The sequence below is a fragment of the Pseudophryne corroboree genome, unplaced genomic scaffold (assembly GCF_028390025.1).
Source record: "Pseudophryne corroboree isolate aPseCor3 unplaced genomic scaffold, aPseCor3.hap2 scaffold_1677, whole genome shotgun sequence".
Classification (NCBI taxonomy): Eukaryota; Metazoa; Chordata; class Amphibia; order Anura; family Myobatrachidae; genus Pseudophryne; species Pseudophryne corroboree.
Window position 1 is genome coordinate 1 of NW_026968313.1, and position 104,848 is coordinate 104,848.

Here is a 104,848-nt window from a genome sequence, read left to right on the forward strand (position 1 = left end):
CTAGTATGAAGAAGATAGAAAAAAAAAAACCACCACAGGTAGGTAGGTATACAATTATGGACGAGCACTGACGACACAGAGATAGCCACAGCCGTGGACTACCGTACTGCGTCTGCTAATATAGAGATGATAAAGATGAAAAAAAATATATAACACTACTGCAGGTAAATATTTATATAATATATGTATGACGGACCTGCTGGACACTGTCAGCAGAATGCATTTATAGAATAAAAAAAAAACACCACAGGAGTGTTTAACTTTTTCAGGCAGACAATATACTGGTGGTCACACTGGCAGCAAAAGTGTGCACTGTACTCCTGCTATAACTGCTCCCCAGTCTCCCCCACAATTAAGCTGTGTGAGCAGTGAGCACTCAGCACAGTCAGATATACATAGATGATATATCATGCAGCACACTGAGGCTGAGCACAGATATGGTATGTGTATCGTTTTTTTTCAGGCAGAGAACGGATTATAAATAATAAAACTGGTTGTCACTATCAGCAAAACTCTGCACTACTGAGTACTCCTGACAAGTTCAACTGCTCCCCAAATTAGTAGTAAATCAAATGTCACTCGTCTCTATCTTCTAATCTAAACGGAGAGGACGCCAGCCACGTCCTCTCCCTATCAATCTCAATGCACGTGTGAAAATGGCGGCGACGCGCGGCTCCTTATATAGAATCCAAGTCTCGTGAGAATCCGACAGCGGGATGATGACGTTCGGGCGCGCTCGGGTTAACCGAGCAAGGCGAGAGGATCCGAGTCTGCTCGAACCCGAGCAAAAAAGGGTGAAGTTCGGGCGGGTTCGGATTCCGAGGAACCGAACCCGCTCATCTCTTATGGCCACCCAGCATGACGCCTCCCTTCTTGACCATGCTGTAATTGCAGTCGCACTGCAGTTCAGCGTGATCATAAAAAATGGTGTAGCCTCCTGCTGGTGCAGACTGTATGTGCGCGCAGGAAGCCGCCACCATTTTTGTGATCACAGCGGCTGAATGTGATGTCATACAGCTGCTGTGACCACGCCCCCTGTGTCTCCTCCATTGCAGACCCCATTTTGAAGCCTTGCCCCCGCACCGCTCCATCCCTGACTTGGAAATGGAGTGTTGCTGACCCCCCTCTCCCCCCCTGCCCCGATTGACAGGCAGAGGCGATCGCATTCTCTGCGGGGTGCCGCAGAAAATGCAGGCACATGCGTATGCTCTTAGCAATTTTTGCAGTTGGATCACTTATTGTGATTGCAATCCAACCTGAATCAGGCCCTATTACCTATCACAATGCGCTGCGGGCAGTACAAAATTGGTTTAATATAGGAGAAAAACCCCCAGACCTGTGCTCCTTAACTGTACCTGGTGGCTAGTGGAGCGGCTGCCCAGTAATCAGTGTCCACGCCAGTGCGCACACGGTCCACCCCCTACGGCCACGCTCCCCTTCATCAGCGGCCTCGTGATCCGGAAGGGCGGTGTGTGTGTGACTGACCTTAGGAAGAAACCGGAGCCTCCGCTGCAGTGACCCAGCAACCAGGGCACGGGAGTATACAGCGCCGCTGGGAGTGATGAAGCTGCAGTAAAGATGTCTATTAGACCTAGCCTGCTGCAGCCCTTGTAGATTCTCATAAAACAAGTTCTTCTTTTCTTGTCAAAATGAATAGCTAAGAATTGGCTTCCTGAGGCAGGCCCCTGTTAAGTGGCCTGCTACTGAAGGCACCAACTACAAACTGAGCTCCCTGTTCATGGAAGCGGGGTTATAGAGGAGGATGCGCTGAGCATCTTGGGAACAGTCAAAAGCTTTGAGTCGGTTGGTGCCTCAGATCAAGATCCTACTCTACACCCCAATGTGAATCCTTGTGGAGTCCTGTGTACCCCACAGAAGAAATTAATGTGTCACACCCATTGGCAGCAACCTTAGAATAGCTGCTGATGGGCACAATTGAGAAAGGAAGGGGGGGGGGGACATTTGAATCCAGCACATAGATGCAATTCAAATATGTAATTTGTACCTTCCTATTTTAAAATATAATGGATGAACTTCACCCTGTGAGAACAATCTTCATGATCAAGAGATCTCATATGCAAAATAAGTATGAGTTGGGATAGGGCTGGGGAGGGTGGCTGCTCGGGCAGCCCCTCCCCCATCAAGTTAAGGAGATTCAACTGAGGAAGCACAAGGGAACTCTCGTCTGGGGACAACAACTGCAGGGAGACCACATCTTTTCAGATGAACATGGGAGGGCGGAAGGCTGCCTAATACTGAAGCACCATCAAATATCAAACCATATGCAACAACTAGTACAAGCATTCCTGGGGGAAGGTCTGCAGCAGACGGATTTGCATACGGTGATGTCATCCAAGCAGTGGGCCAAAGTTGGCTGGAACCCTCATCTGCATATGAAAAGAGAAAAGGGGCATGCAGGGCATGGCGGCCTTTTGCGGTGCTTGGATGACCCCTAGTTCGCATTAAACACCCCCACCCTCCTTTGGTGTGGGGCTCATGTTGGCTATGCCCCAGCCCCTGAAGCATTCAAGCTGATTTCTTGCAGCAGCTGGGCACTGTAACAGCTCCAGAGCTGCTCTGTAAGGCAACTAAAAGGGTGTGGGCCCTGCAGCACTACCTGTAGTTCGCATTGTGCGTTGGAAGGCACAAAGTAAGCAGACGGGAGAAGTCAGGATAGTGCGCAAGGGCATAGAAGGGAGTGGCTCCAGAAAAGAGAAGTGGAAACAGACAGCAAACTAGGCTGGAGAGAGACCTGAGACAAAGAGATCTGAATTATACGAGAGCCGACCAGGGGAAACACAAATTATGCAATCAAGTTTCCCACATTTGGGGAAATCACAGGAGCAGCACACCCAGAGTGCAATGGGTGAGCCTTGCCCTGGGAGAAGCACCTTCATGATCATAGTATCTCACCTGGCAGGTAAGTAGGAGTTGGGCTAGAGCTGGGGAGGGTCACTGCTCGGGCACCCCCCTGTCAAGTGAAGGAGATCCAACTGAGGCAGCACAAGGGAACTCTCGAAAGAAGAACAAGGCTAGAGGAATATATGAGACAAAGAAATCTGACTTTTACCAGAGCTGACCAGAGGAAAACACAAACACAGTCCCCCACTACCACAAAAAATGCAGGCGAGTTTCCCACATTTGGGGAAATCACAGGGGTCAGCATACCCAGAATGCAATGAATGAACCTCACCCTGGGTGAACAATCTTCATGACCATGGTGTCTCCTATGCAAAATAAGTATGATTTGGGATAGGGCTGGGAGGGCCGCTGCTCAGGCACATCTCTGTCAAGTAAAGGAGATTCAACTGAGGCAGCACAAGGGAACTCTCATCTGGGGACAACAACTGCAGGGAGAACACATATTTTCAGATGAACATGGGAGGGCAGAAGGCTGCCTAATACTGAAGCACCCCCAAACAACAAACCAAATGCAACAACTAGTGCAAGCATTCCTGGGGCAAGGCCTGCAGCAGATGGATTTGCATATGGTGATGTCATCCAAGCAGTGGGTCAAAGTTGGCTTCAACCCTCATCTGCATATGAAAAGAGAAAAGGGGCGTGCAGGGCATGGCGGCCTTTTGCGGTGCTTGGATTACCCCTAGTTCGCATTAAACACCCCCACCCACCTTTGGTGTGGGGCTCATGTTGGCCATGCCCCATCCCCTGAAGCATTCAAGCTGATTTCTTGCAGCAGCTGGGCACTGTAACAGCTCCAGAGCTGCTCTTTAAGGCAAGTAAAAGATTGTGTGGGCCCTGCAGCACTACCTGTAGTTTGCATTGTGCATTGGAAGGCACAAAGTAAGCAGACGGGAGGAGAAGTCAGGATAGTGCACAAGGGTATAGAAGGGAGGGGCTCAAGATAAAAGAAGTGGAAACAGACAGCAAACTAGGCTGGAGAGAGACCTGAGACAAAGAGATCTGAATTATACGAGAGCCGACCAGAGGAAACACAAATTATGCAGTCAAGTGTCCCACATTTGGGGAAATCGTAGGAGCAGCACACCCAGAGTGCAATGGGTGAGCCTTGCCCTGGGAGAAGCACCTTCCTGATCATAGTATCTCACCTGGCAGGTAAGTAGGAGTTGGGCTAGAGCTGGGGAGGGTCGCTGCTCGGGCACCCCCCTGTCAAGTGAAGGAGATCCACCTGAGGCAGCACAAGGGAACTCTCGAAAGAAGAACAAGGCTAGAGGAAAATCTGAGACAAAGAAATCTGAGTTTTAACAGAGCTGACCAGAGGAAAACACAAACACAGTCCCCCACTACCACAAATAATGCAGTCGAGTTTCCCACATTTGGGTAAATCACAGGGGTCAGCATACCCAAAATGCAATGAATGAACCTCACCCTGGGAGAACAATCTTCATGACCATGGTATCTCCTATGCAAAATAAGTATGATTTGGGATAGGGCTGGGGAGGGCCGCTGCTCATGCACATCTCTGTCAAGTAAAGGAGATTCAACTGAGGCAGCACAAGGGAACTCTCATCTGGGGACAACAACTGCAGGGAGAACACATATTTTCAGATGAACATGGGAGGGCAGAAGGCTGCCTAATACTGAAGCACCCCCAAACAACAAACCAAATGCAACAACTAGTGCAAGCATTCCTGGGGGAAGTTCTGCAGAAGACGGATTTGCATACGGTGATGTCATCCAAGCAGTGGGCCAAAGTTGGCTGGAACCCTCATCTGCATATGAAAAGAGAAAAGGGGTATGCAGGGCATGGCGGCCTTTTGCGGCGCTTGGATGACCCTTAGTTCGCATTAAACACCCCCACCCTCCTTCGGTGTGGGGCTCATGTTGGCCATGCCACATCCCCTGAAGCATTCAAGCTGATTTCTTGCAGCAGCTTGGCACTGTATCAGCTCCAGAGCTGCTCTGTAAGGCAAGTAAAAGGGTGTGGGCCCTGCAGCACTACCTGTAGTTTGCATTGTGCATTGGAAGGCACAAAGTAAGCAGACAGGAGGAGAAGTCAGGATAGTGCACAAGGGTATAAAAGCGAGTTTCCCACATTTGGGAAAATCACAGGGGTCAGCATACCCAGAATGCAATGAATGAACCTCACCCTGGGAGAACAATCTTCATGACCATGGTATCTCCTATGCAAAATAAGTATGATTTGGGATAGGGCTGGGGAGGGCCGCTGCTTAGGCACATCTCTGTCAAGTAAAGGAGATTCAACTGAGGCAGCACAAGGGAACTCTCATCTGGGGACAACAACTGCAGGGAGAACACATATTTTCAGATAAAAATCTTGGTCATGCTCTGGTTTCTCTTCAGAACGAACAAATCTTTCGCCTTTTATTAAAGATTTCCGTGGAGAGGAGCAAAACCGAGTTTTATCTCAATTTTTGCATGCCCCATCTTTTTGGGGTTTCTTTTATCGGTTTAAAGATAGAATGAGTGTGCTTTAATGTAAGCTCATTTGCATAGAAATGACAGTAAATGTTTGTTTCTTTTCAAACAGAACTTTCTTGACCATGCTACTTGCTTGAAAGATCTGGGAGCACATGGAATACAGTACAAACCATGCTTATAGCAAGGAGAAGCCAGGTGAGAAATCTGCTTACTTTCAAGTTGGGCGCTCACTTTGATCTGAATGAGGACTGCTGGCACAGCATTTAGGCGACAGGTGGAATCTTGGTCATGCTCTGGTTTCTCTTCAGAACGAACAAATCTTTCGCCTTTTATTAAAGATTTCTGTGGAGAGGAGCAAAACTGAGTTTTATCTCAATTTTTGCATGCCCCATATTATTGGGGTTTCTTTTATCAGTTTCTTGTTAGCTTTAATGTAAGTTTATTTGCATAACAATGACTATAAATGTCTGTTTCTTTTCAAGCAGAACTTTCTTGACCATTCTAATTGCTTGAAAGATCTGGGAGCACATGGAAAAGAGTACAAACCATGCTTATAGCAAGGGGAAGCCTGGTGAGAAATCTGCTTTCTTTCTTTCAAATTGGGTGCTCACTTTGCGCTGAATGAGGACTGCTGGCATGGCACTCAGGCGACAGGTGGAATCTTAGTCATACTCTGGTTTCTCTTCAAAACGAACAGATCTTTCGCCTTTTACTAAAGATTTCCGTGGAGAGGAGCAAAACTGAGTTTTATCTCAATTTTTGCATGCTCCGTCTTATTGGGGTTTCTTTTATCGGTTTAAAGATAGAACGAGTGTGCTTTAATGTAAGCTCATTTGCATAGAAATGACAGTAAATGTTTGTTTCTTTTCAAACAGAACTTTCTTGACTATACTAAATGCTTGAAAGATCTGGGAGCACATGGAAAAGAGTACAAACCATGTTTATAGCAAGGGGAAGCCTGGTGAGAAATCTGCTTTCTTTCTTTCAAATTGGGTGCTCACTTTGAGCTGAATGAGGACTGCTGGCATGGCACTCAGGCGACAGGTGGAATCTTGGTCATGTTCTGGTTTCTCTTCAGAACGAACAAATCTTTCGCCTTTTACTAAAGATTTCCGTGGAGAGGAGCAAAACTGAGTTTTATCTCAATTTTTGCATGCCCCATCTTATTGGGATTTTATTTTATCGGTTTAAAGATAGAACGAGTGTGCTTTAATGTAAGCTCATTTGCATAGAAATGACAGTAAATGTTTGTTTCTTTTCAAACAGAACTTTCTTGACCACACTAATTGCTTGAAAGATCTGGGAGCACATGGAAAAGAGTACAAACCATGTTTATAGCAAGGGGAAGCCTGGTGAGAAATCTGCTTTCTTTCTTTCAAATTGGGTGCTCACTTTGAGCTGAATGAGGATTGCTGGCATGGCACTCAGGCGACAGGTGGAATCTTGGTCATGTTCTGGTTTCTCTTCAAAACGAACAGATCTTTCGCCTTTTACTAAAGATTTCCGTGGAGAGGAGCAAAACTGAGTTTTATCTCAATTTTTGCATGCTCCGTCTTATTGGGGTTTCTTTTATCGGTTTAAAGATAGAACGAGTGTGCTTTAATGTAAGCTCATTTGCATAGAAATGACAGTAAATGTTTGTTTCTTTTCAAACAGAACTTTCTTGACTATACTAATTGCTTGAAAGATCTGGGAGCACATAGAAAAGAGTACAAACCATGTTTATAGCAAGGGGAAGCCTGGTGAGAAATCTGCTTTCTTTCATTCAAATTGGGTGCTCACTTTCAGCTGAATGAGAACTGCTGGCATGGCACTCAGGCGACAGGTGGAATCTTGGTCATGCTCTGGTTTCTCTTCAGAACTAACAAATATTTCGCCTTTTATTAAAGATTTCCGTGGAGAGGAGCAAAACTGAGTTTTATCTCAATTTTTGCATGCCCCATATTATTGGGGTTTCTTTTATCAGTTTAAAGACAGAACGAGTGTGCTTTCTTGTTAGCTTTAATGTAAGTTTATTTGCATAACAATGACAGTAAATGTTGTTTCTTTTCAAACAGAACTTTCTTGACCATGCTACTTGCTTAAAGGTCTGGGAGCACATGGAAAACAGTACAAACCATGCAGTATCACAAGAGCCTTTATTTGATCTTTCATGAAGATAGAGCAGAATTGAGGACACGTCAACAATTTCTGCCGAAGGTGGTTCATCTTTCCACATGGTGCCTTTGGCCACTGACACCTTCGTTGAGTCAAAGTCTCTGGCTGTGGTCAGAACTTTGAAAATGTATGTCACCAGAACGGTTCAGATTAGGAAAACAGAGGCTCTGTTTGTCCTGTATGCTCCCAACAGGATTTGGTGTCCTGCTTCCATGCAGACCATTATGCGCTGGATCTGTGGTAAGATTCAGCATGCTCGTTCCACGGCAGGATTGCCGTTACTGAAGTAGGTGAAGACCCATTCTACTAGAAAGGTGGGTTCATCCTTGGCAGCTGGTCGGGGAGTCTCGGCATTGCAACTTTGCCGAGCAGCTATTTAGTAAACACTTTTGCTAAGTTTTACAAGTTTGATACCTTGGCTGATGATAACCTTAAGTTGGGTCATTCGGTGCTGCAGAGTCGTACGCACTCTCCCACCCGTTCAAGAGCTTTGGTATAACCCCATGGTTCTTAATGTGACCCCAGCATCCTCTAGGTCGTATGAGAAAATAGGATTTTAATACCTACCGGTAAATCCTTTTCTCTTAGTCTGTAGAGGATGCTGGGCACCCGTCCCAGTCCATACTGTGTCTGCAGTTATTACTTGTGGTTATACACATGTTGTGTTATGGTTCTGGTCAGCTTTTTGCTGCAATTGTTCATGCCGTTGGCTTGTGTTCTGTTGAATGCCACGTTCTGCGGCATGTTTAAGGTGTGAGCTGGTAAGATGCTCACCTTAGTTTAACAATAAATCCTTTCCTCGAAATGTCCGTCTCCCTGGGCACAGTTCCTATAACTGGAGTCTGGAGGAGGGGCATAGAGGGAGGAGCCAGTTCACACCCTTTGAAAGTCTTAAAGTGCCCATGTCTCTTGCGGATCCCGTCTATACCCCATGGTTCTTAATGTGACCCCAGCATCCTCTACGGACTAAGAGAAAAGAATGCCCTTGCGCACTATCCTGACTTCTCCTCCCGTCTGCTTACTTTGTGCCTTCCAACGCACAATGCGAACTACAGGTGGTGCTGCAGGGCCCACACCCTTTTACTTGCCTTACAGAACAGCTCTGGAGCTGTTACAGTGCCCAGCTGCTGCAAGAAATCAGCTTGAATGCTTCAGGGGATGGGGCATGGCCAACATGAGCCCCACACCAAAGGAGGGTGGGGGTGTTTAATGTGAACTAGGGGTCATCCAAGCACTGCAAAAGGCCGCCATGCCCTGCATGCCCCTTTTCTCTTTTCATATGCAGATGAGGGTTCCAGTCAACTTTGGCCCACTGCTTGGATAACATCACCGTATGCAAATCTGTCTGCTGCAGACCTTCCCCCAGGAATGCTTGTACTAGTTGTTGCATATGGTGCTTCAGTATTAGGCAGCCTTCCGCCCTCCCATGTTCATCTGAAAAGATGTGGTCTCCCTGCAGTTGTTGTCCCCAGACGAGAGTTCCCTTGTGCTTCCTCAGTTGAATCTCCTTAACTTGATGGGGGAGGTGCTGCCCGAGCAGCCCTCCCCAGCCCTATCCCAACTCATATTTATTTTGCATATGAGATCTCTTGATCATGAAGATTGTTCTCACAGGGTGAGGTTCATCCATTATATTTTAAAATAGGAAGGTACGAATTACATATTTGAATTGCATCTATGTGCTGGATTCAAATGTCCCCCCCCCCTTCCTTTCTCAATTGTGCCCGTCAGCAGCTATTCTAAGGTTGCTGCCAATGGGTGTGACACATTAATTTCTTCTGTGGGGTACACTGGACTCCACAAGGATTCACATTGGGGTGTAGAGTAGGATCTTGATCTGAGGCACCAACCGGCTCAAAGCTTTTGACTGTTCCCAAGAAGCTCAGTGCATTCTCCTCTATAACCCCGCTTCCATGAACAGGGAGCTCAGTTTGTAGTTGGTGCCTTCAGTAGCAGGCCAATTAACAGGGGCCTGCCTCAGGCAGCCTATTCTTAGCTATTAATTTTGACAAGAAAAGAAGAACTTGTTTTATGAGAATCTACAAGGGCTGCAGCAGGCTAGGTCTAATAGACATCTTTACTGCAGCTTCATCACTCCCAGCGGCGCTGTATACTCCCGTGCCCTGGTTGCTGGGTCACTGCAGCGGAGGCTCCGGTTTCATCCTAAGGTCAGTCACACACACACCACCCTTCCGGATCACGAGGCCGCTGCTGAAGGGGAGCGAGGCCGTAGGGGGTGGGCCGTGTGCGCACTGCGGTGGACACTGATTACTGGGCAGCCGCTCCACTAGCCACCAGGTACAGTTAAGGAGCACAGGTCTGGGGGTTTTTCTCCTATATTAACCCAATTTTGTACTGCCCGCAGCGCATTGTGATAGGTAATAGGGCCTGATTCAGGTTGGATTGCAATCACAATAAGCGATCCAACTGCAAAAATTGCTAAGAGCATACGCATGTGCCTGCATTTTCTGCGGCACCCCGCAGAGAATGTGATCGCCTCTGCCTGTCAATCGGGGCGGGGAAGGGGGGGAGAGGTGGGTCAGCAACACTCCATTTCCAAGTCAGGGATGGAGCGGTGCGGGGGCAAGACTTCAAAATGGGGTCTGCAACGGAGGAGACACAGGGGGCGTGGTCACAGCGACTGTATGACATCACATTCAGCCGCTGTGATCACAAAAATGGTGGCGGCTTCCTGCGCGCACATACAGTCTGCACCAGCAGGAGCCTACACCATTTTTTATGATCACGCTGAACTGCAGTGCGACTGCAATTACAGCATGGTCAAGAAGGGAGGCGTCATGCTGGGTGGCCATGCCCTGTCACTTTGCAGGAGCCAGCACCGCTCACACACTAGTCCCCGGGTGCAGCCCCCAACCCCCGGGACACCCGGAGCAACAAAATGTAGATTCAGGCCACCAGGCCACGCCCCTACCTATGAAACCATGCCTCCTTTTTACCATTGCACTGCTTATCTGCGCGCACTGCATTACAATCTCCCTCGCCACCTCTCTGGGTGTCACCAGTGATAGTGACACCTCTGCCATGCTTGTAGCAGCTGGTCCTAAGATCTACGCCTCAAACCCTGAGTGTTTGCCCTTGTGACTTGTTGATCATCATAGCGAAGCAGATGCTTACAGAAAACTGCAGGGGCTTAGATTGAAAATAAAAAAATTTATAGGGTATAAGGTAGAGAGGAGCGGGTTCGGTTCTCCGAGAACCGAATTCCCCACGAACTCCACGTGGTTTACACTGGTCCGAGGCAGGCTCGGTTGTTCCCGCCTGACTCGGAAAACCTGAACAAGGGAAAATGTCATCATCCCGCTGTCGGATTCTCGCGAGATTCGGATTCCATATAAAGAGCTGCGCGTTGCTGCCATTTTTACTCGTGCATTGAAGAGAGAGCGGAGAGGACGTGGCTATGTTCTCTCAGTGGAAATCTCAATATCAGTGCTCAGTATCAGTGGTTACTTATTGCTGCTCAGTAATACTAGTAGTGTGTCTCTCCTGCTCAGTGTCAGTTCTCAGTAGTATCCTCATCAGTGCTCAGTATCACTGTTCATTGTCTTGTGCTGCATTGTGTTGCTCAGCATAATACAGTACATTACTAATAGTCCAGTGCTGCATCTTGCTGCTCAGTGTCAGTTCTAGTATCCTCATCAGTGCTCACTATCACTGCTCATTGCATTGTGGTGTTCTGTATACTACAATAACATAGTAATATAGTAACATAGTTTTTGAGGTTGAATAGAGGCAAATTGCCCATCGTGTTCAACCTGTTTTAAGTTGTGATGATTCTACATACTTGCTGAATAATGTTTTATGACTAGTTAGCTACTATAACTCATGTTACCCCCGGATTAACCATGTTGATATTTTAAGTATTATAACCTTGGATAGCTTTTTCATTCAGAAATGTATCCATTCCTTTTTTAAATCCAATTACAGAGTCCGCCATTACCACCTTCCCTGGCAGGGAATTCCACATCCTGATTGCCCTAACAGTGAAGAAACCTTTCCTCCATTGCGTTCTGAACTTTCCTCCAGTCGCAGCGAGTGACCACGTGTTCTTTTAATAAATAATTCCTCTGATAACTCTTTGTTATGTATCTTTACATATTTGAAGATATTAATAATATCTCCTCTTAGGCACCTCTTTTCTAGTGTATAAATATTCAGCCTAGTAAGTCTTTCCTTATAGTCCAGTACTTTAAGGCCTTTAATCAATTTAGTCTTCAGGATCTCTGACACTTCCATGAGCAGCAGAGTAGTGCAATGGAAGCATGCTGGGCCCATAACCCAGAGGTCGATTGATCGAAACTATCCTCTGCTATGTGCATTTTTTTTTTTATAATTAAAGTAATCAAAAACTGGGATTGATATTTTGGCACTTTTATTTTTACTTAAAGTACAATAACTTTTATCATTTTAATTTGTTTTAATAGTATATTGACAGCATTGTTTTCTTTAAAAAATCCACTTAATTTTCTTTACCCTATTACTGAAATGGTAATTGACAAAAACAAACTACATTGTCACCAGAAGAGCAATGCAAAATGTACAAGTGATATATGAAAATCATCTTCCATCTTGAATTTCAATGATGCATTGGGACAACAATTTGTGAGAAACATCTTCACCCATAAAGAAAGATTTTCTTAATTCCTTACCTGTGTGCTGATTAGATATCACCTTGTTTTCACATTAAACAGACTTCCCCATGAGGAAGCAGCAAGGATGCAGTGACGTTTCCTGGTGTCAACCTGTATTATTTCAGTAGACATTGAAATGAGGATGCATCTTTGATGCCTTTCCAATGAAGCAAGTTTAATTCAGTAATAGGTGAAAAACCATTCCTACAAAGGTGTTAATCAGAGACTTGGCTTTGTGGACACTTTTCAGAGAGCAAATTTGTTAGCATAAACATAAAATCAGAAAATGAAGAGCTGTTTAATCACTCAATTGGACTTTTCTGCCAGCATAATTTTTTTTCTCTGCAACTCACTGCTAAATTGTGCTTCCTAGCTGTTTTTTTATAAAATCACTTAATCAAATCTAACTCTGATTACATCAGAGAAGGCCAGGTACCCTACACCATAAGGGGTTTTTTTGAAATTTTGACTTGTCTACTTAAAGATCACCAAAATCTGATTACAAGGTCAATTACATCCCTGGGTGGGATTGAACCACCAACCTTTTGGTTAATAGCCAAACATGCTAACCGATTGCGCCACAGAGACACCTTGCGAAAGTCAATACTGACAAAGGCTAATAAGCATTCATCTAGAACGTTTCCTAGAAAAACTTTAAAAAGTCAATAATCTGGAGAATTTTTGTAAGAAACACATTGGTACTTTCCCATGATGAGTGAGTGCTTCAGGATTTCTTGCACTTACATGGGCTATTAACCAAAAGGTTGGTGGTTCAATCCCACCCAGGGATGTAATTGACCTTGTCATCAGATTTTGGTGATCTTTAAGTAGACAAGTCAAAATTTCAAACCCCCTCTTATGGTGTAGGGTACCTGGCCTTCTCTGACGTAATCAGAGTTAGATTTAATTAAGTGATTTTATAAAAAACAGCTAGGAAGCACAATTTAGCAGTGGGTTGCAGAGAAAAAAATAACATTTTAAACCTACCGGTAATTTTTTTTTCTCGTAGTCCGTAGAGGATGATGGGGACTCCGTAAGGACCATGGGGGATAGACGGGCTCCGCAGCAGACATGGGCACTTTAAGAAAGACTTTAGATCTGGGTGTGCACTGGCTCCTCCCTCTATGCCCCTCCTCCATACCTCAGTTAGAGAAACTGTGCCCAGAGGAGACGGACAGTACGAGGAAAGGATTTTTGTTAATCCAAGGTCAAGATTCATACCAGCCACACCAATCACACCGTATAACTTGTGATATACTACCCAGTTAACAGTATGAAAACAACATAGCATCAGTCCAAGACCGATGAAAACTAACATATAACCCTTATGTAAGCAATAACTATATACAAGTCTTGCAGAAGTAGACCGCACTTGGGACGGGCACCCAGCATCCTCTACGGACTACGAGAAAAAGATTTACCGGTAGGTTTAAAATCTTATTTTCTCTTACGTCCTAGAGGATGCTGGGGACTCCGTAAGGACCATGGGGATTATACCAAAGCTCCCAAACGGGCAGGAGAGTGCGGATGACTTTGCAGCACCGATTGAGCAAACAGGAGGTCCTCCTCAGCCAGGGTATCAAACTTATAGAACTTTGCAAAGGTGTTTGAACCAACTTTGACCCACTGCTTGGATGACATCACCATATGCAAATCCATCTGCGGCAGGCCTTCCCCCAGGAATGCTTGCACTAGTTGTTGCATTTGGTTTGTTGTTTGGGGGTGCTTCAGTATTAGGCAGCCTTCTGCCCTCCCATGTTCATCTGAAAATATGTGTTCTCCCTGCAGTTGTTGTCCCCAGATGAGAGTTCCCTTGTGCTGCCTCAGTTGAATCTCCTTTACTTGACAGAGATGTGCCTGAGCAGCGGCCCTCCCCAGCCCTATCCCAAATCATACTTATTTTGCATAGGAGATACCATGGTCATGAAGATTGTTCTCCCAGGGTTAGGTTAATTCATTGCATTCTGGGTATGCTGACCCCTGTGATTTCCCCAAATGTGGGAAACTCAACTGCATTATTTGTGGTAGTGGGGGACTGTGTTTGTGCTTTCCTCTGGTCAGCTCTGGTAAAAGTCAGATTTCTTTGTCTCAGATCTTCCTCTAGCCTTGTTCTTCTTTCGAGAGTTCCCTTGTGCTGCCTCAGTTGGATCTCCTTCACTTGACAGGGGGGTGCCCGAGCAGCGACCCTCCCCAGCTCTAGCCCAACTCCTACTTACCTGCCAGGTGAGATACTATGATCATGAAGATGCTTCTCCCAGGGCAAGGCTCACCCATTGCACTCTGGGTGTGCTGCCCCTGCGATTTCCCCAAATGTGGGAAACTTGACTGCATAATTTGTGTTTCCCCTGGTCGGCTCTCATATAATTCAGATCTCTTTGTCTCAGGTCTCTCTCCAGCCTAGTTTGCTGTCTGTTTCCACTTCTTTTTTCTTGAGCCCCTCCCTTCTATACCCTTGTGCACTATCCTGACTTCTCCCGTCTGCTTACTTTGTGCCTTCCAACGCACAATACAAACTACAGGTAGTGCTGCAGGGCCCACACCCTTTTACTTGCTTTACAGAGCAGCTCTGGAGCTGTTACAGTGCCCAGCTGCTGCAAGAAATCAGCTTGAATGCTTCAGGGGCTGGGGCATAGCCAACATGAGCCCCACACCGAAGGAGGGTGGAGGTGTTTAATGCGAACTAGGGGTCATCCAAGCGCCGCAAAAGGCCGCCATGCCCTGCACACCCCTTTATTCTTTTCATATGCAGACGAGGGTTGAAGCCAACTTTGACCCACTGCTTGGATGACATCACCATATTCAAATCCATCTGCTGCAGGCCTTCCCCCAGGAATGCTTGCACTAGTTGTTGCATTTGGTTTGTTGTTTGGGGGTGCTTCAGTATTAGGCAGCCTTCTGCCCTCCCATGTTCATCTGAAAATATGTGTTCTCCCTGCAGTTGTTGTCCCCAGATGAGAGTTCCCTTGTGCTGCCTCAGTTGAATCTCCTTTACTTGACAGAGATGTGCCTGAGCAGCGGCCCTCCCCAGCCCTATCCCAAATCATACTTATTTTGCATAGGATATACCATGGTCATGAAGATTGTTCTCCCAGGGTTAGGTTCATTCATTGCATTCTGGGTATGCTGACCCCTGTGATTTCCCCAAATGTGGGAAACTCAACTGCATTATTTGTGGTAGTGGGGGACTGTGTTTGTGCTTTCCTCTGGTCAGCTCTGGTAAAAGTCAGATTTCTTTGTCTCAGATCTTCCTCTAGCCTTGTTCTTCTTTCGAGAGTTCCCTTGTGCTGCCTCAGTTGGATCTCCTTCACTTGACAGGGGGTGCCCGAGCAGCGACCCTCCCCAGCTCTAGCCCAACTCCTACTTACCTGCCAGGTGAGATACTATGATCATGAAGATGCTTCTCCCAGGGCAAGGCTCACCCATTGCACTCTGGGTGTGCTGCCCCTGCGATTTCCCCAAATGTGGGAAACTTGACTGCATAATTTGTGTTTCCCCTGGTCGGCTCTCATATAATTCAGATCTCTTTGTCTCAGGTCTCTCTCCAGCCTAGTTTGCTGTCTGTTTCCACTTCTTTTTTCTTGAGCCCCTCCCTTCTATACCCTTGTGCACTATCCTGACTTCTCCCATCTGCTTACTTTGTGCCTTCCAACGCACAATGCAAACTACAGGTAGTGCTGCAGGGCCCACACCCTTTTACTTGCTTTACAGAGCAGCTCTGGAGCTGTTACAGTGCCCAGCTGCTGCAAGAAATCAGCTTGAATGCTTCAGGGGCTGGGGCATAGCCAACATGAGCCCCACACCGAAGGAGGGTGGAGGTGTTTAATGCGAACTAGGGGTCATCCAAGCGCCGCAAAAGGCCGCCATGCCCTGCACACCCCTTTTTTCTTTTCATATGCAGACGAGGGTTGAAGCCAACTTTGACCCACTGCTTGGATGACATCACCATAAGCAAATCCATCTGCTGCAGGCCTTCCCCCAGGAATGCTTGCACTAGTAGTTGCATTTGGTTCGTTGTTTGGGGGTGCTTCAGTTTTAGGCAGCCTTCTGCCCTCCCATGTTCATCTGAAAATATGTGTTCTCCCTGCAGTTGTTGTCCCCAGATGAGAGTTCCCTTGTGCTGCCTCAGTTGAATCTCCTTTACTTGACAGAGATGTGCCTGAGCAGCGGCCCTCCCCAGCCCTATCCCAAATCATACTTATTTTGCATAGGAGATACCTTGGTCATGAAGATTGTTCTCCCAGGGTGAGGTTCATTCATTGCATTCTGGGTATGCTGACCCCTGTGATTTCCCCAAATGTGGGAAACTCGACTGCATTATTTGTGGTAGTGGGGGACTGTGTTTGTGCTTTCCTCTGGTCAGCTCTGGTAAAAGTCAGATTTCTTTGTCTCAGATCTTCCTCTAGCCTTGTTCTTCTTTCGAGAGTTCCCTTGTGCTGCCTCAGTTGGATCTCCTTCACTTGACAGGGGGTGCCCAAGCAGCAATCCTCCACAGCTCTAGCCCAACTCCTACTTACCTGCCAGGTGAGATACTATGATCTTCACTGTTAGGGCAATCAGGATGTGGAATTCCCTGCCAGGGAAGGTGGTAATGGCGGACTCTGTAATTGGATTTAAAAAAGGAATGGATACATTTCTGAATGAAAAAGCTATCCAAGGTTATAATACTTAAAATATCAACATGGTTAATCCGGGGGTAACATGAGTTGTAGTAGTTAACTAGTCATAAAACATTATTCAGCAAGTATGTAGAATCATCACAACTTAAAACAGGTTGAACACGATGGGCAATTTGCCTCTTTTCAACCTCAAAAACTATATTACTATATGTTACTATATTACTATGTTACTGTAGTATACAGAACACCACAATGTAATGAGCAGTGATAGTGAGCACTGATGAGGATACTAGAACTGACACTGAGCAGCAAGATGCAGCACTGGACTATTAGTAATGTACTGTAGTATGCTGAGCACCACAATGCAGCACAAGACAATGAGCAGTGATACTGAGCACTGATGAGGATACTACTGAGAACTGACACTGAGCAGGAGAGACACACTACTAGTATTACTGAGCAGCAATAAGTAACCACTGATACTGAGCACTGATATTGAGATTTCCACTGAGAGAACATAGCCACGTCCTCTCCGCTCCCTCTTCAATGCACGAGTAAAAATGGCGGCAACGCGCAGCTCTTTATATGAAATCCGAATCTCGCGAGAATCCGACAGCGGGATGATGACATTTTCCCTTGTTCAGGTTTTCCGAGTCAGGCGGGAACAACCGAGCCTGCCTCGGACCAGTGTAAACCACGTGGAGTTCGTGGGGAATTCGGTTCTCGGAGAACCGAACCCGCTCCTCTCTACCTTATACCCATATATTTTTTTATTTTCAATCTAAGCCCCTGCAGTTTTCTGTAAGCATCTGCTTCGCTATGATGATCAACAAGTCACAAGGGCAAACACTCAGGGCTTGAGGCGTAGATCTTAGGACCAGCTGCTACAAGCATGGCAGAGGTGTCACTATCACTGGTGACACCCAGAGAGGTGGCGAAGGAGATTGTAATGCAGTGCGCGCAGATAAGCAGCGCAATGGTAAAAAGGAGGCATGGTTTCATAGGTAGGGGCGTGGCCTGGTGGCCTGAATCTACATTTTGTTGCTCCGGGTGTCCCGGGGGTTGGGGGCTGCACCCGGGGACTAGTGTGTGAGCGGTGCTGGCTCCTGCACAGTGACAGGACATGGCCACCCAGCATGACGCCTCCCTTCTTGACCAATCTGTAATTGCAGTCGCACTGCAGTTCAGCGTGATCATAAAAAATGGTGTAGCCTCCTGCTGGTGCAGACTGTATGTGCGCGCAGGAAGCCGCCACCATTTTTGTGATCACAGCGGCTGAATGTGATGTCATACAGCCGCTGTGACCACGCCCCCTGTGTCTCCTCCGTTGCAGACCCCATTTTGAAGCCTTGCCCCCGCACCGCTCCATCCCTGACTTGGAAATGGAGTGTTGCTGACCCCCCTCTCCCCCCCTGCCCCGATTGACAGGCAGAGGCGATCGCATTCTCTGCGGGGTGCCGCAGAAAATGCAGGCACATGCGTATGCTCTTAGCAATTTTTGCAGTTGGATCGCTTACTGTGATTGCAATCCAACCTGAATCAGGCCCTATTACCTATCACAATGCGCTGCGGGCAGTACAAAATTGGTTTAATATGGGAGAAAAAAACCCAGACCTGTGCTCCTTAACTGTACCTGGTGGCTCGTGGAGCGGCTGCCCAGTAATCAGTGTCCACGCCAGTGCGCACACGGTCCACCCCCTACGGCCACGCTCCCCTTCATCAGCGGCCTCGTGATCCGGAAGGGCGGTGCGTGTGTGACTGACCTTAGGAAGAAACCGGAGCCTCCGCTGCAGTGACCCAGCAACCAGGGCACGGGAGTATACAGCGCCGCTGGGAGTGATGAAGCTGCAGTAAAGATGTCTATTAGACCTAGCCTGCTGCAGCCCTTGTAGATTCTCATAAAAAAAGTTCTTATTTTCTTGTCAAAATTAATAGCTAAGAATAGGCTGCCTGAGGCAGGCCCCTGTTAAGTGGCCTGCTACTGAAGGCACCAACTACAAACTGAGCTCCCTGTTCATGGAAGCGGGGTTATAGAGGAGAATGCGCTGAGCATCTTGGGAACAGTCAAAAGCTTTGAGCCGGTTGGTGCCTCAGATCAAGATCCTACTCTACACCCCAATGTGAATCCTTGTGGAGTCCAGTGTACCCCACAGAAGAAATTAATGTGTCACACCCATTGGCAGCAACCTTAGAATAGCTGCTGACGGGCACAATTGAGAAAGGAAGGGGGGGGGACATTTGAATCCAGCACATAGATGCAATTCAAATATGTAATTTGAACCTTCCTATTTTAAAATATAATGGATGAACTTCACCCTGTGATAACAATCTTCATGATATAGAGATCTCATATGCAAAATAAGTATGAGTTGGGATAGGGCTGGGGAGGGTGGCTGCTCGGGCAAGCCCCTCCCCCGTCAAGTTAAGGAGATTCAACTGAGGAAGCACAAGGGAACTCTCGTCTGGGGACAACAACTGCAGGGAGACCACATTTTTTCAGATGAACATGGGAGGGCGGAAGGCTGCCTAATACTGAAGCACCATCAAATATCAAACCATATGCAATAACTAGTACAAGCATTCCTGGGGGAAGGTCTGCAGGAGACGAATTTGCATACGGTGATGTCATCCAAGCAGTGGGCCAAAGTTGGCTGGAACCCTCATCTGCATATGAAAAGAGAAAAGGGTTATGCAGGGCATGGCGGCCTATTGCGGCGCTTGGATGACCCCTAGTTCGCATTAAACACCTCCACCCTCCTTCGGTGTGGGGCTCATGTTGGCTATGCCCCAGCCCCTGAAGCATTCAAGCTGATTTCTTGCAGCAGCTGGGCACTGTAACAGCTCCAGAGCTGCTCTGTAAGGCAAATAAAAGGGTGTGGGCCCTGCAGCACTACCTGTAGTTCGCATTGTGCGTTGGAAGGCACAAAGTAAGCAGACGGGAGAAGTCAGGATAGTGCGCAAGGGCATAGAAGGGAGCGGCTCAAGAAAAGAGAAGTGGAAACAGACAGCAAACTAGGCTGGAGAGAGACCTGAGACAAAGAGATCTGAATTATACGAGAGCCGACCAGGGGAAACACAAATTATGCAGTCAAGTTTCCCATATTTGGGGAAATCGCAGGGGCAGCACACCCAGAGTGCAATGGTTGAGCCTTGCCCTGGGAGAAGCACCTTCAAGATCATAGTATCTCACCTGGCAGGTAAGTAGGAGTTGGGCTAGAGCTGGGGAGGGTCGCTGCTCGGGCACCCCCCTGTCAAGTGAAGGAGATCCAACTGAGGCAGCACAATGGAACTCTCGAAAGAAGAACAAAGCTAGAGGAAGATCTGAGACAAAGAAATCTGACTTTTACCAGAGCTGACCAGCGGAAAACACAAACACAGTCCCCAACTACCACAAATAATGCAGGCGAGTTTCCCACATTTGGGTAAATCACAGGGGTCAGCATACCCAGAATGCAATGAATGAACCTCACCCTGGGTGAACAATTTTCATGACCATGGTGTCTCCTATGCAAAATAAGTATGATTTGGGATAGGGCTGGGGAGGGCCGCTGCTCAGGCACATCTCTGTCAAGTAAAGGAGATTCAACTGAGGCAGCACAAGGGAACTCTCATATGGGGACAACAACTGCAGTGAGAACACATATTTTCAGATGAACATGGGAGGGCAGAAGGCTGCCTAATACTGAAGCACCCCCAAACAACAAACCAAATGCAACAACTAGTGCAAGCATTCCTGGGGGAAGGCCTGCAGCAGATGGATTTGCATATGGTGATGTTATCCAAGCAGTGGGTCAAAGTTGGCTTCAACCCTCATCTGCATATGAAAAGAGAAAAGGGGCGTGCAGGGCATGGCGGCCTTTTGCGGTGCTTGGATGACCCCTAGATCGCATTAAACACCCCCACCCTCCTTTGGTGTGGGGCTCATGTTGGCCATGCCCCATCCCATGAAGCATTCAAGCTGATTTCTTGCAGCAGCTGGGCACTGTAACAGCTCCAGAGCTGCTCTGTAAGGCAAGTAAAAGGGTGTGGGCCCTGCAGCACTACCTGTAGTTTGCATTGTGCATTGGAAGGCACAAAGTAAGCAGACGGGAGGAGAAGTCAGGATAGTCCACAAGGGTATAGAAGGGAGGGGCTCAAGAAAAAAGAAGTGGAAACAGAGAGCAAACTAGGCTGGAGAGAGACCTGAGACAAAGAGATCTGAATTATACGAGAGCCGACCAGAGGAAACACAAATTATGCAGTCAAGTGTCCCACATTTGGGGAAATCGTAGGAGCAGCACACCCAGTGTGCAATGGGTGAGCCTTGCCCTGGGAGAAGCACCTTCCTGATTATAGTATCTCACCTGGGTGTGCTGCCCCTGCGATTTCCCCAAATGTGGGAAACTTGACTGCATAATTTGTGTTTCCCCTGGTCGGCTCTCATATAATTCAGATCTCTTTGTCTCAGGTCTCTCTCCAGCCTAGTTTGCTGTCTGTTTCCACTTCTTTTTTCTTGAGCCCCTCCCTTCTATACCCTTGTGGACTATCCTGACTTCTCCTCCTGTCTGCTTACTTTGTGCCTTCCAATGCACAATGCAAACTACAGGTAGTGCTGCAGGGCCCACACCCTTTTACTTGCCTTACAGAGCAGCTCTGGAGCTGTTACAGTGCCAAGCTGCTGCAAGAAATCAGCTTGAATGCTTCAGGGGCTGGGGCATGGCCAACATGAGCCCCACACCGAAGGAGGGTGGGGGTGTTTAATGCGAACTAAGGGTCATCCAAGCGCCGCAAAAGGCCGCCATGCCCTGCATACCCCTTTTCTCTTTTCATATGCAGATGAGGGTTCCAGCCAACTTTGGCCCACTGCTTGGATGACATCACTATATGCATATCCGTCTTCTGCAGACCTTCCCCCAGGAATGCTTGTACTAGTTGTTGCATTTGGTTTGTTGTTTGGGGGTGCTTCAGTATTAGGCAGCCTTCTGCCCTCCCATGTTCATCTGAAAATATGTGTTCTCACTGCAGTTGTTGTCCCCAGATGAGAGTTCCCTTGTGCTGCCTCAGTTGAATCTCCTTTACTCTAAAACTTGTAAAACTTAGCAAAAGTGTTTACTAAATAGCTGCTCGGCAAAGTTGCAATGCCGAGACTCCCCGACCAGCTGCCCAGGATGAACCCACCTTTCTAGTAGAATGGGTCTTCACCTAATTCAGTAACGGCAATCCTGCCGTGGAATGAGCATGCTGAATCTTACCACAGATCCAGCGCATAATTGTCTACATGGAAGCAGGACACCCAATCCTGTTGGGAGCATACAGGACAAACAGAGCCTCTGTTTTCCTAATCTGAACCGTTCTGGTGACATAAATTTTCAAAGTTCTGACCACAGCCAGAGACTTTGACTCAACGAAGGTGTCAGTGGCCAAAGGCACCATGTGGAAAGATGAACCACCTTCGGCAGAAATAGTTGACGTGTCCTCAATTCTGCTCTATCTTCATGAAATATCAAATAAAGGCTCTTGTGATACTGCATGGTTTGTACTGTTTTCCATGTGCTCCCAGATCTTTCAAGCAAGAAGCATGGTCAAGAAAGTTCTGTTTGAAAAGAAACAACATTTACTGTCATTGTTATAGAATTTGGGAGAAAAAACAAGAAGAAATCTGCACTGTTGACGCACTGGACAGAATGAATGAATCATAAAATATAACCTTTATTAAGTATGTATTAAAATTGGATAAATATTAATATTATTATCCCAAACTGCAGTGAAACATAAAGGTTAAAATCACAGAACTAACATACATGTGCATAAGAAGAATAAAGAGATGTGAAAAAAAGGTTTAAAAAGCGTGTCCGTGTGTGATTATTTTTGAAGGCACAACCCTGGCGGGGTTGTTTATATAGATATATATGTTGCTAATAATCACTTTCTAGCGTAATGTTATTAAATAGCTGTTAGTATCTATGTCGTCAGGTACCACTGGGTCGTATCCTATATACTCCTGTGGGAAACTTGACTGCATAATTTGTGTTTCCCCTGGTCGGCTCTCGTATAATTCAGATCTCTTTGTCTCAGGTCTCTCTCCAGCCTAGTTTGCTGTCTGTTTCCACTTCTCTTTTCTTGAGCCGCTGCCTTCTATGCCCTTGTGCACTCTCCAGACTTCTCCTGTCTGCTTACTTTGTGCCTTCCAACGCACAATGCAAACTACAGGTAGTGCTGCAGGGCCCACACCCTTTTACTTGCCTTACAGAGCAGCTCTGGAGCTGTTACAGTGCCCAGCTGCAGCAAGAAATCAGCTTGAATGCTTCAGGGGCTGGGGCATAGCCAACATGAGCCCCACACCGACGGAGGGTGGAGGTGTTTAATGCAAACTAGGGGTCAGCCAAGCGCCGCAAAAGGCCGCCATGCCCTGCATGCCCCTTTTCTCTTTTCATATGCAGACGAGGGTTGAAGCCAACTTTGACCCACTGCTTGGATGACATCACCATATGCAAATCCATCTGCGGCAGGCCTTCCCCCAGGAATGCTTGCACTAGTTGTTGCATTTGGTTTGTTGTTTGGGGGTGCTTCAGTATTAGGCAGCCTTCTGCCCTCCCATGTTCATCTGAAAATATGTGTTCTCCCTGCAGTTGTTGTCCCCAGATGAGAGTTCCCTTGTGCTGCCTCAGTTGAATCTCCTTTACTTGACAGAGATGTGCCTGAGCAGCGGCCCTCCCCAGCCCTATCCCAAATCATACTTATTTTGCATAGGAGATACCATGGTCATGAAGATTGTTCTCCCAGGGTTAGGATCATTCATTGCGTTCTGGGTATGCTGACCTCTGTGATTTCCCCAAATGTGGGAAACTCAACTGCATTATTTGTGGTAGTGGGGGACTGTGTTTGTGCTTTCCTCTGGTCAGCTCTGGTAAAAGTCAGATTTCTTTGTCTCAGATCTTCCTCTAGCCTTGTTCTTCTTTCAAGAGTTCCCTTGTGCTGCCTCAGTTGGATCTCCTTCACTTGACAGGGGGGTGCCCGAGCAGCGACCCTCCCCAGCTCTAGCCCAACTCCTACTTACCTGCCAGGTGAGATACTATGATCATGAAGTTGCTTCTCCCAGGGCAAGGCTCACCCATTGCACTCTGGGTGTGCTGCCCCTGCGATTTCCCCAAATATGGGAAACTTGATTGCATAATTTGTGTTTCCCCTAGTCGGCTCTCATATAATTCAGATCTCTTTGTCTCAGGTCTCTCTCCAGCCTAGTTTGCTGTCTGTTTCCACTTCTTTTTTCTTGAGCCCCTCCCTTCTATACCCTTGTGCACTATCCTGACTTCTCCTCCTGTCTGCTTACTTTGTGCCTTCCGATGCACAATGCAAACTACAGGTAGTGCTGCAGGGCCCACACCCTTTTACTTGCCTTACAGAGCAGCTCTGGAGCTGTTACAGTGCCAAGCTGCTGCAAGAAATCAGCTTGAATGCTTCAGGGGCTGGGGCATGGCCAACATGAGCCCCACACCGAAGTAGGGTGGGGGTGTTTAATGCGAACTAAGGGTCATCCAAGCGCCGCAAAAGGCCGCCATGCCCTGCATACCCCTTTTCTCTTTTCATATGCAGATGAGGGTTCCAGCCAACTTTGGCCCACTGCTTGGATGACATCACTGTATGCAAATCCGTCTTTTGCAGACCTTCCCCCAGGAATGCTTGTACTAGTTGTTGCATTTGGTTTGTTGTTTGGGGGTGCTTCAGTATTAGGCAGCCTTCTGCCCTCCCATGTTCATCTGAAAATATGTGTTCTCCCGGCAGTTGTTGTCCCCAGATGAGAGTTCCCTTGTGCTGCCTCAGTTGAATCTCCTTTACTTGACAGAGATGTGCCTGAGCAGCGGCCCTCCCCAGCCCTATCCCAAATCATACTTATTTTGCATAGGAGATACCATGGTCATAAAGATTGTTCTCCCAGGGTGAGGTTCATTCATTGCATTCTGGGTATGCTGACCCCTGTGATTTCCCCAAATGTGGGAAACTCAACTGCATTATTTGTGGTAGTGGGGGACTGTGTTTGTGTTTTCCTCTGGTCAGCTCTGGTAAAAGTCAGATTTCTTTGTCTCAGATCTTCCTCTAGCCTTGTTCTTCTTTCGAGAGTTCCATTGTGCTGCCTCAGTTTGATCTCCTTCACTTGACAGGGGGGTACCCGAGCAGCGACCCTCCCCAGCTCTAGCCCAACTCCTACATAACTGCCAGGTGAGATACTATGATCATGAAGGTGCTTCTCCCAGGGCAAGGCTCACCCATTGCACTCTGGGTGTGCTGCTCCTGCGATTTCCCCAAATGTGGGAAACTTGACTGCATAATTTGTGTTTCCCCTGGTCGGCTCTCGTATAATTCAGATCTCTTTGTCTCAGGTCTCTCTCCAGCCTAGTTTGCTGTCTGTTTCCACTTCTCTTTTCTTGAGCCGCTGCCTTCTATGCCCTTGTGCACTCTCCTGACTTCTCCTGTCTGCTTACTTTGTGCCTTCCAACGCACAATGCAAACTACAGGTAGTGCTGCAGGGCCCACACCCTTTTACTTGCCTTTCAGAGCAGCTCTGGAGCTGTTACAGTGCCCAGCTGCTGCAAGAAATCAGCTTGAATGCTTCAGGGGCTGGGGCATAGCCAACATGAGCCCCACACCGACGGAGGGTGGAGGTGTTTAATGCGAACTAAGGGTCATCCAAGCGCCGCAAAAGGCCGCCATGCCCTGCATACCCCTTTTCTCTTTTCATATGCAGATGAGGGTTCCAGCCAACTTTGGCCCACTGCTTGGATGACATCACCGTATGCAAATACGTCTTCTGCAGACCTTCCCCCAGGAATGCTTGTACTAGTTGTTGCATTTGGTTTGTTGTTTGGGGTGCTTCAGTATTAGGCAGCCTTCTGCTCTCCCATGTTCATCTGAAAATATGTGTTCTCCCTGCAGTTGTTGTCCCCAGATGAGAGTTCTCTTGTGCTGCCTCAGTTGAATCTCCTTTACTTGACAGAGATGTGCCTGAGCAGCGGCCCTCCCCAGCCCTATCCCAAATCATACTTATTTTGCATAGGAGATACCATGGTCATGAAGATTGTTCTTCCAGGGTGAGGTTCATTCATTGCATTCTGGGTATGCTGACCCCTGTGATTTCCCCAAATGTGGGAAACTCGACTGCATTATTTGTGGTAGTGGGGGACTGTGTTTGTGCTTTCCTCTGGTCAGCTCTGGTAAAAGTCAGATTTCTTTGTCTCAGATCTTCCTCTAGCCTTGTTCTTTTTTTGAGAGTTTCCTTGTGCTGCCTCAGTTGGATTTCCTTCACTTGACAGGGGGGTGCCCGAGCAGCGACCCTCCCCAGCTCTAGCCCAACTCCTACTTACCTGCCAGGTGAGATACTATGATCAGGAAGGTGCTTCTCCCAGGGCAAGGCTCACCCATTGCACTCTGGGTGTGCTGCTCCTACGATTTCCCCAAATGTGGGACACTTGACTACATAATTTGTGTTTCCTCTGGTCGGCTACTCGTATAATTCAGATCTCTTTGTCTCAGGTCTCTCTCCAGCCTAGTTTGCTGTCTGTTTCCACTTCTCTTTTCTTGAGCCCCTGCCCTTGCCCTTGTGCACTCTCCTGACTTCTCCTGTCTGCTTACTTTGTGCCTTCCAACGCACAATGCAAACTACAGGTAGTGCTGCAGGGCCAACACCCTTTTACTTGCCTTACAGAGCAGCTCTGGAGCTGTTACAGTGCCCAGCTGCTGCAAGAAATCAGCTTGAATGCTTCAGGGGCTGGGGCATAGCCAACATGAGCCCCACACCGACGGAGGGTGGAGGTGTTTAATGCGAACTAAGGGTCATCCAAGCGCCGCAAAAGGCCGCCATGCCCTGCATACCCCTTTTCTCTTTTCATATGCAGATGAGGGTTCCAGCCAACTTTGGCCCACTGCTTGGATGACATCACCGTATGCAAATCCGTCTTCTGCAGACCTTTTCCCAGGAATGCTTGTACTAGTTGTTGCATTTGGTTTGTTGTTTGGGGGTGCTTCAGTATTAGGCAGCCTTCTGCTCTCCCATGTTCATCTGAAAATATGTGTTCTCCCTGCAGTTGTTGTCCCCAGATGAGAGTTCCCTTGTGCTGCCTCAGTTGAATCTCCTTTACTTGACAGAGATGTGCCTGAGCAGCGGCCCTCCCCAGCCCTATCCCAAATCATACTTATTTTGCATAGGAGATACCATTGTCATGAAGATTGTTCTCCCAGGGTGAGGTTCATTCATTGCATTCTGGGTATGCTGACCCCTGTCATTTCCCCAAATGTGGGAAACTCGACTGCATTATTTGTGGTAGTGGGGGACTGTGTTTGTGCTTTCCTCTGGTCAGCTCTGGTAAAAGTCAGATTTCTTTGTCTCAGATCTTCCTCTAGCCTTGTTCTTTTTTCGAGAGTTTCCTTGTGCTGCCTCAGTTGGATCTCCTTCACTTGACAGGGGGGTGCCCGAACAGCGACCCTCCCCAGCTCTAGCCCAACTCCTACTTACCTGCCAGGTGAGATACTATGATCAGGAAGGTGCTTCTCCCAGGGCAAGGCTCACCCAATGCACTCTGGGTGTGCTGCTCCTACGATTTCCCCAAATGTGGGACACTTGATTACATAATTTGTGTTTCCTCTGGTCGGCTCTCGTATAATTCAGATCTCTTTGTCTCAGGTCTCTCTCCAGCCTAGTTTGCTGTCTGTTTCCACTTCTCTTTTCTTGAGCCGCTCCCTTCTATGCCCTTGTGCACTATCCTGACTTCTCCCGTCTGCTTACTTTGTGCCTTCCAACGCACAATGCAAACTACAGGTAGTGCTGCAGGGCCCACACCCTTTTACTTGCTTTACAGAGCAGCTCTGGAGCTGTTACAGTGCCCAGCTGCTGCAAGAAATCAGCTTGAATGCTTCAGGGGCTGGGGCATAGCCAACATGAGCCCCACACCGAAGGAAGGTGGAGGTGTTTAATGCAAACTAGGGGTCATCCAAGCGCCGCAAAAGGCCGCCATGCCCTGCACACCTCTTTTTTATTTTCATATGCAGACGAGGGTTGAAGCCAACTTTGACCCACTGCTTGGATGACATCACCATATGCAAATCCATCTGCTGCAGGCCTTCCCCCAGGAATGCTTGCACTAGTAGTTGCATTTGGTTTGTTGTTTGGGGGTGCTTCAGTGTTAGGCAGCCTTCTGCCCTCCCATGTTCATCTGAAAATATGTGTTCTCCCTGCAGTTGTTGTCCCCAGATGAGAGTTCCCTTGTGTTGCCTCAGTTGAATCTCCTTTACTTGACAGAGATGTGCCTGAGCAGCGGCCCTCCCCAGCCCTATCCCAAATCATACTTATTTTGCATAGGAGATACCATGGTCATGAAGATTGTTCTCCCAGGGTGAGGTTCATTCATTGCACTCTGGGTATGCTGACCCCTGTGATTTCCCCAAATGTGGGAAACTCGACTGCATTATTTGTGGTAGTGGGGGACTGCGTTTGTGCTTTCCTCTGGTCAGCTCTGGTAAAAGTCAGATTTCTTTGTCTCAGATCTTCCTCTAGCCTTGTTCTTCTTTCGAGAGTTCCCTTGTGCTGCCTCAGTTGGATCTCCTTCACTTGACAGGGGGTGCCCGAGCAGCAATCCTCCACAGCTCTAGCCCAACTCCTACTTACCTGCCAGGTGAGATACTATGATGTTCACTGTTAGGGCAATCAGGATGTGGAATTCCCTGCCAGGGAAGGTGGTAATGGCGGACTCTGTAATTGGATTTAAAAAAGGAATGGATACATTTCTGAATGAAAAAGCTATCCAAGGTTATAATACTTAAAATATCAACATGGTTAATCCGGGGGTAACATGAGTTATAGTAGCTAACTAGTCATAAAACATTATTCAGCAAGTATGTAGAATCATCACAACTTAAAACAGGTTGAACACGATGGGCAATTTGCCTCTATTCAACCTCAAAAACTATGTTACTATATGTTACTATATTACTATGTTACTGTAGTATACAGAACACCACAATGTAATGAGCAGTGATAGTGAGCACTGATGAGGATACTAGAACTGACACTGAGCAGCAAGATGCAGCACTGGACTATTAGTAATGTACTGTAGTATGCTGAGCACCACAATGCAGCACAAGACAATGAGCAGTGATACTGAGCACTGATGAGGATACTACTGAGAACTGACACTGAGCAGGAGAGACACACTACTAGTATTACTGAGCAGCAATAAGTAACCACTGATACTGAGCACTGATATTGAGATTTCCACTGAGAGAACATAGCCACGTCCTCTCCGCTCTCTCTTCAATGCTCGAGTAAAAATGGCGGCAACGCGCAGCTCTTTATATGGAATCCGAATCTCGAGAGAATCCGACAGCGGGATGATGACATTTTCCCTTGTTCAGGTTTTCCGAGTCAGGCGGGAACAACCGAGCCTGCCTCGGACCAGTGTAAACCACGTGGAGTTCGTGGGGAATTCGGTTCTCGGAGAACCGAACCCGCTCCTCTCTACCTTATACCCATCAATTTTTTTATTTTCAATCTAAGCCCCTGCAGTTTTCTGTAAGCATCTGCTTCGCTATGATGATCAACAAGTCACAAGGGCAAACACTCAGGGCTTGAGGCGTAGATCTTAGGACCAGCTGCTACAAGCATGGCAGAGGTGTCACTATCACTGGTGACACCCAGAGAGGTGGCGAAGGAGATTGTAATGCAGTGCGCGCAGATAAGCAGCGCAATGGTAAAAAGGAGGCATGGTTTCATAGGTAGGGGCGTGGCCTGGTGGCCTGAATCTACATTTTGTTGCTCCGGGTGTCCCGGGGGTTGGGGGCTGCACCCGGGGACTAGTATGTGTGCGGTGCTGGCTCCTGCACAGTGACAGGGCATGGCCACCCAGCATGACACCTCCATTCTTGACCATGCTGTAATTGCAGTCGCACTGCAGTTCAGCGTGATCATAATAAATGGTGTAGCCTCCTGCTGGTGCAGACTGTATGTGCGCGCAGGAAGCCGCCACCATTTTTGTGATCACAGCGGCTGAATGTGATGTCATACAGCCGCTGTGACCACGCCCCCTGTGTCTCCTCCGTTGCAGACCCCATTTTGAAGCCTTGCCCCCGCACCGCTCCATCCCTGACTTGGAAATGGAGTGTTGCTGACCCCCCTCTCCCCCCCCTCGCCCCGATTGACAGGCAGAGGCGATCGCATTCTCTGCGGGGTGCCGCAGAAAATGCAGGCACATGCGTATGCTGTTAGCAATTTTTGCAGTTGGATCGCTTATTGTGATTGCATTCCAACCTGAATCAGGCCCTATTACCTATCACAATGCGCTGCGGGCAGTACAAAATTGGGTTAATATAGGAGTAAAACTCCCAGACCTGTGCTCCTTAACTGTACCTGGTGGCTAGTGGAGCGGCTGCCCAGTAATCAGTGTCCACGCCAGTGCGCACACGGTCCACCCCCTACGGCCACGCTCCCCTTCATCAGCGGCCTCGTGATCCGGAAGGGCGGTGTGTGTGTGACTGACCTTAGGAAGAAACTGGAGCCTCCGCTGCAGTGACCCAGCAACCAGGGCACGGGAGTATACAGCGCCGCTGGGAGTGATGAAGCTGCAGTAAAGATGTCTATTAGACCTAGCCTGCTGCAGCCCTTGTAGATTCTCATAAAACAAGTTCTTCTTTTCTTGTCAAAATTAATAGCTAAGAATAGGCTGCCTGAGGCAGGCCCCTGTTAAGTGGCCTGCTACTGAAGGCACCAACTACAAACTGAGCTCCCTGTTCATGGAAGCGGGGTTATAGAGGAGGATGCGCTGAGCATCTTGGGAACAGTCAAAAGCTTTGAGCCGGTTGGTGCCTCAGATCAAGATCCTACTCTACACCCCAATGTGAATCCTTGTGGAGTCCAGTGTACCCCACAGAAGAAATTAATGTGTCACACCCATTGGCAGCAACCTTAGAATAGCTGCTGACGGGCACAATTGAGAAAGGAAAGGGGGGGGGGGACATTTGAATCCAGCACATAGATGCAATTCAAATATGTAATTTGTACCTTCCTATTTTAAAATATAATGGATGAACCTCACCCTGTGAGAACAATCTTCATGATCAAGAGATCTCATATGCAAAATAAGTATGAGTTGGGATAGGGCTGGGGAGGGTGGCTGCTCGGGCAGCCCCTCCCCCGTCAAGTTAAGGAGATTCAACTGAGGACGCACAAGGGAACTCTCGTCTGGGGACAACAACTGCAGGGAGACCACATCTGTTCAGATGAACATGGGAGGGTGGAAGGCTGCCTAATATTGAAGCACCATCAAATATCAAACCATATGCAACAACTAGTACAAGCATTCCTGGGGGAAGGTCTGCAGAAGACGGATTTGCATACGGTGATGTCATCCAAGATGTGGGCCAAAGTTGGCTGGAACCCTCATCTGCATATGAAAAGAGAAAAGGGGCATGCAGGGCATGGCGGCCTTTTGCGGTGCTTGGATGACCCCTAGTTCGCATTAAACACCCCCACCCTCCTTTGGTGTGGGGCTCATGTTGGCCATGCCCCATCCCCTGAAGCATTCAAGCTGATTTCTTGCAGCAGCTGGGCACTGTAACAGCTCCAGAGCTGTTCTGTAAGGCAAGTAAAAGGGTGTGGGCCCTGCAGCACCACCTGTAGTTCGCATTGTGCGTTGGAAGGCACAAAGTAAGCAGACGGGAGGAGAAGTCAGGATAGTGCGCAAGGGCATCCTTTTCTCTTAGTCCGTAGAGGATGCTGGGGTCACATTAAGAACCATGGGGTATAGACGGGATCCGCAAGAGACATGGGCACTTTAAGACTTTCAAAGGGTGTGAACTGGCTCCTCCCTCTATGCCCCTCCTCCAGACTCCAGTTATAGGAACTGTGCCCAGGGAGACGGACATTTCGAGGAAAGGATTTATTGTTAAACTAAGGTGAGCATCTTACCAGCTCACACCTTAAGCATGCCGCAGAACGTGGCATTCAACAGAACACAAGCCAACGGCATGAACAATTGCAGCAAAAAGCTGACCAGAACCATAACATAACATGTGTATAACCACAAGTAATAACTGCAGACACAGTATGGACTGGGACGGGTGCCCAGCATCCTCTACGGACTAAGAGAAAAGGATTTACCGGTAGGTATTAAAATCCTATTTTCTCATACGACCTAGAGGATGCTGGGGTCACATTAAGAACCATGGGGTTATACCAAAGCTCTTGAACGGGTGGGAGAGTGCGTACGACTCTGCAGCACCGAATGACCCAACTTGAGGTTATCATCAGCCAAGGTATCAAACTTGTAAAACTTAGCAAAAGTGTTTACTAAATAGCTGCTCGGCAAAGTTGCAATGCCGAGACTCCCCGACCAGCTGCCCAGGATGAACCCACCTTTCTAGTAGAATGGGTCTTCACCTAATTCAGTAACGGCAATCCTGCCATGGAATGAGCATGCTGAATCTTACCACAGATCCAGCGCATAATGGTCTACATGGAAGCAGGACACCCAATCCTGTTGGGAGCATACAGGACAAACAGAGCCTCTGTTTTCCTAATCTGAACCGTTCTGGTGACATAAATTTTCAAAGTTCTGACCACAGCCAGAGACTTTGACTCAACGAAGGTGTCAGTGGCCAAAGGCACCATGTGGAAAGATGAACCACCTTCGGCAGAAATTGTTGACGTGTCCTCAATTCTGCTCTATCTTCATGAAAGATCAAATAAAGGCTCTTGTGATACTGCATGGTTTGTACTGTTTTCCATGTGCTCCCAGATCTTTCAAGCAAGTAGCATGGTCAAGAAAGTTCTGTTTGAAAAGAAACAACATTTACTGTCATTGTTATAGAATTTGGGAGAAAAAACAAGAAGAAATCTGCACTGTTGACGCACTGGACAGAATGAATGAATCATAAAATATAACCTTTATTAAGTATGTATTAAAATTGGATAAATATTAATATTATTATCCCAAACTGCAGTGAAACATAAAGGTTAAAATCACAGAACTAACATACATGTGCATAAGAAGAATAAAGAGATGTGAAAAAAAGGTTTAAAAAGCGTGTCCGTGTGTGATTATTTTTGAAGGCACAACCCTGGCGGGGTTGTTTATATAGATATATATGTTGCTAATAATCACTTTCTAGCGTAATGTTATTAAATAGCTGTTAGTATCTATGTCGTCAGGTACCACTGGGTCGTATCCTATATACTCCCTTCACTCAATAGGGGTTACCTCCCGGGAAGCCATCCCCATTGGCGAATTTGTGGGGGTGATTGAGTATAACCGGTAAGCTAACCTCCAATTTGTGGGGTGCTTAGGTAGATGGGGATCACTTATTTCTCTGTGTCCCCTAAGACTATATTCCTAAATTCAATACCACAGGGGGATAGCTTTCTATATCGGATAAGGAATCACTTGATAGGGAAATCTCTATGCATCATGGAAAGATCATATTTATTAATATCCAAACTAAAAAAATGATGAATAGCTTTAATTTAGCTGTTTAGATATAGTTAATTGGCGAGATATACCAACAGGTGCGGTTGCCTTAAGGAATATGGCAATTCCAATATAAATAGCAGCCCTCCTTCATATAATCAGCCAGATCTTATTAAATCTGGTCCAGATATAGCCGTTCAGATATACTTAATTGACAACATATATCAATCGGTGGGGTTGCCTTAAGGAATATAGCAATTCCAATTCTCATATAAATAGCAACCTTCCTTCATATATTCAGCCAGATCTTATTTAATCTGATCTAGGCGTAGGCAATAATGCTTTCCTTAGAGGTATAGCCACCTCAATTCTTATTAGGAAGCAAAGTGTCTGTCATAATGGTTTATCCAATTCATCTAAGAAATAATATATTCCATGTGTCAGAGATTCATTACTCTCTATTTACACTGTTAAAGAGTTAATTCTTATTATGTTACAGTGTAATGAAATTATCATATAGGGAGATGTGGCAATTCCATGTGCTATATATATAATAACCCTTAGTGGTCCAGATTCCACAATGAGGGATTTTCTTATAAACCGCTGAAACACACAGCTGTTTGACTGACTTCCAAATATATCTATCTCACTTTGTAACAGTCTTATGATAGAGAAACTGTTACATATTCGGTCACTTAGTTATCTAAAGGTAAACAGACTCAGTGTGAGGGTAATATAATATATCAAATGCGCTGTCAATAATCGTGGTAACTGGTGTAATAATGTGGTATATTGAGTATGCTAGTAAGGCATATAACTGCTCTCCAGCCTTTAAGTGTTACCAATCAATTTGTTACACTGTAAAGGATTTATGGTGTCCTGTTAGGACATGCAGCTGCTAGGCTGACTCAAAGATTTATCCATTTGTAACAATGATGTAACAGTTATATACATGTTACTGGTATTACATAGAAATAGTATGACACAGGCCAGCAGTCCCATGTGTCTAGATTCCACAATAGGAGATTTTCTTTGTCTTATAAACTGCTGGAACACACAGCTGCTAGACTGACTTCAAATATATATATTACTTTGTAACAGTCTTATAGTAAAGAGACTGTTACACACTGTCATTTAGTTATCTCAAGGTTAGCAGATTCTGTGTGAGGATAGTGTTCTGTTAGAACATGCAGCTGCTAGGCTGACTCATAGAAAATGTATCCATTTGTAACAAATGACACATACAGCATTAAATTAATATCTATAGCAGCCCATGTGACATCTCTACTCTTATCATAATTGTCTGGTTATTGCCAATCTGGACAGCAGGAGTGATATATATTCACTAGTCCCAATATCCCATCATATAAATATACCCACACTGATATACTTTCTTATCAAGAGTTATTAGTAGCTATCTGTATGCACTTTAGACATTGTATCTGCTAAGTGACATCATATCTAGTGTATTCCTTTCTTATAGCTCAGCTTCTATTCCCTATTAGTGGAGACTAACAGCTAACATCATAATCATATATTTTTGTTTTATAACATTTCACATGAGTCAAATACACGCGGACACGCCGTGCCCTACACGTGTGTTTCACTGCATCTATGGCAACTTACATTAAAGCTAACAAGAAAGCACACTCGTTCTGTCTTTAAACTGATAAAAGAAACCCCAATAATATGGGGCATGCAAAAATTGAGATAAAACTCAGTTTTGCTCCTCTCCACGGAAATCTTTAATAAAAGGCGAAATATTTGTTAGTTCTGAAGAGAAACCAGAGCATGACCAAGATTCCACCTGTCGCCTGAGTGCCATGCCAGCAGTTCTCATTGAGCTCAAAGTGAGCACCCAATTTGAAAGAAAGATAGCAGATTTCTCACCAGGCTTCCCCTAGCTATAAACATGGTTTGTACTCTTTTCCATGTGTTCCCAGATCTTTCAAGCAATTAGTATAGTCAAGAAAGTTCTGTTTGAAAAGAAACAAACATTTACTGTCATTTCTATGCAAATGAGCTTACATTAAAGCACACTCGTTCTATCTTTAAACAGATAAAATAAAACCCCAATAAGATGGGGAATGCAAAATTTGAGATAAAACTCAGTTTTGCTCCTCTCCACGGAAATCTTTAGTAAAAGGCGAAAGATTTGTTCGTTCTGAAGAGAAACCAGAGCATGACCAAGATTCCACCTGTCGCCTGAGTGCCATGCCAGCAGTCCTCATTCAGCTCAAAGTGAGCACCCAATTTGAAAGAAAGAAAGCAGATTTCTCACCAGGCTTCCCCTTGCTATAAGCATGGTTTTTACTCTTTTCCATGTGCTCCCAGATCTTTCAAGCAAGTAGCATGGTCAAGAAAGTTCTGTTTGAAAAGAAACAGACATTTACTGTCATTGTTATACAAATAAACTTACATTAAAGCCAACAAGAAAGCACACTCATTCTGTCCTTAAACTGATAAAAGAAACCCCAATAATATGGGGCATGCAAAAATTGAGATAAAACTCAGTTTTGCTCCTCTCCACGGAAATCTTTAATAAATGGCGAAAGATTTGTTCATTCTGAAGAGAAACCAGAGCATGACCAAGATTCCACCTGTCGCCTGAGTGCCATGCCAGCAGTCCTCATTCAGATCAAAGTGAGCGCCCAATTTGAAAGAAAGCAGATTTCTCACCTGGCTTCTCCTTGCTATAAGCATGGTTTGTACTGTATTCCATGTGCTCCCAGATCTTTCAAGCAAGTAGCATGGTCAAGAAAGTTCTGTTTGAAAAGAAACAAACATTTACTGTAATTTCTATGCAAATGAGCTTTCATTAAAGCACACTCATTCTATCTTTAAACCGATAAAAGAAAATCCAAAAAGATGGGGCATGCAAAAATTGAGGTAAAACTCAGTTTTGCTCCTCTCCACGGAAATCTTTAGTAAAAGGCGAAAGATTTGTTCGTTCTGAAGAGAAGCCAGAGCATGACCAAGATTTTCATCTGAAAATATGTGTTCTCCCTGCAGTTGTTGTCCCCAGATGAGAGTTCCCTTGTGCTGCCTCAGTTGAATCTCCTTTACTTGACAGAGATGTGCCTGAGCAGCGGCCCTCCCCAGCCCTATCCCAAATCATACTTATTTTGCATAGGAGATACCATGGTCATGAAGATTGTTCTCCCAGGGTGAGGTTCATTCATTGCATTCTGGGTATGCTGACCCCTGTGATTTCCCCAATGTGGGAAACTCGACTGCATTATTTGTGGTAGTGGGGGACTGTGTTTGTGCTTTCCTCTGGTCAGCTCTGGTAAAAGTCAGATTTCTTTGTCTCAGATCTTCCTCTAGCCTTGTTCTTCTTTCGAGAGTTCCCTTGTGCTGCCTCAGTTGGATCTCCTTCACTTGACAGGGGGTGCCCGAGCAGCAATCCTCCACAGCTCTAGCCCAACTCCTACTTATCTGCCAGGTGAGATACTATGATCTTCACTGTTAGGGCAATCAGGATGTGGAATTCCCTGCCAGGGAAGGTGGTAATGGCGGACTCTGTAATTGGATTTAAAAAAGGAATGGATACATTTCTGAATGAAAAAGCTATCTAAGGTTATAATACTTAAAATATCAACATGGTTAATCCGGGGGTAACATGAGTTATAGTAGCTAACTAGTCATAAAACATTATTCAGCAAGTATGTAGAATCATCACAACTTAAAACAGGTTGAACACGATGGGCAATTTGCCTCTATTCAACCTCAAAAACTATGTTACTATATGTTACTATATTACTATGTTACTGTAGTATACAGAAAACCAAAATGCAATGAACAGTGATAGTGAGCACTGATGAGGATACTAGAACTGACACTGAGCAGCAAGATGCAGCACTGGACTATTAGTAATGTACTGTAGTATGCTGAGCACCACAATGCAGCACAAGACAATGAGCAGTGATACTGAGCACTGATGAGGATACTACTGAGAACTGACACTGAGCAGGAGAGACACACTACTAGTATTACTGAGCAGCAATAAGTAACCACTGATACTGAGCACTGATATTGAGATTTCCACTGAGAGAACATAGCCACGTCCATTCCGCTCTCTCTTCAATGCACGAGTAAAAATGGCGGCAACGCGCAGCTCTTTATATGGAATCCGAATCTCGCGAGAATCCGACAGCGGGATGATGACATTTTCCCTTGTTCAGGTTTTGCGAGTCAGGCGGGAACAACCGAGCCTGCCTCGGACCAGTGTAAACAACGTGGAGTTCGTGGGGAATTCGGTTCTCGGAGAACCGAACCCGCTCCTCTCTACCTTATACCAATCAATTTTTTTATTTTCAATCTAAGCCCCTGCAGTTTTCTGTAAGCATCTGCTTCGCTATGATGATCAACAAGTCACAAGGGCAAACACTCAGGGCTTGAGGCGTAGATCTTAGGACCAGCTGCTACAAGCATGGCAGAGGTGTCACTATCACTGGTGACACCCAGAGAGGTGGCGAGGGAGATTGTAATGCAGTGCGCGCAGATAAGCAGCGCAATGGTAAAAAGGAGGCATGGTTTCATAGGTAGGGGCGTGGCCTGGTGGCCTGAATCTACATTTTGTTGCTCCGGGTGTCCCGGGGGTTGGGGGCTGCACCCGGGGACTAGTGTGTGAGCGGTGCTGGCTCCTGCACAGTGAAAGGGCATGGCCACCCAGCATGACGCCTCCCTTCTTGACCATGCTGTAATTGCAGTCGCACTGCAGTTCAGCGTGATCATAAAAAATGGTGTAGCCTCCTGCTGGTGCAGACTGTATGTGCGCGCAGGAAGCCGCCACCATTTTTGTGATCACAGCGGCTGAATGTGATGTCATACAGCCGCTGTGACCACGCCCCCTGTGTCTACTCCGTTGCAGACCCCATTTTGAAGCCTTGCCCCCGCACCGCTCCATCCCTGACTTGGAAATGGAGTGTTGCTGACCCACCTATCCCCCCCCGCCCCGATTGACAGGCAGAGGCGATCGCATTCTCTGCGGGGTGCCGCAGAAAATGCAGGCACATGCGTATGCTCTTAGCAATTTTTGCAGTTGGATCGCTTATTGTGATTGCAATCCAACCTGAATCAGGCCCTATTACCTATCACAATGCGCTGCGGGCAGTACAAAATTGGGTTAATATAGGAGAAAAACCCCCAGACCTGTGCTCCTTAACTGTACCTGGTGGCTAGTGGAGCGGCTGCCCAGTAATCAGTGTCCACGCCAGTGCGCACACGGTCCACCCCCTACGGCCACGCTCCCCTTCATCAGCGGCCTCGTGATCCGGAAGGGTGGTGTGTGTGTGACTGACCTTAGGATGAAACCGGACCCTCCGCTGCAGTGACCCAGCAACCAGGGCACGGGTGTATACAGCGCCGCTGGGAGTGATGAAGCTGCAGTAAAGATGTCTATTAGACCTAGCCTGCTGCAGCCCTTGTAGATTCTCATAAAACAAGTTCTTCTTTTCTTGTCAAAATTTATAGCTAAGAATAGGCTGCCTGAGGCAGGCCCCTGTTAAGTGGCCTGCTACTGAAGGCACCAACTACAAACTGAGCTCCCTGTTCATGGAAGCGGGGTTATAGAGGAGAATGCACTGAGCATCTTGGGAACAGTCAAAAGCTTTGAGCCGGTTGGTGCCTCAGATCAAGATCCTACTCTACACCCCAATGTGAATCCTTGTGGAGTCCAGTGTACCCCACAGAAGAAATTAATGTGTCACACCCATTGGCAGCAACCTTAGAATAGCTGCTGACGGGCACAATTGAGAAAGGAAGGGGGGGGGGGGACATTTGAATCCAGCACATAAATGCAATTCAAATATGTAATTTGTACCTTCCTATTTTAAAATATAATGGATGAACCTCACCCTGTGAGAACAATCTTCATGATCAAGAGATCTCATATGCAAACTAAGTATGAGTTGGGATAGGGCTGGGGAGGGTGGCTGCTCGGGCAGCCCCTCCCCCGTCAAGTTAAGGAGATTCAACTGAGGAAGCACAAGGGAACTCTCGTCTGGGGACAACAACTGCAGGGAGACCACATCTTTTCAGATGAACATGGGAGGGCGGAAGGCTGCCTAATACTGAAGCACCATCAAATATCAAACCATATGCAACATCTAGTACAAGCCTTCCTGGGGGAAGGTCTGCAGCAGACGGATTTGCATACAGTGATGTTATTCAAGCAGTGGGCCAAAGTTGGCTGGAACCCTCATCTGCATATGAAAAGAGAAAAGGGGCGTGCAGGGCATGGCGGCCTTTTGCAGTGCTTGGATGACCCCTAGTTCTCATTAAACACCCCCACCCTCCTTTGGTGTGGGGCTCATGTTGGCCATGCCCCATCCCCTGAAGCATTCAAGCTGATTTCTTGCAGCAGCTGGGCACTGTAACAGCTCCAGAGCTGTTCTGTAAGGCAAGTAAAAGGGTGTGGGCCCTGCAGCACCACCTGTAGTTTGCATTGTGCGTTGGAAGGCACAAAGTAAGCAGACGGGAGGAGAAGTCAGGATAGTGCGCAAGGGCATCCTTTTCTCTTAGTCCGTAGAGGATGCTGGGGTCACATTAAGAACCATGGGGTATAGACGGGATCCGCAAGAGACATGGGCACTTTAAGACTATCAAAGGGTGTGAACTGGCTCCTCCCTCTATGCCCCTCCTCCAGACTCCAGTTATAGGAACTGTGCCCATGGAGACGGACATTTCGAGGAAAGGATTTATTGTTAAACTAAGGTGAGCATCTTACCAGCTCACACCTTAAGCATGCCGCAGAACGTGGCATTCAACAGAACACAAGCCAACGGCATGAATAATTGCAGCAAAAAGCTGACCAGAACCATAACACAACATGTGTATAACCACAAGTAATAACTGCAGACACAGTATGGACTGGGACGGGTGCCCAGCATCCTCTACAGACTAAGAGAAAAGGATTTACCGGTAGGTATTAAAATCCTATTTTCTCATACGACCTAGAGGATGCTGGGGTCACATTAAGAACCATGGGGTTATACCAAAGCTCTTGAACGGGTGGAAGAGTGCGTACGACTCTGCAGCACCGAATGACCCAACTTGAAGTTATCATCGGCCAAGGTATCAAACTTGTAAAACTTAGCAAAAGTGTTTACTAAATAGCTGCTCGGCAAAGTTGCAATGCCGAGACTCCCCGACCTGCTGCCCAGGATGAACCCACCTTTCTAGTAGAATGGGTCTTCACCTAATTCAGTAACGGCAATCCTGCCATGGAATGAGCATGCTGAATCTTACCACAGATCCAGCGCATAATGGTCTACATGGAAGCAGGACACCCAATCCTGTTGGGAGCATACAGGACAAACAGAGCCTCTGTTTTCCTAATCTGAACCGTTCTGGTGACATAAATTTTCAAAGTTCTGACCACAGCCAGAGACTTTGACTCAACGAAGGTGTCAGTGGCCAAAGGCACCATGTGGAAAGATGAACCACCTTCGGCAGAAATTGTTGACGTGTCCTCAATTCTGCTCTATCTTCATGAAAGATCAAATAAAGGCTCTTGTGATACTGCATGGTTTGTACTGTTTTCCATGTGCTCCCAGATCTTTCAAGCAAGTAGCATGGTCAAGAAAGTTCTGTTTGAAAAGAAACAAACATTTACTGTCATTGTTATGCAAATAAACTTACATTAAAGCTAACCAGAAAGCACACTCGTTCTGTCTTTAAACTGATAAAAGAAACCCCAATAATATGGGCATACCTCCCAACTTTGTCGGCTCGCAAAGAGGGACACACGCGCGGCGAAGTCGCACGCGCTCCCAAAAAGGGCGTGGCCTAAGTAAAAAGGGGCATGGCTTCGCGGGAGGACCCGCGATCGCGAGTCACGCCCCCGTTTTCGGCACTGAGGGGGCATGCCCAGCGCTCTGTGAGCCGCTGGCATGCCACCTCTCCCTCTGACTTCAGTGAATAGACGCTGTGCGCACAGCGACTATTCACCGCTGCTCTGCTAAGCAGGGCAGCGACAGACAGAGCCTCCCAACTGTCCTCCCCACCGCGGGACACTGCGGCCCGCAGGTGGGACAGCGGGACAGTCCCCAAAAAACGGGACTGTCCCGCGAAAATCGGGACAGTTGGGAGGTATGATATGGGGCATGCAAAAATTGAGATAAAACTCAGTTTTGCTCCTCTCCATGGAAATCTTTAGTAAAAGGCGATAGATTTGTTCGTTCTGAAGAGAAACCAGAGCATGACCAAGATTCCACCTGTCGCCTGAGTGCCATGCCAGCAGTCCTCATTCAGCTCAAAGTGAGCACCCAATTTGAAAGAAAGAAAGCAGATTTCTCACCAGGCTTCCCCTTGCTATAAACATGGTTTGTACTCTTTTCCATGTGCTCCCAGATCTTTCAAGCAATTAGTATGGTCAAGAAAGTTCTGCTTGAAAAGAAACAGACATTTATTGTCATTGTTATGCAAATAAACTTACATTAAAGCTAACAAGAAAGCACACTCGTTCTGTCTTTAAACTGATAAAAGAAACCCCAATAATATGGGGCATGCAAAAATTTAGATAAAACTCAGTTTTGCTCCTCTCCACGGATAATCTTTAATAAAAGGCGAAAGATTTGTTCATTCTGAAGAGAAACCAGAGCATGACCAAGATTCCACCTGTCGCCTGAGTGCTGTGCCAGCAGTCCTCATTCAGATCAAAGTGAGCGCCCAATTTGAAAGAAAGCAGATTTCTCACCTGGCTTCTCCTTGCTATAAGCATGGTTTGTACTGTATTCCATGTGCTCCCAGATCTTTAAAGCAAGTAGCATGGTCAAGAAAGTTCTGTTTGAACATAAATAAACATTTACTGTCATTTCTATGCAAATGAGCTTACATTAAAGCACACTCATTCTATCTTTAAACCGGTAAAAGAAACCCCAAAAAGATGGGGCATGCAAAAATTGAGATAAAACTCGGTTTTGCTCCTCTCCACGGAAATCTTTAGTAAGAGGCGAAAGATTTGTTCGTTCTGAAGAGAAACCAGAGCATGACCAAGATTTTTATCTGAAAATATGTGTTCTCCCTGCAGTTGTTGTCCCCAGATGAGAGTTCCCTTGTGCTGCCTCAGCTGAATCTCCTTTACTTGACAGAGATGTGCCTGAGCAGCGGCCCTCCCCAGCCCTATCCCAAATCATACTTATTTTGCATAGGCGATACCATGGTCATGAAGATTGTTCTCCCAGGGTGAGGTTCATTCATTGCATTCTGGGTATGCTGACCCCTGTGATTTCCCCAAATGTGGGAAACTCGACTGCATTATTTGTGGTAGTGGGGGACTGTGTTTGTGCTTTCCTCTAGTCAGCTCTGGTAAAAGTCAGATTTATTTGTCTCAGATCTTCCTCTAGCCTTGTTCTTCTTTCGAGAGTTTCCTTGTGCTGCCTAAGTTGGATCTCTTTCACTTGACAGGGGGGTGCCCGAGTAGCGACCCTCCCCAGCTCTAGCCCAACTCCTACTTACCTGCCAGGTGAGATACTATGATCATGAAGGTGCTTCTCCCAGGGCAAGGCTCACCCATTGCACTCTGGGTGTGGTGCCCCTGCGATTTCCCCAAATGTGGGAAGTTTGACTGCATAATTTGTGTTTCCCCTGGTCGGCTCTCGTATAATTCAGATCTCTTTGTCTCAGGTCTCTCTCCAGCCTAGTTTGCTGTCTGTTTCCACTTCTTTTTTCATGAGCCCCTCCCTTTTATACCCTTGTGCACTATCCTGACTTCTCCTCTTGTCTGCTTATTTTGTGCCTTCCAATGCACAATGCAAACTACAGGTAGTGCTGCAGGGCCCACACCCTTTTACTTGCCGTACAGAGCAGCTCTGGAGCTGTTACAGTGCCCAGCTGCTGCAAGAAATCAGCTTGAATGCTTCAGGGGCTGGGGCATAGCCAACATGAGCCCCACACCGAAGGAGGGTGGAGGTGTTTAATGCGAACTAGGGGTCATCCAAGCGCCGCAAAAGGCCGCTATGCCCTGCACGCCCCTTTTCTCTTTTCATATGCAGACGAGGGTTGAAGCCAACTTTGACCCACTGCTTGGATGACATCACCGTATGCAAATCCATCTGCTGCAGGCCTTCCCCCAGGAATGCTTGCACTAGTTGTTGCATTTGGTTTGTTGTTTGGGGGTGCTTCATTATTAGGCAGCCTTCTGCCCTCCCATGTTCATCTGAAAATATGTGTTCTCCCTGCAGTTGTTGTCCCCAGATGAGAGTTCCCTTGTGCTGCCTCAGTTGAATCTCCTTTACTTGACAGAGATGTGCCTGAGCAGCGGCCCTCCCCAGCCCTATCCCAAATCATACTTATTTTGCATAGGAGATACCATGGTCATGAAGATTGTTCTCCCAGGGTGAGGTTCATTCATTGCATTCTGGGTATGCTGACCCCTGTGATTTCCCCAAATGTGGGAAACTCGACTGCATTATTTGTGGTAGTGGGGGACTGTGTTTGTGCTTTCCTCTGGTCAGCTCTGGTAAAAGTCAGATTTATTTGTCTCAGATCTTCCTCTAGCCTTGTTCTTCTTTCGAGAGTTCCCTTGTGCTGCCTCAGTTGAATCTCCTTCACTTGACAGGGGGGTACCCGAGCAGCGACCCTCCCCAGCTCTAGCCCAACTTCTACTTACCTGGCAGGTGAGATACTATGATCATGTAGGTGCTTCTCCCAGGGCAAGGCTCACCCATTGCACTCTGGGTGTGCTGCTCCTGCGATTTCCCCAAATGTGGGAAACTTGACTGCATAATTTGTGTTTCCCCTGGTCGGCTCTCGTATAATTCAGATCTCTTTGTCTCAGGTCTCTCTCCAGCCTAGTTTGCTGTCTGTTTCAACTTCTCTTTTCTTGAGCCGCTCCCTTCTATGCCCTTGCGCACTATCCTGACTTCTCCCGTCTGCTTACTTTGTGCCTTCCAATGCACAATGCAAACTACAGGTAGTGCTGCAGGGCCCACACCCTTTTACTTGCCGTTCAGAGCAGCTCTGGAGCTGTTACAGTGCCCAGCTGCTGCAAGAAATCAGCTTGAATGCTTCAGGGGCTGGGGCATAGCCAACATGAGCCCCACACCGAAGGAGGGTGGAGGTGTTTAATGCGAACTAGGGGTCATCCAAGCGCCGCAAAAGGCCGCCATGCCCTGCACGCCCCTTTTCTCTTTTCATATGCAGACGAGGGTTGAAGCCAACTTTGACCCACTGCTTGGATGACATCACTATATGCAAATCCATCTGCTGCAGGCCTTCCCCCAGGAATGCTTGTACTAGTTGTTGCATTTGGTTTGTTGTTTGGGGGTGCTTCAGTATTAGGCAGCCTTCTGCCCTCCCATGTTCATCTGAAAATATGTGTTCTCCCTGCAGTTGTTGTCCCCAGATGAGAGTTCCCTTGTGCTGCCTCAGTTGAATCTCCTTTACTTGACAGAGATGTGCCTGAGCAGCGGCCCTCCCCAGCCCTATCCCAAATCATACTTATTTTGCATAGGAGATACCATGGTCATGAAGATTGTTCTCCCAGGGTGAGGTTCATTCATTGCATTCCGGGTATGCTGACCCCTGTGATTTCCCCAAATGTGGGAAACTCGACTGCATTATTTGTGGTAGTGGGGGACTGTGTTTGTGCTTTCCTCTGGTCAGCTCTGGTAAAAGTCAGATTTATTTGTCTCAGATCTTCCTCTAGCCTTGTTCTTCTTTCGAGAGTTTCCTTGTGCTGCCTCAGTTGGATCTCTTTCACTTGACAGGGGGGTGCCCGAGCAGCGACCCTCCCCAGCTCTAGCCCAACTCCTACTTACTTGCCAGGTGAGATACTATGATCATGAAGGATCTTCTCCCAGGGCAAGGCTCACCCATTGCACTCTGGGTGTGGTGCCCCTGCGATTTCCCCAAATGTGGGAAGCTTGACTGCATAATTTGTGTTTCCCCTGGTCGGCTCTCGTATAATTCAGATCTCTTTGTCTCAGGTCTCTCTCCAGCCTAGTTTGCTGTCTGTTTCCACTTCTTTTTTCATGAGCCCCTCCCTTTTATACCCTTGTGCACTATCCTGACTTCTCCTCCTGTCTGCTTACTTTGTGCCTTCCAATGCACAATGCAAACTACAGGTAGTGCTGTAGGGCCCACACCCTTTTACTTGCCGTACAGAGCAGCTCTGGAGCTGTTACAGTGCCCAGCTACTGCAAGAAATCAGCTTGAATGCTTCAGGGGCTGGGGCACAGCCAACATGAGCCCCACACCGAAGGAGGGTGGAGGTGTTTAATGTGAACTAGGGGTCATCCAAGCACCGCAAAAGGCCGCCATGCCCTGCACGCCCCTTTTCTCTTTTCATATGCAGACGAGGGTTGAAGCCAACTTTGACCCACTGCTTGGATGACATCACCGTATGCAAATCCATCTGCTGCAGGCCTTCCCCCAGGAATGCTTGCACTAGTTGTTGCATTTGGTTTGTTGTTTGGGGGTGCTTCAGTATTAGGCAGCCTTCTGCCCTCCCATGTTCATCTGAAAATATGTGTTCTCCCTGCAGTTGTTGTCCCCAGATGAGAGTTCCCTTGTGCTGCCTCAGTTGAATCTCCTTTACTTGACAGAGATGTGCCTGAGCAGCGGCCCTCCCCAGCCCTATCCCAAATCATACTTATTTTGCATAGGAGATACCATGGTCATGAAGATTGTTCTCCCAGGGTGAGGTTCATTCATTGCATTCTGGGTATGCTGACCCCTGTGATTTCCCCAAATGTGGGAAACTCGACTGCATTATTTGTGGTAGTGAGGGACTGTGTTTGTGCTTTCCTCTGGTCAGCTCTGGTAAAAGTCAGATTTATTTGTCTCAGATCTTCCTCTAGCCTTGTTCTTCTTTCGAGAGTTTCCTTGTGCTGCCTCAGTTGGATCTCTTTCACTTGACAGGGGGGTGCCCGAGCAGCGACCCTCCCCAGCTCTAGCCCAACTCCTACTTACCTGCCAGGTGAGATACTATGATCATGAAGGTGCTTCTCCCAGGGCAAGGCTCACCCATTGCACTCTGATTTCCCCAAATGTGGGAAGCTTGACTGCATAATTTGTGTTTCCCCTGGTCGGCTCTCGTATAATTCAGATCTCTTTGTCTCAGGTCTCTCTCCAGCCTAGTTTGCTGTCTGTTTCCACTTCTTTTTTCATGAGCCCCTCCCTTTTATACCCTTGTGCACTATCCTGACTTCTCCTCCTGTCTGCTTACTTTGTGCCTTCCAATGCACAATGCAAACTACAGGTAGTGCTGCAGGGCCCACACCCTTTTACTTGCCGTACAGAGCAGCTCTGGAGCTGTTACAGTGCCCAGCTGCTGCAAGAAATCAGCTTGAATGCTTCAGGGGCTGGGGCATAGCCAACATGAGCCCCACACCGAAGGAGGGTGGAGGTGTTTAATGCGAACTAGGGGTCATCCAAGCGCCGCAAAAGGCCGCCATGCCCTGCACGCCCCTTTTCTCTTTTCATATGCAGACGAGGGTTGAAGCCAACTTTGACCCACTGCTTGGATGACATCACCGTATGCAAATCCATCTGCTGCAGGCCTTCCCCCAGGAATGCTTGCACTAGTTGATGCATTTGGTTTGTTGTTTGGGGGTGCTTCAGTATTAGGCAGCCTTCTGCCCTCCCATGTTCATCTGAAAATATGTGTTCTCCCTGCAGTTGTTGTCCCCAGATGAGAGTTCCCTTGTGCTGCCTCAGTTGAATCTCCTTTACTTGACAGAGATGTGCCTGAGCAGCGGCCCTCCCCAGCCCTATCCCAAATCATACTTATTTTGCATAGGAGATACCATGGTCATGAAGATTGTTCTCCCACGGTGAGGTTCATTCATTGCATTCTGGGTATGCTGACCCCTGTGATTTCCCCAAATGTGGGAAACTCGACTGCTTTATTTGTGGTAGTGGGGGACTGTGTTTGTGCTTTCCTCTGGTCAGCTCTGGTAAAAGTCAGATTTCTTTGTCTCAGATCTTCCTTTAGCCTTGTTCTTCTTTCGAGAGTTCCCTTGTGCTGCCTCAGTTGGATCTCCTTCACTTGACAGGGGGGTACCCGAGCAGCGACCCTCCCCAGCTCTAGCCCAACTTCTACTTACCTGGCAGGTGAGATACTATGATCATGTAGGTGCTTCTCCCAGGGCAAGGCTCACCCATTGCACTCTGGGTGTGCTGCTCCTGCGATTTCCCCAAATGTGGGAAACTTGACTGCATAATTTGTGTTTCCCCTGGTCGATTCTCGTATAATTCAGATCTCTTTGTCTCAGGTCTCTCTCCAGCCTAGTTTGCTGTCTGTTTCAACTTCTCTTTTCTTGAGCCGCTCCCTTCTATGCCCTTGCGCACTATCCTGACTTCTCCTGTCTGCTTACTTTGTGCCTTCCAATGCACAATGCAAACTACAGGTAGTGCTGCAGGGCCCACACCCTTTTACTTGCCGTTCAGAGCTGCTCTGGAGCTGTTACAGTGCCCAGCTGCTGCAATAAATCAGCTTGAATGCTTCAGGGGATGGGGCATGGCCAACATGAGCCCCACACCAAAGGAGGGTGGGGTGTTTAATGCGAACTAGGGGTCATCCAAGCACCGCAAAAGGCCGCCATGCCCTGCACGCCCCTTTTCTCTTTTCATATGCAGATGAGGGTTGAAGCCAACTTTGACCCACTACTTGGATGACATCACCGTATGCAAATCCGTCTTCTGCAGAACTTCCCCCAGGAATGCTTGCACTAGTTGTTGCATTTGGTTTGTTGTTTGGGGGTGCTTCAGTATTAGGCAGCCTTCTGCCCTCCCATGTTCATCTGAAAATATGTGTTCTCCCTGCAGTTGTTGTCCCCAGATGAGAGTTCCCTTGTGCTGCCTCAGTTGAATCTCCTTTACTTGACAGAGATGTGCATGAGCAGCGGCCCTCCCCAGCCCTATCCCAAATCATACTTATTTTGCATAGGAGATACCATGGTCATGAAGATTACTCTCCCAGGGTGAGGTTCATTCATTGCATTCTGGGTATGCTGACCCCTGTGATTTCCCCAAATGTGGGAAACGTGACTGCTTTATTTGTTGGCAGTGGGGGACTGTGTTTGTGTTTTCCTCTGATCTCTGGTAAAAGTCAGATTTCTTTGTTTCAGATCTTCCTCTAGCCTTGTTCTTCTTTCGAGAGTTTCCTTGTGCTGCCTCAGTTGGATCTCCTTCACTTGACAGGGGGGTGCCCGAGCAGCGACCCTCCCCAGCTCTAGCCCAACTCCTACTTACCTGCCAGGTGAGATACTATGATCATGAAGGTGCTTCTCCCAGGGCAAGGCTCACCCATTGCACTCTGGGTGTGCTGCCCCTGCGATTTCCCCAAATGTGGGAAACTTGACTGCATAATTTGTGTTTCCCCTGGTCAGGTCTCGTATAATTCAGATCTCTTTGTCTCAGGTCTCTCTCCTGCCTAGTTTGCTGTCTGTTTCCACTTCTCTTTTCTTGAGCCGCTCCCTTCTATGCCCTTGCGCACTATCCTGACTTCTCCTCCTTTCTGCTTACTTTGTGCCTTCCAACGCACAATGCGAACTACAGGTAGTGCTGCAGGGCCCACACCCTTTTACTTGCCTTACAGAGCAGCTCTGGAGCTGTTACAGTGCCCAGCTGCTGCAAGAAATCAGCTTGAATGCTTCAGGGGCTGGGGCATAGCCAACATGAGCCCCACACCGAAGGAGGGTGGAGGTGTTTAATGCAAACTAGGGGTCAGCCAAGTGCTGCAAAAGGCCACCATGCCCTGCACGCCCCTTTTCTCTTTTCATATGCAGACGAGGGTTGAAGCCAACTTTGACCCACTGCTTGGATGACATCACCATATGCAAATCTATCTGCTGCAGGCCTTCCCCCAGGAATGCTTGCACTAGTTGTTGCATTTGGTTTGTTGTTTGGGGGTGCTTCAGTATTAGGCAGCCTTCTGCCCTCCCATGTTCATCTGAAAATATGTGTTCTCCCTGCAGTTGTTGTCCCCAGATGAGAGTTCCCTTGTGCTGCCTCAGTTGAATCTCCTTTACTTGACAGAGATGTGCCTGAGCAGCAGCCCTCCGCAGCCATATCCCAAATCATACTTATTTTGCATAGGAGATACCATTGTTATGAAGATTGTTCTCCAGGGTGCGGTTCATTCATTGCACTCTGGGTATGCTGAACCCTGTGATTTCCCCAAATGTGGGAAACTCGACTGCATTATTTGTGGTAGTGGTGGACTGTGTTTGTGCTTTCCTCTGGTCAGCTCTGGTAAAAGTCAGATTTCTTTGTCTCAGATCTTCCTCTAGCCTTGTTCTTCTTTCGAGAGTTCCTTTGTGCTGCCTCAGTTGGATCTCCTTCACTTGACAGGGGGGTGCCCGAGCAGCGACCCTCCCCAGCTCTAGCCCAACTCCTACTTACCTGCCAGGTGAGATACTATGATCATGAAGGTGCTTCTCCAAGGGCAAGGCTCACCCATTGCACTCTGGGTGTGCTGCTCCTGCGATTTCCCCAAATGTGGGAAACTTGACTGCATAATTTGTGTTTCCCCTGGTCAGGTCTCGTATAATTCAGATATCTTTGTCTCAGGTCTCTCTCCAGCCTAGTTTGCTGTCTGTTTCCACTTCTCTTTTCTTGAGCCGCTCCCTTCTATGCCCTTGCGCACTATCCTGACTTCTCCTCCTTTCTGCTTACTTTGTGCCTTCCAACGCACAATGCGAACTACAGGTAGTGCTGCAGGGCCCACACCCTTTTACTTGCCTTACAGAGCAGCTCTGGAGCTGTTACAGTGCCCAGCTGCTGCAAGAAATCAGCTTGAATGCTTCAGGGGCTGGGGCATAGCCAACATGAGCCCCACACCGAAGGAGGGTGGAGGTGTTTAATGCAAACTAGGGGTCAGCCAAGTGCCGCAAAAGGCCACCATGCCCTGCACGCCCCTTTTCTCTTTTCATATGCAGACGAGGGTTGAAGCCAACTTTGACCCACTGCTTGGATGACATCACCATATGCAAATCTATCTGCTGCAGGCCTTCCCCCAGGAATGCTTGCACTAGTTGTTGCATTTGGTTTGTTGTTTGGGGGTGCTTCAGTATTAGGCAGCCTTCTGCTCTCCATGTTCATCTGAAAATATGTGTTCTCCCTGCAGTTTTTGTCCCCAGATGAGAGTTCCCTTGTGCTGCCTCAGTTGAATCTCCTTTACTTGACAGAGATGTGCCTGAGCAGCGGCCCTCCCCAGCCCTATCCCAAATCATACTTATTTTGCATAGGAGATACCATGGTCATAAAGATTGTTCTCCCAGGGTGAGGTTCATTCATTGCATTCTGGGTATGCTGACCCCTGTGATTTCCCCAAATGTGGGAAACTCAACTGCATTATTTGTGGTAGTGGGGGACTGTGTTTGTGTTTTCCTCTGGTCAGCTCTGGTAAAAGTCAGATTTCTTTGTCTCAGATCTTCCTCTAGCCTTGTTCTTCTTTCGAGAGTTCCATTGTGCTGCCTCAGTTTGATCTCCTTCACTTGACAGGGGGGTACCCGAGCAGCGACCCTCCCCAGCTCTAGCCCAACTCCTACATACCTGCCAGGTGAGATACTATGATCATGAAGGTGCTTCTCCCAGGGCAAGGCTCACCCATTGCACTCTGGGTGTGCTGCTCCTGTGATTTCCCCAAATGTGGGAAACTTGACTGCATAATTTGTGTTTCCCCTGGTCGGCTCTCGTATAATTCAGATCTCTTTGTCTCAGGTCTCTCTCCAGCCTAGTTTGCTGTCTGTTTCCACTTCTCTTTTCTTGAGCCGCTGCCTTCTATGCCCTTGTGCACTCTCCTGACTTCACCTGTCTGCTTACTTTGTGCCTTCCAACGCACAATGCAAACTACAGGTAGTGCTGCAGGGCCAACACCCTTTTACTTGCCTTACAGAGCAGCTCTGGAGCTGTTACAGTGCCCAGCTGCTGCAAGAAATCAGCTTGAATGCTTCAGGGGCTGGGGCATAGCCAACATGAGCCCCACACCGACGGAGGGTGGAGGTGTTTAATGCTAACTAAGGGTCATCCAAGCGCCGCAAAAGGCCGCCATGCCCTGCATACCCCTTTTCTCTTTTCATATGCAGATGAGGGTTCCAGCCAACTTTGGCCCACTGCTTGGATGACATCACCGTATGCAAATCCGTCTTCTGCAGACCTTTTCCCAGGAATGCTTGTACTAGTTGTTGCATTTGGTTTGTTGTTTGGGGGTGCTTCAGTATTAGGCAGCCTTCTGCTCTCCCATGTTCATCTGAAAATATGTGTTCTCCCTGCAGTTGTTGTCCCCAGATGAGAGTTCCCTTGTGCTGCCTCAGTTGAATCTCCTTTACTTGACAGAGATGTGCCTGAGCAGCGGCCCTCCCCAGCCCTATCCCAAATCATACTTATTTTGCATAGGAGATACAATTGTCATGAAGATTGTTCTCCCAGGGTGAAGTTCATTCATTGCATTCTGGGTATGCTGACCCCTGTGATTTCCCCAAATGTGGGAAACTCGACTGCATTATTTGTGGTAGTGGGGGACTGTGTTTGTGCTTTTCTCTGGTCAGCTCTGGTAAAAGTCAGATTTCTTTGTCTCAGATCTTCTTCTAGCCTTGTTCTTTTTTCGAGAGTTTCCTTGTGCTGCCTCAGTTGGATCTCCTTCACTTGACAGGGGGGTGCCCGAACAGCGACCCTCCCCAGCTCTAGCCCAACTCCTACTTACCTGCCAGGTGAGATACTATGATCAGGAAGGTGCTTCTCCCAGGGCAAGGCTCACCCAATGCACTCTGGGTGTGCTGCTCCTACGATTTCCCCAAATGTGGGACACTTGATTACATAATTTGTGTTTCCTCTGGTCGGCTCTCGTATAATTCAGATCTCTTTGTCTCAGGTCTCTCTCCAGCCTAGTTTGCTGTCTGTTTCCACTTCTCTTTTCTTGAGCCGCTCCCTTCTATGCCCTTGTGCACTATCCTGACTTCTCCCGTCTGCTTACTTTGTGCCTTCCAACGCACAATGCAAACTACAGGTAGTGCTGCAGGGCCCACACCCTTTTACTTGCTTTACAGAGCAGCTCTGGAGCTGTTACAGTGCCCAGCTGCTGCAAGAAATCAGCTTGAATGCTTCAGGGGCTGGGGCATAGCCAACATGAGCCCCACACCGAAGGAAGGTGGAGGTGTTTAATGCGAACTAGGGGTCATCCAAGCGCCGCAAAAGGCCGCCATGCCCTGCACACCCCTTTTTTATTTTCATATGCAGACGAGGGTTGAAGCCAACTTTGACCCACTGCTTGGATGACATCACCATATGCAAATCCATCTGCTGCAGGCCTTCCCCCAGGAATGCTTGCACTAGTAGTTGCATTTGATTTGTTGTTTGGGGGTGCTTCAGTATTAGGCAGCCTTCTGCCCTCCCATGTTCATCTGAAAATATGTGTTCTCCCTGCAGTTGTTGTCCCCAGATGAGAGTTCCCTTGTGTTGCCTCAGTTGAATCTCCTTTACTTGACAGAGATGTGCCTGAGCAGTGGCCCTCCCCAGCCCTATCCCAAATCATACTTATTTTGCATAGGAGATACCATGGTCATGAAGATTGTTCTCCCAGGGTGAGGTTCATTCATTGCACTCTGGGTATGCTGACCCCTGTGATTTCCCCAAATGTGGGAAACTCGACTGCATTATTTGTGGTAGTGGGGGACTGCGTTTGTGCTTTCCTCTGGTCAGCTCTGGTAAAAGTCAGATTTCTTTGTCTCAGATCTTCCTCTAGCCTTGTTCTTCTTTCGAGAGTTCCCTTGTGCTGCCTCAGTTGGATCTCCTTCACTTGACAGGGGGTGCCCGAGCAGCAATCCTCCACAGCTCTAGCCCAACTCCTACTTACCTGCCAGGTGAGATACTATGATCTTCACTGTTAGGGCAATCAGGATGTGGAATTCCCTGCCAGGGAAGGTGGTAATGGCGGACTCTGTAATTGGATTTAAAAAAGGAATGGATACATTTCTGAATGAAAAAGCTATCCAAGGTTATAATACTTAAAATATCAACATGGTTAATCCGGGGGTAACATGAGTTATAGTAGCTAACTAGTCATAAAACATTATTCAGCAAGTATGTAGAATCATCACAACTTAAAACAGGTTGAACACGATGGGCAATTTGCCTCTATTCAACCTCAAAAACTATGTTACTATATGTTACTATATTACTATGTTACTGTAGTATACAGAAAACCAAAATGCAATGAACAGTGATAGTGAGCACTGATGAGGATACTAGAACTGACACTGAGCAGCAAGATGCAGCACTGGACTATTAGTAATGTACTGTAGTATGCTGAGCACCACAATGCAGCACAAGACAATGAGCAGTGATACTGAGCACTGATGAGGATACTACTGAGAACTGACACTGAGCAGGAGAGACACACTACTAGTATTACTGAGCAGCAATAAGTAACCACTGATACTGAGCACTGATATTGAGATTTCCACTGAGAGAACATAGCCACGTCCTCTCCGCTCTCTCTTCAATGCACGAGTAAAAATGGCGGCAACGCGCAGCTCTTTATATGGAATCCGAATCTCGCGAGAATCCGACAGCGGGATGATGACATTTTCCCTTGTTCAGGTTTTCCGAGTCAGGCGGGAACAACCGAGCCTGCCTCGGACCAGTGTAAACCACGTGGAGTTCGTCGGGAATTCGGTTCTCGGAGAACCGAACCCGCTCCTCTCTACCTTATACCCATCAATTTTTTTATTTTCAATCTAAGCCCCTGCAGTTTTCTGTAAGCATCTGCTTCGCTATGATGATCAACAAGTCACAAGGGCAAACACTCAGGGCTTGAGGCGTAGATCTTAGGACCAGCTGCTACAAGCATGGCAGAGGTGTCACTATCACTGGTGACACCCAGAGAGGTGGCGAGGGAGATTGTAATGCAGGGCGCGCAGATAAGCAGTGCAATGGTAAAAAGGAGGCATGGTTTCATAGGTAGGGGCGTGGCCTGGTGGCCTGAATCTACATTTTGTTGCTCCGGGTGTCCCGGGGGTTGGGGGCTGCACCCGGGGACTAGTGTGTGTGCGGTGCTGGCTCCTGCACAGTGACAGGGCATGGCCACCCAGCATGACGCCTCCATTCTTGACCATGCTGTAATTGCAGTCGCACTGCAGTTCAGCGTGATCATAAAAAATGGTGTAGCCTCCTGCTGGTGCAGACTGTATGTGCGCGCAGGAAGCCGCCACCATTTTTGTGATCACAGCGGCTTAATGTGATGTCATACAGCCGCTGTGACCACGCCCCCTGTGTCTCCTCCGTTGCAGACCCCATTTTGAAGCCTTGCCCCCGCACCGCTCCATCCCTGACTTGGAAATGGAGTGTTGCTGACCCCCCTCTCCCCCCCCCGCCCCGATTGACAGGCAGAGGCGATCGCATTCTCTGCGGGGTGCCGCAGAAAATGCAGGCACATGCGTATGCTGTTAGCAAATTTTGCAGTTGGATCGCTTATTGTGATTGCATTCCAACCTGAATCAGGCCCTATTACCTATCACAATGCGCTGCGGGCAGTACAAAATTGGGTTAATATAGGAGTAAAACTCCCAGACCTGTGCTCCTTAACTGTACCTGGTGGCTAGTGGAGCGGCTGCCCAGTAATCAGTGTCCACGCCAGTGCGCACACGGTCCACCCCCTACGGCCACGCTCCCCTTCATCAGCGGCCTCGTGATCCGGAAGGGCGGTGTGTGTGTGACTGACCTTAGGAAGAAACTGGAGCCTCCGCTGCAGTGACCCAGCAACCAGGGCACGGGAGTATACAGCGCCGCTGGGAGTGATGAAGCTGCAGTAAAGATGTCTATTAGACCTAGCCTGCTGCAGCCCTTGTAGATTCTCATAAAACAAGTTCTTCTTTTCTTGTCAAAATTAATAGCTAAGAATAGGCTGCCTGAGGCAGGCCCCTGTTAAGTGGCCTGCTACTGAAGGCACCAACTACAAACTGAGCTCCCTGTTCATGGAAGCGGGGTTATAGAGGAGGATGCGCTGAGCATCTTGGGAACAGTCAAAAGCTTTGAGCCGGTTGGTGCCTCAGATCAAGATCCTACTCTACACCCCAATGTGAATCCTTGTGGAGTCCAGTGTACCCCACAGAAGAAATTAATGTGTCACACCCATTGGCAGCAACCTTAGAATAGCTGCTGACGGGCACAATTGAGAAAGGAAGGGGGGGGGGGGACATTTGAATCCAGCACATAGATGCAATTCAAATATGTAATTTGTACCTTCCTATTTTAAAATATAATGGATGAACCTCACCCTGTGAGAACAATCTTCATGATCAAGAGATCTCATATGCAAAATAAGTATGAGTTGGGATAGGGCTGGGGAGGGTGGCTGCTCGGGCAGCCCCTCCCCCGTCAAGTTAAGGAGATTCAACTGAGGACGCACAAGGGAACTCTCGTCTGGGGACACCAACTGCAGGGAGACCACATCTGTTCAGATGAACATGGGAGGGTGGAAGGCTGCCTAATATTGAAGCACCATCAAATATCAAACCATATGCAACAACTAGTACAAGCATTCCTGGGGGAAGGTCTGCAGAAGACGGATTTGCATACGGTGATGTCATCCAAGATGTGGGCCAAAGTTGGCTGGAACCCTCATCTGCATATGAAAAGAGAAAAGGGGCATGCAGGGCATGGCGGCCTTTTGCGGTGCTTGGATGACCCCTAGTTCGCATTAAACACCCCCACCCTCCTTTGGTGTGGGGCTCATGTTGGCCATGCCCCATCCCCTGAAGCATTCAAGCTGATTTCTTGCAGCAGCTGGGCACTGTAACAGCTCCAGAGCTGTTCTGTAAGGCAAGTAAAAGGGTGTGGGCCCTGCAGCACCACCTGTAGTTCGCATTGTGCGTTGGAAGGCACAAAGTAAGCAGACGGGAGGAGAAGTCAGGATAGTGCGCAAGGGCATCCTTTTCTCTTAGTCCGTAGAGGATGCTGGGGTCACATTAAGAACCATGGGGTATAGACGGGATCCGCAAGAGACATGGGCACTTTAAGACTTTCAAAGGGTGTGAACTGGCTCCTCCCTCTATGCCCCTCCTCCAGACTCCAGTTATAGGAACTGTGCCCAGGGAGACGGACATTTCGAGGAAAGGATTTATTGTTAAACTAAGGTGAGCATCTTACCAGCTCACACCTTAAGCATGCCGCAGAACGTGGCATTCAACAGAACACAAGCCAACGGCATGAACAATTGCAGCAAAAAGCTGACCAGAACCATAACATAACATGTGTATAACCACAAGTAATAACTGCAGACACAGTATGGACTGGGACGGGTGCCCAGCATCCTCTACGGACTAAGAGAAAAGGATTTACCAGTAGGTATTAAAATCCTATTTTCTCATACGACCTAGAGGATGCTGGGGTCACATTAAGAACCATGGGGTTATACCAAAGCTCTTGAACGGGTGGGAGAGTGCGTACGACTCTGCAGCACCGAATGACCCAACTTGAGGTTATCATCAGCCAAGGTATCAAACTTGTAAAACTTAGCAAAAGTGTTTACTAAATAGCTGCTCGGCAAAGTTGCAATGCCGAGACTCCCCGACCAGCTGCCCAGGATGAACCCACCTTTCTAGTAGAATGGGTCTTCACCTAATTCAGTAATGGCAATCCTGCCATGGAATGAGCATGCTGAATCTTACCACAGATCCAGCGCATAATGGTCTACATGGAAGCAGGACACCCAATCCTGTTGGGAGCATACAGGACAAACAGAGCCTCTGTTTTCCTAATCTGAACCGTTCTGGTGACATAAATTTTCAAAGTTCTGACCACAGCCAGAGACTTTGACTCAACGAAGGTGTCAGTGGCCAAAGGCACCAAGATGAACCACCTTCGGCAGAAATTGTTGACGTGTCCTCAATTCTGCTCTATCTTCATGAAAGATCAAATAAAGGCTCTTGTGATACTGCATGGTTTGTACTGTTTTCCATGTGCTCCCAGATCTTTCAAGCAAGTAGCATGGTCAAGAAAGTTCTGTTTGAAAAGAAACAACATTTACTGTCATTGTTATAGAATTTGGGAGAAAAAACAAGAAGAAATCTGCACTGTTGACGCACTGGACAGAATGAATGAATCATAAAATATAACCTTTATTAAGTATGTATTAAAATTGGATAAATATTAATATTATTATCCCAAACTGCAGTGAAACATAAATGTTAAAATCACAGAACTAACATACATGTGCATAAGAAGAATAAAGAGATGTGAAAAAAAGGTTTAAAAAGCGTGTCCGTGTGTGATTATTTTTGAAGGCACAACCCTGGCGGGGTTGTTTATATAGATATATATGTTGCTAATAATCACTTTCTAGCGTAATGTTATTAAATAGCTGTTAGTATCTATGTCGTCAGGTACCACTGGGTCGTATCCTATATACTCCCTTCACTCAATAGGGGTTACCTCCCGGGAAGCCATCCCCATTGGCGAATTTGTGGGGGTGATTGAGTATAACCGGTAAGCTAACCTCCAATTTGTGGGGTGCTTAGGTAGATGGGGATCACTTATTTCTCTGTGTCCCCTAAGACTATATTCCTAAATTCAATACCACAGGGGGATAGCTTTCTATATCGGATAAGGAATCACTTGATAGGGAAATCTCTATGGATCATGGAAAGATCATATTTATTAATATCCAAACTAAAAAAATGATGAATAGCTTTAATTTAGCTGTTTAGATATAGTTAATTGGCGAGATATACCAACAGGTGCGGTTGCCTTAAGGAATATGGCAATTCCAATATAAATAGCAGCCCTCCTTCATATAATCAGCCAGATCTTATTAAATCTGGTCCAGATATAGCCGTTCAGATATACTTAATTGACAACATATATCAATCGGTGGGGTTGCCTTAAGGAATATAGCAATTCCAATTCTCATATAAATAGCAACCTTCCTTCATATATTCAGCCAGATCTTATTTAATCTGATCTAGGCGTAGGCAATAATGCTTTCCTTAGAGGTATAGCCACCTCAATTCTTATTAAGAAGCAAAGTGTCTGTCATAATGGTTTATCCAATTCATCTAAGAAATAATATATTCCATGTGTCAGAGATTCATTACTCTCTATTTACACTGTTAAAGAGTTAATTCTTATTATGTTACAGTGTAATGAAATTATCATATAGGGAGATGTGGCAATTCCATGTGCTATATATATAATAACCCTTAGTGGTCCAGATTCCACAATGAGGAATTTTCTTATAAACCGCTGAAACACACAGCTGTTTGACTGACTTCCAAATATATCTATCTCACTTTGTAACAGTCTTATGATAGAGAAACTGTTACATATTCGGTCACTTAGTTATCTAAAGGTAAACAGACTCAGTGTGAGGGTAATATAATATATCAAATGCGCTGTCAATAATCGTGGTAACTGGTGTAATAATGTGGTATATTGAGTATGCTAGTAAGGCATATAACTGCTCTCCAGCCTTTAAGTGTTACCAATCAATTTGTTACACTGTAAAGGATTTATGGTGTCCTGTTAGGACATGCAGCTGCTAGGCTGACTCAAAGATTTATCCATTTGTAACAATTATGTAACAGTTATATACATGTTACTGGTATTACATAGAAATAGTATGACACAGGCCAGCAGTCCCATGTGTCTAGATTCCACAATAGGAGATTTTCTTTGTCTTATAAACTGCTGGAACACACAGCTGCTAGACTGACTTCAAATATATATATTACTTTGTAACAGTCTTATAGTAAAGAGACTGTTACACACTGTCATTTAGTTATCTCAAGGTTAGCAGATTCTGTGTGAGGATAGTGTTCTGTTAGAACATGCAGCTGCTAGGCTGACTCATAGAAAATGTATCCATTTGTAACAAATGACACATACAGCATTAAATTAATATCTATAGCAGCCCATGTGACATCTCTACTCTTATCATAATTGTCTGGTTATTGCCAATCTGGACAGCAGGAGTGATATATATTCACTAGTCCCAATATCCCATCATATAAATATACCCACACTGATATACTTTCTTATCAAGAGTTATTAGTAGCTATCTGTATGCACTTTAGACATTGTAATTGCTAAGTGACATCATATCTAGTGTATTCCTTTCTTATAGCTCAGCTTCTATTCCCTATTAGTGGAGACTAACAGCTAACATCATAATCATATATTTTTGTTTTATAACATTTCACATGAGTCAAATACACGCGGACACGCCGTGCCCTACACATGTGTTTCACTGCATCTATGGCAACTTACATTAAAGCTAACAAGAAAGCACACTCGTTCTGTCTTTAAACTGATAAAAGAAACCCCAATAATATGGGGCATGCAAAAATTGAGATAAAACTCAGTTTTGCTCCTCTCCACGGAAATCTTTAATAAAAGGCGAAATATTTGTTAGTTCTGAAGAGAAACCAGAGCATGACCAAGATTCCACCTGTCGCCTGAGTGCCATGCCAGCAGTTCTCATTGAGCTCAAAGTGAGCACCCAATTTGAAAGAAAGAAAGCAGATTTCTCACCAGGCTTCCCCTAGCTATAAACATGGTTTGTACTCTTTTCCATGTGTTCCCAGATCTTTCAAGCAATTAGTATAGTCAAGAAAGTTCTGTTTGAAAAGAAACAAACATTTACTGTCATTTCTATGCAAATGAGCTTACATTAAAGCACACTCGTTCTATCTTTAAACAGATAAAATAAAACCCCAATAAGATGGGGCATGCAAAATTTGAGATAAAACTCAGTTTTGCTCCTCTCCACGGAAATCTTTAGTAAAAGGCGAAAGATTTGTTCGTTCTGAAGAGAAACCAGAGCATGACCAAGATTCCACCTGTCGCCTGAGTGCCATGCCAGCAGTCCTCATTCAGCTCAAAGTGAGCACCCAATTTGAAAGAAAGAAAGCAGATTTCTCACCAGGCTTCCCCTTGCTATAAGCATGGTTTGTACTCTTTTCCATGTGCTCCCAGATCTTTCAAGCAAGTAGCATGGTCAAGAAAGTTCTGTTTGAAAAGAAACAGACATTTACTATCATTGTTATACAAATAAACTTACATTAAAGCCAACAAGAAAGCACACTCGTTCTGTCTTTAAACTGATAAAAGAAACCCCAATAATATGGGGCATGCAAAAATTGAGATAAAACTCAGTTTTGCTCCTCTCCACGGAAATCTTTAATAAAAGGCGAAAGATTTGTTCATTCTGAAGAGAAACCAGAGCATGACCAAGATTCCACCTGTCGCCTGAGTGCCATGCCAGCAGTCCTCATTCAGATCAAAGTGAGCGCCCAATTTGAAAGAAAGCAGATTTCTCACCTGGCTTCTCCTTGCTATAAGCATGGTTTGTACTGTATTCCATGTGCTCCCAGATCTTTCAAGCAAGTAGCATGGTCAAGAAAGTTCTGTTTGAAAAGAAACAAACATTTACTGTAATTTCTATGCAAATGAGCTTTCATTAAAGCACACTCATTCTATCTTTAAACCGATAAAAGAAAATCCAAAAAGATGGGGCATGCAAAAATTGAGGTAAAACTCAGTTTTGCTCCTCTCCACGGAAATCTTTAGTAAAAGGCGAAAGATTTGTTCGTTCTGAAGAGAAACCAGAGCATGACCAAGATTTTCATCTGAAAATATGTGTTCTCCCTGCAGTTGTTGTCCCCAGATGAGAGTTCCCTTGTGCTGCCTCAGTTGAATCTCCTTTACTTGACAGAGATGTGCCTGAGCAGCGGCCCTCCCCAGCCCTATCCCAAATCATACTTATTTTGCATAGGAGATACCATGGTCATGAAGATTGTTCTCCCAGGGTGAGGTTCATTCATTGCATTCTGGGTATGCTGACCCCTGTGATTTCCCCAAATGTGGGAAACTCGACTGCATTATTTGTGGTAATGGGGGACTGTGTTTGTGCTTTCCTCTGGTCAGCTCTGGTAAAAGTCAGATTTCTTTGTCTCAGATCTTCCTCTAGCCTTGTTCTTCTTTCGAGAGTTCCCTTGTGCTGCCTCAGTTGGATCTCCTTCACTTGACAGGGGGTGCCCGAGCAGCAATCCTCCACAGCTCTAGCCCAACTCCTACTTACCTGCCAGGTGAGATACTATGATCTTCACTGTTAGGGCAATCAGGATGTGGAATTCCCTGCCAGGGAAGGTGGTAATGGCGGACTCTGTAATTGGATTTAAAAAAGGAATGGATACATTTCTGAATGAAAAAGCTATCTAAGGTTATAATACTTAAAATATCAACATGGTTAATCCGGGGGTACCATGAGTTATAGTAGCTAACTAGTCATAAAACATTATTCAGCAAGTATGTAGAATCATCACAACTTAAAACAGGTTGAACACGATGGGCAATTTGCCTCTATTCAACCTCAAAAACTATGTTACTATATGTTACTATATTACTATGTTACTGTAGTATACAGAAAACCAAAATGCAATGAACAGTGATAGTGAGCACTGATGAGGATACTAGAACTGACACTGAGCAGCAAGATGCAGCACTGGACTATTAGTAATGTACTGTAGTATGCTGAGCACCACAATGCAGCACAAGACAATGAGCAGTGATACTGAGCACTGATGAGGATACTACTGAGAACTGACACTGAGCAGGAGAGACACACTACTAGTATTACTGAGCAGCAATAAGTAACCACTGATACTGAGCACTGATATTGAGATTTCCACTGAGAGAACATAGCCACGTCCATTCCGCTCTATCTTCAAAGCACGAGTAAAAATGGCGGCAACAAGCAGCTCTTTATATGGAATCCGAATCTCGCGAGAATCCGACAGCGGGATGATGACATTTTCCCTTGTTCAGGTTTTCCGAGTCAGGCGGGAACAACCGAGCCTGCCTCGGACCAGTGTAAACAACGTGGAGTTCGTGGGGAATTCGGTTCTCGGAGAACCGAACCCGCTCCTCTCTACCTTATACCCATCAATTTTTTTATTTTCAATCTAAGCCCCTGCAGTTTTCTGTAAGCATCTGCTTCGCTATGATGATCAACAAGTCACAAGGGCAAACACTCAGGGCTTGAGGCGTAGATCTTAGGACCAGCTGCTACAAGCATGGCAGAGGTGTCACTATCACTGGTGACACCCAGAGAGGTGGCGAGGGAGATTGTAATGCAGTGCGCGCAGATAAGCAGCGCAATGGTAAAAAGGAGGCATGGTTTCATAGGTAGGGGCGTGGCCTGGTGGCCTGAATCTACATTTTGTTGCTCCGGGTGTCCCGGGGGTTGGGGGCTGCACCCGGGGACTAGTGTGTGAGCAGTGCTGGCTCCTGCACAGTGAAAGGGCATGGCCACCCAGCATGACGCCTCCCTTCTTGACCATGCTGTAATTGCAGTCGCACTGCAGTTCAGCGTGATCATAAAAAATGGTGTAGCCTCCTGCTGGTGCAGACTGTATGTGCGCGCAGGAAGCCGCCACCATTTTTGTGATCACAGCGGCTGAATGTGATGTCATACAGCCGCTGTGACCACGCCCCCTGTGTCTCCTCCGTTGCAGACCCCATTTTGAAGCCTTGCCCCCGCACCGCTCCATCCCTGACTTGGAAATGGAGTGTTGCTGACCCACCTATCCCCCCCCCCGCCCCGATTGACAGGCAGAGGCGATCGCATTCTCTGCGGGGTGCCGCAGAAAATGCAGGCACATGCGTATGCTCTTAGCAATTTTTGCAGTTGGATCGCTTATTGTGATTGCAATCCAACCTGAATCAGGCCCTATTACCTATCACAATGCGCTGCGGGCAGTACAAAATTGGGTTAATATAGGAGAAAAACCCCCAGACCTGTGCTCCTTAACTGTACCTGGTGGCTAGTGGAGCGGCTGCCCAGTAATCAGTGTCCACGCCAGTGCGCACACGGTCCACCCCCTACGGCCACGCTCCCCTTCATCAGCGGCCTCGTGATCCGGAAGGGTGGTGTGTGTGTGACTGACCTTAGGATGAAACCGGACCCTCCGCTGCAGTGACCCAGCAACCAGGGCACGGGAGTATACAGCGCCGCTGGGAGTGATGAAGCTGCAGTAAAGATGTCTATTAGACCTAGCCTGCTGCAGCCCTTGTAGATTCTCATAAAACAAGTTCTTCTTTTCTTGTCAAAATTTATAGCTAAGAATAGGCTGCCTGAGGCAGGCCCCTGTTAAGTGGCCTGCTACTGAAGGCACCAACTACAAACTGAGCTCCCTGTTCATGGAAGCGGGGTTATAGAGGAGAATGCACTGAGCATCTTGGGAACAGTCAAAAGCTTTGAGCCGGTTGGTGCCTCAGATCAAGATCCTACTCTACACCCCAATGTGAATCCTTGTGGAGTCCAGTGTACCCCACAGAAGAAATTAATGTGTCACACCCATTGGCAGCAACCTTAGAATAGCTGCTGACGGGCACAATTGAGAAAGGAAGGGGGGGGGGGGGGGACATTTGAATCCAGCACATAAATGCAATTCAAATATGTAATTTGTACCTTCCTATTTTAAAATATAATGGATGAACCTCACCCTGTGATAACAATCTTCATGATCAAGAGATCTCATATGCAAAATAAGTATGAGTTGGGATAGGGCTGGGGAGGGTGGCTGCTCGGGCAGCCCCTCCCCCGTCAAGTTAAGGAGATTCAACTGAGGAAGCACAAGGGAACTCTCGTCTGGGGACAACAACTGCAGGGAGACCACATCTTTTCAGATGAACATGGGAGGGCGGAAGGCTGCCTAATACTGAAGCACCATCAAATATCAAACCATATGCAACATCTAGTACAAGCCTTCCTGGGGGAAGGTCTGCAGCAGACGGATTTGCATACAGTGATGTTATTCAAGCAGTGGGCCAAAGTTGGCTGGAACCCTCATCTGCATATGAAAAGAGAAAAGGGGCGTGCAGGGCATGGCGGCCTTTTGCAGTGCTTGGATGACCCCTAGTTCTCATTAAACACCCCCACCCTCCTTTGGTGTGGGGCTCATGTTGGCCATGCCCCATCCCCTGAAGCATTCAAGCTGATTTCTTGCAGCAGCTGGGCACTGTAACAGCTCCAGAGCTGTTCTGTAAGGCAAGTAAAAGGGTGTGGGCCCTGCAGCACCACCTGTAGTTTGCATTGTGCGTTGGAAGGCACAAAGTAAGCAGACGGGAGGAGAAGTCAGGATAGTGCGCAAGGGCATCCTTTTCTCTTAGTCCGTAGAGGATGCTGGGGTCACATTAAGAACCATGGGGTATAGACGGGATCCGCAAGAGACATGGGCACTTTAAGACTATCAAAGGGTGTGAACTGGCTCCTCCCTCTATGCCCCTCCTCCAGACTCCAGTTATAGGAACTGTGCCCATGGAGACGGACATTTCGAGGAAAGGATTTATTGTTAAACTAAGGTGAGCATCTTACCAGCTCACACCTTAAGCATGCCGCAGAACGTGGCATTCAACAGAACACAAGCCAACGGCATGAACAATTGCAGCAAAAAGCTGACCAGAACCATAACACAACATGTGTATAACCACAAGTAATAACTGCAGACACAGTATGGACTGGGACGGGTGCCCAGCATCCTCTACAGACTAAGAGAAAAGGATTTACCGGAAGGTATTAAAATCCTATTTTCTCATACGACCTAGAGGATGCTGGGGTCACATTAAGAACCATGGGGTTATACCAAAGCTCTTGAACGGGTGGAAGAGTGCGTACGACTCTGCAGCACCGAATGACCCAACTTGAAGTTATCATCGGCCAAGGTATCAAACTTGTAAAACTTAGCAAAAGTGTTTACTAAATAGCTGCTCGGCAAAGTTGCAATGCCGAGACTCCCCGACCAGCTGCCCAGGATGAACCCACCTTTCTAGTAGAATGGGTCTTCACCTAATTCAGTAACGGCAATCCTGCCATGGAATGAGCATGCTGAATCTTACCACAGATCCAGCGCATAATGGTCTACATGGAAGCAGGACACCCAATCCTGTTGGGAGCATACAGGACAAACAGAGCCTCTGTTTTCCTAATCTGAACCATTCTGGTGACATAAATTTTCAAAGTTCTGACCACAGCCAGAGACTTTGACTCAACGAAGGTGTCAGTGGCCAAAGGCACCATGTGGAAAGATGAACCACCTTCGGCAGAAATTGTTGACGTGTCCTCAATTCTGCTCTATCTTCATGAAAGATCAAATAAAGGCTCTTGTGATACTGCATGGTTTGTACTGTTTTCCATGTGCTCCCAGATCTTTCAAGCAAGTAGCATGGTCAAGAAAGTTCTGTTTGAAAAGAAACAAACATTTACTGTCATTGTTATGCAAATAAACTTACATTAAAGCTAACAAGAAAGCAAACTCGTTCTGTCTTTAAACTGATAAAAGAAACCCCAATAATATGGGCATACCTCCCAACTTTGTCGGCTCGCAAAGAGGGACACACGCGCGGCGAAGTCGCGCGCGCTCCCAAAAAGGGTGTGGCCTAAGTAAAAGGGGGCGTGGCTTCGCGGGAGGACCCGCGATCGCGAGTCACGCCCCCGTTTTCGGCACTGAGCGGGCATGCCCAGCGCTCTGTGAGCCGCTGGCATGCCACCTCTCCCTCTGACTTCAGTGAATAGACGCTGTGCGCATGCGCACAGCGTCTATTCACCGCTGCTCTGCTAAGCAGGGCAGCGACAGACAGAGCCTCCCAATTGTCCTCCCCACCGCGGGACACTGCGGCCCGCAGGTGGGACAGCGGGACAGTCCCCAAAAAACGGGACTGTCCCGCGAAAATCGGGACAGTTGGGAGGTATGATATGGGGCATGCAAAAATTGAGATAAAACTCAGTTTTGCTCCTCTCCACGGAAATCTTTAGTAAAAGGCGAAAGATTTGTTCGTTCTGAAGAGAAACCAGAGCATGACCAAGATTCCACCTGTCGCCTGAGTGCCATGCCAGCAGTCCTCATTCAGCTCAAAGTGAGCACCCAATTTGAAAGAAAGAAAGCAGATTTCTCACCAGGCTTCCCCTTGCTATAAACATGGTTTGTACTCTTTTCCATGTGCTCCCAGATCTTTCAAGCAATTAGTATGGTCAAGAAAGTTCTGCTTGAAAAGAAACAGACATTTATTGTCATTGTTATGCAAATAAACTTACATTAAAGCTAACAAGAAAGCACACTCGTTCTGTCTTTAAACTGATAAAAGAAACCCCAATAATATGGGGCATGCAAAAATTGAGATAAAATTCAGTTTTGCTCCTCTCCACGGATAATCTTTAATAAAAGGCGAAAGATTTGTTCGTTCTGAAGAGAAACCAGAGCATGACCAAGATTCCACCTGTCGCCTGAGTGCTGTGCCAGCAGTCCTCATTCAGATCAAAGTGAGTGCCCAATTTGAAAGAAAGCAGATTTCTCACCTGGCTTCTCCTTGCTATAAGCATGGTTTGTACTGTATTCCATGTGCTCCCAGATCTTTAAAGCAAGTAGCATGGTCAAGAAAGTTCTGTTTGAACATAAATAAACATTTACTGTCATTTCTATGCAAATGAGCTTACATTAAAGCACACTCATTCTATCTTTAAACCGGTAAAAGAAACCCCAAAAAGATGGGGCATGCAAAAATTGAGATAAAACTCGGTTTTGCTCCTCTCCACGGAAATCTTTAGTAAGAGGCGAAAGATTTGTTCGTTCTGAAGAGAAACCAGAGCATGACCAAGATTTTTATATGAAAATATGTGTTCTCCCTGCAGTTGTTGTCCCCAGATGAGAGTTCCCTTGTGCTGCCTCAGCTGAATCTCCTTTACTTGACAGAGATGTGCCTGAGCAGCGGCCCTCCCCAGCCCTATCCCAAATCATACTTATTTTGCATAGGCGATACCATGGTCATGAAGATTGTTCTCCCAGGGTGAGGTTCATTCATTGCATTCTGGGTATGCTGACCCCTGTGATTTCCCCAAATGTGGGAAACTCGACTGCATTATTTGTGGTAGTGGGGGACTGTGTTTGTGCTTTCCTCTGGTCAGCTCTGGTAAAAGTCTGATTTATTTGTCTCAGATCTTCCTCTAGCCTTGTTCTTCTTTCGAGAGTTCCCTTGTGCTGCCTCAGTTGGATCTCTTTCACTTGACAGGGGGGTGCCCGAGTAGCGACCCTCCCCAGCTCTAGCCCAACTCCTACTTACCTGCCAGGTGAGATACTATGATCATGAAGGTGCTTCTCCCAGGGCAAGGCTCACCCATTGCACTCTGGGTGTGGTGCCCCTGCGATTTCCCCAAATGTGGGAAGCTTGACTGCATAATTTGTGTTTCCCCTGGTCGGCTCTCGTATAATTCAGATCTCTTTGTCTCAGGTCTCTCTCCAGCCTAGTTTGCTGTCTGTTTCCACTTCTTTTTTCATGAGCCCCTCCCTTTTATACCCTTGTGCACTATCCTGACTTCTCCTCTTGTCTGCTTACTTTGTGCCTTCCAATGCACAATGCAAACTACTGGTAGTGCTGCAGGGCCCACACCCTTTTACTTGCCGTACAGAGCAGCTCTGGAGCTGTTACAGTGCCCAGCTGCTGCAAGAAATCAGCTTGAATGCTTCAGGGGCTGGGGCATAGCCAACATGAGCCCCACACCGAAGGAGGGTGGAGGTGTTTAATGCGAACTAGGGGTCATCCAAGTGCCGCAAAAGGCCGCTATGCCCTGCACGCCCCTTTTCTCTTTTCATATGCAGACGAGGGTTGAAGCCAACTTTGACCCACTGCTTGGATGACATCACCGTATGCAAATCCATCTGCTGCAGGCCTTCCCCCAGGAATGCTTGCACTAGTTGTTGCATTTGGTTTGTTGTTTGGGGGTGCTTCATTATTAGGCAGCCTTCTGCCCTCCCATGTTCATCTGAAAATATGTGTTCTCCCTGCAGTTGTTGTCCCCAGATGAGAGTTCCCTTGTGCTGCCTCAGTTGAATCTCCTTTACTTGACAGAGATGTGCCTGAGCAGCGGCCCTCCCCAGCCCTATCCCAAATCATACTTATTTTGCATAGGAGATACCATGGTCATGAAGATTGTTCTCCCAGGGTGAGGTTCATTCATTGCATTCTGGGTATGCTGACCCCTGTGATTTCCCCAAATGTGGGAAACTCGACTGCATTATTTGTGGTAGTGGGGGACTGTGTTTGTGCTTTCCTCTGGTCAGCTCTGGTAAAAGTCAGATTTATTTGTCTCAGATCTTCCTCTAGCCTTGTTCTTCTTTCGAGAGTTCCCTTGTGCTGCCTCAGTTGAATCTCCTTCACTTGACAGGGGGGTACCCGAGCAGCGACCCTCCCCAGCTCTAGCCCAACTTCTACTTACCTGGCAGGTGAGATACTATGATCATGTAGGTGCTTCTCCCAGGGCAAGGCTCACCCATTGCACTCTGGGTGTGCTGCTCCTGCGATTTCCCCAAATGTGGGAAACTTGACTGCATAATTTGTGTTTCCCCTGGTCTGCTCTCGTATAATTCAGATCTCTTTGTCTCAGGTCTCTCTCCAGCCTAGTTTGCTGTCTGTTTCAACTTCTCTTTTCTTGAGCCGCTCCCTTCTATGCCCTTGCGCACTATCCTGACTTCTCCCGTCTGCTTACTTTGTGCCTTCCAATGCACAATGCAAACTACAGGTAGTGCTGCAGGGCCCACACCCTTTTACTTGCCGTTCAGAGCAGCTCTGGAGCTGTTACAGTGCCCAGCTGCTGCAAGAAATCAGCTTGAATGCTTCAGGGGCTGGGGCATAGCCAACATGAGCCCCACACCGAAGGAGGGTGGAGGTGTTTAATGCGAACTAGGGGTCATCCAAGCGCCGCAAAAGGCCGCCATGCCCTGCACGCCCCTTTTCTCTTTTCATATGCAGACGAGGGTTGAAGCCAACTTTGACCCACTGCTTGGATGACATCACCATATGCAAATCCATCTGCTGCAGGCCTTCCCCCAGGAATGCTTGTACTAGTTGTTGCATTTGGTTTGTTGTTTGGGGGTGCTTCAGTATTAGGCTGCCTTCTGCCCTCCCATGTTTATCTGAAAATATGTGTTCTCCCTGCATTTGTTGTCCCCAGATGAGAGTTCCCTTGTGCTGCCTCAGTTGAATCTCCTTTACTTGACAGAGATGTGCCTGAGCAGCGGCCCTCCCCAGCCCTATCCCAAATCATACTTATTTTGCATAGGCGATACCATGGTCATGAAGATTGTTCTCCCAGGGTGAGGTTCATTCATTGCATTCTGGGTATGCTGACCCCTGTGATTTCCCCAAATGTGGGAAACTCAACTGCATTATTTGTGGTAGTGGGGGACTGTGTTTGTGCTTTCCTCTGGACAGCTCTGGTAAAAGTCAGATTTATTTGTCTCAGATCTTCCTCTAGCCTTGTTCTTCTTTCGAGAGTTCCCTTGTGCTGCCTCAGTTGGATCTCTTTCACTTGACAGGGGGGTGCCCGAGCAGCGACCCTCCCCAGCTCTAGCCCAACTCCTACTTACTTGCCAGGTGAGATACTATGATCATGAAGGTGCTTCTCCCAGGGCAAGGCTCACCCATTGCACTCTGGGTGTGGTGCCCCTGCGATTTCCCCAAATGTGGGAAGCTTGACTGCATAATTTGTGTTTCCCCTGGTCGGCTCTCGTATAATTCAGATCTCTTTGTCTCAGGTCTCTCTCCAGCCTAGTTTGCTGTCTGTTTCCACTTCTTTTTTCATGAGCCCCTCCCTTTTATACCCTTGTGCACTATCCTGACTTCTCCTCCTGTCTGCTTACTTTGTGCCTTCCAATGCACAATGCAAACTACAGGTAGTGCTGTAGGGCCCACACCCTTTTACTTGCCGTACAGAGCAGCTCTGGAGCTGTTACAGTGCCCAGCTACTGCAAGAAATCAGCTTGAATGCTTCAGGGGCTGGGGCACAGCCAACATGAGCCCCACACCGAAGGAGGGTGGAGGTGTTTAATGTGAACTAGGGGTCATCCAAGCGCCGCAAAAGGCCGCCATGCCCTGCACGCCCCTTTTCTCTTTTCATATGCAGACGAGGGTTGAAGCCAACTTTGACCCACTGCTTGGATGACATCACCGTATGCAAATCCATCTGCTGCAGGCCTTCCCCCAGGAATGCTTGCACTAGTTGTTGCATTTGGTTTGTTGTTTGGGGGTGCTTCAGTATTAGGCAGCCTTCTGCCCTCCCATGTTCATCTGAAAATATGTGTTCTCCCTGCAGTTGTTGTCCCCAGATGAGAGTTCCCTTGTGCTGCCTCAGTGGAATCTCCTTTACTTGACAGAGATGTGCCTGAGCAGCGGCCCTCCCCAGCCCTATCCCAAATCATACTTATTTTGCATAGGAGATACCATGGTCATGAAGATTGTTCTCCCAGGGTGAGGTTCATTCATTGCATTCTGGGTATGCTGACCCCTGTGATTTCCAAAATGTGGGAAACTCGACTGCATTATTTGTGGTAGTGGGGGACTGTGTTTGTGCTTTCCTCTGGTCAGCTCTGGTAAAAGTCAGATTTATTTGTCTCAGATCTTCCTCTAGCCTTGTTCTTCTTTCGAGAGTTTCCTTGTGCTGCCTCAGTTGGATCTCTTTCACTTGACAGAGGGGTGCCCGAGCAGCGACCCTCCCCAGCTCTAGCCCAACTCCTACTTACCTGCCAGGTGAGATACTATGATCATGAAGGTGCTTCTCCCAGGGCAAGGCTCACCCATTGCACTCTGATTTCCCCAAATGTGGGAAGCTTGACTGCATAATTTGTGTTTCCCCTGGTCGGCTCTCGTATAATTCAGATCTCTTTGTCTCAGGTCTCTCTCCAGCCTAGTTTGCTGTCTGTTTCCACTTCTTTTTTCATGAGCCCCTCCCTTTTATACCCTTGTGCACTATCCTGACTTCTCCTCCTGTCTGCTTACTTTGTGCCTTCCAATGCACAATGCAAACTACAGGTAGTGCTGCAGGGCCCACACCCTTTTACTTGCCGTACAGAGCAGCTCTGGAGCTGTTACAGTGCCCAGCTGCTGCAAGAAATCAGCTTGAATGCTTCAGGGGCTGGGGCATAGCCAACATGAGCCCCACACCGAAGGAGGGTGGAGGTGTTTAATGCGAACTAGGGGTCATCCAAGCGCCGCAAAAGGCCGCCATGCCCTGCACGCCCCTTTTCTCTTTTCATATGCAGACGAGGGTTGAAGCCAACTTTGACCCACTGCTTGGATGACATCACCGTATGCAAATCCATCTGCTGCAGGCCTTCCCCCAGGAATGCTTGCACTAGTTGTTGCATTTGGTTTGTTGTTTGGGGGTGCTTCAGTATTAGGCAGCCTTCTGCCCTCCCATGTTCATCTGAAAATATGTGTTCTCCCTGCAGTTGTTGTCCCCAGATGAGAGTTCCCTTGTGCTGCCTCAGTTGAATCTCCTTTACTTGACAGAGATGTGCCTGAGCAGCGGCCCTCCCCAGCCCTATCCCAAATCATGCTTATTTTGCATAGGAGATACCATGGTCATGAAGATTGTTCTCCCACGGTGAGGTTCATTCATTGCATTCTGGGTATGCTGACCCCTGTGATTTCCCCAAATGTGGGAAACTCGACTGCTTTATTTGTGGTAGTGGGGGACTGTGTTTGTGCTTTCCTCTGGTCAGCTCTGGTAAAAGTCAGATTTCTTTGTCTCAGATCTTCCTTTAGCCTTGTTCTTCTTTCGAGAGTTCCCTTGTGCTGCCTCAGTTGGATCTCCTTCACTTGACAGGGGGGTACCCGAGCAGCGACCCTCCCCAGCTCTAGCCCAACTTCTACTTACCTGGCAGGTGAGATACTATGATCATGTAGGTGCTTCTCCCAGGGCAAGGCTCACCCATTGCACTCTGGGTGTGCTGCTCCTGCGATTTCCCCAAATGTGGGAAACTTGACTGCATAATTTGTGTTTCCCCTGGTCGGCTCTCGTATAATTCAGATCTCTTTGTCTCAGGTCTCTCTCCAGCCTAGTTTGCTGTCTGTTTCAACTTCTCTTTTCTTGAGCCGCTCCCTTCTATGCCCTTGCGCACTATCCTGACTTCTCCCGTCTGCTTACTTTGTGCCTTCCAATGCACAATGCAAACTACAGGTAGTGCTGCAGGGCCCACACCCTTTTACTTGCCGTTCAGAGCAGCTCTGGAGCTGTTACAGTGCCCAGCTGCTGCAATAAATCAGCTTGAATGCTTCAGGGGATGGGGCATGGCCAACATGAGCCCCACACCAAAGGAGGGTGGGGTGTTTAATGCGAACTAGGGGTCATCCAAGCACCGCAAAAGGCCGCCATGCCCTGCACGCCCCTTTTCTCTTTTCATATGCAGATGAGGGTTGAAGCCAACTTTGACCCACTGCTTGGATGACATCACCGTATGCAAATCCGTCTTCTGCAGAACTTCCCCCAGGAATGCTTGCACTAGTTGTTGCATTTGGTTTGTTGTTTGGGGGTGCTTCAGTATTAGGCAGCCTTCTGCCCTCCCATGTTCATCTGAAAATATGTGTTCTCCCTGCAGTTGTTGTCCCCAGAGGAGAGTTCCCTTGTGCTGCCTCAGTTGAATCTCCTTTACTTGACAGAGATGTGCATGAGCAGCGGCCCTCCCCAGCCCTATCCCAAATCATACTTATTTTGCATAGGAGATACCATGGTCATGAAGATTACTCTCCCAGGGTGAGGTTCATTCATTGCATTCTGGGTATGCTGACCCCTGTGATTTCCCCAAATGTGGGAAACGCGACTGCTTTATTTGTTGGTAGTGGGGGACTGTGTTTGTGTTTTCCTCTGATCTCTGGTAAAAGTCAGATTTCTTTGTTTCAGATCTTCCTCTAGCCTTGTTCTTCTTTCGAGAGTTTCCTTGTGCTGCCTCAGTTGGATCTCCTTCACTTGACAGGGGGGTGCCCGAGCAGCGACCCTCCCCAGCTCTAGCCCAACTCCTACTTACCTGCCAGGTGAGATACTATGATCATGAAGGTGCTTCTCCCAGGGCAAGGCTCACCCATTGCACTCTGGGTGTGCTGCCCCTGCGATTTCCCCAAATGTGGGAAACTTGACTGCATAATTTGTGTTTCCCCTGGTCAGGTCTCGTATAATTCAGATCTCTTTGTCTCTGGTCTCTCTCCAGCCTAGTTTGCTGTCTGTTTCCACTTCTCTTTTCTTGAGCCGCTCCCTTCTATGCCCTTGCGCACTATCCTGACTTCTCCTCCTTTCTGCTTACTTTGTGCCTTCCAACGCACAATGCGAACTACAGGTAGTGCTGCAGGGCCCACACCCTTTTACTTGCCTTACAGAGCAGCTCTGGAGCTGTTACAGTGCCCAGCTGCTGCAAGAAATCAGCTTGAATGCTTCAGGGGCTGGGGCATAGCCAACATGAGCCCTACACCGAAGGAGGGTGGAGGTGTTTAATGCAAACTAGGGGTCAGCCAAGTGCCACAAAAGGCCACCATGCCCTGCACGCCCCTTTTCTCTTTTCATATGCAGACGAGGGTTGAAGCCAACTTTGACCCACTGCTTGGATGACATCACCATATGCAAATCTATCTGCTGCAGGCCTTCCCCCAGGAATGCTTGCACTAGTTGTTGCATTTGGTTTGTTGTTTGGGGGTGCTTCAGTATTAGGCAGCCTTCTGCCCTCCCATGTTCATCTGAAAATATGTGTTCTCCCTGCAGTTGTTGTCCCCAGATGAGAGTTCCCTTGTGCTGCCTCAGTTGAATCTCCTTTACTTGACAGAGATGTGCCTGAGCAGCGGCCCTCCCCAGCCATATCCCAAATCATACTTATTTTGCATAGGAGATACCATTGTTATGAAGATTGTTCTCCCAGGGTGCGGTTCATTCATTGCACTCTGGGTATGCTGACCCCTGTGATTTCCCCAAATGTGGGAAACTCGACTGCATTATTTGTGGTAGTGGTGGACTGTGTTTGTGCTTTCCTCTGGTCAGCTCTGGTAAAAGTCAGATTTCTTTGTCTCAGATCTTCCTCTAGCCTTGTTCTTCTTTCGAGAGTTCCTTTGTGCTGCCTCAGTTGGATCTCCTTCACTTGACAGGGGGGTGCCCGAGCAGCGACCCTCCCCAGCTCTAGCCCAACTCCTACTTACCTGCCAGGTGAGATACTATGATCATGAAGGTGCTTCTCCCAGGGCAAGGCTCACCCATTGCACTCTGGGTGTGCTGCTCCTGCGATTTCCCCAAATGTGGGAAACTTGACTGCATAATTTGTGTTTCCCCTGGTCAGGTCTCGTATAATTCAGATCTCTTTGTCTCAGGTCTCTCTCCAGCCTAGTTTGCTGTCTGTTTCCACTTCTCTTTTCTTCAGCAGCTCCCTTCTATGCCCTTGCGCACTATCCTGACTTCTCCTCCTTTCTGCTTACTTTGTGCCTTCCAACGCACAATGCGAACTACAGGTAGTGCTGCAGGGCCCACAACCTTTTACTTGCCTTACAGAGCAGCTCTGGAGCTGTTACAGTGCCCAGCTGCTGCAAGAAATCAGCTTGAATGCTTCAGGGGCTGGGGCATAGCCAACATGAGCCCCACACCGAAGGAGGGTGGAGGTGTTTAATGCAAACTAGGGGTCAGCCAAGTGCCGCAAAAGGCCACCATGCCCTGCACGCCCCTTTTCTCTTTTCATATGCAGACGAGGGTTGAAGCCAACTTTGACCCACTGCTTGGATGACATCACCATATGCAAATCTATCTGCTGCAGGCCTTCCCCCAGGAATGCTTGCACTAGTTGTTGCATTTGGTTTGTTGTTTGGGGGTGCTTCAGTATTAGGCAGCCTTCTGCCCTCCCATGTTCATCTGAAAATATGTGTTCTCCCTGCAGTTGTTGTCCCCAGATGAGAGTTCCCTTGTGCTGCCTCAGTTGAATCTCCTTTACTTGACAGAGATGTGCCTGAGCAGCGGCCCTCCCCAGCCATATCCCAAATCATACTTATTTTGCATAGGAGATACCATTGTTATGAAGATTGTTCTCCCAGGGTGCGGTTCATTCATTGCACTCTGGGTATGCTGACCCCTGTGATTTCCCCAAATGTGGGAAACTCGACTGCATTATTTGTGGTAGTGGTGGACTGTGTTTGTGCTTTCCTCTGGTCAGCTCTGGTAAAAGTCAAATTTCTTTGTCTCAGATCTTCCTCTAGCCTTGTTCTTCTTTCGAGAGTTCCTTTGTGCTGCCTCAGTTGGATCTCCTTCACTTGACAGGGGGGTGTCCGAGCAGCGACCCTCCCCAGCTCTAGCCCAACTCCTACTTACCTGCCAGGTGAGATACTATGATCATGAAGGTGCTTCTCCCAGGGCAAGGCTCACCCATTGCACTCTGGGTGTGCTGCCCCTGCAATTTCCCCAAATGTGGGAAACTTGACTGCATAATTTGTGTTTCCCCTGGTCGGCTCTCGTATAATTCAGATCTCTTTGTCTCAGGTCTCTCTCCAGCCTAGTTTGCTGTCTGTTTCCACTTCTCTTTTCTTGAGCCCCTCCCTTCTATACCCTTGTGCACTATCCTGACTTCTCCTCCCGTCTGCTTACTTTGTGCCTTCCAATGCACAATGCAAACTACAGGTAGTGCTGCAGGGCCCACACCCTTTTACTTGCCTTACAGAGCAGCTCTGGAGCTGTTACAGTGCCCAGCTGCTGCAAGAAATCAGCTTGAATGCTTCATGGGATGGGGCATGGCCAACATGAGCCCCACACCAAAGGAGGGTGGGGGTGTTTAATGCGATCTAGGGGTCATCCAAGCAGCGCAAAAGGCCGCCATGCCCTGCACGCCCCTTTTCTCTTTTCATATGCAGATGAGGGTTGAAGCCAACTTTGACCCACTGCTTGGATAACATCACCATATGCAAATCCATCTGCTGCAGGCCTTCCCCCAGGAATGCTTGCACTAGTTGTTGCATTTGGTTTGTTGTTTGGGGGTGCTTCAGTATTAGGCAGCCTTCTGCCCTCCCATGTTCATCTGAAAATATGTGTTCTCCCTGCAGTTGTTGTCCCCAGATGAGAGTTCCCTTGTGCTGCCTCAGTTGAATTAACTTTACTTGACAGAGATGTGCCTGAGCAGCGGCCCTCCCCAGCCCTATCCCAAATCATACTTATTTTGCATAGGAGACACCATGGTCATGAAGATTGTTCACCCAGGGTGAGGTTCATTCATTGCATTCTGGGTATGCTGACCCCTGTGATTTCCCCAAATGTGGGAAACTCGCCTGCATTATTTGTGGTAGTGGGGGACTGTGTTTGTGTTTTCCGCTGGTCAGCTCTGGTAAAAGTCAGATTTCTTTGTCTCAGATCTTCCTCTAGCCTTGTTCTTCTTTCGAGAGTTCCATTGTGCTGCCTCAGTTGGATCTCCTTCACTTGACAGGGGGGTGCCCGAGCAGCGACCCTCCCCAGCTCTAGCCCAACTCCTACTTACCTGCCAGGTGAGATACTATGATCTTGAAGGTGCTTCTCCCAGGGCAAGGCTCACCCATTGCACTCTGGCTGTGCTGCCCCTGCGATTTCCCCAAATGTGGGAAACTTGACTGCATAATTTGTGTTTCCCCTGGTCGGCTCTCGTATAATTCAGATCTCTTTGTCTCTCTCCAGCCTAGTTTGCTGTCTGTTTCCACTTCTCTTTTCTTGAGCCGCTCCCTTCTATGCCCTTGCGCACTATCCTGACTTCTCCCGTCTGATTACTTTGTGCCTTCCAACGCACAATGCGAACTACAGGTAGTGCTGCAGGGCCCACACCCTTTTATTTGCCTTACAGAGCAGCTCTGGAGCTGTTACAGTGCCCAGCTGCTGCAAGAAATCAGCTTGAATGCTTCAGGGGCTGGGGCATAGTCAACATGAGCCCCACACCGAAGGAGGGTGGAGGTGTTTAATGCGAACTAGGGGTCATCCAAGCGCCGCAAAAGGCCGCCATGCCCTGCATAACCCTTTTCTCTTTTCATATGCAGATGAGGGTTCCAGCCAACTTTGGCCCACTGCTTGGATGACATCACCGTATGCAAATTCGTCTCCTGCAGACCTTCCCCCAGGAATGCTTGTACTAGTTATTGCATATGGTTTGATATTTGATGGTGCTTCAGTATTAGGCAGCCTTCCGCCCTCCCATGTTCATCTGAAAAGATGTGGTCTCCCTGCAGTTGTTGTCCCCAGACGAGAGTTCCCTTGTGCTTCCTCAGTTGAATCTCCTTAACTTGACGGGGGAGGGGCTGCCCGAGCAGCCACCCTCCCCAGCCCTATCCCAACTCATACTTATTTTGCATATGAGATCTCTATATCATGAAGATTGTTCTCACAGGGTGAGGTTCATCCATTATATTTTAAAATAGGAAGGTTCAAATTACATATTTGAATTGCATCTATGTGCTGGATTCAAATGTCCCCCCCCCCTTCCTTTCTCAATTGTGCCCGTCAGCAGCTATTCTAAGGTTGCTGCCAATGGGTGTGACACATTAATTTCTTCTGTGGGGTACACTGGACTCCACAAGGATTCACATTGGGGTGTAGAGTAGGATCTTGATCTGAGGCACCAACCGGCTCAAAGCTTTTGACTGTTCCCAAGATGCTCAGCGCATTCTCCTCTATAACCCCGCTTCCATGAACAGGGAGCTCAGTTTGTAGTTGTTGCCTTCAGTAGCAGGCCACTTAACAGGGGCCTGCCTCAAGCAGCCTATTCTTAGCTATTAATTTTGACAAGAAAAGAAGAACTTTTTTTATGAGAATCTACAAGGGCTGCAGCAGGCTAGGTCTAATAGACATCTTTACTGCAGCTTCATCACTCCCAGCGGCACTGTATACTCCCGTGCCCTGGTTGCTGGGTCACTGCAGCGGAGGCTCCGGTTTCTTCCTAAGGTCAGTCACACACAATGTAACACCCCGGTATAACAAGTGTGTAAACTATGTGGAACAGGTCAGGGATACCTTGATGGACTATTCCTCCTTCAGCAGCAGCTCTTCTCTATTCCTGGCAGAGAGGCAAGGTTTCCCCAGACACAAAGAAAGGCAGGCAGGGCTTTGTATGAAAGAATAAATGGTTTACCACATAACTCAGAAAAGGAACTGATTACAGTAGGGAAGGGAAAGATTTGATTCAAGCAACTTAAACACAGACACCATATACACTTTAAGTCATTACACAAATGGTAATATAACTAAATCTGAGATTAATACTATGTTGCTTAGTAATAGAAATCAACTTATGCAGACAATATTTAAGTCCCAGATAACATTGGTGTCACTGCAGGGAGTCTCTATGTGCACGTTGGGGCCCGGTTATGTTGTTACATAGTTATATGCAGCTATTGTCTCCTTTAGCTGTGAACAAAATATTGTAGCTCTGTGTAGTAAAGATGATTGTTTAAAACAAACTGGAGCTGCTTCCCATGTAAATCGCTGCATAGGTATAGTAAATATAGGATAATGTCCTTTGCAGTGGAGTAGGTTTCAGTATAAATATGACTTTTATCTTGCAGGTGGTCAAAACTGGTTCCTTGAATAGGTTGCTCACAGTTTCTAGAACTGGATGCTATATTATTCATGCCTAACATTGAAGCATTCTTTCGGATAATCTGGACACTGGAGATGGGCATTTCTATCATTATTTGGCTAGCCTTATTTTTTTCATGTTCCTCTCTTACAGATAATTCTGTTATCATTCTTCCCTTTTGTTTGGCTATCCCAGGTTGAAGGCCTTGTTTCTCCTGGAGCTTGTCAGTTTGAAACTCTCCTTGGAGTGCTGCTACGAGCTCCTCACAGCAGTTCCGCAACACATTCATGCCCACTATCACTGGAGGCAATCCATCATCTTGGGCAGTGGTGATGATGAAGCCTTGCTGTGGTAGCACTGTTCGTCCGATTTGAATTTCAGCTTCCGAGTATCCTTTGCAAGGGATGCAGTGCCCATTGCTTGCAATCGGGTTTATCAATGTGGAAGTTGACGGAAACATCTGTTCCTCAGTCCAATGCTGCTCAAACTGTGTTGCTTGTATTGTGGTCACTTGTGATCCAGTGTCTAAGAGAGCGGGCATTGAGACTCCATTGATGCAAACTTGAACCACCGGGCTTTGGCTAACATAACGGGTTAACCACATGAATTTGGAGTTTAAATGATCTGGCTGCTCAAATTCTCTCTTAATTTGTCCGCTTCCTTCACAGCTTTGAAAAATGGGTCGCCTTTGGGAGGCAAAGTGGTTGGAAAAAAGTGTCTCCCTGTTTCTATGTAGGTCCCATTGGGAACTGTTCAGTGGTCTCCTCTCCTGGCACCATTCCATTTCTTCATGGAGCAGTGCCTGCTGTCTCTTCAGAATCTGCAGGTCTCTGCGCATCTCTGTCACACCACGTGTCAGTTCAGCCAGCAGACTTCGTAACTCACTAGAAGAGTCAAATATGCATGTCTTTGAACATGGCACTGTCACTCCTTTTACTGTAGGTGGGTAAGTAGCTCCTTTAAAACTTGACTCCTGGGCATCAGAATTCTCTTGATACCGTGGCATCTCTGGAATAGACTCTTGTGGAACAGCCCCTGAAGTAAGACTGGAGCCTAGAACTTTAATCGCAGCCTCTTTAAAATCCAGGAATGTGCTTCCAGGCTTCTGCAATCTCAATAGTCGCAGCTGAGTTTTACAAATTCGCCCCTTGCACCTTCAGTGAACTGGTCCAATAACATTTTCTCTTTGTCATGCACTTGCTCAGGGTCTGCTTGCTGAACATCTCTGAGTGCTTCCTGCAAGCTGAGGGCATAGCCCCGTAGTGACTCTCCTGGTTGTTGCTTTCGAGCAAAGAAGTGCATTTTAAGTTCTGACACTGTCCTTGTGTCAAATGTGGTAGCAAGCCTGTTGAGGATCTGGTCCACAGTCTTCTTCTCTTCAGTAGGCCAGGAAGTAACCTCTCTAAGTGCAAGCCCTTTCAACTGTCCCATCAAGATCTCCACCTTTTGCTGCTCTTTCAGCGGGTACAGACGAAACAAAGACTGCAGTAGTATCCTCATCAGTTTATTTTTGTCAATTACCATTTTAATAATCGGGTAAAGAAAATTAAGTGGATTTTTGAAAGAAAACAATACTGTCAATATACTATTAAAACAAATTAAAATGGTAAAAGTTATTGTACTTTAAGTAAAAATAAAAGAGCAAAAATATCAATCCCAGTTTTGGATTACTTTAATTAACAAAAAAAAATGCATATAGCAGAGGATAGTTTCAATCTGCCTACCTCTGGGCTATGGACCCAGCATGCTTCCATTACAGTACTCTGCTGCACATGTAATTGCAAGAGATCCTGAAGCACTCACTCATCATGGGAAAGTACCAATGTGTTTCTTCATTGGTTGATGGAAGAAACATCTTACAAAAACTCTCCAGATTATTGACTATTTAAAGTTTTTCTTGGAAACGTTCTAGATGAATGCTTATCAGCCTTTGTCAGTATGTACTTTTGCAAAGTGTCGCTGTGGCGCAATCAGTTAGTGTGTACGGCTATTAACCAAAAGGTTGGTGGTTCAATCCCACCCAGGGACGTAATTGACCTTGTTATCAGATTTTGGTGATCTTTAAGTAGACAAGTCAAAATTGCAAACCCCCTCTTATGGTGTAGGGTACCTGGCCTTCTCTGATGTAATCAGAGTTAGATTTAATTAAGTGATTTTATAAAAAAAACAGCTAGGAAGCACAATTTAGCAGTGGGTTGCAGAGAAAAAGAAAAATGCTGGCAGAAAAATCCAATTGAGTGATTAAACAGCTCTTCATTTTCTGGCTTTATTTTTATGATAACAAATTTGTTCTCTGAAAAGTGTCCACAAAGCCAAGTATCTGATTAACATCTTTGTAGGGATGGTTTTTCACCTATTACTAAATTAAACTTGCTTCATTGGAAAGGCAGCAAGATGTATCCTCATTTCAATATCTACGGAAATAATACAGGTTGACACCATGAAACATTAACGCCACTGCATCTTTGCTGTTTTCTCATGTGGAAGTCTGTTTAATGTGAAAACAAGGTGATCTCTAATTAGCACACAGGTAAGGAATTAAGAAAATCTTTATTTAAGGGTGAAGATGTTTCTCACAAAATCGTTGCCCCAATGCATCATTGAAATCCAAGCTGGAAAGATGATTTTAATATATTACTTGAACATTTTATATTGCTCTTCTGGTGATAATGTAGTTTGTTTTTGTCAATTACCATTTTAATAATCGGGTAAAGAAAATTAAGTGGATTTTTGAAAGAAAACAATACTGTCAATATACTATTAAAACAAATTAAAATGGTAAAAGTTATTGTACTTTAAGTAAAAATAAAAGAGCAAAAATATCAATCCCAGTTTTGGATTACTTTAATTAACAAAAAAAAAAATGCATATAGCAGAGGATAGTTTCAATCTGCCTACCTCTGGGTTATGGACCCAGCATGCTTCCATTACAGTACTCTGCTGCACATGTAAGTGCAAGAGATCCTGAAGCACTCACTCATCATGGGAAAGTACCAATGTGTTTCTTCATTGGTTGATGGAAGAAACATCTTACAAAAACTCTCCACATTATTGACTTTTTAAAATGTTTCTAGGAATCGTTCTAGATGAATGCTTATTAGCCTTTGTCAGTATGGACTTTTGCAAAGTGTTGCTGTGGTGCAATCAGTTACTGCGTAAGGCTATTAACCAAAAGGTTGGTGGTTCAATCCCACCCAGGGACGTAATTGACCTTGTTATCAGATTTTGGTGATCTTTATGTAGACAAGTCAAAATTTCGAAAACCCCTGTTATGGTGTAGGGTACCTGGCCTTCTCTGATGTAATCAGAGTTAGATTTGATTCAGTGATTTTATAAAAACAGCTAGGAAGCACAATTTAGCAGTGGGTTGCAGAGAAAAAGAAATATGCTGGCAAAAAAATCCAATTGAGTGATTAAATAGCTCTTCATTTTCTGGCTTTATTTTTATGCTAACAAATTTGTTCTCTGAAAAGTGTCCACAAAGCCAAGTATCTGATTAACATCTTTGTAGGGATGGTTTTTCACCTATTACTAAATTAAACTTGCTTCATTGGAAAGGCAGCAAGGTGCATCCTCATTTCAATATCTACTGAAATAATACAGGTTGACACCAGGAAACATTAACGCCACTGCATCCTTGCTGCTTTCTCATGTGGAAGTCTGTTTAATGTGAAAACAAGGTGATATCTAATTAGCACACAGGTAAGGAATTAAGAAAATCTTTATTTAAGGGTGAAGATGTTTCTCACAAAATCGTTGCCCCAATGCATCATTGAAATTCAAGCTGGAAAGATGATTTTAATATATCATTTGTACATTTTGTATTGCTCTTCTGGTGACAATGTAGTTTGTTTTTGTCAATTACCATTTTAATAATCGGGTAAAGAAAATTAATTGGATTTTTGAAAGAAAACAATACTGTCAATATACTATTAAAACAAATTAAAATGGTAAAAGTTATTGTACTTTAAGTAAAAATAAAAGAGCAAAAATATCAATCCCAGTTTTGGATTACTTTAATTAACAAAAAAAAATGCATATAGCAGAGGATAGTTTCAATCTGCCTACCTCTGGGTTATGGACCCAGCATGCTTCCATTACAGTACTCTGCTGCACATGTAAGTGCAAGAGATCCTGAAGCACTCACTCATCATGGGAAAGTACCAATGTGTTTCTTCATTGGTTGATGGAAGAAACATCTTACAAAAACTCTCCACATTATTGACTTTTTAAAATGTTTCTAGGAATCGTTCTAGATGAATGCTTATTAGCCTTTGTCAGTATGGACTTTTGCAAAGTGTTGCTGTGGCGCAATCAGTTACTGTGTAAGGCTAATAACCAAAAGGTTGGTGGTTCAATCCCACCCAGGGACGTAATTGACCTTGTTATCAGATTTTGGTGATCTTTATGTAGACAAGTCAAAATTTCAAACCCCCTCTTATGGTGTAGGGTACCTGGCCTTCTCTGATGTAATCAGAGTTAGATTTGATTCAGTGATTTTATAAAAACAGCTAGGAAGCACAATTTAGCAGTGGGTTGCAGAGAAAAAGAAATATGCTGGCAAAAAAATCCAATTGAGTGATTAAACAGCTCTTCATTTTCTGGCTTTATTTTTATGCTAACAAATTTGTTCTCTGAAAAGTGTCCACAAAGCCAAGTTTCTGATTAACACCTTTGTAGGGATGGTTTTTCACCTATTACTAAATTAAACTTGCTTCATTGGAAAGGCTGCAAGATGCATCCTCATTTGAATATCTACTGAAATAATACAGGTTGACACCAGGAAACATTAACGCCACTGCATCCTTGCTGCTTTCTCATGTGGAAGTCTGTTTAATGTGAAAACAAGGTGATATCTAATTAGCACACAGGTAAGGAATTAAGAAAATCTTTATTTAAGGGTGAAGATGTTTCTCACAAAATCGTTGCCCCAATGCATCATTGAAATTCAAGCTGGAAATATTATTTTAATATATCACTTGTACATTTTGTATTGCTCTTCTGGTGACAATGTAGTTTGTTTTTGTCAATTACCATTTTAATAATCGGGTAAAGAAAATTAAGTGGATTTTTGAAAGAAAACAATACTGTCAATATACTATTAAAACAAATGAAAATGGTAAAAGTTATTGTACTTTAAGTAAAAATAAAAGAGCAAAAATATCAATCCCAGTTTTGGATTACTTTAATTAACAAAAAAAAACGCATATAGCAGAGGATAGTTTCAATCTGCCTACCTCTGGGCTATGGACCCAGCATGCTTCCATTCCAGTACTCTGCTGCACATGTAATTGCAAGAGATCCTGAAGTACTCACTCATCATGGGAAAGTACCAATGTGTTTCTTCATTGGTTGATGGAAGAAACATCTTACAAAAACTCTCCAGATTATTGACTACTTAAAGTTTTTCTAGGAAACGTTCTAGATGAATGCTTATTAGCCTTTGTCAGTATGTACTTTTGCAAAGTGTCGCTGTGGCGCAATCAGTTAGTGTGTACGGCTATTAACCAAAAGGTTGGTAGTTCAATCCCACCCAGGGATGTAATTGACCTTGTTATCAGATTTTGGTGATCTTTAAGTAGACAAGTCAAAATTTCAAAAACCCCTGTTATGGTATTGGGTACCTGGCCTTCTCTGATGTAATCAGAGTTAGATTTGATTCAGTGATTTTATAAAAACAGCTAGGAAGCACAATTTAGCAGTGGTTTGCAGAGAAAAAGAAATATGCTGGCAAAAAAAATCCAATTGAGTGATTTAACAGCTCTTCATTTTCTGGCTTTATTTTTATGCTAACAAATTTGTTCTCTGAAAAGTGTCCACAAAGCCAAGTATCTGATTAACATCTTTGTAGGGATGGTTTTTCACCTATTACTAAATTAAACTTGCTTCATTGGAAAGGCAGCAAGATGCATCCTCATTTCAATATCTACTGAAATAATACAGGTTGACACCAGGAAACATTAACGCCACTGCATCCTTGCTGCTTTCTCATGTGGAAGTCTGTTTAATGTGAAAACAAGGTGATATCTAATTAGCACACAGGTAAGGAATTAAGAAAATCTTTATTTAAGGGTGAAGATGTTTCTCACAAAATCGTTGCCCCAATGCATCATTGAAATTCAAGCTGGAAAGATGATTTTAATATATCACTTGTACATTTTGTATTGCTCTTCTGGTGACAATGTAGTTTGTTTTTGTCAATTACCATTTTAATAATAGGGTAAAGAAAATTAAGTGGATTTTTGAAAGAAAACAATACTGTCAATATACTATTAAAACAAATTAAAATGGTAAAAGTTATTGTACTTTAAGTAAAAATAAAAGAGCAAAAATATCAATCCCAGTTTTGGATTACTTTAATTAACAAAAAAAAATGCATATAGCAGAGGATAGTTTCAATCTGCCTACCTCTGGGTTAAGGGGCCCAGCATGCTTCCATTGCAGTACTCTGCTGCACATGTAAGTGCAAGAGAACCTGAAGCACTCACTCATCATGGGAAAGTACCAATGCGTTTCTTCATTGGTTGATGGAAGAAACATCTTACAAAAACTCTCCAGATTATTGACTTTTTAAAGTTTTCTAGGAAACGTTCTAGATGAATGCTTATTAGCCTTTGTCAGTATGTACTTTTGCAAAGTGTCTCTGTGGTGCAATCGGTTAGTGTGTTTGGTTATTAACCAAAGGGTTGGTGGTTCAATCCCACCCAGGGATGTTATTGACCTTGTCATCAGATTTTGGTGATCTTTAAGTAGACAAGTCAAAATTTCAAACCCCCTCTTATGGTGTAGGGTACCTGGCCTACTCTGATGTAATCAGAGTTAGATTTGATTAAGTGATTTTATAAAAAAACAGCTAGGAAGCACAATTTAGCAGTGGTTTGCAGAGAAAATGAAATATGCTGGCAGAAAAATCCAATTGAGTGATTAAACAGCTCTTCATTTTCTGGCTTTATTTTTATGCTAACTAATTTGTTCTCTGAAAAGTGTCCACAAAGCCAAGTATCGGATTAACATCTTTGTAGGGATGGTTTTTCACCTATTACTAAATTAAACTTGCTTCATTGGAAAGGCAGCAAGATGCATCCTCATTTCAATATCTACTGAAATAATACAGGTTGACACCAGGAAACATTAACGCCACTGCATCCTTGCTGCTTTCTCATGTGGAAGTCTGTTTAATGTGAAAACAAGGTGATATCTAATTAGCACACAGGTAAGGAATTAAGAAAATCTTTATTTAAGGGTAAGATGTTTCTCACAAAATCGTTGCCCCAATGCATCATTGAAATTCAAGCTGGAAAGATGATTTTAATATATCATTTGTACATTTTGTATTGCTCTTCTGGTGACAATGTAGTTTGTTTTTGTCAATTACCATTTTAATAATCGGGTAAAGAAAATTAATTGGATTTTTGAAAGAAAACAATACTGTCAATATACTATTAAAACAAATTAAAATGGTAAAAGTTATTGTACTTTAAGTAAAAATAAAAGAGCAAAAATATCAATCCCAGTTTTGGATTACTTTAATTAACAAAAAAAAATGCATATAGCAGAGGATAGTTTCAATCTGCCTACCTCTGGGTTATGGACCCAGCATGCTTCCATTACAGTACTCTGCTGCACATGTAAGTGCAAGAGATCCTGAAGCACTCACTCATCATGGGAAAGTACCAATGTGTTTCTTCATTGGTTGATGGAAGAAACATCTTACAAAAACTCTCCACATTATTGACTTTTTAAAATGTTTCTAGGAATCGTTCTAGATGAATGCTTATTAGCCTTTGTCAGTATGGACTTTTGCAAAGTGTTGCTGTGGCGCAATCAGTTACTGTGTAAGGCTATTAACCAAAAGGTTGGTGGTTCAATCCCACCCAGGGACGTAATTGACCTTGTTATCAGATTTTGGTGATCTTTATGTAGACAAGTCAAAATTTCAAACCCACTCTTATGGTGTAGGGTACCTGGCCTTCTCTGATGTAATCAGAGTTAGATTTGATTCAGTGATTTTATAAAAACAGCTAGGAAGCACAATTTAGCAGTGGGTTGCAGAGAAAAAGAAATATGCTGGCAAAAAAATCCAATTGAGTGATTAAACAGCTCTTCATTTTCTGGCTTTATTTTTATGCTAACAAATTTGTTCTCTGAAAAGTGTCCACAAAGCCAAGTTTCTGATTAACACCTTTGTAGGGATGGTTTTTCACCTATTACTAAATTAAACTTGCTTCATTGGAAAGGCAGCAAGATGCATCCTCATTTGAATATCTACTGAAATAATACAGGTTGACACCAGGAAACATTAACGCCACTGCATCCTTGCTGCTTTCTCATGTGGAAGTCTGTTTAATGTGAAAACAAGGTGATATCTAATTAGCACACAGGTAAGGAATTAAGAAAATCTTTATTTAAGGGTGAAGATGTTTCTCACAAAATCGTTGCCCCAATGCATCATTGAAATTCAAGCTGGAAAGATGATTTTAATATATCACTTGTACATTTTGTATTGCTCTTCTGGTGACAATGTAGTTTGTTTTTGTCAATTACCATTTTAATAATCGGGTAAAGAAAATTAAGTGGATTTTTGAAAGAAAACAATACTGTCAATATACTATTAAAACAAATGAAAATGGTAAAAGTTATTGTACTTTAAGTAAAAATAAAAGAGCAAAAATATCAATCCCAGTTTTGGATAACTTTAATTAACAAAAAAAAACGCATATAGCAGAGGATAGTTTCAATCTGCCTACCTCTGGGCTATGGACCCAGCATGCTTCCATTACAGTACTCTGCTGCACATGTAATTGCAAGAGATCCTGAAGTACTCACTCATCATGGGAAAGTACCAATGTGTTTCTTCATTGGTTGATGGAAGAAACATCTTACAAAAACTCTCCAGATTATTGACTACTTAAAGTTTTTCTAGGAAACGTTCTAGATGAATGCTTATTAGCCTTTGTCAGTATGTACTTTTGCAAAGTGTCGCTGTGGCGCAATCAGTTAGTGTGTACGGCTATTAACCAAAAGGTTGGTGGTTCAATCCCACCCAGGGATGTAATTGACCTTGTTATCAGATTTTGGTGATCTTTAAGTAGACAAGTCAAAATTTCAAAAACCCCTGTTATGGTGTAGGGTACCTGGCCTTCTCTGATGTAATCAGAGTTAGATTTTATTCAGTGATTTTATAAAAACAGCTAGGAAGCACAATTTAGCAGTGGTTTGCAGAGAAAAAGAAATATGCTGGCAAAAAAATCCAATTGAGTGATTAAACAGCTCTTCATTTTCTGGCTTTATTTTTATGCTAACAAATTTGTTCTCTGAAAAGTGTCCACAAAGCCAAGTATCTGATTAACATCTTTGTAGGGATGGTTTTTCACCTATTACTAAATTAAACTTGCTTCATTGGAAAGGCAGCAAGATGCATCCTCATTTCAATATCTACTGAAATAATACAGGTTGACACCAGGAAACATTAACGCCACTGCATCCTTGCTGCTTTCTCATGTGGAAGTCTGTTTAATGTGAAAACAAGGTGATATCTAATTAGCACACAGGTAAGGAATTAAGAAAATCTTTATTTAAGGGTGAAGATGTTTCTCACAAAATCGTTGCCCCAATGCATCATTGAAATTCAAGCTGGAAAGATGATTTTAATATATCACTTGTACATTTTGTATTGCTCTTCTGGTGACAATGTAGTTTGTTTTTGTCAATTACCATTTTAATAATAGGGTAAAGAAAATTAAGTGGATTTTTGAAAGAAAACAATACTGTCAATATACTATTAAAACAAATTAAAATGGTAAAAGTTATTGTACTTTAAGTAAAAATAAAAGAGCAAAAATATCAATCCCAGTTTTGGATTACTTTAACAAAAAAAAAATGCATATAGCAGAGGATAGTTTCAATCTGCCTACCTCTGGGTTAAGGGGCCCAGCATGCTTCCATTGCAGTACTCTGCTGCACATGTAAGTGCAAGAGATCCTGAAGCACTCACTCATCATGGGAAAGTACCAATGCGTTTCTTCATTGGTTGATGGAAGAAACATCTTACAAAAACTCTCCAGATTATTGACTTTTTAAAGTTTTCTAGGAAACGTTCTAGATGAATGCTTATTAGCCTTTGTCAGTATGTACTTTTGCAAAGTGTCTCTGTGGTGCAATCGGTTAGTGTGTTTGGTTATTAACCAAAGGGTTGGTGGTTCAATCCCACCCAGGGATGTTATTGACCTTGTCATCAGATTTTGGTGATCTTTAAGTAGACAAGTCAAAATTTCAAACCCCCTCTTATGGTGTAGGGTACCTGGCCTACTCTGATGTAATCAGAGTTAGATTTGATTAAGTGATTTTATCAAAAAACAGCTAGGAAGCACAATTTAGCAGTGGTTTGCAGAGAAAATGAAATATGCTGGCAGAAAAATCCAATTGAGTGATTAAACAGCTCTTCATTTTCTGGCTTTATTTTTATGCTAACTAATTTGTTCTCTAAAAAGTGTCCACAAAGCCAAGTATCGGATTAACATCTTTGTAGGGATGGTTTTTCACCTATTACTAAATTAAACTTGCTTCATTGGAAAGGCAGCAAGATGCATCCTCATTTCAATATCTACTGAAATAATACAGGTTGACACCAGGAAACATTAACGCCACTGCATCCTTGCTGCTTTCTCATGTGGAAGTCTGTTTAATGTGAAAACAAGGTGATATCTAATTAGCACACAGGTAAGGAATTAAGAAAATCTTTATTTAAGGGTAAGATGTTTCTCACAAAATCGTTGCCCCAATGCATCATTGAAATTCAAGCTGGAAAGATGATTTTAATATATCACTTGTACATTTTGTATTGCTCTTCTGGTGACAATGTAGTTTGTTTTTGTCAATTACCATTTTAATAATCGGGTAAAGAAAATTAAGTGGATTTTTGAAAGAAAACAATACTGTCAATATACTATTAAAACAAATTAAAATGGTAAAAGTTATTGTACTTTAAGTAAAAATAAAAGAGCAAAAATATCAATACCAGTTTTGGATTACTTTAATTAACAAAAAAAATGCATATAGCAGAGGATAGTTTCAATCTGCCTACCTCTGGGTTATGGACCCAGCATGCTTCCATTACAGTCCTCTGCTGCACATGTAAGTGCAAGAGATCCTGAAGCACTCACTCATCATGGGAAAGTACCAATGTGTTTCTTCATTGGTTGATGGAAGAAACATCTTACAAAAACTCTCCACATTATTGACTTTTTAAAATGTTTCTAGGAATCGTTCTAGATGAATGCTTATTAGCCTTTGTCAGTATGGACTTTTGCAAAGTGTTGCTGTGGCGCAATCAGTTACTGTGTAAGGCTATTAACCAAAAGGTTGGTGGTTCAATCCCACCCAGGGATGTAATTGACCTTGTTATCAGATTTTGGTGATCTTTATGTAGACAAGTCAAAATTTCGAAAACCCCTGTTATGGTGTAGGGTACCTGGCCTTCTCTGATGTAATCAGAGTTAGATTTGATTCAGTGATTTTATAAAAACAGCTAGGAAGCACAATTTAGCAGTGGGTTGCAGAGAAAAAGAAATATGCTGGCAAAAAAATCCAATTGAGTGATTAAATAGCTCTTCATTTTCTGGCTTTATTTTTATGCTAACAAATTTGTTCTCTGAAAAGTGTCCACAAAGCCAAGTATCTGATTAACATCTTTGTAGGGATGGTTTTTCACCTATTACTAAATTAAACTTGCTTCATTGGAAAGGCAGCAAGATGCATCCTCATTTCAATATCTACTGAAATAATACAGGTTGACACCAGGAAACATTAACGCCACTGCATCCTTGCTGCTTTCTCATGTGGAAGTCTGTTTAATGTGAAAACAAGGTGATATCTAATTAGCACACAGGTAAGGAATTAAGAAAATCTTTATTTAAGGGTAAGATGTTTCTCACAAAATCGTTGCCCCAATGCATCATTGAAATTCAAGCTGGAAAGATGATTTTAATATATCACTTGTACATTTTGTATTGCTCTTCTGGTGACAATGTAGTTTGTTTTTGTCAATTACCATTTTAATAATCGGGTAAAGAAAATTAAGTGGATTTTTGAAAGAAAACAATACTGTCAATATACTATTAAAACAATTTAAAATGGTAAAAGTTATTGTACTTTAAGTAAAAATAAAAGAGCAAAAATATCAATACCAGTTTTGGATTACTTTAATTAACAAAAAAAATGCATATAGCAGAGGATAGTTTCAATCTGCCTACCTCTGGGTTATGGACCCAGCATGCTTCCATTACAGTCCTCTGCTGCACATGTAAGTGCAAGAGATCCTGAAGCACTCACTCATCATGGGAAAGTACCAATGTGTTTCTTCATTGGTTGATGGAAGAAACATCTTACAAAAACTCTCCACATTATTGACTTTTTAAAATGTTTCTAGGAATCGTTCTAGATGAATGCTTATTAGCCTTTGTCAGTATGGACTTTTGCAAAGTGTTGCTGTGGCGCAATCAGTTACTGTGTAAGGCTATTAACCAAAAGGTTGGTGGTTTAATCCCACCCAGGGATGTAATTGACCTTGTTATCAGATTTTGGTGATCTTTATGTAGACAAGTCAAAATTTCGAAAACCCCTGTTATGGTGTAGGGTACCTGGCCTTCTCTGATGTAATCAGAGTTAGATTTGATTCAGTGATTTTATAAAAACAGCTAGGAAGCACAATTTAGCAGTGGGTTGCAGAGAAAAAGAAATATGCTGGCAAAAAAATCCAATTGAGTGATTAAATAGCTCTTCATTTTCTGGCTTTATTTTTATGCTAACAAATTTGTTCTCTGAAAAGTGTCCACAAAGCCAAGTATCTGATTAACATCTTTGTAGGGATGGTTTTTCACCTATTACTAAATTAAACTTGCTTCATTGGAAAGGCAGCAAGATGCATCCTCATTTCAATATCTACTGAAATAATACAGGTTGACACCAGGAAACATTAACGCCACTGCATCCTTGCTGCTTTCTCATGTGGAAGTCTGTTTAATGTGAAAACAAGGTGATATCTAATTAGCACACAGGTAAGGAATTAAGAAAATCTTTATTTAAGGGTAAGATGTTTCTCACAAAATCATTGCCCCAATGCATCATTGAAATTCAAGCTGGAAAGATGATTTTAATATATCACTTGTACATTTTGTATTGCTCTTCTGGTGACAATGTAGTTTGTTTTTGTCAATTACCATTTTAATAATCGGGTAAAGAAAATTAAGTGGATTTTTGAAAGAAAACAATACTGTCAATATACTATTAAAACAAATTAAAATGGTAAAAGTTATTGTACTTTAAGTAAAAATAAAAGAGCAAAAATATCAATACCAGTTTTGGATTACTTTAATTAACAAAAAAAATGCATATAGCAGAGGATAGTTTCAATCTGCCTACCTCTGGGTTATGGACCCAGCATGCTTCCATTACAGTCCTCTGCTGCACATGTAAGTGCAAGAGATCCTGAAGCACTCACTCATCATGGGAAAGTACCAATGTGTTTCTTCATTGGTTGATGGAAGAAACATCTTACAAAAACTCTCCACATTATTGACTTTTTAAAATGTTTCTAGGAATCGTTCTAGATGAATGCTTATTAGCCTTTGTCAGTATGGACTTTTGCAAAGTGTTGCTGTGGCGCAATCAGTTACTGTGTAAGGCTATTAACCAAAAGGTTGGTGGTTCAATCCCACCCAGGGATGTAATTGACCTTGTTATCAGATTTTGGTGATCTTTATGTAGACAAGTCAAAATTTCGAAAACCCCTGTTATGGTGTAGGGTACCTGGCCTTCTCTGATGTAATCAGAGTTAGATTTGATTCAGTGATTTTATAAAAACAGCTAGGAAGCACAATTTAGCAGTGGGTTGCAGAGAAAAAGAAATATGCTGGCAAAAAAATCCAATTGAGTGATTAAATAGCTCTTCATTTTCTGGCTTTATTTTTATGCTAACAAATTTGTTCTCTGAAAAGTGTCCACAAAGCCAAGTATCTGATTAACATCTTTGTAGGGATGGTTTTTCACCTATTACTAAATTAAACTTGCTTCATTGGAAAGGCAGCAAGATGCATCCTCATTTCAATATCTACTGAAATAATACAGGTTGACACCAGGAAACATTAACGCCACTGCATCCTTGCTGCTTTCTCATGTGGAAGTCTGTTTAATGTGAAAACAAGGTGATATCTAATTAGCACACAGGTAAGGAATTAAGAAAATCTTTATTTAAGGGTGAAGATGTTTCTCACAAAATCGTTGCCCCAATGCATCATTGAAATTCAAGCTGGAAAGATGATTTTAATATATCATTTGTACATTTTGTATTGCTCTTCTGGTGACAATGTAGTTTGTTTTTGTCAATTACCATTTTAATAATCGGGTAAAGAAAATTAATTGGATTTTTGAAAGAAAACAATACTGTCAATATACTATTAAAACAAATTAAAATGGTAAAAGTTATTGTACTTTAAGTAAAAATAAAAGAGCAAAAATATCAATCCCAGTTTTGGATTACTTTAATTAACAAAAAAAATGCATATAGCAGAGGATAGTTTCAATCTGCCTACCTCTGGGTTATGGACCCAGCATGCTTCCATTACAGTACTCTGCTGCACATGTAAGTGCAAGAGATCCTGAAGCACTCACTCATCATGGGAAAGTACCAATGTGTTTCTTCATTGGTTGATGGAAGAAACATCTTACAAAAACTCTCCACATTATTGACTTTTTAAAATGTTTCTAGGAATCGTTCTAGATGAATGCTTATTAGCCTTTGTCAGTATGGACTTTCGCAAAGTGTTGCTGTGGCGCAATCAGTTACTGAGTAAGACTATTAACCAAAAGGTTGGTGGTTCAATCCCACCCAGGGACGTAATTGACCTTGTTATCAGATTTTGGTGATCTTTATGTAGACAAGTCAAAATTTCAAACCCCCTCTTATGGTGTAGGGTACCTGGCCTTCTCTGATGTAATCAGAGTTAGATTTGATTCAGTGATTTTATAAAAACAGCTAGGAAGCACAATTTAGCAGTGGTTTGCAGAGAAAAAGAAATATGCTGGCAAAAAAATCCAATTGAGTGATTAAACAGCTCTTCATTTTCTGGCTTTATTTTTATGCTAACAAATTTGTTCTCTGAAAAGTGTCCACAAAGCCAAGTTTCTGATTAACACCTTTGTAGGGATGGTTTTTCACCTATTACTAAATTAAACTTGCTTCATTGGAAAGGCAGCAAGATGCATCCTCATTTGAATATCTACTGAAATAATACAGGTTGACACCAGGAAACATTAACACCACTGCATCCTTGCTGCTTTCTCATGTGGAAGTCTGTTTAATGTGAAAACAAGGTGATATCTAATTAGCACACAGGTAAGGAATTAAGAAAATCTTTATTTAAGGGTGAAGATGTTTCTCACAAAATCGTTGCCCCAATGCATCATTGAAATTCAAGCTGGAAAGATGATTTTAATATAACACTTGTACATTTTGTATTGCTCTTCTGGTGACAATGTAGTTTGTTTTTGTCAATTACCATTTTAATAATCGGGTAAAGAAAATTAAGTGGATTTTTGAAAGAAAACAATACTGTCAATATACTATTAAAACAAATGAAAATGGTAAAAGTTATTGTACTTTAAGTAAAAATAAAAGAGCAAAAATATCAATCCCAGTTTTGGATTACTTTAATTAACAAAAAAAAACGCATATAGCAGAGGATAGTTTCAATCTGCCTACCACTGGGCTATGGACCCAGCATGCTTCCATTACAGTACTCTGCTGCACATGTAATTGCAAGAGATCCTGAAGTACTTACTCATCATGGGAAAGTACCAATGTGTTTCTTCATTGGTTGATGGAAGAAACATCTTACAAAAACTCTCCAGATTATTGACTATTTAAAGTTTTTCTAGGAAACGTTCTAGATGAATGCTTATTAGCCTTTGTCAGTATGTACTTTTGCAAAGTGTCGCTGTGGCGCAATCAGTTAGTGTGTACGGCTATTAACCAAAAGGTTGGTGGTTCAATCCCACCCAGGGATGTAATTGACCTTGTTATCAGATTTTGGTGATCTTTAAGTAGACAAGTCAAAATTTCAAAAACCCCTGTTATGGTGTAGGGTACCTGGCCTTCTCTGATGTAATCAGAGTTAGATTTGATTCAGTGATTTTATAAAAACAGCTAGGAAGCACAATTTAGCAGTGGTTTGCAGAGAAAAAGAAATATGCTGGCAAAAAAATCCAATTGAGTGATTAAATAGCTCTTCATTTTCTGGCTTTATTTTTATGCTAACAAATTTGTTCTCTGAAAAGTGTCCACAAAGCCAAGTATCTGATTAACATCTTTGTAGGGATGGTTTTTCACCTATTACTAAATTAAACTTGCTTCATTGGAAAGGCAGCAAGATGCATCCTCATTTCAATATCTACTGAAATAATACAGGTTGACACCAGGAAACATTAACGCCACTGCATCCTTGCTGCTTTCTCATGTGGAAGTCTGTTTAATGTGAAAACAAGGTGATATCTAATTAGCACACAGGTAAGGAATTAAGAAAATCTTTATTTAAGGGTGAAGATGTTTCTCACAAAATCGTTGCCCCAATGCATCATTGAAATTCAAGCTGGAAAGATGATTTTAATATATCATTTGTACATTTTGTATTGCTCTTCTGGTGACAATGTAGTTTGTTTTTGTCAATTACCATTTTAATAATCGGGTAAAGAAAATTAATTGGATTTTTGAAAGAAAACAATACTGTCAATATACTATTAAAACAAATTAAAATGGTAAAAGTTATTGTACTTTAAGTAAAAATAAAAGAGCAAAAATATCAATCCCAGTTTTGGATTACTTTAATTAACAAAAAAAAATGCATATAGCAGAGGATAGTTTCAATCTGCCTACCTCTGGGTTATGGACCCAGCATGCTTCCATTACAGTACTCTGCTGCACATGTAAGTGCAAGAGATCCTGAAGCACTCACTCATCATGGGAAAGTACCAATGTGTTTCTTCATTGGTTGATGGAAGAAACATCTTACAAAAACTCTCCACATTATTGACTTTTTAAAATGTTTCTAGGAATCGTTCTAGATGAATGCTTATTAGCCTTTGTCAGTAAGGACTTTTGCAAAGTGTTGCTGTGGCGCAATCAGTTACTGTGTAAGGCTATTAACCAAAAGGTTGGTGGTTCAATCCCACCCAGGGACGTAATTGACCTTGTTATCAGATTTTGGTGATCTTTATGTAGACAAGTCAAAATTTCAAACCCCCTCTTATGGTGTAGGGTACCTGGCCTTCTCTGATGTAATCAGAGTTAGATTTGATTCAGTGATTTTATAAAAACAGCTAGGAAGCACAATTTAGCAGTGGGTTGCAGAGAAAAAGAAATATGCTGGCAAAAAAATCCAATTGAGTGATTAAACAGCTCTTCATTTTCTGGCTTTATTTTTATGCTAACAAATTTGTTCTCTGAAAAGTGTCCACAAAGCCAAGTTTCTGATTAACACCTTTGTAGGGATGGTTTTTCACCTATTACTAAATTAAACTTGCTTCATTGGAAAGGCAGCAAGATGCATCCTCATTTGAATATCTACTGAAATAATACAGGTTGACACCAGGAAACATTAACGCCACTGCATCCTTGCTGCTTTCTCATGTGGAAGTCTGTTTAATGTGAAAACAAGGTGATATCTAATTAGCACACAGGTAAGGAATTAAGAAAATCTTTATTTAAGGGTGAAGATGTTTCTCACAAAATCGTTGCCCCAATGCATCATTGAAATTCAAGCTGGAAAGATGATTTTAATATATCACTTGTACATTTTGTATTGCTCTTCTGGTGACAATGTAGTTTGTTTTTGTCAATTACCATTTTAATAATCGGGTAAAGAAAATTAAGTGGATTTTTGAAAGAAAACAATACTGTCAATATACTATTAAAACAAATGAAAATGGTAAAAGTTATTGTACTTTAAGTAAAAATAAAAGAGCAAAAATATCAATCCCAGTTTTGGATTACTTTAATTAACAAAAAAAAACGCATATAGCAGAGGATAGTTTCAATCTGCCTACCTCTGGGCTATGGACCCAGCATGCTTCCATTACAGTACTCTGCTGCACATGTAATTGCAAGAGATCCTGAAGTACTCACTCATCATGGGAAAGTACCAATGTGTTTCTTCATTGGTTGATGGAAGAAACATCTTACAAAAACTCTCCAGATTATTGACTAAAGTTTTTCTAGGAAACGTTCTAGATGAATGCTTATTAGCCTTTGTCAGTATGTACTTTTGCAAAGTGTCGCTGTGGCGCAATCAGTTAGTGTGTAAGGCTATTAACCAAAAGGTTGGTGGTTCAATCCCACCCAGGGATGTAATTGACCTTGTTATCAGATTTTGGTGATCTTTAAGTAGACAAGTCAAAATTTCAAAAACCCCTGTTATGGTGTAGGGTACCTGGCCTTCTCTGATGTAATCAGAGTTAGATTTGATTCAGTGATTTTATAAAAACAGCTAGGAAGCACAATTTAGCAGTGGTTTGCAGAGAAAAAGAAATATGCTGGCAAAAAAATCCAATTGAGTGATTAAACAGCTCTTCATTTTCTGGCTTTATTTTTATGCTAACAAATTTGTTCTCTGAAAAGTGTCCACAAAGCCAAGTATCTTATTAACATCTTTGTAGGGATGGTTTTTCACCTATTACTAAATTAAACTTGCTTCATTGGAAAGGCAGCAAGATGCATCCTCATTTCAATATCTACTGAAATAATACAGGTTGACACCAGGAAACATTAACGCCACTGCATCCTTGCTGCTTTCTCATGTGGAAGTCTGTTTAATGTGAAAACAAGGTGATATCTAATTAGCACACAGGTAAGGAATTAAGAAAATCTTTATTTAAGGGTGAAGATGTTTCTCACAAAATCATTGCCCCAATGCATCATTGAAATTCAAGCTGGAAAGATGATTTTAATATATCACTTGTACATTTTGTATTGCTCTTCTGGTGACAATGTAGTTTGTTTTTGTCAATTACCATTTTAATAATAGGGTAAAGAAAATTAAGTGGATTTTTGAAAGAAAACAATACTGTCAATATACTATTAAAACAAATTAAAATGGTAAAAGTTATTGTACTTTAAGTAAAAATAAAAGAGCAAAAATATCAATCCCAGTTTTGGATTACTTTAATTAACAAAAAAAAAATGCATATAGCAGAGGATAGTTTCAATCTGCCTACCTCTGGGTTAAGGGGCCCAGCATGCTTCCATTGCAGTACTCTGCTGCACATGTAAGTGCAAGAGATCCTGAAGCACTCACTCATCATGGGAAAGTACCAATGCGTTTCTTCATTGGTTGATGGAAGAAACATCTTACAAAAACTCTCCAGATTATTGACTTTTTAAAGTTTTCTAGGAAACGTTCTAGATGAATGCTTATTAGCCTTTGTCAGTATGTACTTTTGCAAAGTGTCTCTGTGGTGTAATCGGTTAGTGTGTTTGGTTATTAACCAAAGGGTTGGTGGTTCAATCCCACCCAGGGATGTTATTGACCTTGTCATCAGATTTTGGTGATCTTTAAGTAGACAAGTCAAAATTTCAAACCCCCTCTTATTGTGTAGGGTACCTGGCCTACTCTGATGTAATCAGAGTTAGATTTGATTAAGTGATTTTATCAAAAAACAGCTAGGAAGCACAATTTAGCAGTGGTTTGCAGAGAAAATGAAATATGCTGGCAGAAAAATCCAATTGAGTGATTAAACAGCTCTTCATTTTCTGGCTTTATTTTTATGCTAACTAATTTGTTCTCTGAAAAGTGTCCACAAAGCCAAGTATCGGATTAACATCTTTGTAGGGATGGTTTTTCACCTATTACTAAATTAAACTTGCTTCATTGGAAAGGCAGCAAGATGCATCCTCATTTCAATATCTACTGAAATAATACAGGTTGACACCAGGAAACATTAACGCCACTGCATCCTTGCTGCTTTCTCATGTGGAAGTCTGTTTAATGTGAAAACAAGGTGATATCTAATTAGCACACAGGTAAGGAATTAAGAAAATCTTTATTTAAGGGTAAGATGTTTCTCACAAAATCATTGCCCCAATGCATCATTGAAATTCAAGCTGGAAAGATGATTTTAATATATCACTTGTACATTTTGTATTGCTCTTCTGGTGACAATGTAGTTTGTTTTTGTCAATTACCATTTTAATAATCGGGTAAAGAAAATTAAGTGGATTTTTGAAAGAAAACAATACTGTCTATATACTATTAAAACAAATTAAAAAGGTAAAAGTTATTGTACTTTAAGTAAAATAAAAAGAGCAAAAATATCAATCCCAGTTTTGGATTACTTTAATTAACAAAAAAAATGCATATAGCAGAGGATAATTTCAATCTGCCTACCTCTGGGTTATGGACCCAGCATGCTTCCATTACAGTACTCTGCTGCACATGTAAGTGCAAGAGATCCTGAAGCACTCACTCATCATGGGAAAGTACCAATGTGTTTCTTCATTGGTTGATGGAAGAAACATCTTACAAAAACTCTCCAGATTATTGACTATTTAAAGTTTTTCTAGGAAACGTTCTAGATGAATGCTTATTAGCCTTTGTCAGTATGTACTTTCACAAAGTGTCGCTGTAGCGCAATCAGTTAGTGTGTACGGCTATTAACCAAAAAGTTGGTGGTTCAATCCCACCCAGGGACGTAATTGACCTTGTGATCAGATTTTGGTGATATTTAAGTAGACAAGTCAAAATTTCAAACCCTCTCTTATGGTGTAGGGTACCTGGCCTACTCTGATGTAATCAGTTAGATTTGATTAAGTGATTTTATGAAAAAAACAGCTAGGAAGCACAATTTAGCAGTGGGTTGCAGAGAAAAAGAAATATGCTGGCAGAAAAATCCAATTGAGTGATTAAACAGCTCTTCATTTTCTGGCTTTATTTTTATGCTAACAAATTTGTTCTCTGAAAAGAGTCCACAAAGCCAAGTATCTGATTAACACCTTTGTAGGGATGGTTTTTCACCTATTACTAAATTAAACTTGCTTCATTGGAAAGGCAGCAAGTGATGTCATCCAAGCAGTGGGTCAAAGTTGGCTTCATCCCTCGTCTGCTTATGAAAAGAGAAAAGGGATATGCAGGGCATGGCGGCCTTTTGCGACGCTTGGATGACCCCTAGTTCGCATTAAACACCCCCACCCTCCTTCGGTGTGGGGCTCATGTTGGCCATGCCCCAGCCCCTAAAGCATTCAAGCTGATTTCTTGCAGCAGCTGGGTACTGTAACAGCTCCAGAGCTGCTCTGTAAGGCAAGTAAAAGGGTGTGGGCCCTGCAGCACTACCTGTAGTTTGCATTGTGCATTGGAAGGCACAAAGTAAGCAGACGGGAGGAGAAGTCAGGATAGTGCACAAGGTTATAGAAGGGATGGGCTCAAGAAAAGAGAAGTGGAAACAGACAGCATACTAGGCTGGAGAGAGACCTGAGACAAAGAGATCTGAATTATACGAGAGCCGTCCAGGGGAAACACAAATTATGCAGTCAAGTTTCCCACATTTGGGGAAATCGCAAGGGGCAGCACACCCAGAGTGCAATGGGTGAGCCTTGCCCTGGGAGAAGCACCTTCATGATCATAGTATCTCACCTGGCAGGTTAGTAGGAGTTGGGCTAGAGCTGGGGAGGGTCGCTGCTCGGGCACTACCTTTCAAGTGAAGGAGATCCAACTGAGGCAGCACAAGGGAACTCTCAAAAGAAGAACAAGGCTAGAGGAAGATCTGAGACAAAGAAATCTGACTTTTACCAGAGCTGACCAGAGGAAAGCACAAACACAGTCCACCACTACCACAAATAATGCAGTCGAGTTTCCCACATTTGGGGAAATCACAGGGGTCAGCATACCCAGAATGCAATGAATGAACCTCACCCTGGGAGAACAATCTTCATGACAATAGTATCTCCTATGCAAAATAAGTATGATTTGGGATAGGGCTGGGGAGGGCCGTTGCTCAGGCACATCTCTGTCAAGTAAAGGAGATTCAACTGAGGCAGCACAAGGGAACTCTCATCTGGGGACAACAACTGCAGGGAGAACACATATTTTCAGATGAACATGGGGTGGCAGAAGGCTGCCTAATACTGAAGCACCCCCAAACAACAAACCAAATGCAACAACTAGTGCAAGCATTCCTGGGGGATGGCCTGCAGCAGATGGATTTGAATATGGTGATGTCATCCAAGCAGTGGGTCAAAGTTGGCTTCAACCCTCGTCTGCATATGAAAAGAGAAAAGGAGCGTGCAGGGCATGGAGGCCTTTTGTGGTGCTTGGATGACCCCTAGTTCGCATTAAGCACCCCCACCCTCCTTCGGTGTGGGGCTCATGTTGGCCATTCCCCAGCCCCTGAAGCATTCAAGCTGATTTCTTGCAGCAGCTGGGCACTGTAACAGCTCCAGAGCTGCTCTGTAAAGCAAGTAAAAGGGTGTGGGCCCTGCAGCACTACCCGTAGTTTGCATTGTGCATTGGGAGGCACAAAGTAAGCAGACGGGAGGAGAAGTCAGGATAGTGCACAAGGGTATAGAAGGGAGGGGCTCAAGAAAAAAGAAGTGGAACCAGACAGCAAACTAGGCTGGAGAGAGACCTGAGACAAAGAGATCTGAATTACATGAGAGCCGACCAGGGAAAACTCAAATTATGCAGTCAAGTTTCCCACATTTGGGGAAATCGCAGGGGCAGCACACCCAGAGTGCAATGGGTGAGCCTTGCCCTGGGAGAAGCAACTTCATGATCATAGTATCTCACCTGGCAGGTAAGTAGGAGTTGGGCTAGAGCTGGGGAGGGTCGCTGCTCGGGCACCCCCCTGTCAAGTGAAGGAGATCCAACTGAGGCAGCACAAGGGAACTCTCGAAAGAAGACAAAGGCTAGAGGAAGATCTGAGACAAAGAAATCTGACTTTTACCAGAGCTGACCAGAGGAAAGCACAAACACAGTCCCCCACTACCACAAATAATGCAGTCGAGTTTCCCACATTTGGGGAAATCACAGGGGTCAGCATACCCAGAATGCAATGAATGAACCTAACCCTGGGAGAACAATCTTCATGACCATGGTATCTCCTATGCAAAATAAGTATGATTTGGGATAGGGCTGGGGAGGGCCGTTGCTCAGGCACATCTCTGTCAAGTAAGTTGCATTTGATTTGTTGTTTGGGGGTGCTTCAGTATTAGGCAGCCTTCTGCCCTACCATGTTCATCTGAAAATATGTGTTCTCCCTGCAGTTGTTGTCCCCAGATGAGAGTTCCCTTGTGCTGCCTCAGTTGAATCTCCTTTTGGAGAAGACCTCAATAAGATTGTAGCTGATCTGGCTACTGCTAAAACAGCTTGCCTACCTAGTATGACTCCTACCACGCAGAAGGCTAAAAGTACTTTTCTTGGCCCTTTCATCCTCCAGGTAAAGCGTACCCAAGGTCAGGCATACCCAAAGCAAGCTCATGTTTCCAGACCTGCCAAGCCCAGACTGAAGCAATCCTGGGCTGCCCATCAGCCTGCTTCCAAAACGGACAAGCCTGCCGCATGACGGTGCAGGCCTCCCTCTGGGGGATCCCAGGGTGGGGGGCCCGACTTCTAGGTTTGGCAAAGAAAGGTATAATTCTAAGCTAGAGAATTCTGTTTGGAGCTCACCTTGTACTTTGTGAAGAAATAATCAGCATTGTGGCTGAGCAGATACATGTAGTGTGTGGCTGCAAACTGCATGGATCTGCTGCGTTGTAATGCTGATTCTTTTTTTTTGCAAAGTACCAATAGCTTCATATAATGTTCACAATTTTTATGCAGGATCAAATAGCTCAATAGGTAGGGTGTTTGATTAGAATTCAACAGGTTATAGGTTTGAATCCTGGGTATGGTAGTTTGAGATGTGTTATTTAATAAAGTATGTTGTTCTGACTGCCGGCATCCTATCACCTGGGATATCATACTAAATAAATGGAGTTGAGAAAATTTTTTTTTTTTTTTTTAACTAGGGACAATTTCCAGATACTTCTCTTTATAACTGAGATTGCCCCCTGGAACTTCACATCAGTTGACAACTATGCATGAGTGGGCAGTGCTTGCCCTGGATCTGTCCACCCATTTATGTGCCGCCATAAAATAAAGCATGACTAACAGTTATCCTGGGCGTACACTACACAATTATCTGTCAGGCTATCTATCCAGTCTGGATGGATGGAATGAAAATCTGGTAATGTATAGGAGCAAATGTCAATTAACCATTTGCTCCCAAACACTAGAAAAGTGGTCAAAAATGGTCATTACACAAATTGGTTAAACCCAAAATTTAACCAATTTGTTTAGGGGACCATTTTTGTCCATTTTTTAGTGTTTGAGAGTAAATCGTTGATGGTCATTTGCTCACATAGATAACCGGATTTCTATTCCAACCAGCCAGTGTTGGAGAGATGGTCTGCCAGATTACATAATGCATACCAGAGCCATAACTAGACTTTTTGGTGCCCTGTGACAGAGAATTATATGCCCTCCCCCCCATTTTTGCAATATGGACAAAAGGCGCATGCCTTGTGGGGAAGGGGCATAACAAGATTGGTCTCAGAGAAAGCACATGAGATATGAAGATATATCTAGTATACTTGACACTCAATGGTTTGTGGTATTGCAGGGGTGCCCTCCTTAAATGCATATACAGTCACACATGGCATGTTTGTGTAAATGGCATATCAGCAGTCAGCACTAACTGGTGACATGCCATTTGTACAAGTAAGCCATGTGTGACTAATATATAAACATACTTTATTAAATAACACCTCAAACTATCATACCCAGGATTCAAACCTATAACCTGTTAAATTCTAATCAAACACCCTACCCATTGAGCTACTTGATCCTGCATCTATTCTAACCTCCAAAAACAGATTCAGTTGCATTTTCCAGCGTGTTTTGTTTGCGCCTTTGCAAATGTCTTACATCGACAAACTTATTTAGTACTATTTTGCAAATAGGGTTACATTGTCGCAACATTGTGTTCCCTAATTGCTTGATTTTTTAAATGCAAAAATTGATAAAGACACCTGATAATTGCTCTGTGGAGTCTTCTTTTGTGTCTACTTCTTATCTACATTTAATTCCCTACCTATAATCAAGGCATTTTTAAATGCTGGGTGCTGCCAAGACGTGAGGCCTACCTAGTCTTTAGATCTGAATTTGAATGTACTTGTGAACTAACTTAATTTCCTACTTCTAAACTCATTCCTAAATTCACTACTTACATTAATCCTGTAGTTGGGCATTTTGAGCCTTCAATTGTGGGCATTGTTTTGTGTCCAGACCAGCAGCTGGTGGTGTGCATTTGCTGGAAAGGCATCGAAGACCTCCGATATGCTGCATCTCCTGATGTGTGTCTGCCTCAAGTGGCTGTCAGCAAATGCATGCTAGACACCCCATTCCAAGCTGATTGTGACATCACGGAACATGCATCATAGAACAGGCATGCTAGAACATGGGTCTTCAACCTGCGACCCTCCAGCTGCTGTGGAACTACATATCCCAGCATGCCCTGCCTCAGTTTTAGCATACCTTAATAGCAAAACTGTGGCAGGGCATGCTGGGATGTGTAGTTTCACAGCAGCTGGAGGGCCACAGGATGAAGACCCATGTGCTAGAACCAAACCGCAGGTACATTGAATGCTAGCAAGCTGAATGTTTAAATCCTTTTTGTTCCGCAGCATTCCAATGCGGAAGATTCCATGGAACCAGAGATTATTCCATTGAGAAGGACATGCTGCCTGGATGACTGCACTGTGCAAATTAAATCACGGAGCCAGTTGGCTTGTGGGTGGCTCTGGTGACTGGGTGGTTGGGTGGGCGGTGTGTCGGAGGTGGAGCACATGCAAATGAATGTGTATCATCCAGCTAGTGAGAGAGAAAACTCATGCAGGAGTGTGCCTGCTTGTCAGTGAGTTATGCACCTTGCCAGACGTCAAATCTACATGGAGCAACTGGAGGGGACAAGAGCAGGTTTGGAAAATATAGACAGAAGAGCATATATGCTGGCGCATTCTCCATGATTGTGTCGGCTTATGTTTTGGTGCACTGCACTTTCCTCCACTAAGTTTTAGCCATTTTGTTTAAACGCAAGTGTAGTTGCTTCTCGCTCTTTTGGCTGTGATATTGTATTGTGGTTGAAGAGTCTGCTGGAGGGATTGTTTTCTTCATTGGCGAGAGACTGAAGATATTCCAGGATGGAAGGCTTGGGAACACTATCCGTTTTTCAGTTGTGGA

General features: G+C 44.8%; 79 non-coding genes and 4 pseudogenes across 79 annotated transcripts; 57 read left to right on the forward strand and 26 right to left on the reverse strand.

Moving 5' to 3' along the window:
- Nucleotides 1-2,765: 2,765 nt before the first annotated feature.
- LOC135001838 (U1 spliceosomal RNA) lies at nucleotides 2,766-2,928 on the reverse strand. The gene has a single exon (XR_010203164.1). It is a non-coding gene; the product is annotated as a U1 spliceosomal RNA (small nuclear RNA).
- A 152-nt stretch (nucleotides 2,929-3,080) lies between these two features.
- On the reverse strand, nucleotides 3,081-3,244 carry LOC135001814 (U1 spliceosomal RNA). The gene has a single exon (XR_010203143.1). It is a non-coding gene; the product is annotated as a U1 spliceosomal RNA (small nuclear RNA).
- A 675-nt stretch (nucleotides 3,245-3,919) lies between these two features.
- Nucleotides 3,920-4,082, reverse strand: LOC135001829 (U1 spliceosomal RNA). Its single transcript, XR_010203158.1, has one exon. It is a non-coding gene; the product is annotated as a U1 spliceosomal RNA (small nuclear RNA).
- A 152-nt stretch (nucleotides 4,083-4,234) lies between these two features.
- On the reverse strand, nucleotides 4,235-4,398 carry LOC135001794 (U1 spliceosomal RNA). Its single transcript, XR_010203123.1, has one exon. It is a non-coding gene; the product is annotated as a U1 spliceosomal RNA (small nuclear RNA).
- Nucleotides 4,399-4,991: 593 nt separating this feature from the next.
- LOC135001766 (U1 spliceosomal RNA) lies at nucleotides 4,992-5,119 on the reverse strand (annotated as a pseudogene).
- A 144-nt stretch (nucleotides 5,120-5,263) lies between these two features.
- Nucleotides 5,264-5,379, forward strand: LOC135001777 (U5 spliceosomal RNA). Its single transcript, XR_010203107.1, has one exon. It is a non-coding gene; the product is annotated as a U5 spliceosomal RNA (small nuclear RNA).
- A 270-nt stretch (nucleotides 5,380-5,649) lies between these two features.
- Nucleotides 5,650-5,765, forward strand: LOC135001781 (U5 spliceosomal RNA). Its single transcript, XR_010203111.1, has one exon. It is a non-coding gene; the product is annotated as a U5 spliceosomal RNA (small nuclear RNA).
- Nucleotides 5,766-6,029: 264 nt separating this feature from the next.
- On the forward strand, nucleotides 6,030-6,145 carry LOC135001771 (U5 spliceosomal RNA). Its single transcript, XR_010203102.1, has one exon. It is a non-coding gene; the product is annotated as a U5 spliceosomal RNA (small nuclear RNA).
- A 274-nt stretch (nucleotides 6,146-6,419) lies between these two features.
- LOC135001772 (U5 spliceosomal RNA) lies at nucleotides 6,420-6,535 on the forward strand. Its single transcript, XR_010203103.1, has one exon. It is a non-coding gene; the product is annotated as a U5 spliceosomal RNA (small nuclear RNA).
- A 275-nt stretch (nucleotides 6,536-6,810) lies between these two features.
- LOC135001780 (U5 spliceosomal RNA) lies at nucleotides 6,811-6,926 on the forward strand. Its single transcript, XR_010203110.1, has one exon. It is a non-coding gene; the product is annotated as a U5 spliceosomal RNA (small nuclear RNA).
- A 274-nt stretch (nucleotides 6,927-7,200) lies between these two features.
- On the forward strand, nucleotides 7,201-7,316 carry LOC135001784 (U5 spliceosomal RNA). The gene has a single exon (XR_010203114.1). It is a non-coding gene; the product is annotated as a U5 spliceosomal RNA (small nuclear RNA).
- Nucleotides 7,317-14,059: 6,743 nt separating this feature from the next.
- On the forward strand, nucleotides 14,060-14,223 carry LOC135001758 (U1 spliceosomal RNA). Its single transcript, XR_010203092.1, has one exon. It is a non-coding gene; the product is annotated as a U1 spliceosomal RNA (small nuclear RNA).
- A 152-nt stretch (nucleotides 14,224-14,375) lies between these two features.
- LOC135001830 (U1 spliceosomal RNA) lies at nucleotides 14,376-14,517 on the forward strand (annotated as a pseudogene).
- A 692-nt stretch (nucleotides 14,518-15,209) lies between these two features.
- Nucleotides 15,210-15,373, forward strand: LOC135001804 (U1 spliceosomal RNA). Its single transcript, XR_010203133.1, has one exon. It is a non-coding gene; the product is annotated as a U1 spliceosomal RNA (small nuclear RNA).
- Nucleotides 15,374-15,524: 151 nt separating this feature from the next.
- LOC135001831 (U1 spliceosomal RNA) lies at nucleotides 15,525-15,666 on the forward strand (annotated as a pseudogene).
- A 692-nt stretch (nucleotides 15,667-16,358) lies between these two features.
- On the forward strand, nucleotides 16,359-16,522 carry LOC135001801 (U1 spliceosomal RNA). Its single transcript, XR_010203130.1, has one exon. It is a non-coding gene; the product is annotated as a U1 spliceosomal RNA (small nuclear RNA).
- Nucleotides 16,523-19,825: 3,303 nt separating this feature from the next.
- Nucleotides 19,826-19,988, reverse strand: LOC135001757 (U1 spliceosomal RNA). The gene has a single exon (XR_010203091.1). It is a non-coding gene; the product is annotated as a U1 spliceosomal RNA (small nuclear RNA).
- Nucleotides 19,989-20,140: 152 nt separating this feature from the next.
- Nucleotides 20,141-20,304, reverse strand: LOC135001819 (U1 spliceosomal RNA). Its single transcript, XR_010203148.1, has one exon. It is a non-coding gene; the product is annotated as a U1 spliceosomal RNA (small nuclear RNA).
- A 674-nt stretch (nucleotides 20,305-20,978) lies between these two features.
- LOC135001767 (U1 spliceosomal RNA) lies at nucleotides 20,979-21,134 on the reverse strand. Its single transcript, XR_010203098.1, has one exon. It is a non-coding gene; the product is annotated as a U1 spliceosomal RNA (small nuclear RNA).
- Nucleotides 21,135-23,495: 2,361 nt separating this feature from the next.
- LOC135001811 (U1 spliceosomal RNA) lies at nucleotides 23,496-23,659 on the forward strand. Its single transcript, XR_010203140.1, has one exon. It is a non-coding gene; the product is annotated as a U1 spliceosomal RNA (small nuclear RNA).
- A 152-nt stretch (nucleotides 23,660-23,811) lies between these two features.
- Nucleotides 23,812-23,946, forward strand: LOC135001762 (U1 spliceosomal RNA; annotated as a pseudogene).
- A 702-nt stretch (nucleotides 23,947-24,648) lies between these two features.
- LOC135001795 (U1 spliceosomal RNA) lies at nucleotides 24,649-24,812 on the forward strand. Its single transcript, XR_010203124.1, has one exon. It is a non-coding gene; the product is annotated as a U1 spliceosomal RNA (small nuclear RNA).
- A 152-nt stretch (nucleotides 24,813-24,964) lies between these two features.
- On the forward strand, nucleotides 24,965-25,127 carry LOC135001755 (U1 spliceosomal RNA). Its single transcript, XR_010203089.1, has one exon. It is a non-coding gene; the product is annotated as a U1 spliceosomal RNA (small nuclear RNA).
- A 670-nt stretch (nucleotides 25,128-25,797) lies between these two features.
- On the forward strand, nucleotides 25,798-25,961 carry LOC135001797 (U1 spliceosomal RNA). Its single transcript, XR_010203126.1, has one exon. It is a non-coding gene; the product is annotated as a U1 spliceosomal RNA (small nuclear RNA).
- A 152-nt stretch (nucleotides 25,962-26,113) lies between these two features.
- On the forward strand, nucleotides 26,114-26,277 carry LOC135001837 (U1 spliceosomal RNA). The gene has a single exon (XR_010203163.1). It is a non-coding gene; the product is annotated as a U1 spliceosomal RNA (small nuclear RNA).
- A 668-nt stretch (nucleotides 26,278-26,945) lies between these two features.
- Nucleotides 26,946-27,109, forward strand: LOC135001812 (U1 spliceosomal RNA). Its single transcript, XR_010203141.1, has one exon. It is a non-coding gene; the product is annotated as a U1 spliceosomal RNA (small nuclear RNA).
- Nucleotides 27,110-27,261: 152 nt separating this feature from the next.
- LOC135001763 (U1 spliceosomal RNA) lies at nucleotides 27,262-27,424 on the forward strand. Its single transcript, XR_010203095.1, has one exon. It is a non-coding gene; the product is annotated as a U1 spliceosomal RNA (small nuclear RNA).
- Nucleotides 27,425-28,095: 671 nt separating this feature from the next.
- Nucleotides 28,096-28,259, forward strand: LOC135001752 (U1 spliceosomal RNA). The gene has a single exon (XR_010203086.1). It is a non-coding gene; the product is annotated as a U1 spliceosomal RNA (small nuclear RNA).
- A 6,628-nt stretch (nucleotides 28,260-34,887) lies between these two features.
- LOC135001785 (U5 spliceosomal RNA) lies at nucleotides 34,888-35,003 on the reverse strand. The gene has a single exon (XR_010203115.1). It is a non-coding gene; the product is annotated as a U5 spliceosomal RNA (small nuclear RNA).
- A 275-nt stretch (nucleotides 35,004-35,278) lies between these two features.
- Nucleotides 35,279-35,394, reverse strand: LOC135001769 (U5 spliceosomal RNA). The gene has a single exon (XR_010203100.1). It is a non-coding gene; the product is annotated as a U5 spliceosomal RNA (small nuclear RNA).
- Nucleotides 35,395-35,680: 286 nt separating this feature from the next.
- Nucleotides 35,681-35,796, reverse strand: LOC135001783 (U5 spliceosomal RNA). Its single transcript, XR_010203113.1, has one exon. It is a non-coding gene; the product is annotated as a U5 spliceosomal RNA (small nuclear RNA).
- Nucleotides 35,797-36,066: 270 nt separating this feature from the next.
- On the reverse strand, nucleotides 36,067-36,182 carry LOC135001773 (U5 spliceosomal RNA). Its single transcript, XR_010203104.1, has one exon. It is a non-coding gene; the product is annotated as a U5 spliceosomal RNA (small nuclear RNA).
- A 144-nt stretch (nucleotides 36,183-36,326) lies between these two features.
- Nucleotides 36,327-36,489, forward strand: LOC135001770 (U1 spliceosomal RNA). Its single transcript, XR_010203101.1, has one exon. It is a non-coding gene; the product is annotated as a U1 spliceosomal RNA (small nuclear RNA).
- A 4,813-nt stretch (nucleotides 36,490-41,302) lies between these two features.
- LOC135001790 (U5 spliceosomal RNA) lies at nucleotides 41,303-41,415 on the reverse strand. The gene has a single exon (XR_010203120.1). It is a non-coding gene; the product is annotated as a U5 spliceosomal RNA (small nuclear RNA).
- Nucleotides 41,416-41,701: 286 nt separating this feature from the next.
- Nucleotides 41,702-41,818, reverse strand: LOC135001788 (U5 spliceosomal RNA). Its single transcript, XR_010203118.1, has one exon. It is a non-coding gene; the product is annotated as a U5 spliceosomal RNA (small nuclear RNA).
- Nucleotides 41,819-42,088: 270 nt separating this feature from the next.
- LOC135001774 (U5 spliceosomal RNA) lies at nucleotides 42,089-42,204 on the reverse strand. The gene has a single exon (XR_010203105.1). It is a non-coding gene; the product is annotated as a U5 spliceosomal RNA (small nuclear RNA).
- A 144-nt stretch (nucleotides 42,205-42,348) lies between these two features.
- LOC135001802 (U1 spliceosomal RNA) lies at nucleotides 42,349-42,512 on the forward strand. The gene has a single exon (XR_010203131.1). It is a non-coding gene; the product is annotated as a U1 spliceosomal RNA (small nuclear RNA).
- A 152-nt stretch (nucleotides 42,513-42,664) lies between these two features.
- On the forward strand, nucleotides 42,665-42,827 carry LOC135001759 (U1 spliceosomal RNA). Its single transcript, XR_010203093.1, has one exon. It is a non-coding gene; the product is annotated as a U1 spliceosomal RNA (small nuclear RNA).
- A 674-nt stretch (nucleotides 42,828-43,501) lies between these two features.
- LOC135001821 (U1 spliceosomal RNA) lies at nucleotides 43,502-43,665 on the forward strand. Its single transcript, XR_010203150.1, has one exon. It is a non-coding gene; the product is annotated as a U1 spliceosomal RNA (small nuclear RNA).
- Nucleotides 43,666-43,817: 152 nt separating this feature from the next.
- Nucleotides 43,818-43,980, forward strand: LOC135001820 (U1 spliceosomal RNA). The gene has a single exon (XR_010203149.1). It is a non-coding gene; the product is annotated as a U1 spliceosomal RNA (small nuclear RNA).
- Nucleotides 43,981-44,651: 671 nt separating this feature from the next.
- LOC135001810 (U1 spliceosomal RNA) lies at nucleotides 44,652-44,815 on the forward strand. The gene has a single exon (XR_010203139.1). It is a non-coding gene; the product is annotated as a U1 spliceosomal RNA (small nuclear RNA).
- A 152-nt stretch (nucleotides 44,816-44,967) lies between these two features.
- LOC135001765 (U1 spliceosomal RNA) lies at nucleotides 44,968-45,130 on the forward strand. Its single transcript, XR_010203097.1, has one exon. It is a non-coding gene; the product is annotated as a U1 spliceosomal RNA (small nuclear RNA).
- Nucleotides 45,131-45,804: 674 nt separating this feature from the next.
- On the forward strand, nucleotides 45,805-45,968 carry LOC135001782 (U1 spliceosomal RNA). Its single transcript, XR_010203112.1, has one exon. It is a non-coding gene; the product is annotated as a U1 spliceosomal RNA (small nuclear RNA).
- A 972-nt stretch (nucleotides 45,969-46,940) lies between these two features.
- On the forward strand, nucleotides 46,941-47,104 carry LOC135001807 (U1 spliceosomal RNA). Its single transcript, XR_010203136.1, has one exon. It is a non-coding gene; the product is annotated as a U1 spliceosomal RNA (small nuclear RNA).
- A 152-nt stretch (nucleotides 47,105-47,256) lies between these two features.
- LOC135001816 (U1 spliceosomal RNA) lies at nucleotides 47,257-47,419 on the forward strand. The gene has a single exon (XR_010203145.1). It is a non-coding gene; the product is annotated as a U1 spliceosomal RNA (small nuclear RNA).
- Nucleotides 47,420-48,089: 670 nt separating this feature from the next.
- LOC135001836 (U1 spliceosomal RNA) lies at nucleotides 48,090-48,254 on the forward strand. Its single transcript, XR_010203162.1, has one exon. It is a non-coding gene; the product is annotated as a U1 spliceosomal RNA (small nuclear RNA).
- Nucleotides 48,255-48,403: 149 nt separating this feature from the next.
- On the forward strand, nucleotides 48,404-48,566 carry LOC135001825 (U1 spliceosomal RNA). The gene has a single exon (XR_010203154.1). It is a non-coding gene; the product is annotated as a U1 spliceosomal RNA (small nuclear RNA).
- Nucleotides 48,567-49,240: 674 nt separating this feature from the next.
- On the forward strand, nucleotides 49,241-49,403 carry LOC135001817 (U1 spliceosomal RNA). The gene has a single exon (XR_010203146.1). It is a non-coding gene; the product is annotated as a U1 spliceosomal RNA (small nuclear RNA).
- A 152-nt stretch (nucleotides 49,404-49,555) lies between these two features.
- Nucleotides 49,556-49,718, forward strand: LOC135001835 (U1 spliceosomal RNA). The gene has a single exon (XR_010203161.1). It is a non-coding gene; the product is annotated as a U1 spliceosomal RNA (small nuclear RNA).
- A 673-nt stretch (nucleotides 49,719-50,391) lies between these two features.
- LOC135001796 (U1 spliceosomal RNA) lies at nucleotides 50,392-50,555 on the forward strand. Its single transcript, XR_010203125.1, has one exon. It is a non-coding gene; the product is annotated as a U1 spliceosomal RNA (small nuclear RNA).
- A 152-nt stretch (nucleotides 50,556-50,707) lies between these two features.
- Nucleotides 50,708-50,870, forward strand: LOC135001753 (U1 spliceosomal RNA). Its single transcript, XR_010203087.1, has one exon. It is a non-coding gene; the product is annotated as a U1 spliceosomal RNA (small nuclear RNA).
- A 671-nt stretch (nucleotides 50,871-51,541) lies between these two features.
- On the forward strand, nucleotides 51,542-51,705 carry LOC135001791 (U1 spliceosomal RNA). The gene has a single exon (XR_010203121.1). It is a non-coding gene; the product is annotated as a U1 spliceosomal RNA (small nuclear RNA).
- Nucleotides 51,706-51,857: 152 nt separating this feature from the next.
- Nucleotides 51,858-52,020, forward strand: LOC135001764 (U1 spliceosomal RNA). The gene has a single exon (XR_010203096.1). It is a non-coding gene; the product is annotated as a U1 spliceosomal RNA (small nuclear RNA).
- A 671-nt stretch (nucleotides 52,021-52,691) lies between these two features.
- Nucleotides 52,692-52,855, forward strand: LOC135001799 (U1 spliceosomal RNA). The gene has a single exon (XR_010203128.1). It is a non-coding gene; the product is annotated as a U1 spliceosomal RNA (small nuclear RNA).
- Nucleotides 52,856-59,475: 6,620 nt separating this feature from the next.
- On the reverse strand, nucleotides 59,476-59,591 carry LOC135001786 (U5 spliceosomal RNA). The gene has a single exon (XR_010203116.1). It is a non-coding gene; the product is annotated as a U5 spliceosomal RNA (small nuclear RNA).
- A 275-nt stretch (nucleotides 59,592-59,866) lies between these two features.
- LOC135001768 (U5 spliceosomal RNA) lies at nucleotides 59,867-59,982 on the reverse strand. Its single transcript, XR_010203099.1, has one exon. It is a non-coding gene; the product is annotated as a U5 spliceosomal RNA (small nuclear RNA).
- A 286-nt stretch (nucleotides 59,983-60,268) lies between these two features.
- Nucleotides 60,269-60,384, reverse strand: LOC135001779 (U5 spliceosomal RNA). The gene has a single exon (XR_010203109.1). It is a non-coding gene; the product is annotated as a U5 spliceosomal RNA (small nuclear RNA).
- Nucleotides 60,385-60,654: 270 nt separating this feature from the next.
- Nucleotides 60,655-60,770, reverse strand: LOC135001778 (U5 spliceosomal RNA). Its single transcript, XR_010203108.1, has one exon. It is a non-coding gene; the product is annotated as a U5 spliceosomal RNA (small nuclear RNA).
- Nucleotides 60,771-60,914: 144 nt separating this feature from the next.
- On the forward strand, nucleotides 60,915-61,078 carry LOC135001800 (U1 spliceosomal RNA). Its single transcript, XR_010203129.1, has one exon. It is a non-coding gene; the product is annotated as a U1 spliceosomal RNA (small nuclear RNA).
- A 4,824-nt stretch (nucleotides 61,079-65,902) lies between these two features.
- On the reverse strand, nucleotides 65,903-66,015 carry LOC135001787 (U5 spliceosomal RNA). The gene has a single exon (XR_010203117.1). It is a non-coding gene; the product is annotated as a U5 spliceosomal RNA (small nuclear RNA).
- A 286-nt stretch (nucleotides 66,016-66,301) lies between these two features.
- Nucleotides 66,302-66,418, reverse strand: LOC135001789 (U5 spliceosomal RNA). The gene has a single exon (XR_010203119.1). It is a non-coding gene; the product is annotated as a U5 spliceosomal RNA (small nuclear RNA).
- A 270-nt stretch (nucleotides 66,419-66,688) lies between these two features.
- On the reverse strand, nucleotides 66,689-66,804 carry LOC135001775 (U5 spliceosomal RNA). Its single transcript, XR_010203106.1, has one exon. It is a non-coding gene; the product is annotated as a U5 spliceosomal RNA (small nuclear RNA).
- Nucleotides 66,805-66,948: 144 nt separating this feature from the next.
- Nucleotides 66,949-67,112, forward strand: LOC135001803 (U1 spliceosomal RNA). The gene has a single exon (XR_010203132.1). It is a non-coding gene; the product is annotated as a U1 spliceosomal RNA (small nuclear RNA).
- A 152-nt stretch (nucleotides 67,113-67,264) lies between these two features.
- LOC135001756 (U1 spliceosomal RNA) lies at nucleotides 67,265-67,427 on the forward strand. The gene has a single exon (XR_010203090.1). It is a non-coding gene; the product is annotated as a U1 spliceosomal RNA (small nuclear RNA).
- A 674-nt stretch (nucleotides 67,428-68,101) lies between these two features.
- On the forward strand, nucleotides 68,102-68,265 carry LOC135001832 (U1 spliceosomal RNA). Its single transcript, XR_010203159.1, has one exon. It is a non-coding gene; the product is annotated as a U1 spliceosomal RNA (small nuclear RNA).
- A 152-nt stretch (nucleotides 68,266-68,417) lies between these two features.
- Nucleotides 68,418-68,580, forward strand: LOC135001818 (U1 spliceosomal RNA). The gene has a single exon (XR_010203147.1). It is a non-coding gene; the product is annotated as a U1 spliceosomal RNA (small nuclear RNA).
- Nucleotides 68,581-69,251: 671 nt separating this feature from the next.
- LOC135001793 (U1 spliceosomal RNA) lies at nucleotides 69,252-69,415 on the forward strand. Its single transcript, XR_010203122.1, has one exon. It is a non-coding gene; the product is annotated as a U1 spliceosomal RNA (small nuclear RNA).
- A 152-nt stretch (nucleotides 69,416-69,567) lies between these two features.
- On the forward strand, nucleotides 69,568-69,730 carry LOC135001761 (U1 spliceosomal RNA). Its single transcript, XR_010203094.1, has one exon. It is a non-coding gene; the product is annotated as a U1 spliceosomal RNA (small nuclear RNA).
- A 674-nt stretch (nucleotides 69,731-70,404) lies between these two features.
- LOC135001806 (U1 spliceosomal RNA) lies at nucleotides 70,405-70,567 on the forward strand. The gene has a single exon (XR_010203135.1). It is a non-coding gene; the product is annotated as a U1 spliceosomal RNA (small nuclear RNA).
- Nucleotides 70,568-71,539: 972 nt separating this feature from the next.
- On the forward strand, nucleotides 71,540-71,703 carry LOC135001813 (U1 spliceosomal RNA). The gene has a single exon (XR_010203142.1). It is a non-coding gene; the product is annotated as a U1 spliceosomal RNA (small nuclear RNA).
- A 152-nt stretch (nucleotides 71,704-71,855) lies between these two features.
- On the forward strand, nucleotides 71,856-72,018 carry LOC135001822 (U1 spliceosomal RNA). The gene has a single exon (XR_010203151.1). It is a non-coding gene; the product is annotated as a U1 spliceosomal RNA (small nuclear RNA).
- A 670-nt stretch (nucleotides 72,019-72,688) lies between these two features.
- LOC135001828 (U1 spliceosomal RNA) lies at nucleotides 72,689-72,853 on the forward strand. Its single transcript, XR_010203157.1, has one exon. It is a non-coding gene; the product is annotated as a U1 spliceosomal RNA (small nuclear RNA).
- A 149-nt stretch (nucleotides 72,854-73,002) lies between these two features.
- On the forward strand, nucleotides 73,003-73,165 carry LOC135001826 (U1 spliceosomal RNA). The gene has a single exon (XR_010203155.1). It is a non-coding gene; the product is annotated as a U1 spliceosomal RNA (small nuclear RNA).
- Nucleotides 73,166-73,839: 674 nt separating this feature from the next.
- LOC135001808 (U1 spliceosomal RNA) lies at nucleotides 73,840-74,003 on the forward strand. The gene has a single exon (XR_010203137.1). It is a non-coding gene; the product is annotated as a U1 spliceosomal RNA (small nuclear RNA).
- Nucleotides 74,004-74,155: 152 nt separating this feature from the next.
- LOC135001827 (U1 spliceosomal RNA) lies at nucleotides 74,156-74,318 on the forward strand. Its single transcript, XR_010203156.1, has one exon. It is a non-coding gene; the product is annotated as a U1 spliceosomal RNA (small nuclear RNA).
- A 674-nt stretch (nucleotides 74,319-74,992) lies between these two features.
- Nucleotides 74,993-75,156, forward strand: LOC135001809 (U1 spliceosomal RNA). The gene has a single exon (XR_010203138.1). It is a non-coding gene; the product is annotated as a U1 spliceosomal RNA (small nuclear RNA).
- Nucleotides 75,157-75,308: 152 nt separating this feature from the next.
- On the forward strand, nucleotides 75,309-75,471 carry LOC135001824 (U1 spliceosomal RNA). Its single transcript, XR_010203153.1, has one exon. It is a non-coding gene; the product is annotated as a U1 spliceosomal RNA (small nuclear RNA).
- Nucleotides 75,472-76,145: 674 nt separating this feature from the next.
- LOC135001815 (U1 spliceosomal RNA) lies at nucleotides 76,146-76,309 on the forward strand. Its single transcript, XR_010203144.1, has one exon. It is a non-coding gene; the product is annotated as a U1 spliceosomal RNA (small nuclear RNA).
- Nucleotides 76,310-76,461: 152 nt separating this feature from the next.
- LOC135001754 (U1 spliceosomal RNA) lies at nucleotides 76,462-76,624 on the forward strand. Its single transcript, XR_010203088.1, has one exon. It is a non-coding gene; the product is annotated as a U1 spliceosomal RNA (small nuclear RNA).
- Nucleotides 76,625-100,055: 23,431 nt separating this feature from the next.
- On the reverse strand, nucleotides 100,056-100,219 carry LOC135001823 (U1 spliceosomal RNA). The gene has a single exon (XR_010203152.1). It is a non-coding gene; the product is annotated as a U1 spliceosomal RNA (small nuclear RNA).
- Nucleotides 100,220-100,370: 151 nt separating this feature from the next.
- On the reverse strand, nucleotides 100,371-100,534 carry LOC135001805 (U1 spliceosomal RNA). Its single transcript, XR_010203134.1, has one exon. It is a non-coding gene; the product is annotated as a U1 spliceosomal RNA (small nuclear RNA).
- A 674-nt stretch (nucleotides 100,535-101,208) lies between these two features.
- Nucleotides 101,209-101,371, reverse strand: LOC135001834 (U1 spliceosomal RNA). The gene has a single exon (XR_010203160.1). It is a non-coding gene; the product is annotated as a U1 spliceosomal RNA (small nuclear RNA).
- A 152-nt stretch (nucleotides 101,372-101,523) lies between these two features.
- Nucleotides 101,524-101,687, reverse strand: LOC135001798 (U1 spliceosomal RNA). The gene has a single exon (XR_010203127.1). It is a non-coding gene; the product is annotated as a U1 spliceosomal RNA (small nuclear RNA).
- Between the last annotated feature and the right edge of the window lie 3,161 nt (nucleotides 101,688-104,848).